At 54.1% G+C, this 140,582-nt stretch overlaps 6 protein-coding genes across 8 annotated transcripts; 1 reads left to right on the top strand and 5 right to left on the bottom strand.

The window, feature by feature from the left end:
* Window positions 1-31,969: 31,969 nt before the first annotated feature.
* LIF (LIF interleukin 6 family cytokine) lies at window positions 31,970-33,083 on the bottom strand (the record flags this gene model as incomplete). The annotated part of the gene is made up of 2 exons (XM_084254144.1): window positions 31,970-32,380; window positions 33,018-33,083. The coding sequence occupies 2 exons, from the start codon at window positions 33,081-33,083 to the stop codon at window positions 31,970-31,972; spliced, it is 477 nt and encodes a 158-aa protein (XP_084110270.1).
* Window positions 33,084-50,138: 17,055 nt separating this feature from the next.
* On the bottom strand, window positions 50,139-52,958 carry OSM (oncostatin M; the record flags this gene model as incomplete). Its single annotated transcript, XM_084253214.1, has 3 exons — window positions 50,139-50,678; window positions 51,281-51,414; window positions 52,925-52,958. 3 exons carry the CDS (start codon window positions 52,956-52,958, stop codon window positions 50,139-50,141), a joined length of 708 nt encoding a protein of 235 aa, XP_084109340.1.
* A 12,553-nt stretch (window positions 52,959-65,511) lies between these two features.
* CASTOR1 (cytosolic arginine sensor for mTORC1 subunit 1) lies at window positions 65,512-69,540 on the bottom strand (the record flags this gene model as incomplete). The annotated part of the gene is given in 10 exon segments (XM_084253397.1): window positions 65,512-65,670; window positions 65,817-65,911; window positions 66,000-66,082; window positions 66,238-66,351; window positions 66,825-66,948; window positions 67,211-67,343; window positions 67,430-67,617; window positions 68,792-68,862; window positions 69,427-69,470; window positions 69,472-69,540. Coding segments are annotated over 10 exon segments (990 nt in total). The 3' UTR covers window positions 65,512-65,601.
* Window positions 69,541-72,360: 2,820 nt separating this feature from the next.
* On the bottom strand, window positions 72,361-101,557 carry TBC1D10A (TBC1 domain family member 10A; the record flags this gene model as incomplete). 2 transcript variants are annotated; one of them, XM_084253871.1, is made up of 9 exons in its annotated part: window positions 72,361-72,735; window positions 73,292-73,446; window positions 73,568-73,757; window positions 74,770-74,835; window positions 74,914-75,028; window positions 75,722-75,828; window positions 79,880-79,987; window positions 83,281-83,380; window positions 101,265-101,557. In XM_084253871.1, 9 exons carry the CDS (start codon window positions 101,471-101,473, stop codon window positions 72,361-72,363), a joined length of 1,425 nt encoding a protein of 474 aa, XP_084109997.1. The 2 variants fall into 2 exon arrangements, with proteins under 2 accessions (XP_084109997.1, XP_084109996.1); XM_084253870.1 differs by having other exon boundaries at window positions 83,281-83,401; window positions 101,265-101,473.
* A 7,168-nt stretch (window positions 101,558-108,725) lies between these two features.
* SF3A1 (splicing factor 3a subunit 1) lies at window positions 108,726-126,594 on the bottom strand (the record flags this gene model as incomplete). The annotated part of the gene is made up of 16 exons (XM_084253869.1): window positions 108,726-108,827; window positions 109,609-109,680; window positions 109,794-109,895; window positions 110,897-111,051; window positions 111,567-111,774; window positions 112,310-112,555; window positions 112,658-112,779; window positions 113,465-113,650; window positions 113,900-114,017; window positions 114,899-115,092; window positions 115,432-115,582; window positions 116,297-116,371; window positions 118,300-118,557; window positions 119,547-119,754; window positions 124,027-124,148; window positions 126,532-126,594. The coding sequence occupies 16 exons, from the start codon at window positions 126,592-126,594 to the stop codon at window positions 108,726-108,728; spliced, it is 2,382 nt and encodes a 793-aa protein (XP_084109995.1).
* Window positions 126,595-131,630: 5,036 nt separating this feature from the next.
* CCDC157 (coiled-coil domain containing 157) lies at window positions 131,631-139,480 on the top strand (the record flags this gene model as incomplete). 2 transcript variants are annotated; one of them, XM_084253101.1, is made up of 10 exons in its annotated part: window positions 131,631-131,889; window positions 133,381-133,552; window positions 134,257-134,902; window positions 135,572-135,649; window positions 136,006-136,196; window positions 137,064-137,240; window positions 137,417-137,585; window positions 138,521-138,660; window positions 139,053-139,141; window positions 139,243-139,480. In XM_084253101.1, the coding sequence occupies exons 1-10, from the start codon at window positions 131,642-131,644 to the stop codon at window positions 139,478-139,480; spliced, it is 2,148 nt and encodes a 715-aa protein (XP_084109227.1). In that variant the 5' UTR covers window positions 131,631-131,641. The 2 variants fall into 2 exon arrangements, with proteins under 2 accessions (XP_084109227.1, XP_084109226.1); XM_084253100.1 differs by having other exon boundaries at window positions 139,231-139,480.
* Between the last annotated feature and the right edge of the window lie 1,102 nt (window positions 139,481-140,582).

Below are 140,582 nucleotides of genomic sequence, written 5' to 3'. Positions count from 1 at the left end.
CACATGCACATAGTCCTTATGCATGTTCATTCACACACACACACACAAACGCACATGGGTGCACACATACACCCACGTGCATGAACTCATCCTGTGCCTCACCCTTGCACACACACCAAGTGTGTCCTATATATGTGCTCATAATGTGCATGTCTACCCTCTCACACATGGACACACTTGTGCACCCTCATATACAAATATGTATGCACACAAATCCTCACACAAAATACACTCATCCTCACAAATATTCTCACACATACATGCATCCTCACACGTAAGCATATATCCTGTGCACGTGCATCTGTACAAGAGCACACACCCTGAATCCTCATGCATGAATGTACATACACATGCACACAAGCACGCACATCCTTACACATGTGCTCACATGCAAATGTGTGTGCACATGTTCACACACCACATGTCCTCACAAGCCTATGTCCATCCTCACACAGAAATGTACATATCCTCACACAAAGATATACCCTCACACCAGTGCTTTGGTCTTTACACACACACACACACACACACACGTTTTGCTGATGCTTCTCCAGGAGTTGATTCTGTTCTCTATGACAAGGCAAGATTTCTTTACTGGATCAGATTTCACTTTGAAACTCATGGCTTGGGACCTAAGTTGGCAGAAGGTCAGAGTGAAGACCTTTATAGAGTGCAGGCCACATATGGGCCACATCAACATGCTCCCAATGTTTCTGTCCTGGAAGGATCCAGGGCCTTGGGGTTGGGCTAACACAGTCCTCTTAGCAGCTTGGTGACTTTGGACAAGTTACATAACCTTTCTGAGTCTTAGTTTCTCAGCTGAAAAAAAGAGACTGATATCACCTACTTCACAGGGTCGGGAAGCTACAGATGCCGCAGGTGAAGTGGCCATGAATAATAGGTCTTCAGGAGACAGCCCATTCCATTTTGCTGCACTAGGTCACCAGAATGCCCCAGGTCACCATTTACCAGCACCTCAGGTACTTACAGGCCAGGACTAATGAGATCATGTGCCACCAGCTAAAGTCATTCATGATGCTGGTAAAAGGAGCATTTTGTAAGGTATCTGACTGGCCAGGCCCTCCCTCTGTGAATGAAAGGCCAAAAACATTTCCAGGGATCTTCTGAGAAAGGGTCAGGTGATTTCAAAAGGTGATGAGAAAGATCTAGTTTTTTGCCTACAAAACTAAGTTGGGAGTGGAGGTGGGGGCGGGAGAGGAAGCAAAGGAAAGAGAAGCTACAGGAAAGGATGTCCAGAAAAAGAGAACCTGAAAGAATCCCACAGGCTGATGCCTGAAACATCCGGAAATGCACTAATGGGCCAGAAGGAAAAGAGCAGGCCGCCAAGCATCTCCTGGCAGGAGCTCTGAGAGCAGCCCGAGGGCGCCGGAGTAGACACTGTGGGACTTTTCCCCAGAGTTCTGCTGCTTCCTTCTGACACTGGCCTGGCGTGGCAGCTAAACATGGAAATGCGGTCTGAACTCTCTTCCCACCAGCTACCACCAGGTCTCTGCTTTTCACTGTCAGGCAAGTTGCTCAGCAAAAACAAACAAGCCCTTGTTTCTGAGGGGGGAAAAAAATATTATTATGAGTGCCAGATACCCCCCCATGATGAATCCTATACGTGCATCACTATCTTACTCCATCATTAAAAGAAGTCTCGTGTGCCCATTCTAAAGACGGTGACTGCTCAGTGGGTCAGGCCTAAAATCACAAAGCCGCAAGGGGATGGGGTGTGGATTTGAACCCAGAATCAGCCATCTCCTAACCCCAGGCTCTCCTGCTGGAGAAGAACAAATGTTGATCAACCCAGATCTCTCCACACCAGGAGCCAGAATGCACTTCGGACCCCTGTGCCAGAAACTGCCTCCTGATGACCTCAGCCAGCCTCCCGGTTTCACAAGAGACGTGAAAAAGGTCAGTGACGAGCCCCAGATTCACATTCCCTACAGCCCCCAGACAGAGCTTGGGAAAAACCTTCAGACATCCTCTGGGAAGACAACTGGAAGGCAGGACCGAGGGGGGGCCTCTGGTGACGCGGTGGTGACGACAGGACTGTATTTCCCCTCTTTGAGAAATATTCTGGCATCAGACACATTTGGGGGGAGCTAAGAGGAGTTTGGCAGGGATCAGGTTATCAGCCATCGAGAGGCCGGCGTGAGGACCAGAAACGCCCATTCAGCGTGGTGTCGTTCTCTGACCACGGCCCGGCCCTCGAATGCCGGAGACCAGGCCATGAAGGGGAGATTGAAGGAGAGGTTAACTCTTCCCAGAACCCCAGAGCAGGGCAGGGACATTCTTGCCATGCCATTCTGCAGCCTTTGTCCTGAGGGATGAACAAGGGCCCATAACACTCGCCAGCCCTCCGGAAACTAGTCTCACGTCATGACATTATAGCACAAGTCACCAATGTGAAGCAACTCTTTTGTGCCAGGGATTGTGCTCGGGATTTTAGCCACATTCTCTTGCTTCATCATCACCACTAGACCGTCATCCGCTCCTATTTCCACTCAAGGACGCTGAGGCCCCAAGAGGCTTGACAGTGATGATGACAGAGCCAGAACTCGAATCCAGGCCTCTGAGGTCCCAGGCACGACACCACCATGCTGCACCTGTCAGTTTCCTGCACCTCGAGAACATCCGAGTGTCACTCGGGCAGAGATGGTCCAAATCTGGCCATCGCCACCCCGGCTCCCCCTCCGAACTGGGGACCTGGACAGAGGCAAAGTTCCAAAAGATTACACCCATCCCCTGTGTTGGCCTTGTTCACCCACAGATGAGTCAGCTGGAATTTCTGGACAGCCCTCACAAGCCTGGTACCAGGAGCTGTCAGGACGCAGGAATGTGGGGAATGCTGCACTCATGCTCCCTCCTGCCTGAACCTCCCCTCCACAACACCCCCCCCAAATCCACAGCAAGGTTTGAAAGGTGAATGACACAATGTTTGTCAAGGGTTTGCAACGACAGGTGTGTGTGAATATGAGGACAAAGACTAATTCTTTTCTGGCGCTGCCGGCTCTTTCCCAACCCGCCCACGCGCGTCCGCGTTCCAGCTCCGGATGCTCCGGGCTCCCGGACAAGGGCAAGAAACCGCTGATTAGAAAGCAAGCAAAAAATAAAATGTCCCAGGCTCTTAAAAGACGGACTGTCCAACCTCTCTGACCAACTCAGCCCCTGCCTTGCAACTCCACCACCCTAAAAGGTGGCGTTGATGCTGCCACTCACGGGCCTTTCCCACAGCGCTCAGGCCTCCAGGGACCGCTGTGCAGAGAGCTCTGTCCAGGCACTGCATGGAAAGCGCTGACGATGGCGGGATGCCCTTCCCTCTCAGACAGGGGCTGGGGTCATGAACCAGCGAACATGTGTTATACAAAATGATCGGGGTGGCGCGAGGCGAAGAAGGCTGGTCTAGATGGAAATGGAGGGGGGTCTTAAAACAAGACCAGCTCAGACCTGTTTGCTGCCGCCATTTGTCACCTGCCTCACGCCTGAGCTCAGGCCACTCCCCATCTGCGTTCCCTTTTCCTCCCACCTTTCCGAGGGGCAGTGGGGGGTGCTTTTCTGCCATCCTGAGCCCTTCCTCGCCCTCTCACCATTTCGCCTGAGGGTGTCGGGTCAGCTTCTCATCTGTGTGCCTGGCCTGTGACCCCTGAGGGGCAGGAAGCACAGTTCCCTCACACGCCAGTGCCCTGCACGGGAATTCCCTCCAACATGTGCCCCAGAACGTTTCATTTGGCCGGAGAGACAATCAATCAATGTTTCTTGGGGAATGGGCATCCCCAGACTCTCACCGACTGTGGAAGAGTCCAGAAGATGTTGGCCTCTGAGCAAAGAAGTCATGTTTGGGAGACACTCAGTGCCGGGAATGGCTGGGAGCCCATGGATTCAGAGTCCACATACATGCCGTTTAGGAAGGAGGAGGGTTGAGGGCAAAAACTGTTTGATCAGCCCCTCTTCCGGAAGTTCGGGCCCACAGATGTTGCCTTGATTACCTATCGAAATGAACAAATGCCAGAATTTACCCAGGGCCTTGCTGACGCAGAGCATTGGCGAGAGAGAAACCGCTGGCTGATTATCTTGGCTTTATCCGCCACATCTGTTTCAGCTCAGCATCTCTGCTTTTCATCTTTAAAGAGATGGCTACAGAGTTACAGACTCTTAGAGCTGGAAAGGGCCTGAAAAGCCCTCCCATCTCACCTCCTCCCTTTGTAGATAAGGGCCCTGTCACCCAGAGAGGCTGTGACTCACCCTCCCCCATGGCTGGTGGGAGGCCCAGACGGGACCACACCGTGGTCTTGCCTCCCAGGCCCCAACTTTTCCTGGTTTCCAAACTGCCTCTCGGATCCCGCCAAGTTGTTTCCACATTCGCCTCAGTTAGGCCTCATTAGTAAGAGAAGCTGGCCATAGCCCTTTCTCCCTTCCCACCGCCTCCCGAAAAAGAGAGGCGCCATTCCAGAACCAAAGAGGGATAGATTTTCCTGTCATCTGATGTCTTGCAGTGTTCAGGCTGGACTCCCCTGCAGGGGTGCAGCCCCCTGTCCTCATGTGGCGTCATAAAGGAAAATCATTCACCCTCCCGCCTACCGTGAGAACAAGATGCCGTCTCTCAGCTGGGAGTCACAGCCTCCACGAGGGCCTCTGAGGAGCTGGAGGCCTCGCAAGACGTCCCTGCAGGCATGCTTGGAAACAGTGACCTCCCCTCACACCCAGCTGGCCGAGGGCCTGAAATGCCCCCGCGGGAGTCATCTGGTGACCCCAGCCTTAGGTGGCCAGGTGCTCCTTTCTAATAGGAAAGTCTGGGGTGGACAGGAGGCAGGTAGACAAGAAGCTCCTCAGTAAATGTTTGATTATGGCAGGACCAACTTGAGGCTTGACAGCGGGTTGGGGCGGGGGGAGGGGCATGAGGAGGGCTGCAAGTTGGCAGGAGAAAAGGAGGAGAGGGAAACTGGCTCTGGAGAGAGACCAGTGGGGCCCAGAGGTCTGGGTCGGTTGGTGCATGAGAGCAGCACAGGGGTGGGGAGAGCCTCCCTCAAAACCCCGCAGGGCAACTCCGGGGCAGGGACTGGTTTTGGGGTGGAAGAGGACCCAGTGTGACTGAGAGGTTTAGTCAGCAGTGGAGGTTTATGAAAGGAGGGATTGTCTGTAGCCTCCTTACTCACCGGGCCCATCGGGTTCTCCCCAGAGCCCAGGCAACACGGCCGGTATCGGAAGGGACCAGGAACGCTGAGCGACTCACTGCCCAGGTTGAATGGCCAAGCCTCAGGGGCCGAGTGTGGGGGCCTGGCCTGGCCTCGCGGCCTGTGAGTCACAGCCCTTGGCAGGCAGCTGAGTGTCTTCATTGTCCTCTGGGTTCTGCGACAGTGGGGCCGGAGCCCTGGCAGGAGGCCTAACTCCCTCCTTTTATGATAGGGAAGCCCAGGGCTGATTCACAGGGTGCCTGCCCCGGGTTTTCACTCTGCTGACCTGCTGCCCCCCACTCCAAAATCCACAGGATGAAGTCACCCCTGAGAGACCCCTGACACCCACCCACTCATTCCTTCTTCATTCATTCACACTGCTGGCTACCCCCACCCCACTCCCATCTCAACTTTTTTTTCCTAGTGGCAGAGGTGATCTGTTGAATGTGATTTAGACTTTAAAAAGAAGTAACATTCTGACCCAAGCTACCAGAAGGCCTTGTGCTGAGTGAAATAAGGCAGACACCAAAGGACAAATCCTGTCTGAGTCCACGACCATGCGGTCACTGGAGCAGTTAAAGTCACAGGGACTGAAAGGAGACCAGAGGCTGCCAGCCACTGGGGGTGGGGCACCGGGGGTTCGTGTTTAATGGTGCAGAGTTTGAGTTAGAGAAGATGAAAACAGCCTGGAAATGGATGGTGGTGATGGTTGTATCGCGACGTGAATGCACTTTTAATGCCACTCAACTGTCCACTTAAAGATGGTCAGAATGGTATATTTTGTGTGATGTATATTTTGTCATAATAAGGGAACACAAACCACAGAAAGTAATCTATTGTTCAAACAATACATAAAAGGAAAACATAATGGGCCAGTGACCTCATGAACCCACTCACTATTCTGAACAGTTTGGAGTACTTCGAGCCTCTTTATGCTCCTATGCAATCACATAGGTGTTCGTGTTCGGCCCTGAAGTGGGACGGGATCGCAGTCCCCAGGTGCCAGCCACACTCCTGGTCCCTCGGTCTCTGAAGAAAGTCACGTCTGCAATTCACTCACAAATACTGCATGCTGCATGCCTGCTCAAGGTCAAGTGGGAAGGTCGTGGCAAGGTCACAGCCTCGATAATAACAGCCACCACCCAGAGCCAGCTTAGCTGAGCCTGGCTCTACCTAATGCCCCCTGACACGAGTTCACTCCATCCTCAACCCGGTGCGGGGGGAGTGTATTTTAGGCCCACCTCAAAGCCTGTTTCATAAATGAAACCTCAGAGGCTTTGGGAGGGCAGGAGGGCACAGACCATACCGCGAGGAGGCAGTAAGGGAGGCTCTTCTCTGAAGCGCTGGGTTTTAGAGTCAGACTTACAGCGAGGCCCTGTCCACCAGAGACAAGCAGCAAGTTGGCCCCTTGCTGCCTTTCCCTTAACTTCTGGCTTCCCAAGGGATAGGCTCCTGTGGCCTCATCACTGTTTGGTCTTCCAAACACAGTAGGTGTTCAACAAATATTTGCACAGAATAGTTCACATTCACGTCCTATTTGATCTTCCCCACACCCCTGTGAGGTAGCAAATTAGGAAACATGATTGCCGCTGGCATTAGTCATCCGGCCAGCAGGCGAGAGGCATCGACTTCCTCTTGGTCACAGGCCGGGCTGGACCAAGGTTCTGAGCTAGAGCCCCAGGTTCTGGCTCCCTTCCCAGGTCTTTTCAACTCTGCGTTCAAGACCTGGGTGCCTGCCGTTGCAGGACAAAGATATTAATTGGAAGGAGAAATCCTTTGAGTCATCCTATTATCAGCAACAATAATAACCACAATCAAGCTCATTGTAATCTCTAACTCATGTAGGCCTCACATCAGTAGCACTGGTGAGCTAGACGCTATTATCTCACCTGTGCAGTGAAACCCAGAGGTGAAGCAACTTCCTCAACATCACACAACTAAGAAGTGACAGGGCTGGGATTTAGAGTCCCTCTGGCTCCAGAGCCCTCATGCCACATGCGCTAGCATTTCAGGACCAATCAGCGTTCTGGGCTGGACCCAGTGAGGCTCACAGCACAGGTGGGCTGAGCCTCCGTGTAGGAATGAAATGTGCATCCATTCCCTCCTTCATTCATTGTGAGCCCCACCTGCGTGCTCTGCAGAGCGCCTGGCCCCAGGACACCGCCTGAACAGGACTGGGCCCTGCTGCCCCACGGAGCCTTCGGCCTGGCAGGAAAGGTAGATGCTAACTATGTAATTATGTGGCTAATCGGTTCATTAGAGCGAAGATGTGTACGCCCGAGGAGGATTCGTTCCACCAGCCTCGCAAGCTCGGACCATGGCTCCAGTCTCTGAGGGGATCTGGGGGGCTGCTCCTCAGGGCAGACCTCTCAGCAGTCAGGTGAGCAGAGAGGGAGAGCGAGCCAGGCAGAGGGCGCAGCCTGGCAGGAGCTTGGTTCTGACCAGATGGAGAGAGAGCCGCGTGGTGGAGCTGGCAGGGAGGAGGAAAGGGGTTGAGGCGAGGGCTGTCTGCATGTAACGGCGGACTCGTGGGCGGTGCCCGCCCAGCACCAGAGTCCTCCCATATGACCCAGGACGACTGTTACTGCCTTGCCTTTATTACCCTGAGAGCCAGCGGGAGAGGGAGTGTTCATAATCTCCATCCTCCCCCAGCTAGCCGGGCGCGCATGGGTCCTCCAGTAAGCATCCTCTCCTCCGCGCTGGGGTCTGTGCAGCTGTTTGCACTTGACAGAGACTTCGCTCTCCTGATTGGCCCTCACAGCCACATGGAGGGAGGGACAGGCGCAGGCATCAGGCTCAGTACAGCAGAGGAAACTGAGGCACAAAGAGCAGCGTGCCCCCAAGGTCCAGGCCCTCCTTTCCCGGTGGCTTTTTCTCTTCTGTAAGATGCACTTAACGGCACCCGAGTCTCTGGGTGGCCAAGGGGTGACGTGACAAAACGCAGGTAAAGAGCTGAGCAGATAAAGGCTCAAGGTCAGCATTCAGGAAACGGCGGCTGCCACCATCATCATCAGTCATAATGATTACTCTTAGGGTTCCTGAACTCAGCTTCTCCCTGAGCACCTGCCCCGTGTGCCGGGCAGTGTGCCAGTGTGGAGGCGGGGAGGGGCAGGATGCACCCCCTGCTTACCCTCTAGTGGGAGAGGCCGTTTACTGGTGACCAAGGCAGCCAGCGAAGTGTCCAGAAGGAGCTGGGCTTGGGCAGGTGTGGCTGGGGAAGCCCAGAGGAGATGGAATTTGAGCTGTACTTTGACAGCAACGACAAAGCAGGCACGAACTCAGGGGACGCACAGACGGTTTGCAGTGGGGGAGCTCTTGGGGCTGAGGCTGGGGAGCCAGTGAGGGTCCCACGGAAAGGCCTGGGGTGGCGGCTGAACGTCCTACGGTGAGCAGGAGCGCGTGGGCATCAGTGTGGGGCTCACCACGGGGACCGTTGCAGTGACAAATGCCCGCTGCATCCTGTGGCGACACGTTGGACCAAGCGGAGCGGGTCCTTCTTGACAGTAGCATTATTTGGAATTCTTTTCTAATTATACCAGTAAATGCCACACAAAGCAGAAAAGGTGCACACGTACACACACCCCAAGGGGAAGTGTCAAAACGCTGGCAGCTCCCTCCCCAGACAGCCTGGTTAAGTGCGTCCCCCTGGTCTTGTTTTGATTCCCCGAAGGGGCCAATTATAAGCACTGTGAGAGGGACACAACATGGGGTGCAGGGACCTGGGGAGGTCTGAGCTTTGGGAACAAGGTGAGATTTGGACTTGGCTAAAAAGGAGAGACAAGGTTTAGAAAGACCATAGAAAAGAAGAGGAATTCCAGGCAAGGGCACAGCGCAGCTGAGACGCAGAGGCTGGGGGTGGACGAAGGACATGGCCCTTTGTGGGGCTGGACTTCCTGGCCAGCACCTGCTCTCATGCATAGCACTTGTCACCTCATTTGATCTTCCCAACACCCCATGGGGCTGAGACTAGAGCACCTTAGGATGAGGAGAGGAGGCGGCTGCGCCCACGGGCCGCTATGTGGACATGGTCTGGACCCAGAGCCAATCCGGTCCCAGTTCAAGGAGCCTGAAGGGGGCTGCCAGGATGGGGATAACCTCAGGGACTGGGCCCCCTGGGCCACTGGGGGTGCCTTCTGTCCTTATGAGGAGGGAGGACCTGAGGGGCTGGGCTGCACAGGCTCGAGGGGAGCCTCTGCTGTGTGGCCCTGTGCTGTAGGGGCCTTGTGAGGGTGCCGGGTCCTCTGCAGTCACCACCGTCCATCTGACCCTGGGCTCTGGCAGCACAAGCCTGCGGCCCTCAAGGCCAGAGATAAGGCTGCCGGCCTGAGGGCCAACTGTCAGTGACCAAGGGGAAGCCGCAGGAGGCCGGCTCGGAGGGAAGCCCCTCCACTTCCGACTCCTTCTCCGGCTGCTCCCTGCGGGGGAGGTGGGAGGAAAGGGGCAGGTCCCGATGAGGAAACAGTAGTAAGAATGATATTTAAAAAGAAGGGAAGAATCTCTTCCTTGGCCTTTTGGCTGAGGTCAATCATAAAAAGAAGGAAAGAAAGAAAACAGGATATTGACAATCCCTTGTATTTGTACCAATCCTTCTGGTCACAAAGCACTTTTTTTTTTTTTTTTTTTTTTTTAATAGAGGCATGCTTTATTTATTTGTTTGCTGGTTTGTTTGTTTTGTTTATACATGCACTGGGTACAGTCAGAAGCGCGGGAGGGTGAGAGAATTCACCAGAGCCAGAGCGGGGAGCAGAGCAGGCAGAAGGACCGAAGTACACTGCCGAGGGGAGCAGCGGGCGGCAGGAGAGGTCTGCACGCCATGTGGGACCCTCCTCCGGTGGCCGGGGAGCAGCCGGGGATCGAACCGGCGCCGCAGAGGCCGTGCGCAGTTTCGCAACCCAGCGCTCAACCGCTGCGCCACCGGGGAGGCCCCACAAAGCACTTTTATTCCCATTCTTAGTGAGAAAAGGATAGGGGCCACCTCAGAGCAGCCTGGGGCCCAGACGCAGGCCATGCTCGCGGGCTCTGTGACCGTGAGCGGGTGACATCACCGCCCTGAGCCTCAGTTTCTTCATCTGTCCAATGAAAGCAGTGACACCATCTCTCTCTTTCTGGGGGTGTCCAGCCAGCCTCTTGCCATTCTCCTCCGGGCCCTTTTCCACCGGGTGGCCTCCCCTTTCTGCAGAGGGCAACACCTTTGCACCACACCAGATACCAGGCCCTGGCCAGGCTGGGAGTTGAGTCAGACCTCGGTCCACCAGCCTGCCAGTGGGGTGGACGAGCCCAGACAGCCAGAGGATTCTTGTCCCGACTCCCATCCGCAGCCAGCGTTTACCAGGTCCAAGGAGGCTGGATGAGAGGGAGGGAGGGGAGAAGGGGAGCCCCCAATAGGAAGCTTCCGATTTTGCCAGCGAAGGCTTTTGTGCTCTAGAATGCCAGGCCAAGGCAGTCAGCTGTGCCAATGAGAAGACTGGTCTCCAACAATAATGTTTTTCCCTGGGTTTTCCAGAAGGCATCAGCTGCTTTCTAATTCAGACCATCAGGAGGAGACTTACATGTGCTGAGTCTCAAAAGGCCGGTAGAAAGAAAACTGCTCCTGTGCCAGGCAAGAGCTGGCCTGGACGGGCTTGGGCCAAGGGCCCCTGGATGGGAGCTGTGCGTGCCTCTCCCACCTCCTTGGTCCAGCCCAGGTTCTCAGCTGGCACTGTCCCCAGGGCACACTCACCGCTGCCGCAGGTCACTCCACCCACACCCACGAGGGCCCACTGTGTGCCAGAAACTGTGAGGCTTCTGGAGTGATCCCCAAAGCTGTTCTTGCATTCAATGTATTGAGCACATGTAAGCCAGCAACACTGCCACCGCCTTTACCGACTCTCCCTCTGTTGCATTGCTCAGAAGAGAATGATGAGGCTCAGTGAAGCGAAGCTCCCCGGTGGAAGGAAGAGTTGGGCTTCAGCCCCAGGTCTGCCTCCAGGCTTCCATTGCCAGGCTTTGCTGTCAGCAAATAAAAGATGTGAGAATCACCACTTCACACCCACTAGGATGTCCAGAACCAAAAATCAGATAATAAGTATCGGTGAGAATGTGGAGAAAGCAGAGTATCATCCAGTGCTGGTGGGAATGTAAAATGGTGCAGCCACTTTGCAAAACAGTTGCCAGGTCCTCAAACAATTAAACAAGTGGTTGCCATGTGAGCCAGCAATTCCATTCCTAGGCGTCTACCCAAGAGAAATGAAAACATACAGGCCCACAGACCTATCCAGGAATTTCACAGCAGCATTATCCATCGTAGACAAAATGTGGGAACAATGCACAGGGACAAACAAAATGTAGCCTATTCATACAGTGGAATATTATTCAGCTATAAAAAGGAATGAAATTTGAAACATGATACAATGTGGATAAACTTGAAAGCATGCTAAGTGAAAGAAGCCAGGCGCAAAAGTCCACACCTCCTGTGGTTCCGTTGGTATGAAGTATCTAGAATAGGGAGACCCTTAGAGATGAGTGGAGATTAGGAATTGCTCAGGGTTGTGGGAGGAGGGGGGAGTTGAAGGGGGTATATGACACCCCAAAAGTATGGTCTTTCTTGTTGAGGGAATAAAAATATTCTAGAATTAATGGTGCTGATGTCTGCACATATCTGTTTATATACTAAAAGCCATTCAAATGAATGAATGGTATCATGAATGAATTGTATCTCATTTATAAACCATTTATAAAACAACAAGCTTAATTAAGTGCAGTTTTTAAGGAGTCACAAATGAGGGAGGGCAGAGAAACAGATGACTCCATCCAGAATACCAGAAAGCCTTGGCTTGGGAGAGGGGACGGAATGGCCTGGTGAGCCACTGATGGAGCTGACAACGACAGGTTTGAGTCCTGGTGGAAAGTCCTGCTTTTCCACCTGAGGCCACAATGGTATGGTGCTATACAAAGAGGGGGCAAAAAAAGAAACCACAGGGCCTCCCCTGTGATGGTGGTGCAGCAGGTTGAGCACAGTGCTGTGAAGCTGTCTGCAGCCTCTGCAGCGCTGGTTCAATCCCTGGCCTCCAGGCAAGGGTGCCACATGGCGCGCAGACCTCTCCTGCTACCCGCTGCTTCCCTCAGCAGTGTATTTCGTCAGTCTGCCTGTTCTGTTCCCCACTCTGTCTCTGGTGAATCCTCTCACCCCCCTGCGCCTCTGGCCTGTACCCTAGCTCTTGTATAAAAATAAATAAATCTTTAAAAAAAAAAAAAAGAAAGAAAGAACTCACAGACACAGGCAGAAGCACACTTGGGGAATGTTCTGAGAGGCTGAGTGGGGGGAGGGGCGCGTTCCCGCCTGGCAGTGTGGCAGGGACAGGGATCTCCCATCCGCCCTTATCCCACTGTGTTCCCTCAAGCAAGATCCTTCTCTGAACCTGGGCAACAACAAAAACCCTCCCATCTCTGAAGCTGTGCGTCTTTGAGGCTGAGACCGGCAGGAAGAGGGCACACTGATGAGAGCTAGGGAAGCAGGAGGAGGGTGGTTGCTGCGAGGAAATGGGGGGACCGAGACTCCCGCCACCCACAGGCCATGGACCCCCAGACTCTCCAGGAAACACGGTGACTGGGGAGAAATCGAAACAGAAACACAGGTGTCTCTCCCTGGGCAGCTTCCAAGAAAGAAAAGAAAGTGCTTTCTAGAAGAAGGAACTCACAGCTTTGAAGAGAGGAAGGAAACCCAAGCCACGAGAGGAAGCCAAAGAGGAGGGCGGTGTGGGAGAGAAGCAGGTGCCCGCGTGGGGGGGTGCAGGCACAGCCACGCCACCAGTCATGTTCGGGGGAACCCACCCCCCCAGCAGCTGCGGAGGGGGGAGGTGTATGCAGAGGAGGATGAGCCGGCCGGCCCGTCAGCCTCCATCTTCTCAGGCCTGGTGGCCCACAGCTGCCCTGACGCTGGCACTTATGGCCTTTATGCCCCAAATCCTGTGCCAGAGGATCTAGGTTCAGCTTTTGGCCCTGCCAGACCTTAGTCAGGGTCCCCTCAGCTTGCTCCTCTGTGAAATGGGGGGCAGCACTGAGGCTCTGCCTTCACTGTCAGTGAATTAGGAGGAAGACAGTCACGTTGGTGAAAAACATGGGGCCCATGAGGCGGTTCTGTGCTGTTCTGTGCAGTCTTTCGCCTTTCCAGAACATCTTCCCATCTGTGACCTCCTGGGAATCTTACGGCCCTGAGCAGGAAGGCCAGACAGATGTCCTCATACCCATTTGACAGGCGACAAGACTGAGGCTCAGCGGAGCCAGGTGCCTGACAGGCAGGAGGACTTAGGGACGCCAGACCCCACCACCGGCCGACCTGGCTCTCGGCCGCCCCTCGCCATTGACTCGCTGCCTCCTCGTACAGCCACGAGACCCCCCGTAGCCCCAGGAGAACTTCCTGGGTCCCGGGAAGATTGTTCAGCCTGGACCCAGGTGATTCTCAAACACGTCCTCGGTATTGGTGGCCTCTCACGAAGACCCTGGATTTGGGTGGCTCCGGGTACTTCCACGAGCTGGAAGTAGGGTGCGGGGGAGAACACAGAGGAGGGATTTCAACTCACGGGAAAAGGATCGTTGTGGGTACGAGGAACTGGTTCCTGAGGAAACAGGCCGCCTGGTGGGTAGGGAGCTCCCTGTCCCTGGGGGGTGCTCAGGGCAGCCTTGGCATAGTTCACAGAGACAGTTCGGGGGACCTGGAAACAGGCTTCTCAACTGCGGGGCAATGGCCTTTCTGGGCCCCGTGGGGACCGTGCCCCGCACCACAGGATTTTCAGCAGCATCTCTGGTCTCCTCCCGCTAAAGCCAGCGCGCCTGCCCTCTTTCCCTTGTGACCTTCAAAAATAGCTCCAGACATTGCCAAGTGTGCCCTGTGGCAAGCTCTGCCCTGCCCGTCGTGATGGAGAAGCCCTGGCTTAGATGACCGTCACGATCCCCTAAGGTCCGCGGCTCTAGACACACAACCACCGTGTCACGCGCATCATCTCACTGGACGCCACTGGCGGTCCCTCCTCTTCCACTCTTCTCCCCATTTCTCTGTCTGGGTTACTCCAACTCCTCTGCCCACCACCCCATGCTGCCCTCGTGAGCCCTGAACAGCCCCTCGGGAAGCCTGATGCCCGCAGCTGGGGCGCCCCCCTGTGCACAGGTCTCTCCCACCGCCAGCAGCCGGCGTCCGCACAGCTGGCTCCGCAGGAAGGACAGGGGCGGACCCGGCGGGCCAGACACCCCCGCCCCGCAGGAGGAAATGACCTGGATAGAGAGAGTGACCACAGACTTGTTCCGCAAACCCCCATCCCCAAGAGGGTCCCTTTCTTCAAAGCTGGAAGGAGGTCATTTCAGGACACGCGAGGGAAGCCCAGTCCAGCCCCAGCTGGGAATGGTCAGGGCTGAGGGCGTCCTGCTAACCCAAGATTCTGATGCGGGGGCGGGGTGGGGTGCAGCACAGGATGGTGGGGAGCCCTTTGTGGGCTCAGGCCAGGCCTCGAGACCCAGTCCTGTGAGCAACAGGCCGGTGAACTCTGCTGAGTCTCTCCAGTGCTCAGAGATTTCTTTGGCAACATGAGGATGATTTGAGCCACACTGGTGGTTTTTGAGATTTTTGTGGGTGTTTTTATTTTGTTTTCAGCAAAAGAAGCCCCCTTTCTGTGTGGGTTTCACATCTTGTTATAACCCAATATGAGAACTTTGAGCTCTGCCTTCTTGGTGTGCCCCGTTCCCCACCGCACCCCAGAGTAGCCTGAGTACCTCCCAGGCCCACAGAGCTCCTCAGTGCCCAGCTTGCAACCCATGGGGTTTGTCTGAGGCCCTTCTAGCTCGAGGGATCTGCCATTCTACAGCGGCCCCCACCTAACGGTGAAATGTCCCCGAACACAACAGGATAGGGGACAGGGGTTCAGGGGACCTTAAGGCCCCCCAGGGTCTTGCAAGACCCAGGGGATAGTTGTGACTTGGGTTATCCTTGAACATGCTGAGATGGAAAATTCTGGTCATCTGAGTATTCTGTTTATTTCTGTGGGTCCTTGGATAAACAGGAATTTTCAGTACCCAGCAAAGATAAACTTATGGAACTCATTACCCCAGAAAGGGTTACAGGCCAAGGCCACGAGCACCCCCGCGCTGGCCCTGCTGTGTTTGGATGACAGAGCCCAGAGAGGAGACAGCCAGGTCTGGTCCCAGGCGGCAGTAGCAGCCACAGTCCCCAGAGAGCAGCTGTCACGAGGCTGTCACTCCGAAAAGCTGCATAAGCACTTTCTCACCCCGCTGAGGTTTGTCTACATTCTTTTCCCTTTCTTACTGATTAAGAAACTGAGGCTCAGAGATAGCGCACTCGTGAGTGGCTGAGCCAGAGCTCTCAGTTCCACGTCCGGGGCCTCCCACACCACCCACAGAGCGACTGTGAGCAAACCCGGCTTGGAAATGAGGGGGTTGACCAGTGCACACCTTTTCATCAACACGCGTGGGTTGAGTGATTGCTCTGGGCTCGGGATTGAATTAGACACTGATATGTCTAATGAATAAAGGCGTGGCCCCTGCTACATCAGAAGGACAAGGGTCCAAGAGTTAGATGCCAGGCAGCTTGCGGGTGTTTGTGTGACCGCACCTGGGGGCTGAGTAGTCAAGTGGCTGTGGAAGCAGCAGGGAATGGCATTTTCCCCAGAGGGAACAGTCTGTGCTAAGGTACAGAAGCATGCGGGAGGATCTTGAAGGATTTCTCCAGTTCTAATCACCTCAGGTACTGGTGGGACATTAAGGATGATAAGGGAGGGAGGGTAGGTGTCCCAGAATCAATATCTCAAGAAAGGAATAAGGGTTCTCCTTTCAGAGTCAAATTTCTAGGCTTCAGGAACCCTGAGGCTGCTGTGAGGAACATGCAATTCTTATTGGAGCTAAGAGAGCCCTTCAGAGACTGTACTAGTGTCCCATGGCTGCCCTAACTAAGTACCACAAAATGGGTGATTTAAAGCCACAGATATTTATTCTCAGACAGTTCTGGAAGCCAGAAATCTGAATTCAAGGTGTCGATAGCTCTCACTCCCTCCGAAGGCATTAAGGACGCTCCTTCCTTGCTTCTTCCAGGTGGCTTCCAGAAGGCGGCTCCAAGTACCTCTTAGCTTGCGCCTCCATCACCACAGTCTGCCTCTGTCTTCACATGGCCTCTCCTCTGTGTGTCTCCAACTTCCCTCCTTTCTCTTATAAGGAGAAACCCACTTGCCACTGGATTTAGGGCCCTCTTGGGAAATCCAGGATGACCTCCTCTAGAGATCCTTAACGCCGCCTGCGGAGCCCATTTTCCAGGGGAGGTCACCTTGACGTGATCTGCAATAGAGATGGATCTTTCAAGGAGGGGCTGCCATTCAACGCACTACAGACGTCCAACATCCACCCGCCTCCTTTTGCTCATCTCCTCAGTTGGGGACACTGCAGCTCGAGGAGAGCCCATCGCTGACAAAGTGGCACGGCCACCCAGGCATCACAGCAGGACACGCATACTCCTTAGCCCAGGCCTGGCGTCTTTCTGTGCTGTGCAAAATCTCAACTCGGAGTGACCCCACTCTGCAGACAAGAAGCACAGAGAGGACCAGGAACTTTCCCAGGGTCAACAGCTAATCCGCGGGCCAGAGACCTCCCTGGGGACCTGTGTCTTCCAGCGTCCGGTTCTGAGTATGGTGAGTACCAGCTGCGGGGAAGTCCTCTGTGCCACTCCGAGGTCTAGGGGGGACCAGACACGTGCCTGTGGTCTAGCTGGGGAATAGACACACACCAGTGTGTGAGCTCACTTCCTAGAATGGGCGGGGACAGCCTGGCGTCCAGGGAGAATTCCTGAAGAGGAGAAGCTCTAAGGGGAATGAAGTCGTATAAAAGAAAAGAAGGGGAAGGAGGTTTTAGGTGCAGGGAACTGGAAGCGCAGAAGGAGCAAGTGTGGCGTGTCCTGGGGACCACAAGCTGCCTGGGGGATAGAGCAGGAAGCGATGGGGAATGAGGCGGGGGAGGAGCAGCGCACAGGCTGAGGTTTGGACACAATCCTGAGGGTGCTGTGGAGCCACTGAAGGTTTCACACAGGAACTGCACTGGTTGGTTTGCGTTTTAGAAAGATTGCTCAGGCCCCAGCCTTGACATGGGCCTTGGGCCAGGCCCAGTGTAGCTCAAGTGGGTGGCCAGCACAATTTGGGGTAGGAGAAGCTGTGCCTGGTCTACTCCTCCCACCTCCCCTTCTATTCAAGCAACCCAGGTGAAGCTGAAGTTCTGGGGGCTTGAAAGAGAAAAGGTCCACGGGCAGAATCGAATTAATCTGGCACCAGCCTTCATCCAGTCTGGGCAGGTGGTGGCCTGTGTGAAGGATGCCTGACAGGACACTAAAGAAGGGGGTCAGATCAGCATTTCTCAGTCTGTGTCCACAGAATGTAGCCCTGGAAGGGCTGTGCACACCCCACATGCTCCACCCCCCACTCGGACAGCCCTAAAGGCTCTGAGAAGTCCTGTACCAAAGACCTCGTTTTAATTTTGTTTAACCCAGTGTTCCCCAAGCTTCTCTGATGCAAAGTCCTTTGATTCACTGAACACCAATGAGTTTCCCTTGAGAAATGAGGGCAGCAGAACCTGTTTTGGGTACAGAGGAAGGAGCAGCGGCCCAGGAGATAGAGGCTGGGGTGGAGGGGGTTTCCTGGTGCAGGCGCCCACCACATCTCTGGACCTCCATTTCCTCCCTGCCACCTCCTCTTCAGCAGTCGACCTGTGTTACAGTGACTGCGTGGCCTCCCTGGAAAAAGCATTTTGTGTTTCCACCCCAGGCTTTTAGAACCCAGCATAGAGCCAGTCACTGAGGAATACACAAATGAAGTAAAAAATGAGACTTGGTCTCCCTGCTGGCCTAGGGGTTAATGCTCAGCACTATCATGGGGCCGGCCCACCGTGCCGGCCTGAGTTCCATCCCCGGCCAGGGAACCACCCACATGGCACAGCAGACCCCTCCTGTCTCGCCCACTGCTCCCCTCAGCAGTGTATTCCAGTGGATCCGCCTATTCTGCTCCCCACTCTGTGTCTGGTGAATCCTCTTAGCTCCTGCACCTCTGGCCTATACCCCAGCTCTTCCATACAAAAAAAAAAAAAAAAGAGAGAGAGAGACTTGCTCTCTGATAGGGTTATTATAAAATTAAATAAATGAATTCCCCTGAGATGAGTTTTGAAGCAGTGCATGGTACAACCCTAGTCAGCTGTAAGGGACTATTTTTTTTATACACTGTTATCCGAGGGATTTTACCCTTCACTGCCTTGCTGTGTACCTAAAATTCCACCATTAGTCACTCGTTTGCCTTAGGGCACAAAAGGCCACAATTAAAATGCAAATGTGTGACCTGGGGTGCCTCCAAGTGGGCCACCAGCACCCTGACGTAGCATCATGGCATCAGCCTTAGCAATTTATTCATTAGATTCCTCCGGCAGAAAATTGGTCCAAATGAGAGAATGCAGAGCCTGGAGGCTCGCGGTGAAGAAGGAATGTGCTAGGGACTTGGGGCAGAGTGGGGGATGCTCAGGAAACATGGTTGGGGCTATCAACCAGGTTCGCTTGGGAAACTGCCACCCTCACACACCAGCTCCCAGCCAGCCAAGCCTGAGCCATGTCCCTTACCTGCCGGGACACCCAGAGCAGGTGGCTTGGGAGAGTTTCTGGCCCATTTTGCCCAAGGCAGTTGGTCAGCAGGAAGCCCATGTCACTCTGCCCTCCTGGTCCTCTGGCCTGGCCACTGGGGTCAGGCTTACCGGGTCAGCTGTGGGCTCTGGACCAGACACTCCTACGGAAATGGGTGGAGGAACATAGGAAGGAAGGTAGGGAGGTAGCTGTGGGCTAAGGTCCAGATTAGGGCCTTCCTCCCCCACCCTCTTCATCCCTTACTCACCATCACCCGTCTTCACCCCTCACCAGGTGGCAGCCCTGTTGGCCAAAAGTCCCTCATCTCTAGGCCAGAGCCGGGAGCTGAAAGGTGCCTCTCTCACACGGCTTTTACTAAGGGAGTTAGAAGAAACATTGCCTCTTGGCCAGAGCTGACCCATTCCAGGCCCACACAGCCCCGAAAGCCCTCAGGAGATAGGTGATGGGGAGAGGAGCCAGCCCGCGTCCATCAGGTCGCCACTAGAATGTCATCCTGCCCACCAGCTCTGCCACAGTGTCCTCGTGATTTCCTCTAAGACATCAGTCACCTGCTGGCCCCAGCTTGTTTAAGTGTAGACTCATTCATCATCTCCCACCCCAACTTGAATTGAAGCCACTCAAGTGTGGGGACACGTGGCCAATGATATCTAACACACAGTAGGCATTTAATAAGCATTTGTTGAACAGTGGGCCTCCCTGGTGGCCAAGGGGGTTAAGTCTCAGCACTATCACCAAGATGGCCTGAGTTGGGTCCCCAGCCAGGGAGCTACCCACATGGCGCAGCAGACCTCTCCTGTCTCACCCGCTGCTCCCCTCAGCAGTGTATTTCGTCAGTCTGCCTGTTCTGTTCCCCACTCTGTCTCTGGTGAATCCTCTCACCACCAGCACCTCTGGCCTGTACCCCAGCTCTTGTATGCACGAATAAATCTTAAACATTTGTTGAACAAATGAAGGAAGTAAGATCCAGAGAGGGGAAAGGATTCATTAAGGTCACTCAGCAGTGAAGCGCTAACTCTGGAACCCAGGCACCTGTCCCCCCGGACCACAACTATTTCTCATTTCCTTCAGGCTGTGTTCCCCCCAGTGACCGAGAGTGTCCACTTTCTTTTGCACATATCTCCTCTGTCCCCCACCCCTGCAAAGGGGCAATGACGCCATGGGCTCCATGGAATAATACCTGAGTAATACCCCAATACCTGAGGCGATCATTTCCTTATATTAGGCCAGGGCTCAAGTCAACATTTTCTGAAAAGGGTCAGATACCATTGTAAGCTTTGCAGGTCATAAGCTTTTCTCTGTCTCAGATACTCAACTCTATTGCAGCATAAAAAGCAGCTGGAAACAGGATGTAAGTGAATGGCTGCTGTGTCCCAATAAAGCTTTATTTACAAAAGCAGACAACCGGCCAGATTTAGCAAATAAAATACAGAAGGTGCATTCAAATTTCAGTGTCCTATATTTTATCTGCACCACTAAGCAGGTGGGTGACATGCTGACCCCTGGCACAGTCCTCGGGTTGGCGTGAACCTCAGAGTGACGGGGGCGGGGGGGAGAATCGTCATGGAATTTACCCCACATGTTATCTCTTTTCATCTTCCCAGCAGCCCCATGAGGTGGCCCATTTTACATAAGAGGATGTGGGGACTCAAAGATGTGGGGACCCATCACTGGTCAGGGACAGAACCAGGATCCAAATGCAGGGCAGTTTGGCCTGAAAACCTGTGCTCTCTTAAACCAGTCTCATTTTATTTTGCCAAAGCCAAGGCTCAAGGAGGTGAAGTGCTGTGTCCAGGGCTCATAGCAACCAGGAGGCCTGCCTGGGACCAGGGCAGAGGCTTCCTGCTCCCCAACCTCTGAGCTTTCAGGCATCTGTGTATGCACTTGAGTTGTTGGCCTCTTTGGTTTCTTCCTCTGTGTGTGTGTGCGTGTGTGCGCGTGTGTGTGTGTGCACGTGTGTACAGACATACAAATAAGATCTGAAGCTACGGATCCTGGCATTTTCTCGGGAGGCTGGACCTTGCCTGGGAACAGATTAGATGCCGAGAGGTAAGGGGTTAATGGAAGGATTGATTCTGGCCAGGGCGTCTCCACCTTGGACTATCTTGGTAGGGGTGGGGGTATGGGGGGGGAGGAGGGAGAAGGCTGTCTTGCACATTGTAAAATGTTCAGTAGCACCCCTGGTCTCTACCCACTAGATGCCAGTAAATAGTGTACCACCAGTTACATGACACCCCAAAATGTCTCCAGACATGGGCAAATGTCCCTGGGTGGGAAGGGAGGGATTGAGAAAAGATCAGAAAAGATATTGATTGAGCGGTTTGCACCCCTTCAAGGCCCCCGGGGGAATCTGCACTCACCTACCTTCCAGAGGGCCCCAACATGCCCGAGTCTTTGGCGAAAACCTCCTAGGCATCCAAAACAAGACTGCTGGAAATCAGATTTCTTCCAGAAATCTGAAGAAAGGGCTTATTTTGCACAAGTCATGATAAAGGTCCTGCAAGTTCAGAGTAAACACCAGTCCCTGTAGTCTGTTCTCCGCGGGCCACAGGTGATGCCTGAGTCAGAGGCTCGAGAACTGTCTGTGCCCCAGGCACAAAAGCTTCTTCCAAGGCCCACTCTGGGCCTCACGACCTGGGCCCACCTGGCCCCTGGAGGATGGTCCCAGAACCTGTCTCTTCCGTGCTTCCACTTGACCCACCCGGCTCCGGCCCCCAGGTGTTTGGGGCCAATTCCTGAGGGCCTCTCAGAGGGAATGTAATGGAGGGAGTTTGGGGCTGCAGTTGGGGGAGAGGATTTGGACAGGGGACTTGGGGGGCACAGGAATCCTGCCATGTGGGTGGCTGACTTCTTTGCATCAGGCTGGTCTGCCGGAGAGAATGACCTCACCTGCTTGGAAGAACCCTTGGCGGTTTCTTGGATCTGGGGTCGGGGAGGGGTCCAGGGGCCAGACAGAGAGGAGCTTGGGGGCTGAGAGGGCCTGGCGGCCACCCAGCATAGCTGCCTGTGGTCTGGCCCGGGAGCAGGGGACAGACCTCCCCTGTGGCTGGCACCCGCTCAGCAGCCTCTTCCCAGCCACGGTGGGGAAAGTGAGAGGGGATGACGTGGGACTGACTTCATGCCAGCAAACCCTCCTCCAGCACCTCCCCTGGGGGTTCACTGCTGCTGGGAAGCAGGACCTCCTGGGGGCACTGAGGGAAGGGGATACAGCAGAATAAACTGAGTGGACGGCACTGGGAGCTGATTCTCCATCCAGGGCCAGGGTGGGCATGGTGGGGACAGAAAGGTCCCCTTGTACCCCAACACCCCTCTGCTGCCTACAGGAGATCTGAGATTTCCCTTAGGAGGGTCACTGTCGTGGAGGTCTTTTGAGAATTCTAGAAACAGATCAAGAATAAACAGCCCTGGGCCTCCCCGGTGGCACAGCGGTTGAGCGCTGGGTTGCGAGGCTGCCCGCGGCCTCTGCGGCGCCGGTTCGATCCCCGGCTGCTCCCCGGCCACCGGAGGAGGGTCCCACATGGCGGGCAGACCTCTCCTGCCGCCCGCTGCTCCCCTCAGCAGTGTACTTCGGTCCTTCTGCCTGCTCTGCTCCCCGCTCTGGCTCTGGTGAATTCTCTCACCCTCCCGCGCTTCTGACTGTACCCAGTGCATGTATAAACAAAACAAACGAACAAATAAATAAATAAATAAATAAAACATGCCTCTATAAAAGAAAAAAAAAAAAAAAGAAGAATAAACAGCCCTAATGGGCAGGATAGAGGGAGGCAGAGGGGACTCGGCTATTCAGATGCTACCTCCCCAGCCCCCTTCCCCCACCTACCCTGAGTCCCAGACATTATCCCACCTACTTTCAACAGCAATAGGAAGGCCATGTGTCAGAGGAGGAAACTGAGGCTCAGAGAATATAAGAAACTTGCTGAAGTTCCTACTGTTGGAAAGGACAGAGGCAGGACTCAATGCCAGGTGTGTCAGTGTCCTCGCCCTATGCTGGGTGCTGGAGTCAGCCTTTCTCAGGTTGGAATGGACAGAATTCTCTGAGAATTACACTGAGGTGCTAGTTCCAGCTTGGTCTCCTGGGGCAGGATTGAGATTCTGCATTTCTCAGCTCCCAGGGGCATGAATGTGGCCAATCTATCCTTTACGTAGGGTATCATGGTCAAGTGCCTTTGATAAAGCTATGATCTCCATTACCTCTGAAATACCCATAACATGCTCTGTGCATAGTAGGTGCTCAGTACACAATAGGTGTCATTGTCCCTGTGAAACATGATCATATGAAGGAAACGCTTGGTGAATTCTAGAGTCTTGTGCAAACATTATTGGCACTAAAATGCACAGACAGGACAGTTCAACTAGGGAGTCAAGGAAGACTTCCTGGATGAGGTGACATTTGAGTTGGGCTTGAAAAGACAGAAAGAATTTTCATGTAGCCAAAACAGAAAGGCATTCTTGACGAAAGGAGGAGCCAGAGAAAAGATGTAGAGAGATGAAAAGGTGCAGCATTTAACAGACTGCCAAGCCACTTCACCCAGAGGGAAGGGGGCACCAGAGATGAGCCGCGGTCAAGTCGGACAGGACTAGCTCCATGATTAGCAAAACAAAAAGCAGGGCCCCTTGAAGGACAGATGGGTGTATTTATAACACACGGCCACAGAATGGGGGGATTAAAACAAAACACAGTTGTCTCACAGTTCTGGGGACCAGATGTCCAAAATGGCAAGTCTGAGCTCTCTCGGGAGGCTCAGGGAAAGTTCCTTCCTTGACTATTCTAGCTTCTGGGGATGCCAGGCATTCCTTGGCTTGTGGCAGCATCACACGCTCTGTCCCTGGTTTCACGTGGCTTTCTCTCTTTCCCTTGTATTTGGGCGCATTCAGATCATCCTGGATGATCTCACCTCGAGAGCCTCTGTTTGATTGCATCTGCAAGGATTCTTTTTCCAAATAAGGACTCATTCACAGATTTCTAGGATCTGGATGTGACGTGTTTTTTCTGGGGCCACTGTTCAACTTGCCACAGTGGGTCAGGGAGACTGTCCCTCTCCAAGACGGGATGAGAAGTGCAGAGGAAGATGGCAAGAGTTCAGACTGTGGGCTGCCTGAGTCTGGCCTTTGCCTGCGACACTCTTCCTCGAAGAACTGTCCTTCTGCGGAGCTGGGAGGGTTCCAGTTGGCCTGCTGGGGCTGGAGGGGTGGGGCCTTGATGAGCAGGGCCAGGAGAAAGCCTGCTGACAGGTAGAACTCTTCCCAGCTTTGATTCATTGACCGTCTGAGCAAGAGCTGGACCCAACCTCTTGGAATTACAAAAATGCCTCACACATATTTTCCTCTCTGCTGGTGGTTTTGTTCTCAGCAGTGGAGAAGCGTCTGCTGTCTGCTCCATTAACCCCGCTCAGCCCCTCAGCCCCTGCCTGTCTGCGGCTCCCTCTGCACCCCTCCCACCTCTCCCCCAGAGACACCCTCACTTCGCTGTTTGTCAGTGAAGTTCAAACAGAGTGGGCAGGGCTTGACCAAGTCCTCATAATTGAAATATCTGGCCCCTGAAGGGATGCCAAGTAGGGCGGTGCTTCCCCCAAGTCAAAGGGACAGATTCAAGCTGGACTCAGCTCACAGGAAGTGCCCTGGACACTGAAGCCAGTGGCCAGCAGAAGGCTCTCTGCTGGGTCGCAGGTGACCCAGATGGCCTTGGAGTGAAGCAGGAACAGAGACCAAGGCCCACAGCCCCAAACATCTGCCTCCAGCACAGTGTCATCCTTGCCACCCCTCTGGCCTCACAGAATCTTTCAGGAGGGAGGGATGATGTCCATTTTATAGGTATATCGTATGTCAAGGAAGGTTTTCAAAGTCCAGGGGGCATGAGAGGGTCATGCCTGAAGCATCTTCAGCCCCTGTCAAAACCCCAGGGCTCAGAATTCCACCCTCATGTTGAGTCAAGGCCCCAATTTATATCATGTTGTCTGTTGTCGGGCTGCAGAATTCCGTAATTGGATGCTGAGCTTTTTCAAAGGCCTCTGTAGAAGTTGCCTCCAGGAATCTGTGCACGGCAAGTGAGACCCCTCCCATCTCCCTGCACCCCCTCCTCTCAGGGAGAAATCCCTTTCAGAACCACTCCCAGGATGGACGGTTTTCCCTGAGGCCAGAGGAAGCCTTCTCCTCTCTGACTGTAAGAATTGCATAACAGATTACATTTCCCTTTTCCCCTCAGCTGCCAGGAACCTCAGAGCCAAGTTAGAAGCTCAGTCATGGTAATTATGTAGCCCCTTGTGATATGAAATATTTATTTTCTTACCGTGGTCTAAGTTTTCTTGCTCTGTTTATATTTTCTCTGATCCTGATTCTCCTTATCTATTTTATCTGTGTTTTTATCATGTGACTCCTGTTGTAAGTTATTTTGCATACTGCTTTGAACAAAGAGGTCTACAAATAAGGAAATAAATACATCCGAGCTTCTGTTATGATGCTAATTTTATTACTGAAAATGTGGTTGTTTATGATAAGCGAATTCCCCTTCTAATTTAGGGCAGAGGTGACCTGGGAAATTCTTTTTCCACGACCATGAACTCTTGAGTTCCTTGGGTATATAGTCTGGCTCATGGAGGCCCACGTGTTAGGTTTTTTATACCCAACCTGGCTGCTTAACTCCACCCTCAGGTCCCAGCCACCCTCCCTTTGGTGGGTCTTGAACCAGTGAGGGGGCAAATGATAAACATAAAGATGAACAAACATAAAGCGCATCTCTGCAAGCTGAGCAGTGTAAGGATAATCTCAGTTTCCTCATCTGTAAAGTGGAGCAAGTAACCTGCCCACCCTCAGCGCTGTGGGAGGGATCTAGGATGAGAGAGGAAGCTCTTTGGAAGCTGCAGTGCAGAGCTACAATCCTGGGGCAGAGGTTGGCAACTACCCTCTTGGAATTGTTGTAGAGCAGCCCCAATACAAAACGGGGTGCCTGACTGTGGGTCCTCACCCGCGCGCTTAAAAGGACTTATCAATGCTCCACTGCAGGCACACGCGAAAGGTTAATAAAAGGTTTATTTACAAGGGAAGGGAAATGAGGAAATGTACAGCTCAGGGAGAAAAGTGGGAGACAAAGTTTTAAATGAGTCCACCCAATCCACCGATCAGGAATCCCAAATGGTGCTCTGAGAGCTGCCGCAAGCCAGGAGCCCTGAAGCCAGGAGGCGAGGGACAGCGAGCCCCCCAAGGCCCACGTGTTAGGTTTTTTATACCCAACCTGGCTGCTTAACTCCACCCTCAGGTCCCAGCCACCCTCCCTTTGGTGGTGACGGGATTTGTCTTTCCCAATGTCCTGATGGCTTTAGTCTGGAGTGGGGGTGGGGTCCACAAAGCCTGTATGGGATTAGCTCAGGACATCCTTTCCCCCTAACAGAATGGGGACCCCCTACCCTGGTGACCTCCAGAGAGCCAGGCTGGGAGAAGGCTCAGCTGGGTATTGGGGTCCCCCTGGCCTCACCACATCCCTGAGGTCAAGAGGCCTCTCTGTGCAGCTTCGTTCAGGTGTGGGGCTCAGGGTGCCACCCAAGGAGCCACCAGCTGGAAGTGTGTCCACCCTGCTAGCCCTCGTCCCCATCCACCTGCCCCTGGCCTTGGACTCAGAGCCGTAGGCGCTGCCTTCAATGTTCACTGGGTGACATGACCCTTTTCCCCACAGAGAAGGCACCGCAGTCAGATGCTGCTCTTTCCATCCGCACCGGCGGCTGGGTAGGCCAGTCCCTGCTGCAAAAGCATTTCCCTCTCCCTGTTCAAGCATTTCCTTCGGTAGCCTCCTGCAGGAGATAGAGCACCGATGACTCTTGCAATTTCACAGATAAGAGAGATGAGCTCACCCGGCAGGGTCACAGGACTCGCCACCCCCCGGCAGGGTCACAGGACCCGCCACACGTGGCAGAGCAGACAGGACCCAGGCCTGGGGGGTAGGGGGCAGGGAGGGGGGGGCAGAGGCGGGGCCTGCCCAGCAGAGCAGGCTGCCTCCCTTCTTCGCACCAGTGCTGCCTCTTACACCAAGGATGACCCAGTAATCAATTAAAGGTCTTTTGTTCGCTCTCTGGCCAGGGCTGGCCAGAGACCAGTACACCTGCCCCGCTCTCAGAGAAGTCGCAGGACAGAGGAAGGGACACACAGGAGGGCAGGCACAGCCAGCCCCGCAGCTGCCCCCCCCTCCCCCCGTGGTCCCGCATTCCGCGCGGGGCCCTTGTCTCTAGGCTCTGGTGTTTGTTTCGCTTTCCTCTAGTTTCCTAGTAAAGGTTTCTTTTGTAAAGCCTCGACCTCGCCTCCCTGGAAGCAACGGGAAGCGAGGACGCCGCAGGGTGTGGCCTGGCCTTGGGATGCGGCCGCCTGCAGGGCCTGGAGCTGCCTGCGTGCCTGCGCGCTGGAGGGCAAGTCCGAAACAGCTGTGGGTCGGCTCCCAGCACAGCCTCTTCCTTCCAAGCAGCTGCAGCAGCGTTGCCCTTGGCAGTTTGCACTTGAATCTTTGGAGAAGGAGAGACGGCAGGAGGGCGGCGTGGCCCCTCTCAGCTTTGAATGGGTGCTCGCCCTGCCTGGAAACTTGTTAAAGGGGAGATTCTGATTCCACAGGTCCGGGTGGGAGTGGGGGTGGGGGGACATTCTGCATTCCTGACCACCTATGTTGTGGGTCCAGTCCCTCCTCGGAGCTGGTGCCGAGAGAACCAGGGCAGTGAGGGCTCTCTCCTCCCTGACTGGCACCTGCTCTATGTCTTTTCATCCTCCCCAAAGCACTCATTCATCGTCCCCACTGATCCGTGAGCTTCTGGAAGGCACAGCCTGAATCCTGTGCCTCTTTGGAAACCGGCCCGGGACCTGACACTTTCACGGACTAGCTGGTGGATGACTCTCAGCAAAACTGCCCAGGTCCCTAAAATGAGTCTCCACAGGGGGAGCCCCAGACCCAAACCACACTGCAGAGGACAGGGGAGACACCTGGGCCTGCTCTGGAGTCCCTCTGTCTGGGGCTGTCAGGTCCTGACCCCTCTTGTTTCCTCAAGGAAAGCGTCCCAGGAGGCTGGGAAGAAAGTTGCAGTGGAAAGAGGTGCTTAGGTGAGAGGCAAGAGGAGGGACAGTAGCGTCCACTTTGGGAGGGCTTCTCAGGCCCAGAAGCCATTGCGGGTCAACCCTTATTCTGGCCCCAGCACCCTGCTCTATTCCAGACAGGACCCCAAAACTTCTGTCCCGAGTCACCCATGCCTGCTGGCTCCCAGGGTGAGCGGACCCTTCCTGGGGGACAGAGGCCTTGACAGCTGGCGTCCTCTGGGTTCCTGAAGTGCCACATAAAGAAAGCACATGAGGTGTGGAGCCAGAAGCCTGGCCTTAAACATCTGCCAATGTTAGGGGGAAAAGGATGTCCCAAAGCTATTTCCATACAGGCTTTGTGGACTCCACCCCCACCCCAGGTCAAAGTCAAAGACACTGGGAACTCCAAATCCCATCACCACCCAAGGGAAGGTGGCTGGGACCTGAGGGTGGGGTTAAGCAGCCAGGTGGATATAAAAGGCAGACACGTGGGCTTTGGGGGATCCCCATTTTGGCTCTCCACCAGCTCGCAGCGTCCGGCCAGCTCTGAGAGTGACTTTGGGTTTCCAGGTCGGCAGATCGGGTAGGACGCATTAAAGACTTTATTTCCCTATTTTCTCCCTGAGTTGTACATTTTCCTTATTTCCTTTTCCCTTGTACATAAACCTTTTATTAACCTTTTGTGTGTGCCTGTAGTGGAGTATTCATAAGTCCCTTTAAAGCGCGCGGGTGAGGACCCACAGCCAGGAACCCGTTTAATATCGGGGCTGCTCTATAACACCAATAGGACCTGGCCAAGTGTCTTCATCTCTCTGAGCCTCGGTTTCCCCTTCTGTTAAATGGGGTCGAGGACTCTCAGTGACTCATGGGCTTACAGTGAGAGCTGAGGAACGGGGAGGGAAGGAGCTAAGACATACTAATAGCCCCCCCCACTTTGGGGTAACCCCCCTTTCCTGCCCATATCCCATGATCTAGAACCCTACCACTTTGTTCTGCCTGCACTGAAGTTCCACCTTCCAGCCCATACCCATGTCCGCACCCTCCCCTGGTGGAAGTACCCCTTGCTACCCCTCGCTGACCCCGGCCCTTCGCTAGGCAGGGCCCCGCCGAGCTGGCATTCTAGGGCTGAGCCGTCTGGCCCCCCCACCCCCGTCTCCCCACATGAAAGCACTGGAGACCTTCCCAAGAGCAGATTCTTTATTAATTTCTCTTTTTTCTTAAAAAATGTATTCTTCTGTATAAAAAATAAATATTTTAAATATGACATTGAATAAATAATCTGTCGTATGAAACATTCCCACAGGGTACATTCATCAAAGAAGAATTTCGCTACCCCCAAGTCCTTTTCCTCTCCAGGGAAAAGAAAAGGGGGAGACATAGAAAAAGGCATGGAGCTAACGGTGTGGGTGGGAGAGACCCCCAGGCGCGGGAGGAACGCCAGGGGCTTCCGAAGGCGAGGACATCTGCGCTGCCGAAGGGAAATAAACTTCTCATGAGATTCCAGCCTCCGGGCCAAGCCTACTCTGGTAGTGACTGAGGCAGAGCTGGACGGCTGCTGTCAGGGTGGAGGCCCCCAGGAGGGGACATGGAGGGAGAGGAGTAGGGGAGACGAACCAGGAGTGCTTTGTTTAGAATTGTTTTAAATAAATAAGGTCCCCCCAATTCCTCTCCCAGTAACTGCAAAATGACTGCCCTGCGCCTCTTCTGCTGAAGGCCTCTCCCTCGGCGGGCCCAGACCCGGGACACAGGCGCCAACACCCGCAGACGCAAGATGAAGGCCAGCTCCCTGCCCTGCGGAGTTTTAGCTACACAAAGAAAGGCACCACAATTCAGAGACGCTGTGTGATGGGCCAGAGTGCTTCTAGAAAAGCACTGAGATGGGTACCGAGGGGCAGAGCCAGGGCTGGGGAGGAGAGGGCAGGGGTAGCAGCAGAGAGGGGCAGAGCCAGGGCCTGCCCAGGTGGGCCCAGCACAGGGAGTGGGTGCCCATGGGGTGATGAGATGATGGGACTCCCAGCTGGCCCCAACCCTTCTGAGCCACGTTCCCCAAAGGAACTGAGCGATGGGAGGCAACAGGCTGAGATCCTGGATGGCAGCTGCTGCCAGTGGGTGGGTTAACTCCAGCCCCTCCGGCCCAGGTCCCGGCTGGCCTGCCGCCTGCCCACCTACCATCCAGTGGGTCTGGGTAAAGTGCATAGAAAACAGGGAAAGGTGCAAAGTGAGTGCAAAGTACCATAATCACGTTGGCTGAACTGCTAGGATCGCTGCCCAAGAAAGGTTTGAGAACAAGCCAGAACACTGCTCTTCGCAGCTGCCCCAGCTCCTTTTCCTCCTCCCCGGCTCCCAGCCTGGAGGGCGTTTCTCCACTTGCCTGGCCCCAGCACAAAGGAAAGGATTGGGTTCCCTGCCTGGGAACCCAGACATGGGTGGGGACTGGGGGAGGTGGGGCAGGAGGGACCACAGCTTCCTGGTCCACGTCCCAGGGCCTCCCTGTCCTCTCTAGAACAGGGGGCTCCTCCCTGTACTGCCCCAGCTTTCTGAGGCCCTCTAGGGGTGTTTAGGACATGGGAGAAGCTTGGCCCCAGTGTGCAAGCATGCTAGGTTCCAGGTCAGGCCTGGTCCGCGGCCCCTGGACGGCCAGTCAGGAGGCAGCAGGGCAGCCACCAGGGCTGCCATGCCCAAGTCTCCGAGGTGGCATGTCAATCTGAAGGGGGCCCCCTCTAGCTCAATTCCAGGGGTCACCAGAACAGTGCTGAAGGAGCCCCTTGGAGTCTAGTAATATGGCGCCCTGGCAAAAGGCACCCGGCCAGTCCACAGAGTGGCCCAGTCTGCCCAGCAGCCAAGATCCGAACACCCTAAAGGGAGTCATGGTTGAGGTGGGGAATGGAGCTGGGTTTCCCACCCCCAGCCAGGCTGACCAGTTCTCTAAGACCCTGACCCTTCTCTGAGCTTCACCTGTAGGCTGATTCCACCTGTAACATCTTCAGCTCCCAGACCAGGGCAGGCCTGGCCCTGGCTCCTTAATGGAGACCGTCATATTATCTCTGCTAGGAGGGAAGCAGGAAAGGGGAAATAACTTTGCCATTTAAAGCACCAATAAGTTAATATAAATAAGGCATCATAATAAATAAGACAATCATGGTGGGTCAAGCGTACAGCACTCTCGGGGCTCAGGCTTGCTTCCGACCCTTAGGTCCTTAGGTTCTCCTGTTTCCTTGCTCTAGGGATCAGAGATGGCTGCCGGTGGCCCCTGACGTGCCTGTGTGTGGCCTCCCGGGGCCTCCATGGCCTCTGTGTGATCCTGTCCTCTCCTTTATCCACTCTGGACTAGAAAGAAGACTCTGGGTTCCCTCAGAATCTCCTCACCTGACTTTGCCACCTTCCTGCCTCCTCACCCCCAGATCCAGCCACAGCACCCCAGTCTCCCAGGCTGCAGAAGAGACAGCGAGGAGAGGAAGGAGAACGTGCCTAGGACTGGGGGCCTCTCTTCTTCCAGCACCTTCCTTCCCAGGTCTGAAAGTGGCCTCTCTGCCTCTCCCAAGAAGCTTACTGACAGTGACTTCCTTCTGGAACCCTCCACAGGATGGTGCCTAGGCCTGGACTCGCCAATGTTTCCCAAGCAAAGGCATCTCAGCCCGGCGCTCCCTTCTCTCACTTCCATTCACCAAACTTGTTGGGGACGAGTCCTTTGGGACCCCAGTCCCTCTGACCTACCTGAGTCTCAACTAAACCTTCCAAAGTCCACCTAAGCAACATCAAAGGCACTGGTGGTGGCCATTCTGTGGTGGCCTGGCATTCCCCAGAGGCCTGCAGTCAGGGTGATTGTGGGGAAGGCACACTGTTCACTCACACAGTCCTGGTGGAGGGAACAAGGTGGGGGCAGAAGTCCAGCCTGACACCCCGGTGCCTGGCTTCAGTCACCCAGAAGAAGGGGTGCCTTCTAGTTGGCATCGTATAGGCCCTGCCTATAGAAGTACCGACTCTGTTCAACTTCATCATGCCCACCCTGGAGGGGGCAGACAGGCTGGGAAGCCCTCAGCAGCCCCTGCGTGGGGTTTGAGAGGCACCCACGTGATCCCTCGGGTCACTGCACGCTTTGACCTCCTGTCTAGAAGGCCTGGGCCACCACGGCGATGACCTGCTTGTATTTCCCCAGGAGCTGACAGCCCAGCTTCTTCTTCTGAAAGACGTCCTTGCTTGAGGTGTCCGGGCCGTAGGCCACGTCCACGTGGGCCACATGGTACTTGCTGCACAGGCGGCAGAGCACGTTGCTAAGCAGGCCCCGCATGATGTCTGCCGTGGCGTTGAGCTTGCTATGGAGGCCGAGGGCGTTGGGGTTGAGGACCTTCTGGTCCCGTGTGATGTTGCCCAGGGAGGCGCCAAGGTAGGCGATGACGCGGTACAGTTCCACCAGCCGGTCCTTCTCTGTGCCGTTGGCGTGAAAGGGCGGGAAGTCTGTCACGTTGGGGCCACACAGCTTGTCCAGGTTGTTGGGGAATGGCTCCCCCTGGGCCGTGTACTGAGGAGCAGAGAGACAGAGGCAGGTGACGTGGAAGCCAGCCTCCAGGCAGGCTCTGAGCTGGTTTCCCACCCCTGGCCTCTGCCGTATAGGCTCCCCAGGACTGCCCCGAGAGCCCAAGTAGCCACGACCATGGACACACGCTGTGAAGCACCAAGGCCCGGCCTGTGCAAGGGGCCAGCAGCACCAACGCCGGCGCCATGGGGTCAGATAGGGAAACGCAGCATCTCACCTCCAGCAGGCCCCCCACACTTACTTTCACCCATCATACTCCCCCTCTTCCTGGACAACTCTGCACCCTAGATACCCACAGCCTGTACCCCAAAGGCGCCTCCCTTCCACCTCCCTGCTTTCATCTCTCAGCCTCTTGCTCTGCCTGGTGGAGGAACCCCTAGAAGTGCAAGGCCCCCCTTTTTCTCCCAGCTCAGCCCCACCTGACTGGACACCCTAGGAAAGTGGCTCCAGTCTACCAGCCGGGTTGGGGGTACGCTGCGGGAGTTTGGTTGTGGCTGAGCCAAGCCCCCATGTAGCCTCTCCTTCCAGCTCCCCAAAGGTCTCCTCCCTGACCGGCCCTCACAGCCCAGGTCAGAGCAGCAAACAGGCCCCCACCCCCTCCCCCCGGGCCGGGGTGACTTACATAGAGAATGTAGAGGGCGTTGGCACTGCCATTGAGCTGTGCCAGCTGGTTCCTGATCTGGTTCATGAGGTTGCTGTGACATGGGTGGCGTGTGGCACAGGTGGCGTTGTCGGGGGCGATGGGGAGGGGGCTCCCCGCCCCGTGTTTCCAGTGCAGAACCAGCAGCAGGGGCACAACTCCTGGGGACAGGCAGGCCGGGCCATGAGCGGGGAGGTGGGGCCAGAGGTGCCCTCTCCCTCCAACACCTCCCCATTTCCAGTTTGCAGGATGTCACTGGCCTCCTCTCAGTCTCCCGCCACACCTCTGCTTCCCTCCGCTTTCTTGAGGCCTCCCGCCTGTTTATCCGCTTCCTCCCCAGAGAAGGAGCCACATGAGCTGTTCCCACCCGCCAGTCATCCAAGATGACACCCAAACTTCCAGCCCTTTCTCTCAGGGAAGCAGACTCCCAAGGCCTAGAGGCCTGGGGGCCTCCTGACTAGAAAACACCCAGTGTCCACCCAGGGGTTCCCAGGAAGAGAGGCCCCTGGCCGCGCACCTCCCCGGTGGGGCAGGACCCCAGAAGCCTTGCTTCCAAGTGACTGGCCGTGGCAGCCTCATCTCCCCGACGGGGCGCCCGCGGGGGCCGAGGGGAGGCGTCCTCTCTGCCCCTCTCCCTCCTCCCAGGCCGGTCTCCCCTCCCGCCTCTCCCCGCGCTCCCTGCGCCGCGCCCTCCACGTGCGCCCTCCCCTCCCTAGGACCCTCGACGCCACCGCATCCTGCCGCCCTCACCCCATCCCAAACCGCTCAGACCTTCCCCTCCCCCAGCCCTGTGCCTCCAGCCCCCCTCCTGCCCACCCGGGCCGGGTGAGGACCGGCCGGGCCCCGCGCCCCGCGCCCCCGGCGCCCCGGGCGGGGGAGGAAGCGGAGAACTGGGAAGAGAAAAGGGAAAAGGTCGCGGCCCGGTGGGCGGGGAGGAAGGAAAGTGAAAGGTGACAGCAGAGCAGGGAGCTGTCCGGGCCTGTCGGGGTCACCCCTCCCCCCGGGCGCCTGCTGCCCCCCCGCGCCCCTCCCGCGCCCCGGTCCCCTCAGCGGGTCCTTGGGGCGGCCCCGCGCGGGGCCGGGGGCGCAGCCGGGCCGGGGCGCCCGGGGCGCGGGCGCGGGGCGCCGGCTCCCCCTGCCGGCACAGCCTCCGGTCCCCTCCCCCGGGCCCCCAGGCTCTCCGCGCGCGGCCGGGCAGAGCCGGGGCCCCCGGGTCCCCCCTCTTACCTCGCGCAGCCCGCGCGTCCCGCGCGCCCGCGGCGGAGGCGGCACCTGCTCCCGTCCCGCGCCGGAGTGTGCGGGCTGCGCGGCCGCGGCGCCCCTCCCCGGCGCAGCCCGGGCCGCGGGGAAAGAGAAAGCGGAAAGACAGGGGGAGAGAGGGGGGGTGACTCCCAGAAAGCGGCGCGGAGCGCGGCCGGAGCGCGCGGGCGCGGGAGGCGCGCGGCGGCCCCGGCTCGCCAACCTGCCGGCCGGCCGGGCGGGCGCGCGGGGCCGGGGCCATGTGCCCGCGCCGCCCCGCCGCCCGCCGCCCGCCGCCGGCCCCGCGCTCGCCGCGCCCCGCGCCCCGCGGCCGCCGCGGGGGGCGTCCTGCCCGCTGCGCCCCGCTGCGCCCCGGGAGGCGCGGACGCCGGGCGGCGGGCGGGCGCGTTTACCTGCCGCCAAGACCTTCATCCTGGGCTGGGCTCGGCCGGGCCGCGGAGGATTCCTCGGATGCCGGCAGTTTTCAGAGGTTCATGCTCAAATGGGGAATTTGCCTGATTTATATACTGGAGCCTGCACGACAAAAAAACAGCTATATTTAGAAGGAATCCCCGTCCAGGAAGTTGCTTGAGGTGCATCATAGGAAATTATGAATGGGAGAAAGTGAGAGTGGAGGGGGGGCCGCGGGGGGGAGGGCGGGGGGAGCCGACTTTTCACTCTTCTAAGAATTTGATTGATAAAATTATAACGAGCTCCTCGACGGAACGGCCTGCGGTTTTCCTGCGTGGCTGCCCCGGGAGCTGTTTCACGAAGACGACGAGGAGGGTCCCCAGCCCCGTCATCAGGGTCCCCCGGACGGCGGGCGCCCCAGACAGCCCTGACTCACCTGGGTCTGGGGAGGTGGGTTGAGACTGGGCAAGCTGATGGAGGCTGGCACCTGGGGTCCCCTGGTGGGGGGCGGTGTGGGGGGCAGTGGGGAGGAGGCGGGCTGGGGCTTGACTGGGAAGGAGGCTCCAGGAAGAGGGGCTGGGACCTGCCTTGGACTTTAGACGGTAATAAAGCAGCTCTGAACGTGGATTCTGGAAGCAGCCTCAGAGGGAGCCTCCTCCGGCCTGCCCCCTGCAGAGGGATTGCCCAGGGTCCCTGGGGTCAGGCCGGCAGCAAGTCTGCTGAGGCACCTGTGGTACCTGTGGTACCTGTGCCCCTGGGGAGGAGCCCGAGGAGAGGGGGCACCCAGGAGGGGGTGTTTGTGGTAACTTGGTTTCTTGGGGGCAACCCGGGAGGAGCTTCTGAAAGGTGTGTATGTGGGGTTTACCGCAACCCTCCCCAACCCCTGCCGAGCCGGTGGTCCAGAGTTTTCATTCTGAAAGTGACGTCAAAGCAGAGACCTAGGGAGCCACAACACCCTGGACCAGCCGCTCGGGGCGCTGAGGGATAGGTGGGGAGGACAGAAGTGGTTTGCCTCCCAGTCCTGCCTCGGAAGCCCCTTTGAGGGGTTCACCTCAAGAGAGGTGATGGCATTCCCCAAAAGGTACTTCTAGAGTCCCTAAGGCAGGGCCTCCAACTCCAGCGACTGGCGCGGCCAGGTGGATGAGTAAACGATGGGCGGCGGCAGGAGGGAATGGTGGGGGACAGGCGACATGCACAGAAGTATTTTTTTTTTTTTAATGAGGTAGGAGGACCTGACCCCAAGACACATATCTGGGGCCGCCCTGTGCAACAGGAGGGCCGTGTGTCCCAGGAGACGTCTTACTCCCCCGTGAGCCCACTGCAGCCCTCCGGCCTGACCCCGGGTCAGAAAAGAAGGCAAGAGAGTTAGCTTTCCAGGGTAGGGGCTCACAAAGCCCGTCCCTCGCCCTTAACCCTCTTCCACATCTGCCCACATCCCAGACCCGCGCAGCCACATGCCATCCTCCCTCACCATGCCAGGACCAGCCCACCCGCCTGCTGCTGTCCCTCCCCCACCCCCTACTCTCTCCAGGCTCTCCTAGCAGGGCCTTGGATGTGGGGTGATAAAACTGCCCATCCCACCTGGCATTTCCCAGCAGGGAGGAGGCTGGTAGAGTCCAGACAGGCGCTCCTTCCTCTTCCCTGCCCCCTATACCTTGTCTCTCCCTTGGTGGCAGCCATGGGAGGCCCACCTGGCGCTTGCCCCTCCCATACACCTGGGGTTGGCCTACACCCTCAGGAGGCCCACCCGCCCCAGCCTGGCTAAACCAGCCCAGGCCCCAGGACACCCCAGATCTCCTGTTCTTCTCACAGTCCCCCCTACCCCCGCCATGCCTCATGCTCCAGCACCCGTGTCTGACCCTCAGAGCACATGAACTTTGCACCAGTTTCACCCCCCACATCTCAGGACCCCTGTCCTGACTCAGCCTAGCTCTCCTCACATGGACCCCTAATCTATTTGGCCAGGACTCCACTGTGACCCCATCTAGCCATCCCTTGTTCCCCCACCCCAGTCTCTCACTAGGTGCCCCGAGGAGGCCACCTTGTCCCACCGCGTTCCTCCCTTCATCCTTCCCAGTGGATCTGCAGAGCCTGGCACTGCCCTCTGGCTCCCCAGACCCCACATGGGCCCTATATAGTCCACCCCCAACCACCATGTAATCTCAGCCCCACCCCACAGGAAGGAAGTAGGTGCCGAGTCTAGAAGACGCTTAACCCTCCTGTGCCTCAGTGTCCCGTTTCATGGTACCTGACTTGGTCCGTGCTCCCCAACTGCTCTGGGCCCCTTGGCACCCTGGGCCCAGCCTCCCTCTCCTGTCCATGTCCAGCACCAACTGCGCTGGGCCTCTGGGGGAAAGGCTGGGCAGGGTCTCGTCGATGCCGGTGCGAGCCGCCTGCAACGTGGCCTTGGGCCCCCGGGAATCCGCCGCCCAGGCCAAACTCCAAGCAGGCTTTGGTCTCCTGGAGTTTATTTTCTTCCCTCCCTCTCTACGCTGCGCTGTGTGTGTTTTCCCCGGCTTCCTCACGGAAGGCATCCTCCCTTCTTGGCTGCCTGCTCCCGGGGTCGTGGCCCCAGGCCCCACCCTGGAGTGGCAGCCCCAGCCCGGCCCCTTCCAGCTGTGACTTCATCTACAGCTTGTCCTGCTCTTGCACACTGGGCCTGCTGGGGATTTGATGGGCCTTAGGGCGAAGGGGACAGTTGGAGCCCACAGGGGGCACCCCTCCGCTTGAGGGGGCAGCTGCCGGGCCCAAGGCAAGGGCCAGAGGGTGCTCTCTCTAGGTGGCTGTGCACCCAGCTGCTCATCTCCATGGGCTGGCATGGGGCTTCCCCAGGGCCCTCTCGGCGCTCTTTCAGCCCTGCATGCTTTGTGCAGCCACCAGCCCCTCCTTTGCTGCTGCTTCTCATGTGCCGTGCACAAGCCTCTGCTGGAAAGTAATCAAGGTTTTCTTTTTCAGATGGGGAAACTGAGGCTGGGAGCATGCCCAGTGCTGAAGGCACATGCCCAGTGCTGCACAGCATTAACAATCAACCCAGGTCTCTGACTTGTACCAATGCCAGCACCATCTCACAATGCCCAGGGAGTGAGGGGCACGACCAGTCTCGGTCAGGTCTGCCCAGTCCTTCCCGCTCCTTTCAAAGGGAGGCAAGTCTCACAGCCCTCTCCGAGGGCTCGGATGGGGTGGGATACTCTTGACAGCACCTGCTCAGGGTGACGCCAGCGCAGGTGTGAAGTATCTTTGGAAGCATCCTAAAAGGTGCCTTTGCCAAATCTCTCGTGGAGAGGAGGTGCAGGGTCCGGAGGTGTGAAGTTGGGACACAGTCCGAGCCGGACTGGTGCTTCGGCTCTACCGGCTACAAACTGGGTGACTGTGGGGAAGTGGCCGCCGCCCGGCCTCGGTTTTGTCATCTGTGAAATGGGAATCATGGCCCCTACACAGTGAGTTCAGTGTGTGAGGACTCAGGGTTCAGCGCAGTTTGGAGCACCCCGCAAGCCCTCTCCGCCTGTCTTGGTCCGCACCACCTTCCTGTGAACTTGGGTTCTTGTCTCCATTTTACAGAAGAGGCGTCTGCCAGGGCTGAGGGGACGGGCTGCGGGACAGACACCGCCACTCTCCGCTGCTGGATAGCGGAGACAGGACCGCCTGACAGCTGCCATCTTCAGGGGCACCTCAGTAAGATCAGATGGGTTGCGTGGGGGAAGTTGGCATGGTGGTGCACTCCTACCCCGTCCTGGCCCCTGATCACCCCCAAGCCAGGTCTGAGCTGAGGACAGTGGCTGACCCAGCCTCACCGCCCCCAGGAGCTGATTCACCCCCAGGGCCTATCCGAGAAGGAAGGAGACAGAGCCCAACTCAGAGGGGCTTGAATCACCAGCCGCCCCCTGCAGAGCCTGGGTTGGGGGTGCGGGGGTGGGGGCCAGCCCCCTGCCTGCCTGTCTGTCTCTTTCCTGGACCTCGGGGCACTCAGGGGAGAGGGCAGTATGGCAGTGGCCACTGGCAGGGTGGGGGGTGGTGGCAGGGAGTTACCCTCACAGCCAGGTACCCTGTGTGGGCAGCCAGGGCTGTTACTCACCAGGTAAGCAGCTGGGCATCGGGGAATTCCCCAAGACCAGTGACCCAGAAACTGAGTGCTCCGGGCACCCCCCACTGCCCAGGCTGCCCCTCCTTCCTTCACCATCCCCCTACCATGCACCCAGCTAAGATCTAGTTCTCTGAAAACCTAACCAGCTGCTGCTCCCAGTCATCAGTTTACACCCAGCCCTGACCTTGAGCCTCCCATCTGAGCCCAGGGGAGTCAGATGGGCTGAGGGGCCCAGAGGGGTGACCAGGACAGGCTCCTGGAAAGGGGCATCTAGGGGAGACAGGAGAAACTCAGGGGTTCCTGACTCCTGCCACGAGCCCTAGCAGCTGGGTGTCCTGTCCAAAAAGACTACAGCACTTCATTATTCAGCGCTTGAGGAGTGAGGGTGCAGCTCTATCTGCGGCCCCCACCTCCACCCTGCAGCGCTGCGAAAACACCCGCCACCCTCGTGACTTCCCCGCCGCCCGTGCCTCGGCCGTGTGTGCCTGGGCCCACGCTGGGGTGGTGCCCGTGGGAAGGAGGTGACTTAAAGTCGGACAAACCCGGGTTCGAACCCTGCCATGCCACTCACAGCTGTGTGACCTGGGCGACTGGCTTCCTCTCTCTGAGCCTCAGTTTGCCCTCTGAAAGTGGGGGTGCCCTGGGGCCAGAATGAGAATGTGAAGTGGGAAACATAAAGTGCCCAAAAACGAGGCATAGCTCTAATCTGACCTTGGTGTGCGGCCCCAGGAGGGCCTCAAGAGCCTCTGAACCAGGGGCTTGGGTCTGACCTGGAGCTGGGGGTCATGTTCCCGAGGTCCTCTCAGTACAAAGGAGGTGAGGGGGGTGGTCTGGGGAGCAGGCAGCCTCTGAGAAGCCCGGCAGGGGCATCAGCCATACTTCCTACCACCTTCCTGCCGGCCCAGCTGTCTTTGAGGTTCCTGAGGTCCAGGCTGGGGGACTCCAGTCTGCCCCTTGTCACCCTCACCCATCAAATCTCTAACAAAGACCAGCTACACCCCCTTGGGGCCAAGGAAAGGCCAGAAGCCACCCTGGCCTCCCCCCGGTTGCCCCCAGCATCATCCCGACATTTCCCAACTGGTTCTACGTCAGGAATCACCCCCCTGGAGGTGAATCAGAGTGACTGCACGATTTCTTCAAATCCGAGAGAAACTGCAAAGCGGGGAAGCAGCCCACAGTCTCCCTTACTGGCAGGGGCAGCTCTGGCCCCAGGAAGCATGCCGTTGCCTGGGGCGCTGCCCTCAGACCTCCCCGTGCAGAATGGGGGGCTGTCCTCCCTGATCATTCAGCACTTACTAGGTGTGGCTTTTTAGTCTCTGCAAACACCGTGACCCCCCCCACCCCACCCCTCGGCAATCCCTGCATCTTGAACTAGCTGGAGGCCGTGGGAGACTGCGGTAGGCAGCATTTTAACACTTTGGTCTCTGCCTCCTAGGGGCCATGAACTCAGTTTGCAGGGTGCCCCCCCCCCCCTCTTTCAGAAAGGAAATGAAATAGCAGAATCATTCAGCCTGCCAGGAGCAAGGGCAAGCATCATTGCGTGATTTTTTTCCGCTGTCTACAGGTATCGGTCCACGCACCCCGCACCGCGGGGAGGTGCAAATGTGTCTCTAAGTGTGGGTTGTGGTCAGAAACGTTAGACGCTGGTATCGATGACGAATGCCAGGCCCCGAGGTGCTAAGGGGTGACTTGCCCAGGGTCACTCAGCAGCTGGCAGCGTGGGGCTCCCGACTTCCACCTCCACGGCCAGGCCCTGGCCCCCAGCTCCGGAACGGGTGGAGGTGCTCCGGGCGGAGGTGCTCCAGGCGGGGGCAGGTGGAGCAGGGCGGTGCTCGCGGCGGGAGGCCGAGCCCTGGCATCGGCTGTGTGAGGACAAAGGCCCTCCCAGGGCCCAGTCTCTCACTGCCCACCCCCTGCTGCAAGCTCAGACCTTTGGGGGCCCCAGCAGAGGGGCCCAGGGTCATCACAGACCTTGCCCCTCAGCGCCAGGAGCCCTTCTTCTGCCCCAAAGGCAGTGGGCGGAGGAAGTGGCTGCAGCCTTTGTCTGGGGGCTCCTGCTAGACTCCCCGGGGGTCTGTCCGTCTGGGCCTGAGCCGGTATTTACACATGGGTGAGTGGCCAGGGCCTTGGCGTGTCCACGGCTGTGTCAGCTGGGGCTGGCCTGGTGCGAGTGCACACGCGCTGTGTGGCAGGCAGGCTGGAGCCTCACGTCTCTGGCTGCCCTGGCGAGCCCTCGGCGGGAGGGTGTGAACGAGCGTGACCGAGGGTCCTGGAGAGTGCGTGTCTGCATGTGGCAGGGTCTCTGGCAGGAGTGGGAAGGCTGCCCCCAAGTGCGCACGCTCATATGTGCCACGAGTGTGTCTCCAACACTCCCTGCTCCTCACCCTCCAGCCCCCGCCCCTGGGAACTGTGTGGCAGCCTCACATCACGGGGCCACCAGCAGCTGGTTTCCTCCACACCCCGCCCCCAGCCCCCCCCCACCCCCCCCACCCCGCCCGCCCTGGCCACCCTGACTCTTGGCACCAGGACAGAGCTGATGTCAGAGCTGAGCTGACAGCTTCCTTCTCCCACTGGATTTTCCAAAAGAGAGAGACCACAGCGCGGCTCCTATTAAATAATCGTGGGGCACGGGGGTGGGGGAGGATGTTTCACTCAATGGTTTCCTGAACTCAGAGGCAATAAACAGAACAGGAAGCAGCCCCACGGACCCACTCAGCCTGAAACCAGCCTGAACAGAGGCAGCCCGACCCTCCCCCCGCCCCCCCCACCCCGTGGAGCTCAGTCGGGCCACCCCAACCCAGCGATGATGTCAGGGAGGCAGCCAGGCCTCTCCCCAGACGGCCCCTCAGCGCCCACAGGGACTGAGAAAATGTTGTGAGGCTGGTGGGTGCGGGGCAGTGAACCCCGGGCCTAGTGATAAGATGGGAAGAAGAGGGTGGTCTGTCCCAGTGGGTGGGGACCACGGAGGGAATGAGGTCTGGAGGGGGCTGGGCTGGACTCTTCCCTGGGAAGAGAAAGCATGAGCTCACTGAAGTCAGGGAGGGATGGGCCAGGTGGGGGAGAAGCTCTTGGGGAGCCAGGAGGACCAGGCCAGGCCTCCCTCGGGCAACCTGGGTTATGATGTGGTCTCCCTCCAACCCTGCTACCCTGGGCCCCTGCAGCCTGCGCTGGAGTCCCCAGCAGCCTGGGGATTGCCCCAGCCTCTCTCCCGCCCCAAAGCAAATATTATCAAGTACTCACTAGAGCCCCCTAGTGTCGCTGGTCCTCACGCCCCATTCAGCAAAGGGAGGCCTTTTAATCCTGGATTTACAAACATGGAAACTGAGGCCCAGACAGATAAATGATTTGCCGAGGTCACACAATGGGTGACAGTGGCCCCTCCCACCCCGTGACTCCCACATTCCCACAGCTCCCCCCCCAGGAGGCCAGGTGTGATATGACAGGTTGGCAGGGCTCACCCGCAGCAGGGGTCCGCGGGGGTCCCCAGATGAGTGGCCCCTAGGACACCGCTCCCGCTGTCTGGGCCAGTTGCTCAGCTGCTTATCAGCCACCGCACTCCATGACACAATCCCGCTCTGATCTCCTGCCCAGCTGGGCCTCCTCCACCCCTGCCCCACCCCTGGACCCTGTTTCCGCTTCCGTCTCCTCCCTTTCTGGGTGGGACCCCACTTGGACACAGAATGACAGTGGGCTCTTTAGACAGCCGGTACCCCTGAAAACTGCCGTGTGTACCTTGTGGCCGTGATCTCCCTCCTGGTGGCAGGGGGTCCTCACAGAAGGAGGGTGCTGCCCACCCTCCAGCTCACCTCCAGGAGCCACCTACCTCCCCAAGCACTGGCAGCCTGGGAGGAACTTAGAGACATGTGTGGCCTCAGTGACCCCACTTTGCAAAGCAAAAAGGTTAGAAAAATGAGACTGTGGGGTCTGGGGCCGGTGTGGAGAGGCTAAGTGGGCTCTGCAATCAGTCAGACCTCAGGTCCACTCACCAGCTGTGCACCCCAGACAGGTGACCTCATTGCTCAGGAGGGGTTCCAGCTTCTACAAAATGGAGCACAATGTTGCCAACCTGTGAGCATAGCAGCCCTCTGGCAAGCCCAGGCAGGTACATCGTCAGTGCCTGAGTTACTGATATTATTATCTTAGCTGTTAAAACTTCACAAGTGGGGCCCAGAGAGTGGACATTGCTTTTCCAAGATCACACAGTACCCCCGTGGCACGTCCCCAATAGCATGTGGTCTCCCCAATCAGGGACTCAAGAGTCCTGGGTTTCCATCCGATATGCTGTGAGAATTCCAGAAAGGAGCCTAGACTCTCAGTTTCCCAATCTGTAAAAGAGGCCCGGGGAAGGCCATCAGTCTTGAGGGATCTAGAAAAGGGTCTTTGAGGTATAGACTGTGGGGTGGGTAGGAGGAGACATGGGAAGGCCTCCCGGGCGCCCTAGAAAGCCTGGCCCAGAGGGAGTTGAGACCCAGGTCCCGGGTTTGCTGCCCTTCATTCTCCAGCACCCAGGTGCTTAGCTCTGCTCCAAGTCACGGGCTGCAGCGCCCCCCACTGCTCAACGGCGGCTGGCGCCATGACCGAGGCAAGTCACCACCAAACCCAGACCTGTCTGACTCAGCCAGGGCCTCCCCTACAGCCCCGAAGGGCGGGATTTGGGAATTGAGGAAGTAGGAGGGAATGCCTGAGGCTTGGAATGAACAGGCGCAGTGGCCAAGAAGGGCACAGCTGAGGGTTCCTGGAGGGACCTTTTTCTATCCTGCACCCTCCTTGGAGTGAGGCTGAAGGATTGGAAAGAGCCCTGAGGATCGGCCACAAGGGGGCGCCAGGACCACACGCGGTTCCTTGGGGTCAGCGCTTCACGATTCCCACCAGCTGGTACTTTGGGAAGAAGAGCAGGAAGGAGACTGCAGCCCCTTCCTACCCACCTCAAGGCCCAGGGCCACCTCCTCAGAGCACCGTTTATAGGCCCTCACATTAAGGCAAGGTGGGCTTATCATCCCCATTTCACAAAACTGCCCTCAGAGACCCAGGGAGATGAAATCAACCTCCCACAGCAGTCCCGCCACAAGAAGCCGGTGCAGCAGAGACCCCAGGAAACCCGGGGCCTCAAGCTGCAGTGCCTGGACCTGTCAGCCCCTTGCTGACCCACCAACAAGGACTGCCTTGTGCCAGGTGACCCAGAGCCCCCACCCAAGAGATGCCCCCGCCCCAAAGCCTATTCCTGGTCCTCGGGAACTGCTGATGGCAAGAGAGGGGCTGAGCCCCTTCTCGGGTTGTTTGTGCCCAGGGGCCTGCCCATCCTCCCGGGTGCCAGGCTCTGTGCAGACATTGCTTATGTTCTTCCTCTCTGCCCACCACAGCCCCGTGAGCTGGCAGTTCCACAGGCAGACCCGTCTTGCAGAGTGAAGCACAGGGTGGTTGAGAACTCCCCTGCCCCAAGGTCAAGCGTGTGGGGGCCATGACCTTGACCAGCCCTCCACACCAGAGCCCCTCATGAGGGGCTTCCCTTTGTCAAGGGCCCTCTCCCTGCTCCCCCAAGCAGAGGCAGGCAGGGGTCATGCCACGACCCTCCTGTCTGCAGGGACAGGGTCCCTCTACCTCCCGAATCTCCACGGAAAGCCAGGTCGCCCGGGGCTCAGACCCCTCCACTACACTGGGCAAAGTGGAACCTCGGAGTGCCTTGGAAATCTGGCAGTCAAGACCCCCCCCCCCCCAGAAAGGTGACCTCTCTTGGGTCAGAGGAATCCAGGGTTCAAGTCCAGGTCTTTCTCCACCCCATGCAGCGTCTAGCCTCTGCCCTTTAGCCCTGGAGTGACCGTGAAATGCTCATGTGTCCACATGGCACTTTCACATCTGTCCTGTCTGCTCTGCCTTCACAGCCTCAGGGAGGTGTGCCACCCATGCCGCGCCGCAGCTGAGGAGGCTGAGGGCCGGAGAGCTGTGGGGGTCACTGGGTACCCCTGGAAACCAGAGGGAGGCTGCTGAGGGTAAGTTGGGGGCTGGACTCTCCCGCCCTGCCCTGCCCCATCAGGGAAGCCTACCGTGGGCTGCACCTGCGCGGGACCCGCTGGCGTGTCGAAGGGTGCGTGCCAGGCCGTCAGCGCGACACCGTCATCTTCGGGGCAAGGCCCCCTCTGAGTCCGTCTCCTGCTGAATCTTCTCTGGAGATAGCTCCTCACCCCGCCCCCCAGTTGACTTCCCGTCAAGGGCCGGGTGGCACCGAGGCTCCCCCCACTTCCACCCCACCCCCCAGCTGAAGGGCTGGGGGCAACGAGGGCCGAGCACCCCAGGTTCCTGGCCAGACTATACCTGACACGGACCGGGGCCGGGTCTCCGGGGGGACCCAGGGGGGAAAGCAGGGCCAGGGTGAGGGGCACAGGGATGCCCCTCACCCCTGCCCAGCGCTGCATGGAGAGGCCTCTGGGACCTGAGTCACAGCTGACTGGACCGCGCCCAGCCCGCCTGGGTGACCCAGGCCGGCATAAGGCGATGACTGGGCAGCCCTCCGCATGACCGTCCGGGGTCGGCCTTAGGTGTTTTGACTCAGACCTGCCGCAGGCCGTGTGCACCCGGCCCATGTCCCCGGGCCCGGCCCCGCAAGATTCCCGGGGCCGCAGGCACCCCTGGGGTCAGTGCTCCCCCAAGACACCATCCCGGCCCTGGCACCCACCTCGGAGCCCTGGGCTCCACGGAGTCACCTGGGCCGTCCTTCCGCCTCTATTGGCTCCAGGGCCCCACCTGCCCAACCCCCGGCCGCGGAGACCTTCGCCCCTCCCCAGCCGGGAGCCCGGCCCAGGGGACGCCCCAGGAAGCAGGGAGTGGGGCCGGCCCAGCCCAGGGCCTCCCCGCTCTGACGGTGGACTGTGACCCTTCCCGCGGCCTGGGAAAGGGGTTCGTCGGGTCTCGGGCTTGGGGTGGAGGGTGGGAACGTGGGGGGGGACGGGACGAAAAAACAGAGCTGCGAGGAAAGAAAACCAATAAGGAGAAGAAACACGAGAGAAAACAGCACGCGCTGCTCGCCGCCTGCTCCCGGCAGCGCCCACACGGCTGGGAGCTGGCAAACGGCCCCCCCACAGAGGGGGACCCGAGACTCAGCCGGGGAGCTGACACCCCTGCTGAGGGCGGGGGCCTGGGGGCCTAAACCTGTTTGCTTAACATCAAGGACCTCTCGGCACCCCCACCCCAGAAAGAGGAGAGGCCACCTTAAACTGGGGGACACCGGCAGGGCTGCAGCACAATGGCTCTGCCGTTTGCTGCTGTGAACTGGGTCTTAGACAAGAGTGCACGCGGCGCTGGCAGAGGCACAGGGACTGTCACCCTGAAAAACTTCAAAGAGGAAAAGGGAACCCCAACTTCAGGAGTGTGCAAGCAGCAGAGCCAGGCCCTTCACCTGAACCCAGCCGTGGTTGTGGGCACCTTGCCCTTCACCAGCCTGTGGTGAGGGGGACTTGCAGGCCCGCAGAGCCCCGCCGGCCCCAGAAAGGGTGGCGCGGGGCATCCGCTCAGGCTGCGGCCCAAGAGCAGGGGTCATGAGCGTGCCCTCCCCACGGCCATCACCGCACATGGCCCTGGGGACCCCCATTTCACAGCAGTTGTTGGAGAGGGGAACGGGTGATCAGAGAGGACTTCTTCTGACCACAGCTGCAGACCCCAGAATGGCCCCTGGCAGGCGAGCGGCCCGAAGCTCCAAGGAAGCCCCGGGAGCCCATCTGGAGGAGGCGCTCAGCGCTTGAGCCTGACCTCAGGGTGGAGGGTGGCTGGAGTCGGGAGGGGTCGTGCAGGCTTGGGGAGGTCGGGATGCCTGGGTGTGGTGGGGGTCAGCTGAGCAGGGAGGGAACGCGAGAGGGCCTGGCTGAGCCGGCAGGGTGAGAACAGGGGCCGTGGGTTTGGGGCGGGCTGAGCCCCCAGGTGTGTGGCAGGAGAAGTTGTGCTGACAGACCTGGCACCTGCGAGCAGTGGGGGGAGGAAGCAGGTATCAGATAGGGTGTGGGAGGAACCCTGGGGCTGGGGGCTGGGTGAACCATGAGGTCAGAGGTCAGGGGGGCTGAGGGAGGAGAAGGAGACGGGCTGGGGATCTGGAAGGCCAGCGGGGTCAAGGGGAAGCCGAAGGCAGGTATGGAGTTAGGGGGTGGTTTTGACCTTGAGGTATCCACAGGGCTCCCAGCAGCTGTGCCCCTGGGCTGGGGAGAGGACCAGGCTGGCGACACGGTGATCTGGGGCCCCCTGCGGCTGTGGTGTCATCAGAAGACATGGTGGTGACAAACCTTCATAGGGAGCACTCCTAAAACTCTAGCCCCCGCCGCTGGAGCGCCCTGATCCGCTTCCTACGGGATGGGTGCTTTTCCAGCCCAAAGTCAGCCTCAGATACCTCTCCTGGGGCCTGGCCGTGGAGTGGGGGGCTGGCAAGAGACCCAGGCAAGGGTGGGGGCAGCCACCTCATGCTTCCCAGCTCTTCCTCCACAGGCCAACCTCTGCCTCTCCGTGGGCAACCACGAGGCAGCCGCACACCAGCTCCCCTTCCGCTCCAGGAACCTAGCACGTCTGTCGCCTCCCACCCACAGCTTCCCAGCAACCCAGCCCAAGGAAAGCCCCCAACCCCCATGCTGGGCGAGGCAAAACAGGGGGAGGCCAGCCTCCCATGCTGGGGTCACCCTGGGGGACCTCTTGGGGGCCAGGCTCCCTGGCACTTCATTTCCATCAACGCATTTGCCTCTGTCTTCCCCTTCAGGTTGGGAGAACTGGACCCCATTCTCCCTGCGCCTCACTGAGCTCCTACTGGGTGCCAGGCACTGTGCAGGGCGCTGGGATGCAGCAGAGCAAACAGAAGCTGTCTCCACCCTGGGCAGCTAGAGTGGGGAGTGGGAGGTAGTGGCAAGGGCCGCTCAGGTGATTCCCCCAACTCTTCCCGGAGAGTTTCTGGAAAACAGCCGAGCACCTGGACGCAGGCCATGGGCAGGGGGCCTGAATTTCTGCGGCTGCGCTGATCAGAAGGAAAGGAGCAGACAGAGGGAACAGCACAAGAAGGGGCCTCGTGGTAGGGGGGGAGCAGGGGCATTTCAGGAGCCAAAAAAACGGCCAGAGTGCCAGGAGCCCCAAGAGCAAGGGCGAACGCTTAGGAGGAGTGTGATGGGTGCTGCCTCAGGAGACTGCTGGGTGGAAGTCAGGGCCCCAGAGTCCTAGCCAGTCCTTGCTCTGTGACTTGCTCTGTGACCTTGGGCAAGCTGCTCCCCCTCTCTGGGTCTTTATCAGTGAGGCCCTTACTCACTACACTCTGATCCTCCAATGCTGAGAGCCTTTGCCTTCTTTGTCCCTGCCACCTGGAAGGCCCCACCCCTCCCCTGCGTGTCACCCAGTCAGTGTCGCGCATGTCACCTTTTCCAGACGCCACCCTGACCACCCACGTGGCCTGACTCTCACTATTACATCACCCTGCTTGACTTTTGCCTCGCTCCATTGCTACCTCAGGTGCTCCTTTTGGGTTTTTGCTACTGTGTCTGCTCCTCACCTGGGGCCCTGTCCTCTCAGGGATGCGCAAAATTGTCAGCCAAGTTCCAGAGGCTGATGGGTAACAGGAAGATGGTCCTGCCCTCGAGCCTCACAGACTTGGATTCCAAATGCGCACCCCCGGTCTGTTGGTTCTGACCAGGTGGACAGGTCACTCCAACCCCAAGCCCCAGTCTCCTCTGCAAAGCTGCTCGTTTCAATTGCAGACGGGTCTTCGTGGGGTCTCCCCTCCCATGATGTGAAGTCCTGTTCCCACCTTGATCTTCCCCATCCCCCGAAAGTGGGGGTAGCCAGGGACTGATCCAGGTCAATCTATCTGCTCTTATTCGTCCTTCCTTTGTAACTGCTGCCTCAGCCTCTCATAGACCTATGGGTGCTCCACCTGAGGCAGGGTTCCTGAGCATTGGGGGGGAGCTCAGTTTTCTGGGGAGCTGGATGGTATCCCTGATGCCTTGGGGAAGCCTCAGAATGTATTTTCAAGCATATACTAGTTCCCAGGCCAAATCTGAGGCAGGATCTATTATTATGTTGTCCATTTCACACAACACACATCAGCACACACACCCTCGCCACACACCCACCCACACTCTAGCCTTCCGCCCGCTGTTCCCCCACCATGTGTCTCAAGACACCATGTGTCTCCCCCCCTGGTGTCTCAAGGGAGACCCGTCCAGACACAACAAGTGCCTTGTCTGTGTCTGAGACACCCCCTCAGTCAGAGGCCCCAGCTGGCTGGACATGTGACTTCCCTCCCTAGACACATCAAAGCCCTCCAGCCCAGCCCACAGGCATGGACCCGTGTGGCCTTGCCACTTCGAGACCCCTTTTCTAAGAGGCCCAGCTCCCTAAATTCTCTCCCACAGGCAAGAGAAAACACAGGGGTTTTAGAAACCAGAAAACTTTTAAATATATGTTGATACAATATTAACCTTAAATACACATTATAAATAAGCCTTATAAATAGGAAACTGATAAAAATTGATAAATTAGTTGTGTTCCTTCAAGGAAAAGGCCCAGCAGCTTCTGGAACCCCTTCTAGAAGGGTTGTTCAGCATGAGTCGATTCCAAAATTCACCACCAGGGGGAGCCGCCTGCAGCCACTTCCTGGCACTCCTGGTCTCCTTCCGCAGGAGTCTGCACCCGGGGCCATTTGAAGAGAATATTCTGATTTACAGAGGGAATTTGATACGCGCCCTGTTGCAGAACTCCAGCCACGCCAGACAGAGAGGACTTTACGCAGTCGCCAACCCCCTCCATTCACAAAGAGAAAACTGAGGTCAGAGAGGTAAAGTGGCCTGCCCGAGGCCACATGTGAGTTAGGGGCCCAGCTGGGACCCAAGCCCCATTCCTTGGGTGCAACCCCTGCCCCAAGTCAGTGTCCTACTCGGACAGTCTGCCCCTGTCATAGCGGCCTAGAGTGAGGTCACCCAGACGTCCAGGTGTCTGGCCCCAGGCTGGCAGTGAGGCATAGAAGGCCAGCTCAGGCCTGACCTCCCCCTCAGAACCACGGCACCACGAAAGGAGGAAGTCTGGGGGCCACAGCCTGCAAGTCATGAGAGGGAAGGGCCGGCAGGCCTCCGGGGAGCGGAGGGGAGCAGTCTGGCCGTGAGTCAGCCTGTGTCATCAGACCCCTGAATCAATGGAAAGTTGGCCACACGTGGCCCAACCCTGACACCCCATTGGGACTGGCGAACTCAGGCCTAGGGACTACAACAGACTGGCCCTAGCCCCTAACTCTGAGGAGATGAAAGGGCCTGCGTGGCCCCCACCTGTTAAAGTGCTCTTCAAGGGTTGCAAATGGAGAGGAGCAGTTTGGAGACCCTGAGGAGGCGCCATCCTGTAGGACACCCTACAGGGGGGCGCTAAGGCTACCGGGGCAGCTGCATCCTAGGGACTGGTCTCTGTCCCTTCCTGGAGGGTCGCATCATCTGGGCCCCCTTCCGCAGGACTAGATGGGGGCTGTGTCTCCGGTTTCGGCTGAGGCTCGGCCGCCACCCCCTGAAGACCTGCCCCACTGAGTGCATGAAGCGGTGGTAGCCACTCAGGAACCTGCAGCCCTCCAACTTGCGCTGAAAGGCGTCTGAGGTAGGGGTTGCCGATGGCAAGTCCAGCGGGCCTGCCTGAGTGGGCTTAGTGGCCTCTGAGGTGTCCGGGAACAGCTGGGCCATGCAGTGAATGTTGTTCCTGAATCCTCGGATGTTCAGCATGGCCATCCTCAAGAACTCGGCTTTGGGGAGACCCTGCTGTAAGGCCTTCAGTCTGTGTAGGATGTGGCCCAGCCTGGTGTCCAGGGTTTGCAGGAAGCTTTGCCTGCTGAGCCCCCACAGGGCATCCTCACTCAGGAAGGCCCCAGGGTGCTCCTTACAGTACTCTTGCAGTCCAGACACGTCCAGACCTTGGATGTGGATCTGGAGGGAAGGAAGGAGGGGATTTAGTGCTGGAGCGCACGCGCACACGCACACACGTGCACGCACACACATACACACAGGCAAGTCTGCTCTGGTTGGTTTTGAAATGTTAGACCTCCTGCACCCTCCATCCAACCTTCCCATTGCACAGATGCAGAAACTGAGGCTGGAAAGGGGAGAGAACTTCCAGGTCACTCCAGACCGGGCCCGGGGCCCTGGGGAGGGGGTGGCCCCACAGCAGTGATTGCATTATGGGGAGAGTCAATGTGGGGGACTGCTTTGTTCACTGCCTCGTGCCAGGCACCTGAGCGAGGCGCGCAGGCGGCAGGTGTGCAGCAAGCATGCTGGACAAGAGGACGGAGGAGGCTACGAAGTGAGCATCACACTCCAGGCCCACTGAGCTGGAAACGCTGGATTGGCTCCTTGGCATCTCAGGGCTAGGCCTGAAATGTTCCCCATGACTACAGAATAACCCAGGGGCTTGGTTCTCCCACCCACCCCTTTCTGACTGGGGTTGGGGGCTGAGAGCTGGGCCCAATCCTCCTAGGGCTCACTCTGCCCTGACCCTGCAGCTCAGACGCCCCCAGGGGCCAGGCACTCACGTAGGGCTCCAGGAGCATGTTGCGGTTCTTCATGAAGTCGGCCTGGTGCTGGAGCTGCCTGAGGAGCTCGTGGTACTTGCCTGAGCAGCCACCCATGGCTGCCGCGCTCAGGAGCAGGAGTCCGAGGACCAGACCTGGGCCAGAGAAAGGGAGGGCGCGGTCATGTGACTTGCGGAGGAAGCCAGAGGAGGGGGCTTTCAGAGGGGAGGAGCTCGGGAGAACCTTAGAGGATGCAGCCCTGAGCCCCGGCTTTTTCCCTTAGGGTGGGCCTGGGCTGTGGTGTGCACAGGAGCGCCTGCTGGGCCGCTGTCCCCTCCCCAGTGGTCACTGCCCAGCACCTGAATCAGTGGCGTTGATGCCCCAAGTAGGCATTTGAGAGGCTGTGGGGCGCCTGTGCCGGCCGTGCTTCCAACCCAGGAGCTGCCCCAGAGGCTGGAGAAGCAGGAACGCTTGGCAAGACCTCTGGGTTCGGGGGTGGCTGCTGCCCCAGGCCCCTGGACCCCTTGTCGCAGACCCCAGCCCTCCATGCAGGCAGGCTCAAGAGGACTTCGGGGCGAACAGCCCAGGAGCAACCTGGCACCCCAGTTATGTCTGCGGAACAGGTGGGGGCTGCCTGGCTGTCCAGAGGTTCCCTCTGGGAAGACTAAGGGAGATCATCCAATCCAGGCCTCTTTCCACTGATAGGAAACCAAGGCAAGGCCCCACCGGTCAGAACTCGGCCCTGAGCGCCCACGCCTCCCTCTGCAGGTGCACCAGGGATGCCTGAACCCATTGGAAGGCCCTGGGGGGGGCGGGCGCAGCTGCCAGTTGCCGCCTACCCCCCCCTCCCGCATCAGGCACCCGCAGTCACGTGGTCGGAAGGGGTCTGTGGCGCAATGGCCCGGAAGGCAGAGACACCATGTTCCCCCTTCGGTCCCTTGGGGAAGACGCTGCTGGGGAGGGTGGAGGGGCTGGGCGCCCAGGCAGTGACCACACAGCACCCCTCGCCGCCTCTCCAGGTATCTGCCGCCGGGCTTCAGAGGGGAACCCTTACGAGCCTGAGGGTGTCTGGTGGGGGTGCGTCCCGGTCTGGGTTTCTGTCAGGCTCGGGGGAGCAGCCGGCAGCGCACAGGTGCTGTGCCCCGTCCACCCTAGCTTGGTGAGATTGAGGGCTCTGGCTGAGGTCACGTGGCTCCGTGTGCCTGCCACCCTGTGGGTGTGGCTAAGTGTGCTGTGTGATTGTGTGGGTGCTGGGGTCCCCGCGCCTATCCATCCCAGGCCCTGCGAGTCGGGGCGAGGAGGGCCCGCAGCTCCTCCAGACATTGCACCATTTTCCTGCTCAGCTTCCTCCTCGGGCCCGCGCATCTACCTTCCTCCTCCTGCCCCAGCCTCTCGCCCAACCCCTCACTCCCTGACTCCCAGAGCTGCCTCTCTATCACCTCCCCCTGGAAGCCCTCCTGGGATACCCCGTCTTCAGCCTGTGAAGATGCCAGGTTCTCCGTGGAGCACTCTCTTGGCCTGTCCTCCTGGTTCTTTCCCCTTTTCAGCATCCTTCTGCCCAGTGCCTGCCCTCCACAGCTCCGGCGGACAGAAGGTAGTCCTGCTCCCCGCCGGCGCCCAAGGGCACAGCAAGCAAGTGCTGGTGGAGAGGAAGGAAGTACTTACTGAGCAGCGTCCTCCAAGTAAGTTGTGCCCACATGCTGGGTGCCCGAGCTCCGGCCCGCGCCTACTCGGGGTGACACCTCCCGGCTGGGAGCCCTGCGGGCTGGCAGCCACTTTATGCCCAGGGCGATTGGCCAACACCTCGTGAGGTGGGTGGGGAGGGGGAGGGGGAGGGGGAGGGCAGGCCTTCTGGGAACATGACCCCAAAAACCAAAGTCTCTGAGGCGGCCAATGGGTGCCTGGCTCTGGCATGCCTGCTCCTCCTCCTGTTTTCTTCGAATTCATTCTTCGAGGTCAGCCCCACGCCCAAAGATGATGCAAACCGCAGCCTCAGCTCTCCTGAGTGAACAGGGTGTAAGGGGGTCTGTGCGCTCTGCAGGGGGCTGTGCCCAGGGTCGAGATGAGAGTCTGCAGAGGGGCCCCTGGGGGACCCCCAGGCCAGTCTGGGACCCCACACAAGCCACTGCGGTTTGGGACTGATAGGAGCAAGACATCTTCCTTTTTGAGTGCCCTTCCCGCCCTTCCACTGGGGCTGTTGGCACATCTGTGAGCAAAACCACTGGGCTCTGGGCACAGAGCCAGACCTAGGCCGGCAGCCCTGAGATTGTGATCTGGCCTCAGGACCTGCATCCCCTAGCTGGCTCCCTTTCCCCACCACGCACCCCCCACCCACAACCTGCTTTCTCCATCCCAGCCCATGGCTCACAGCGCTTCTCGGCAGACAGGGCTCTCTGGGGAGAATAGGTACTTGGGGTAAAAGAAGCAGATTAGGGTTCAAGCCTGTTGTTATGCTGTGTGACCTGAGGCAAGTTCCTTGACTTCTCTGGGCCTCAGCGGCCTACCTGTAAGGATGAGGAGGAGGAGAGCATTTTCTGGCCCACCTCCCTGGTCTGCTACTGTCATGGACATAAAAGGCAAAAGTCCTCTGAAGGAAAAAGGAAAGATGAAAGTCTAATTCCAAGTACTGGCTGCTAGGGGGCGGGTTCAGGGGCAGACGTGATAGGGAAGCAATGAGCTCAGAGGGGAAGCCTGGGGGGGGAGTCGCCTCAGTGACGGTTGAGTACCAGGTTTCACTTTCTCTGAAAGATAGTGATCGCAGAATCAGAGGCGCTCTCCTCACAGACCTGGCTGCCAGCATGAAAAGGCCCTAGAGATAGTGCCTCTCAACTCAACCTGCGGCTTCACGGGGGGGGGGGGGGGGGGGGGTAAACTGAGGCCTGGGTGAGAACAGACAAGGGTGGGGAGAAGCTGTCCCTGGTCTGCAGGAAGTGTCCTCAGCCTGCACCCTCAGAAGTCCAGTGGGGAGAAGGGTCTCAGAGGCTCGAGAGCCCGGATAAGGCCCCTACAGTAGAGCCCTGGGCCCCTAGAGAGGAGCCTGGACAAGGAAATATGAGATGACTAGAAGGTGGGCCTGATGCCCTCCTGTCCATCCTGCCCGTGGTGGCCATCATGATCACCAAGGTTGTTCACATAGAGAGCTCTCCTCTCTGCAGACATGCCTCCATCGCTCATTTATTCATTCAACACCCTTGCTCTGTGCCAGCCACTCCAATGTGCTGAGGATCTAGCAGTAGGCCAAACCAAACCCACCTCTATGTCCTGGAAACTCCTCTCACCCTCCCCCACCTGCTCCCTGGCACCCAGCCTGGTGTTCACCACACTAAGCCCTATCACTCCCCCATCGCCACCCCCATGGACAGTTCTGGGTGCTCATCCTGAGAATCTCGCTTCTGCTAAATTTTTCATCCACAAGGCTGTTGCCTGGGGCCTGTGCCAAGGTGGAATCCTTCTTCATTTCACATCACTGATCTCATTTGGCAACAGCCTGGGAGGGAGAGCAGCTGGGCAGGGATACCTTGGTTTCCTTTAGTGAGAAACCTGAAGTTTAGAGAAGCTCAGGCCCAGGTCTGGGCAGGGAAACCAGTTCTGACCCGAGAGCTTCTAGCCTCTCTGACCGACGTCCACACTAGAGGGACAGCCACATCTCCTTCCCTTATTACCTCCCCACGGTCCACAGAGGCCTCTGAGGCCCAGGTTGGCAAGGTCGCCATGTCTGGGAACAGCTAAAGAGAGTGGGGCTTTCAGCAAGGACACCCTGATCTGAAAGGCCTTGCTCTGCTCATGTGGCCCATTGCGCCAGCACCAGGGATGAGGGCCCCCAAGGCAAGGCGGGCTAGATATTAGTCTGCTCGGGCTGCCATAATAAAATATCACAGACCAGGTGACTTAAACAACAGAAATTTATTTCCTCACAGTTATGGAGCTTGAAGACTGAGATCGAGGGGTGGGCAGGGTTGACTTCCTCCTGAACCTTCTCTCTTGGCCTGTGGATGGTCCTCCCGTGTCCGCGTCTCCTCTTCTGTTAAGGATACCAGTCACGTTGACATCATTTTGACTCTCATTACCTTTCAAGACCTTATCTCCAAATGCAGCCACATTCTGAGGTACCGAGTTAGGTTTTCAACATACGAATTTGAGGAACACAATATGGCCCGTAACAACTTGCAAAAGGAGGGTGTGGCCAGAGGGTTACAGAAGAGGGGGGGAGGACCCTGGAGTGTCCAGAGCTAGGTGCAAGGGGGTCGTGATACGCAGGACTGGGAGGGGCCCTAAGGTGAGGCGGCCGGCAGCCCATCCAAACGAAATGTGAGGGGAAGGTGCGTCAGCGTTTCTGGTGAGGTCAGTGCACAGTGACGTTCCTCTCCTCAGCAGGAAAAGCTTGCAACATGACCCAGCCAGTATAAATAGGCGCCCCGACCACAGGGCCCGGGCTGCCTCTCTTCCCGGGTCACGTCAGCCAGGTCCGCGTGATTCGGAGGGGAAGAGAGGACCAGCTTGGTTCCGCAGAACTGCTGCTTCCTCGCCTTTCCGGCCCACCCTCCGGCTGCGGGGCCCTACCCTTTAAATGCAAGGCCAAGACATGGGGTGGCCTAAGAGACAAGTCAGAATTGGAGGCAGGAGGCCACTGACTGAGTGGCGAGGCGGTGGCTGGATGGGAGGCACCGACCAATCGGCTCGCGAGTCCAGAGTTCCTGGCCCAGTCACATACCCATCCTGGGCCTCAGCTCCCCCTCTGTAGACTCCCGACCACAGACAACTTACCCATCAAGAAACAGTCAATTTAAATAATGGGAAAAGGCTGTGAAGAAAACCGACGACAAGTGCTGGAGAGGATGCAGAACAACGGGCCCTTGTGCTCGGAGAGTGGGCGCAGCCCATGTGCGCCCACTCAGTGGGGTGAGTCCCCAAGGGGTGCAGCAGCGATGTCACACAATGAACTTTCACACCTTCATGTACACCCAAGAGCACTGCAAACAGGTTCACACCAAAAGCTTCACTGGACTGTTCATAGGGTTTATTTACAGTGGCCAAAAATGAGAAGCCGCCCAAACGCCCACCCGCAGAAAGTGGCCCGTCCACACAGTGGACAACTACTCAGACAATGAATAGTGCTGAACACACAGTGCGAATGAAGCTCGAAAACTTGACACCAAGTGCACACAGCTGGTCACAAAGGCCACGCAGTGCATTTGTCCATTGATACAAAATGTCCACAGAGACAGAGCCAGGCACTGACGGGGGAGAGGTGGTAATGGGCATGGGATTCCTTTTGGGGTGATGGCTGCATGCCCTCGCGGCTGTCCTGGGTGCCACTACATCATGCACTTCTCCATATTGAATGATGGTACAAGAATGGCAGCTCGCTTTTTAAAAATACAGCAGCAAGCGCTGCCCCGGAGGATGGAAATGTAACTCAGTGGGCAACCCTCAGCGGCTGGCCCACAGCTGAAGTGCCACGAGCACCCACCAGACCTTGGGCAGACGTGCACATTTACTTATGTCATAGGGTGACTTTGAGGACAGTTGGGAAAGATAGTGTTACATAAACCCTGGGTGAGCAGGGATCCACCAGGGCACTCCCCATGAGGTCAGGGAGGTCACCGGGCTGGGGGATCCTATGGCTGGAGCCCCGCCATGGAGTTCTTCTGGGGTCCGGTGCATCTTCAGGTGGGGGAAGCCATGTCTGCCCGAGCCTAGTGGCTCCTTCAAATTGGGTAACTGACCCCCCTTCCAAGGGCTTGACTACTATTCAGGGAAGTGCAGCAGAGGGAGGGAGTGGAAGAGGAGGAAGTTCTGTTTAAGAAGCTCCTATTGTCCACCTCACACTGACCATAGGTCCTCAGGCCAGGCCTGCTCTGAGGTGGGATGACCAGGAGGCCACGGTGTTGCCCTGCTGTCCACCTCTGGCTGGTCTGGACTAGCCCCACTGGCCACTGACCTTCCTCTCTGAGCCCAGGACTCTCTCTGTGAGATGAGGGAGCAGGAGAGGTGACCACAGAGGGCCCACAACCCTGTAGAGCCCCACGGGGCTCCTTAGTTGCTCTAAGCTCTGAAATGTTACACCACTAAAGTAAAATTTCCTGATCCAATTAAATAAGGATCAGGAAGTCCAGTGGAGCCCCGACTTTTCTCATGGTGACAACAGACAATTCCTATTTTGAAACAGCACATTCTTGCCAAAAATATTTTGGTGTCCCGGGCACAGGCAGTCCACCCAGAGGTAATGCTAGGCCACATTTTTGCCAAGCCCAGTTCCAAGTATTTCACGTGGGCCGGCTCATTGAGTCCTCAACTCATGGGGTTGCTATCATAGTTTCTGTCCTGTGTGTGTGGCGGGGGCGGGGGGGTTGGGTACTGAGGCCTGAGAGGAAGGGGACTTGGCAGAGGTCATGCAGCTGGGCGGGAGTGAAGCAAGTTTGAGCCTGGGCATCCCCCCTAGAGCCACGTGACTGACCAGCTCAGGGCTCAGCAGAATGGAGCGCCAAGATCCGCTCCCACAGGGGGTCTGCCTGGGGCAAGGCACTGGCCAGGGAGGGCCTGGCAGCAGAGATTGGTATTTCTGCAGGTCTGGAAAGATGCCAGTTTCATTGGCAGAAATGGAAAAAAGAGATGCTGCGAATTCCACCCCGGTAGGCTCTGGGGCAGAGCAAGTTTTGGTGGCCCTTCCTTCCCGTGGAGCTGCAGGACAAATTTCTGTTTATCATATCAAGGTAAACCGTTTTCTTGGTGTCTCCCCAAGAACAAGAAGGGAAAAGGCAAGAGAACCGCCTGAGGCATGGTGTGAGCTGGTCTCTGAGGACCTGCTCAGAGGGTGGCGGGTGTGGCTGGAAGTCAGCAGAGAAGGCAGGAGAGGAAGACAGGCAAGGAGGGGGCGGGAAACGGAATTATCTCAAAATGGCTCTGCTGCCATTGCAGCCCCTCTGAAGGAGCTTCTACCACACAGCCTGACCCCATCCCCTTCCTTAAAACACACCCCCGGCTTCCCCTTGCCATTGCAGTGTCATCCCACGGCCACCAGGCCCTGCCCTCAGGACTGATGGAATGTTGTCTGAACATTCTAGCTACTGAACTGCCAAGCCGGCATGAAGGTGTGGTCCAAGTCTCACCTCTGCAGGGAAGCCCTCCCTGATCTTCCTCAACGGCCTCCTGTTCTTCCCACCCTGCCCCATGAGCCTCCTAGAGCACCACATATCCCTCTTCAGAGCACTCTTCAGAGCTGGAAACTTGAAGCAACTGTCTGCCCAGTTGGACTATAAATTCTGGGGGGTTGCACATGGCGGGGGTGGCTCCCACTTCCTCTCCAGAGTGCAGCACAGGCCTCGGGTGTGGTAGGTGCTCAAGAGCTCCCCAGTGGGAAGACAGCTGCGTGGCAGACAGACGTGGCCTCTGGGAAAGGCTAGCTGCAGCCCCCGCACGTTCCCAGGCCGCGGCCAACGCGTCTGCAGCCGGGCCTCCAGAAGGGCGGGCCCACTCTGCTGCCAGGCGGCCTTTCCGACTCCCTGCCCTGCTCGCTTTCCCCAAGGAAACCAGAATCCTAGCACTGACAATACACGGAAGCACATGATCTCTTTTTGGGGAAGCCTGGATTTTAAAGACGCTGACTTTTTCCTTTATGATATTTTTTCTAAAGCAAATTCAAATTTTATTCTTTCAGCCACTGCAGATTTCAACACTTTCCAGGAAAATGAGATGAAAAAAGAAAAAGCCAAGGCATTTCTCATGCTTCCTTTAAAGAATCCACTTCAGAAAAAATTCCACAGAAGCAGCACCTGACAGCCTGCCTCGGGAGGGGGCCATCTTCACAGAGGGGGCCACGGGTACCTTCTGCAAGAACGGACAAATCAGCATCTCTTCAGCCCCTGTTCAGCCATATTTGAGGAACTTACACATATGCAGGGATCAGGCCAGATATGGGGCTATGTTGGCAGGAACGACAAGGCCAGCAGGCGAGTGAATTAGCTTTGAATGCCTTTTGACAACCAAGGTTTTGAAGGCGAATTACACCAACAAGTCAACATTCAGCTTGACTTAGAGGGATCTGGAAGGCCTATTTGTCAGGCTGCCATTTCCTACCCCAGGCCACAGGAGAGGGGCCTGACCCTGGTGGTATCCCAGTTCCTAGCAGCGTACCCACATCCTGTGCAGGACCAATCAGAACCCTCACTCAAGACTGGGTCAGATCTAAGAGACAGGCCTCCCTCAGGTGGCAGGGGTTTCTGAGCAGTAGTGCCTATTCAGCACTTCAAAAGGCCACCTTCCTCAGGCCTCCCTGGTGGCCTGGGGGTTAAGTCTCAGCGCTATCACTGCTATAGCCTGAGTTCGATCCCCGGCCAGGGAGCTACCCACATGGCACAGCAGACCTCTCCTGTCTCACCCGCTGCTCCCCTCAGCAGTATATTTCAGTGGATCTGCCTGTTCCCCTCCCCACTCTGTCTCTGGTGAATCCTCACCCCCGGCACCTCTGGCCTATACCCTAGTTCTTCTACGCAAAGAAAAAAAAAAAAAGAAAGAAAGAAAAAAAGCCACACCTTCCTCAAGCCCATGAAGCAGGGGTGGGGGCCTGCCAAATGTGAAGAACATGACCAGCGCAGCCAGGGAAGCACAGTAATTTCCCCGAGCACCCCAGTCCTTGCGGGGTGCCAGGGCCAACCACAAGGCGTGTCTCAGCTACACAGGACATGATGCGAGTCTCTTGTCTGCTGGATGAGTTGGTTTCCCGGCACTCGCAGCGGGGAATCTTTCATCCTGCACAAGCATGAGGATGGGGGTAGGAGGGGTGGCAAGCATGGAGGAAGTGGGATGGGCTCAGTGCCTTCTCTTGGTGCCCGCGGCCCAGGCACAGCAAGTGCAGCAAGAGCTCAACAGAAAAGGCAACTGGAGAAAGATGCAGAAGCCTGAGACACAGAGGCAGGACTCACTGGCAGGGGTGCCAATCACAGGCCTGCAGGAAATGAGTAGGGACTGGCACTGTGCGTGACTTGCCTCTTCCCTCTCTTGTTTTTGGGGAGACACCAAAGAAACTGAGTGTTCACCTTGATATGGAAAAAAAAAAATCCTGCAAACAGAACTGGCAGATTGACCAAAGTACACTGCTGAGGGGAGCAGCAGGCGGGACAGGAGGGGTCTGCTGCGCCATGTGGGAGAAAAGCCACCAACACTTGCTCGGTCCGAGAGCCTGCTGTTAGCCATTCAACGGGTACAGTGCACGACAGGCAGGGGCCAGATCACCACATCCACAAAACAAGCATGTCAGGAAGAGAAGCAGCACAACATGGCATTAAACACAAATCCTGAGCACCCCCACAGTTACTAAGGCAGAGCTTAATAGCCAGCAGGTTGGAACAACCCAAATATCCATCAACAGATAATGGAGAAAGGAATGCTATTCAGCCCTAAAAAGGAATGTAGTTGACACCCGCTACCTCAAGACAGTTTGCGTGATGCCAGAAGTCATAAGGATTCCATGGATATGAAATGTCCAGAATAGGCTGACCCATGGAAGGCAGGTTGGTGGTCACCAGGGGCTGGAAGGAGGGGGGTGGGGAGGGGCATTCCATTATTGAAATTCTACCTTAAAAATGTTTTTTTTTAAAGATTTATTTTTTTAATTTATGCATATAAGAGCGGGGGTACAGGCCAGAGATGTGGGGGGTGAGAGGACTCACCAGGGACAGAGTGGGGAACAGAACAGGCAGATTGACCAAAGTACACTGCTGAGGGGAGCAGCGGGCGAGACAGGAGAGGTCTGCTGCGCCATGTGGGTTGCTCCCTGGCAGGCTGGGTATAAACTCATGCTGTGGAGGCTGCGGACAGCCTCGCAGGCCGGGTCTTAACCTCCTGCGCCACTAGGGAGGCCCCTAAAAAATGTTTTTAAAGGCAGAGCTTAAAGACACAGCAACCCCAGGAAAACCAAGAGGTGGGACAGCAGTGAATCAGCTGCAAAGAGGCAGGAAGCACGGCAGACCCCCCCTCGACCCTCTGGTGTTACTGCCTGGACAGCTTGTGTCCCGGGCTCTTCTGTAGACTAGAACAGACTCACTTCATCTTAAAGGGCCAGCTCAGGGCAGGGCCCAGAGACACTCCTGGCTTTGGGAGAGAGCAAGCACAGGGCCTAGGGTGGCCAGGAGAGCTGGAGCAGGTGGGTCTCCAAGGCCGATCTCTGAGCAAGGGGCGCTGCTAAAGCTTAGTGACTGAGGGACATGCTAGGGTTGTGCTGGGAACACGTGCCAGCACAGCCACATAAGAGGGAGGCCAGTGGGAAGTCTGGGGCAGCAATAGAAGAGGACAAGCCTGGACTGATTCAGGACTTTGGGAAGTGTGCAGAGGACTTGGGGGGCAGGGGTGGATCTGTCATGGCAGGGAGCCCAAGTTGAGGGGCTCATGCCGGTGGGACAGAAAGCAGGAATGAGCTTGCTTCGGGCTGCAGACAGAAGAGGAGGCACAGAGGAGAAGGTGAAGAGGGAGGCGACCAGAGAGGCTGAGGCTAGAACAGCTGGGTGGAGGGTTGGGGTTGGGTGGGGGCCCAGCACAGCCCCACTCCTCTGGCGACTGCAGGGGAGCAGCCTTCTGAGGTCAGGGAGAGGCAGGGAGGCATGAGGAGATGTGGTCTGGGGAAGCAAAGTAGACAGCAAGATACGCAGCAGTACACGAGTGAGCACAAAAACGCACAAGATGAAGCTGCACACACACACACACGCAAAACCACTGAGTCACAGACCTGCAGAAATGCACATTTCAGATGCTTCCGGGGGCACGGGGCACAGATGCACATTCCAGGCAGACACACGGCGGCCGGAGATCAGGCACAGCTGACATTCATGCATAAGCGCGTGTACTTACAGTCAGAAATATCCAGACCCAGAGGCACAGGTACGCACTCAGGCACAATGACACAGCGGAGACAGACACACATTCTCTCCAACCAAAATACACCTGTCTGCAGAGAGCCCGCATTGAGAGCTGCCGCCCTGCGCACAGACCCTTGGGGCACACGGACATGCATGCCACCCAAACGCGTGGACCTCCCAGGAAAGGAAGCTCTGGGCGCTCATCTGGGCAGCCTTGTGACTCTGGAACCCTAGCACCAGGGCCCGCCTGGGAAAGTGAGACACAAACCACGGCCATTGCTCAATGCTCCATCCGGCCCAGCCCAGGGTCAGGGAGGAGCCAGGCCCAGGCCTCGCGTGCCTGCCCACGCACTCGTTGCCACCGGCAGCAGACACCCAGCCACCGACGCAGACAGCTGGGATTGCAAGGGCCCTTGCAAAATCATCTCCATCCCTCAGGGTTCAGCTGAAGTGTCCTTGCCCCCAGGGGAAGTTCCCCAGACTCCTGTGGGTACCGTTAACCTTCTTGAATTCTGCCTCGGCCATGTCTAGCTGTGTGGCCTTGGGCAAGGCACTTCACTTCTCTGTGCCCCCTTCCCTTGCGTAAACAGGGGGCTGAAAGCCTGTGCTGAACACACAAATGAATGGCGCCCCCCACCCCCACCCATGCACAGAAGCGGCAGCAGCTTCCCTGTGCCCCACCCGCTGCAGACTGCCCTCTGCCCCTCGTGCCCCCTGCCCGGCCCCCTCCCCCAGGAAAGAACCGGGGGCCAGGTGGGACACGGACAGCACACCGATTACTGCCCCCGAGACCAGCTTTGGAGCTCGGAGCAAGATGGGACCACATGGCCTTGCCCAGCAGGGGTGGGAATGAAGTTTTGCTCAGAAATCTTCAAGGAGGACTTAAAAGAGATCACCTCCTCTGCACGGGCATGGAGATCAGAGGGCAGAGGAAATGAGCTGGCTCGCTCACCTCCAGCCTCATGCTACCCAAGGGCCCCCGAACCCGTCTATATCCTGCCAGTGCTTGCCAGACGGCGTGCTGGTGGCCAGGGCCGAGAGCACCTTCACATTCCCCTGAGGGCCGGGGGCAGGGCCCCCCCCCCCGAGACACAGGCCTCCATCTTGATGAGGACGAGCACCCGGGCTGAGGTCCAGGACTCAAGCCTGCGACTCGGAAGTTGCTGCGTTGATGCGTGCGTGGGTCTCCCTGGGTTGAGGGCAAGGGCTGGGCCGAGCAGACTGACTGGTGTTTGCCCTGGGACCCTCCGGGTCCTGGGAGGGACAAAGGGCGGCTCTGTGAGCCTTCACTTCTGTGTGGGACCGCTGAGGGCACCCAGAACACCAGCCCCGCTTGAGCTGCAGAGCCACCTCCCCTCGGCTGTGACCCCCAGGCACCTCCCCAGCCCTGGGTCCCTGACCTTGGTGGGGTCTCCGTCCCCCTGGCTCTCCCTGTGTAACCCACCGAAGACCAAGAGCTGGCCCAGCGACTCCCAGGGACCCTAAAGTCTAAGGAGCTAAAACCCTCCACACAGACAGGCCAACATGTGGCCGAGACTCAGGCTGTCATGCTGACCTCGAGGCCTGGGTCTGAGGCAGGCTAGCTCACGGGGGTGAGCCTGCAGCCCCCCAACCAGGCCAATCCTAGGACAGCCCCAAGAAAGACCCAATGCCAGGTCAGGACCTGGTTTGAAGGAACAGGTAGGGCACTTGGAGTCAGGGTGACAGAAACACCCAAATCAGGCAGTGAGTCACACGCAGGTGGACAGAAACCTCCCCCCACACCAACCCCAGAAGCTCTCTGGCTGCAGGTCAGACACCCCAATAATTTGGGTTCTAGAGTCCCCACCTCAAGCCTAGGACATGTCTCAAGTCAGGGCTGAGAGGAGGTCCTCCAGGCACAGGAGCCAGGACTCCCCCTTGTAAGACAAACTACTAAAGAAATGGCCCCTGCCCAGGGCCAAGGCACAGGGTCCTGAAGGAGCTGGCGTCTAGGTCTCCATGCACACGGGGAGACTGAGGCCAAGGGGAAGGGACTGGCCCAGGGTCCCCAACTGCTCACTCACCAAGCCGGGCATCGCTCTCTGTTCCTCTGATCTGCCGCCCTCAGGTTCCCAGGGGCAGGGTGGGCGCACTGCCAGATGCCTGGCCCTTGTTCTGACTTTTCTGGGGAGGCACCTCGACCGCTGAGTACGCCGAAGTCACACCCTTCTTCTCTTCCTGAGTGAGGGCGTGTCTGGGCTGAGGGCACCTGATAACTTTCTTGGCGCATCTGTGGGGCACCATCGGGCCTCAGCGGAATCCCAGGCTCATGGAGTGGGGAGGCAGCCCCTCCATAACAGGAAAAACCGGGCCCCGATGTGCTGAGCCTCTAGTCCAGGCGAGCAGCCATGAAGGGCACAGAGGGCCCCATGAGGCTTCCAGATGCGTCCTATTCTCCTGGCCAGGAGAAGCCCAGTGAACAGACTCCCGGGTCTCCACTCTGCTGCTTCTCCTACCTCTACTCAGGAGCGTCCTGGTGGCAAGACCTGGGCTGATCGAGCAGAGCAGCAGGGACTCCCCTGAGGGACAGCCAGAATGAAGGTGTGGTCCAACGGAAAGCAGGGATAGCCTAGAGGAGAGCGACTTTGGGGCCCTCCTAGAGGGGATTTTGAAACAAGTTAGCCAGACCTCAGGTGGCCGGGAAGGCCCGGGGACCCCCAGGCAGGAGGGTCTGGAAGTCTCCATATTGAGAATCTTCTGGGCCATTCTGGAAACAGTAAGGAATGAAGATGATCATGGGCTTCAGAGCCAGGAAGACCGAGATGAGAATCACATGACCTTGGCTAAGTCACTTCAATTCTCAAAGTTTTAATTCCTCGCATGGTCAACAGTGGCAGTTTCCCTGAAGTAAGAACTGAGTGAGGTAAGACCCCAGCCTCAAGCCAGCTAGACAGGGAGAACCCAGAACATCAGACAGAGGGGTCCTGAGGAGCAGCAGAGCAGTCGTAGCCAAGGCACAGACCATCCCCAGGTACCACAGTCCAGCCCCATCACTACAAGCTCTTTAATAAGTCAATAAAAAAGGGAGAGATGTAGAAACATTCTTCTTGGAGGCCCCGGGGGGAAGGCACTGTCAGAACCCACCTGGCCAGGAAAGGCACCCCAGCCAGAGGCAGAACGGAGATCTGGGCCTGTCCAGAAGGCAGCTGGCCCAGGATGCTGGGGGGTGGGAGGGAGGGGTTGCTCCGACCTTGGGCAGGGAATGTGCAAACGCCCAGGCCGTGCAGGGAGTGATGGGTTGGGGGCTTCCTGGTGGAAAGCCCGAGCACCATGTTCCCCTGCATGGGCAGACATGCATGTCCACATGACAGCCGGTGCCTGCACACAGCTTATACACAGAGCAGAACAAGAGGTCCCCTGGCAGGAACAGGAGACGGGGTAGAGGGCTTCATCCCAGAGCTTGAGGAAATAGCTTAGAGAAGTCTCTGGAAGCCTCGGGGCAAAGGGGAGAGCTGACATTCTCCGTGGGCTTCAGGGGCCCAGGCCTTCCTGCCGTCGCTGGAGCACCTCAATGACGCTGCTGATACCATCCTCGGGCACCTGCGGCAGGCGGGCAGAGGAGGGGTCAGGGTTGAAGCTGGTCAGGGGTCCCCAATGTCTAACCTAACTGGGACTATTTCCTGTCCCCCCCAACTTCCTGGGCCTCAGTTCCCTGCAGAAGCCCCCACCCAGTCCATGGTGCTCACCAAGGCGTGGTCAAAGTTGAAGGTGCTGATGTAGTAAGCAGAAATGTCCGCCGCAGCCAGAGGGCCAGCAATCTGGGCCACAATCCCACATTCATCTGAGGGTTGAGGAAGGGTCCATGTGGCTCACCCTGGTCCCCCAGGAGGCCCTCCCCAAGCCCCCAGCACACAAGTAGCAGCCCTCACCAAAGCCCAGGGGCTGTCCACCGATGCGCACCATCCTCCATAGCTCCCCGGAGGAGCTGGTCAGTAGGAGGTCACTGGGGAACCTGGGGAAGCAGCGGGCAGTGGGCAGGGCACTCACATCCCCTCTCTGCCCCATGGTGAACCCGTGGGGCAGGTGAACCAGGTGGCCTCAGAGTCTGACGCTCCCTCCCCGGGGCTGGCTTGGGTCTACGGCTCACCCAGTGTCAGGGGCACATACTTTTTTTGTGTCTCAGCGTCCATGACGATGGAGATGTAGCCCTCAATGAGGGAAAAGGCAAAGAATGTGATGGAGCTGGATCCGGGACTGCCAGGGGCTGCCTCCTTGGGTGCACTGGGAAGGAACAGAAGGCTCAGGGGCGCTGCCACACACCCTGCCAATTCCATCTCTTCCCAGCAAGCCTCTAGGAGCCTGGGAAGCGGTTGGCATGGGGAGCCCTGGGCAGGTCCCCCTATCTCTGGGCTGGGGCCTTCCTTCCCTGTCCAAGGACCTTGATCTCCTAACGATATTGGTGGGGTGGGGAAGGACGATGAGCTCTGGCTGTGAAGACACAGAACCCGAGGGCTGGAGGGCCTGACCAGAGCACGGCTCTGCCCAACGCCACAGGAGGGGACTTCAGTCGCTGCCTCCGGAGGGCTGAGGGAGTGTCCACGTGGATCACCCTGGTCCCCCAACGTCAGTGAAGGGCACATGGGCCACAGAACAGGGCACAGCTGCAGAACCAAGAGATGGACAGGAGATGGCAGGACAGGAGCACAGGGAGCAATGACAGGAGGACAAAGAGACGAAGCACAAACAAGGCCCACCTGTGCGAATAGAAGAGGACATCGATGAGGGTAGTGGCAATGGCTGGCAGGGTCTCAGGGTCCAGTGTGAGAACACAGAATCGGTTCTGTGGGCTCTGGATGGGATGCACAGTGGGGCTGGGCCCTACTGAGGAAGAACCAGGCGAAGACAGTCAAGTGTGCTCATGGGCTGGAGCGACCCCTGGTGGCTGGTGAGGGCAAGGCCTGGGCTGGGTAGAGTCAAGCTTCCCGGAAACCCACCTCCCGCCTCGCTTCCCACACCATCCTGTATGAGCGAGCAGCCAGTCTCCTCACACCCACAGGCCCGCCAGTGCAAGGGAAGGCCCCTGTGGGAAGAGGAGCCTCTACCCAGGTTTGGATGCCAGAGGGATGTGAGAGGCCCTCACCATGCTGGGTCCGGGGAAAGCCATTGCTGGAATCATCCCTGGCAACAGGCACAGGCTCCCCGCCCACCTCTCGGTAAATGTGGAACTCCTGGGCCAGAGTGTGGATCACCACAGACAGGTCCTGCTCCCGCACCTGCACCACAGGGAGATGACACATCATATGAGTCTCCAGGGCCCCGGGCCCACCCTACCCTGCACCGGTGCCTGTGGGACACTCACCAGGATGAAGTCTGTCTGGTAAGTGGACAGCATCAGCACAGACACATGGTGCTCGGCCAGTGGTGTGATGACTGAGCGAGCGATCTTGGTGACCCCAGCAGCCTGCACCACTGCCCCACTGTGGGACGACACGTTCAGCACCAGCCACGTGGCTTCGGCCACTTGCAGGAATTCTGATGGGGGCAGCTCTGTGGGCGGGGAGCACATGCCCAGTCAGGGACTGGAGGCCTGGTCCCTGCCCCTCAGTTTCCCTGTCTGTGCCTTGGAGGGCTCTTCCAAGGTAAAGGCAGGTCTGAGGCTGTCTCCTTCCCCCAAGTTCTGCTCCCAAGACCTGTGTGTATGCAAGGACTAGAAAGTGCTTTAGGCATTAGTCTTTGAAGGATTGAAACCTACCAGTTAAGATCGAAGTTCAAGATTCAAACAGAATCTTTGCCAAACCCAGCTTTGCCATTATTTGCTGTTGACCTGGGGCAAGGGATTTAACTACTTGGAATCTGATTCCTCAGCTGTTAAAAGGAATGACAGCAAGTGCCTCTTGACAGTGTTCAGTTACCAGCGGCTTTACACAAGGAAGTAACAGCAGGGGGCGCTAACAGATCAGGTTGGCTGGGGGATGCCCTTCCCCCTTAACCAACCCAGACCTTCCTGCAGTACAAACAGGGAAACTAAGGCCTGACTGGAGCAGCAAGTTGGGGGTGGGCCAAGCTCCAGTTGGCTGCCCTGAGATTGTAGGCCTGTGTGGATGGGTCAGGCTGACAGGAATAGGAGCCAGATGTCATTTCCAGGGACCAGACTGGCATCTAGTCCGGAGCACAGGCCAGGGCTGGGGTAGCTGCTGATTGCTCAAGCATAGCCAAGAGGCCCCCAAGAACCCTGCCCTGGGCTGGCTGCCTGCTTCTGCATTCTTTCTCCAACCCTCAGACTCCTGGAGTTCCCAGGCCAGCTGCAGAGGGGGTTGCCCTCAGCAGCAAGAGTAGTGGGGGGGGGGGGTAGAGTGGCCAGGGGGTTCTAACAGCCATAGCAATCCCTGATTCATGCCCTTGACTGAGGCCCTGCGGGTGGCCTAAGGCTGCTAAGCGCTGTTCGCACGTAGCCCTGTAGACGAAGGGCTCATGGGATCCTATTAGCTCAGAACCATCAGCTGTACCCATTTCACATAAGGGGAAACAAACTGCTCAGAGGGGGGAAGTGACTGGCTCGAGGGCTCACAGCCAGCAGCCGAGCGCCGAGTTCCAGCCCCGCTCCATCTGCCTGCAAGGCCGGAGCTCCCGGGGCCGTGGTCTCCGCGGCCCCTAGCAAGAACCCCCAAGAGGAGAGCGTGGCAAACCTCCCCCTACACCCCCTCCTCAGCCCAGCCCCCACCTTTGAAGCCCTCCTCGTCCACCATGAGCGTGTAATCCTCGGGGGTCTCCGTCAGGCTGAAGAACTTGCACCTGGGTGGGGTGGGGGCATCTTCAGCCTGGGCAGGGCGGAGGGGGCGGGTGGACTTCGCTCCTTTCGCCCGGAAAGACCCCCTGCCGGGCGCCTTCCAGCCCCCCCACCCCAAGCCTCAGTTTTCCCCGCAGGGCAGTGGCGTGCGGGCCCATCTCCGAGCCGCGGACCGTGCTCCGCCTGCTCACCTCCGCCGGAGCCCCCGCCCCTCCATTCCGGGAGGGAGGAGAGGCTCACCTGGGCAACAGGCCCAGGGGCGTTAACCCTGAGCCCCCGGCGCCAGCCTCCGGCGGGGGCGCGTGAAGGCAGCGCCCTCCACCCGGGCCGCCATGGCCGCGCCCGAGCCCACCCGGGGCCGAGGACTGCCGGCCCGGCGGGCGCGGTGCCCGAGTGGCCCTGGGAGGGGGCGCGGGGCCGGACCGGCGGCGGCCCCGGGGAGGGCAGGCCCGGGCCGGGGGGCGGAGAGGGAGGGCCCGCCCGCCCCGCGCGGATCCCCGTCTCCCGACCCTGACCCGGAGCCTCGGCGGCGCCCACCCCCGCCTGCGCCCCCGAACCCGAGCGCGCACCGGCTGCGGCGGGGCAGGAAGAGCAGCTTGATGAGCGGGTGGGTTGTAGAGCCAGAGACCGGGGCGGGCGAGACTCAGCACCCGCACCCGGTGCTCGAGGATGTGCAGCTCCATCGCGGCGAGCCCGCCCGACCCTCGCCTGCCAGACCCAGGCCGCCGGGGGCGGGGCGGCGGGGCGGGGCCGGGGCTTAAAGGGGACGCGGCGCCGCCGGGCCCACGCCGCCCGCTGCGCCGCGGACCCGCCCCGTCCCGCGCCGAGTCCCGCTCCCCGGCGGCCCCGCCCGGCGGGGCCTCTCCAGGGCGGCCGCGCCTCCTCCCGGCACCGAAGCGGTGCACGCTCCTTCCCAGCCGCCGCGCTCCGCCCCCCTGGCTGGGGCTCCCGCTTCGCCCATTCACGGCACCGCCGGAGTCCTCCAGGTCCCGCCCCTGCCGCGCCCCCTCCCCGGGCTCCGCCCTTTCCGTAGGGCGTCGGCCGCGTGCGGGAGGCCAGAGCTGGTGTTTGTCCTTCCACCTCCCGCGTGGGGTGTTTGCTTGCGGGCATTGAAGGTTGGAAGGGCCGCTGGGCAATCGGGGCACCTGGTGCCCGAAGGGCTAAGGGTCCACTGTGCAGACTGGGGGACCCCGTTAGTGCTTCCAACACATTGCCCCAGGCCCTTCTCCCTCCTTCCTCTCCATGCTCTGCGAGGGGCAGGACCACCAGAGCTGACTGGGGTGGTGGGGACAAAAGTGCTTGTCCCCCCAGCAGGGGCTGCCCAGGATCGGTACAAACCCCCTTGCTTTATGAACCCAGCAAATTGCTTGACAGGGTGAAGCCTGGCCTGGGTGGGGTGGCCCCCAGCCACCACCCCTGTAAGTGCTTGAACCAGGAATGACCAAGGCTCAGACTTTGGGGCATACAGGCCCAAGCATCTGGGGCTCACTGGGTACTGAGAATTTGGCCCTGCCCAAACCTGCAGCAGGTCGCAGTTGCTCAGAGCACGTTTAAACGGTTAAGAGAGGCCCCCTGAACTGGCAGACGGCCCAGATCTGAGGCTTGTTAGGGCCAGTTTACACTCATTTTGAGGTTAGAACTGGGTTCTGTTCAGGCCTCCTCGGGTCCAAGACCCCCCCCAAGGTTAAGCAGGCATTCTACATCTAGGGTCAAGCATGCTTAGGGGAGGGGGTTGGGGGGTGGCGCTTCTCTGACCAGAGCATCCTCAGGCTTCAGGTCTGAGACCCTGAACCATGCAAGTTAGAGCAGGCCTCAGGCCTGATGGGGATCCAGTAGGCCTACATAGGCCTGCAGCCTGCTCAGAATTCTCCACTGTGGACAGATGAAAGCAGGACAGTTTTCCTTCCCTGGACCCTCTGGCCTAGTGGTCTCTAGTGGAGCACTGTGAAGTCACCACATCCTGGCCTATCATACCCTGCAGGGTGGGTGGGGGAGCCCATGTCTTCAAAGGCTAGCCCCTCACTTCATTGCTATCAGGTACAGATGAGGTGGGAAGCCACAGGGGTGAGGGAACGGGAGGCAGAAAGTGGATGACCTGCCCTATAAGCTTGTATGACCCTTGATCTCCCCAGGCCTCAGTATCCCCAGCTGTACCAGGCCAAGAGGTTCTAGGCCGAGGCCCTGGGATGCCTGAAAGCTCCCTGGGAGGCTCTATTCCTCCCTTTCCTACCCCTTCCCCCACAGCCCAGTGAAGTTTGATAGCCTGCCAGGAACAGTGCTATTGTTTGACTGGAAAAGCTGCTTCCTCAGCAGAGGTGGGGGGGGCCTTTCCCAGGGACACCCTGTTCTCACCCTCGCCAATCATCAGGTTATGACCATAAGCGTCTGCCCAGGCCCTCAATGGCAGAAACAGGTCATCTGGCACCCTGGAGAAGTAGCTGAGGGGCTCCGGGTGCAAATCTGGATCAACTTCATCTTTCCCACTCAGATCCTCTGTTTCCTCATCTGTAAAATGGGGATAACAGTAAAGCCTACCTGATCAGGTACATGAGACCACCAGTCCAGCCTAGTACATGCTAAGTGCTCAGTTAATGGCAGGAGCCTTTTACCAGATACCCAGCCATCTCCCCTAACCCCTCTGCCTCTGATGGAGGCCCAGGTTGAGCATGTAAGGATGTTCATGGTCCTCCCACCTGGCCCCAGCACCCATCCTGGTATGAGCACTTAGAAGCTTAGCGGGATCCAAAGTGGCATCCAGGTCAGGCCTTGGAAAAGGGAGACTCTGCAAGCATCTCCTTAACAAGCCCTTTCCTTCAGGGATGGGTAGGGATCAAGGCCTGGAGAGCAGGCCCAGCTCAGCCCCCAAACTGGACTCCCATCCCGGTATTGCTTATCTGTGGCAGATGGTGGACATGGGGCTGAGGGGGTGAGGTGAGGAAAATTGGGGGCCAGGAGTAGGGGCTGGCCCTGGACGTGGCTTCTCCTCTGGCAAAGACACTCCTCAGAGAACCTCTTATACTAGGCTGAAGCCAGGATGGTGAGCTCTGTAGGGCATGGAGAAGAGACACTGAGCACCCGGCATGGCACCCCTTCCCAGCTCCTTCTAGTTTCTAGAAGCAGATCAGTTCTCTATACAAGCCTGTTTATTTCTGTACAAAACAATGTTTCTATTTTACACAAAGAGCACCCCACCCTTCACCCCACCCTCTCTCCTCATGTTAGTGCCCTGGCCCTGGGGAGCAACTCCCCAGAAGGAGGCGACTAAGTGAGGTCCAGCCCATTGGCCTTCACTTCTGCCTGCCTTATTCGGACCAGCCTGAGCTCCACTATGGAGAGAAAATAAATAAGGAGGCTCAGACAGAATCTGTGCTGGGCCAGCCAGAGTCTCTGCCACCCAGCGGCCAGGAGGCTGGGCTCTCAGAGGGTGGGAAGGTCCTGGAGTGTCAGTCCGTGAACGGTGCAGGTGTGTGGAGACCCCACCCCAGAGTCCTGAACTGCCAGGGTTACAAGTAGGTGTCTTCACTCTCCTGCGACGTCAGGCTCTCATGGGAGCGATGGTGGGCTGGGTCTTGGGGAGCTGGGGATGTGGGCTTTTCCAGCTGCCCACCTGCCTTCTGTTTCTGCTGCTCCTTCTGCACCTGCTTGGGCAGCTTGGGGTTGCCTTTGGAGCCAGGGAGGGAGGCTTCTGGGGGCAGGCGGATGGATGCTGATGGTTGCAGGGCGGGTCGGGGGCCTGGTTCTGCCTCCAGGATGGCCTTGGCACCATGCAGCCTGGGTGGGGAGTGGCACTGCAGCTCACCACGGGTCTCCTTCCAGCGACGCAGCTGGATGAGGTGTTCACGCTCAATCTGTCGCTCTGTCACTGGCAACTCAACCACCTGTGGGGGTTGTGACAGGCAGGTGGGCACCAGGAAGAAGTTTCCCTTCTGCCTGGGCCCCTGCTCTCCCTTGGTATCCCACAGACCTGGCCATTAAAGTCTGACCCTAGGAAGGATGGGGGTCTGGTCCCTGCAGTGGTCTCAAGTCTCAGAGCTGAGTGCCTGGTGGCTGGGCTCACCAGGCACTGCCTCAGAGGAGAAAGCTGTCCACAACTCATGAGTCCCCTTGCCTAACTCACCCCCTGACAGTCCCTGAGAGACAAAAATCCACAAAGAAAGAGAAAAGGGAAAATAAAGCCGAGGTCATGGATGTGATGCCAGAGAGGAAAAGGGGACCGCATGTTACAGGTCCTCTCATTACCAAGATGTTCACGCACACCTAGTCCTTTCTGTGGCCCTGCTTCCCCCTTGGACAGGAGGATGAATCTCCCCGCAGTTGTGTGTTGCTGAGCCGCAGGCCTGGCACAGCAGGAGCAGCGGATTACTGTGCTGCTTTCTAAAGGGCTCCCAGGAAGCACCCCCACTCCTGGGGGTCAGGGGAAGGTGTGGGCCGCACCTCCTGGACCAGGAAGGCCTCCTGCATGATCTTGGGGCTGAGGCTCCGCAGCCGCTCAATGGTCTCGTACTGGCCCTGGCAGGCTTTGAGCTTCTCAGGGGAGCCCAGTGCGTGTTTCAGCAGCACCAGCCCCACCCGGAAGATGATCTTGACTCCTGCGGGGGGGGGGGGGGGGGGAGTGAGTGCAAGGGGGCCTTAAGGAGGTTTCTCTGGAAATAGAGGCCCCCTGTGGGCTGGGCTGGGTGCAGGGGTGCTCCCCTGCCGCCAGCCCACTACCTTCACAGAAGAACATGTCCCAGACACGCAGCACAGAGCTCCAGGGCAGGGTGCGGGCGAAGGCACACATGAACCATTCTGTCATGTAGAGCAACGGGTCGATCTTCTGCCGGCTCAGGTGCTTGTGGGCCACGGGCGACACCTTCTGTAGCAGTGAGAAGAGGATCTCCCCATCCAGCTGGATTGCCTCCTGGGGGCACAGTGAAGCCATGGGTCCATGACCACAGGGCTACAGCAACCAGGACAGGGATGATGCCCTGACCCCCAGTGCTGAGCAGGCATTTAATCATTCGGCAGCCTCCTTGTGCTGGGAGGTAACGATGAGCAAACCAGACAGAGCTGGTCCCCCGTGTGGAGTATATAGTGAACAGGGGCTCTTAGACATGACCAGAGAGTCCAGGGGAGGAGGTATGGGACTAAGTGCCAGGTTCAAGGCAGGAACTGTGGGCAGGTAAAAGCCAGAGGTCCAGCCTATCAGGGTAACAGAAAGACCCTTGAGGGCTGAAAGCTAAGGTAAAGGAGGAGTTATCAGGAGGAAGAGGGCAGAGGTCTAAGCCTACGCCAAGTTGGAGGCTGGAAAGAAATTGGTTACTGTGGGCCTCCCAGGTGGTGCAGTGGGTTGAGCGCCACGCTGTGAAGCTGTCTGCAGTCTCTGCAGCACGAGTTCAATTCCCAGCTAGCCAGGGAGAGTCCCACATGGCCCAGCAGACCTCTCCTGTCACACTCCCCTCAGCAGTGTATTTCAGTCAGTCTGCCTGTTCTGCTCCCCGCTCTGTCTCTGGTGAATCCTCTCACCCTCCCGCGCCTCTGGCTTGTACCCTGGTTCTTGTATATAAATAAATAAATCCAAAATATGTATTACTTTAAAAAAAAAAAAAAGATCTACCGAGTCCTCTTTGAACTGCTCTGACTGCCTTTCTCAGCTTTCTTTAAAAAATTAAAAAAAAAAAAAAAAAGAAAGAAAGAAAGAAAGGAATTGGTTACTGGAGGAACTATGATCCCACAGAGAGGGACAGACAGCTGGGGGCTAAGATGGAAGTGAGAGAAGAACCCACATCACTGGAGCCCAGGAAACCTGACCCGGGCAAGCAACAAAAGGCTGGGGAAATTTTAACAAAGAGGGGCGGGGTGCACCAAGAGTAGCATGGAAAAAAAGTAATGGAGGGGCCACAGAGGGCATCCAACCTGAAGCAAGCACTCACCAATTTCTCACTGTAGTAGCCAGGCAGGTACTTCTCACAGATCTGCACCAGGCACCAGAAGGCTTGCTGTGGGCAAAAAAAGATTTGAAGCCTTCTGCTGAGTGTTCCCTACCCTCAGCGTACCTACCCAGGGCTTGGTGGTACCTCAGCAGGCATGTGCATGAGCAGGACGGCGGCAATGGGTGCCTGGGCCTGGCAGTAGCCCTCCTCAGGTCGGTACAGCGTGTAGGCCTTCAGTACACGGAATAGGTCCTGCTGGCTGTAGAGAGGCCAAGTGGGGCAGAGATGACAAGTGACTGCCACCTACTACCCTCCTCACCTGCGCCCCACTAGACCAGACCTGTCTCAGGCTCTGCACTTCCTTGGAGAGGGGGTGTGGCCTGACTGTGGTCACGAAGGGCTCAGTCTCCCACTGGAGGATAGCCTTTCATATAATCAAAGGAGAGAGGCTGGGAGGGGCTCCCTGACTTGATAGGTGAAGCCAGTGGCTCAAAGACAAAGTAGGGGGCAGAGCCAGAGCAGGATTCCAGACACAGGTAAGGATGCGTCAGGGACTAGAGTGTGGGGCCATAAATCCCCAGCTAGGGCCCCTCAGTCAGACTGTCCTTGGCACCTGCCTTGGTCTCCTGGGCCACTGCGTCCCTCCCTTCCTACACAGCCTCTGCCCACACAACTCTCTCTAACCCTCTTTCTCCACACCAAAACATGCTTCAGGCAGACTCTAACACTCTGGGGAGTAAATATGAAAGGTGCCCCCCTGCCCCGGTAGGAGGAGACACTAAGAGGACCCATTACATTAGACTCAAATCAAAGAAGGGAAACTCTAACATTCAAGCTTGGGACCTCTCAGCTTCTAGGCCCCCGAGATACTCACAAACTCATTTTATCTCCTCTGCCCCCTAAGGGACAGGGCCTAGAGCCACCTTCAGCCCATAAGGCCCAGCCTGCTCACCCATGGCCCCCCCGGGACACAAACATCTCATGGAAAGGGAATTGCCGATGCAGGTCGCGCTCAATCACGTCCAGCCACTTGGGGTCCCCAGGGGACACGTCCAGTTCCTGGAAGTAAGGTCAAGGGTACCTATTAGGAGTTAGGGACTGCTGGGAAGATACAACTGTTCTAGGTACTGGAGGAACCCCCGCACACGCACCTGGGGCAATGCCCACCCACTCCCATCATGGACTGGGCCCATCTGAGAATAGAACAGGAATCCCAGACAGGGGCAAAGAAGCAAGAGGGGAAAGGGCCCTGCGAACCCCGAGGGGTGATACTGTTTAGAGGAAGACCTGTGTGGTCAAGAATCTTCGTCTTAGCTGTGTCTGGAATTAACTCTAGGCACTTCATTCAGGACTAAGTCCATGCTCTGTCCCATCCTTAAGAGGAAGGCTACTACTATCAAAGCGATGGCTACAACCTATGAGCTCCACGCTGCGCCAGGTAGGTGCTAAGCTGACCCAGGGTCTCACTGACTCTTCTCCTTAATTCTAAAAGACAGGTCCGATCATTACACTGTCATTAAAGAGGAAGCTGAAGGTCAAAGAAAAATCATTTTCCCAGGCCCAGTGATTAGAAAAATGGTCGAGCTAGGCCTGGAAGCCAGGTTGATTCAGAGCCATCAATCCCAATTCCTCTGCCACTTGTGTCCCTATGCAAGTGGTGTCACCTGTTCAGAAGAGGGATGTGTGTGTGTGATCTGTAGAGAGTACTGTCTGGAAGGATGTGTTATCTGTCAAACTATTAATCTCAGGACAATCTCTGTGAGTTGGAGTTTCAAGGGAAGTTTTACTCTTTTTTTGAACTTCCATGAACTAAAATGAGTGCTGTTTAAAAAAACTATGAACCAGGGATATTCCATGGAGGGTGGGGAGCGGGGAGGGGAGGGATTGGGGTCAAAATAAGGGGACTGCAATTGTATGGGGAATATAAAAATAAAATTTATTTAAAATAAATAAATAAATAAAATGATTATTTTATTTAGTTACTTATTTTCTTAATCATTATTTTAAGTATAAAATTAGTATAATTTTATCATTGTAACTCTTATTAATAATTGGTAGTTTGTTATTTTGAATATATTTCATTGATCTATCTTACACTAAACCATGATGGTTTAGTTTACCTTTATGTTATTATTCTATGGATAGCAATGCAAGTTTTTATTATTCATAATTATCATTTTTGCGGGGGATATGTGCCCTAAGTCATTCTAATCTGTTTATTTTTGAAATTTTAAGAAACTGAATTAAAAAATAAACCATAATTTATATTTAAAAAAAAATGAGTGCTGTTTGTAAAAATCAAGCTATCATAAAAAGAAAAATCATCTCCATCATTTAAATGTCCTATATCTTGATTTCCATATTGGTTAGTGGGTATGTCTATTTGTCAAAATTCAGTGAGCTGCACAGTTTAAATATGTGCATTTTACCTATGTAAATTCATACCTCAACTTTAAAATGAAAGAATCACTAAAAAGGAAACTCAGAGGCTTGAACAGGGAAGTAGACTAAGTGCACATCACCTTTAGGGCCAGAGCAGCGTCAGGAGTCCCCCAGGAGGAAGGTGGGTCCTTAGCAAACACTCCAATGGGTGCAGGTCCAGGCCCTATCCCTGATTAGCAGGTGACTTGATATAAGCCCCTTTCCCTCTTGTGCTCCCTCAGCGGGGATGTCCCAGCATTAAACTGAAGACCCTAGGATGCCAGGTAACTTGACATGGGAAAGTATGTACTAAGAGGAAAAGTTGACAGAAGATTCAAGATGGAGGATGGAAGGAGGGGTTGGGCAGGTGCACGGCCAAGGAGATCAGCATATAACCTCTAGAGCCCCATAATACAGATCTCAAGATGGGAGTCTGTGTGCATCCTATGTGCCATGTCAGGCCCCAGGCTGGATACTAAGTACCTGCAGATTTGATTTTGTTGGAAAGTGAAGGAGGTTCCCACAAATTCTCCTGAGGGTTCCCAAGAAGTGGGGGCCTGAGAACCCAAAGTAAGTTCCTAGGATATGCTTGCCTGGTACTTCAGCAGCCCAAGGCACCTGACCACACATGGGCTGGTGAGAGAGGAAGAGAGGTAGTTGCAGGGTCTTTGTGGAGAAGGGACACTGGGAATGAAAGGCAGGTGAGGACTGGTGGCAGATGAAGCAGTTATTACAACCTCCATAAAAGACTGAAAATGTTGATTCCATTATAAGGTGAAGCTAGAAAAGAAAATCAGGTTACAAAAGGACAGAAAGTCCTGCATTGCCCAAGGAAGGAGGAAGAAATAGCAAGTACAAGAGAAGACAGAGCTACCAGGGCTGCAGAACCTGCCCCAGCAGCTGAAGCTAGGATCAGCCACCTGGGTCTCTGGGGGAGCACAGGAACAGGTAGGTACATGCTGCTACCAACAGCCCTATCACTGTACCCTTCCCTCAGGGTTCATATACCCACAGTAGAGGGAACCTCTTAGCCCTGTTCACTTCTGCCATGTCACCTATAGGCAAAGTCCTTGCAGGAGCACCTACAAACCACTGATTGGCACCCAGGACTACCTTGGGGACCCATCATTCAGCTTTAGAACATTCAGAAGGCCTTTCTCAGCAACTCTACCTCCTCCCACAAGCAACCTTCAAGGCCCCTCAGGGATGGCAAAACTTCTCCAGATGGAAGCACTCAACACACATAATGCATACACGCAATAACTGTGGGGTTGGTTGGGAGGCTGCAGAGGTGCCCAAGCTCTTGGCTCTCATGTCTGCTGGGCAGCTGGAGGTAAAGAAAAGACTTAGGGTGGGGTTCCCACCCCTGAACCTCTCATCTTCAACCTGGGATGTCCCCTGAAATAAACGATATAGCCACTGGAGAGAAAACTCGAGTGGAAAAGATACTCGAGTAGGGCCTGATATTGGTGTTCTGTAGAATAGTCCAGTTGCTCTAATTAGAACTGCCCCCAGCCAGATACTCCTCCAGCATCCTGTCCCCAGTCCTTCAGGGCCCAGTGCTGCCAGCAGACAGCTCTCATCCCCTCCAGGTCAAACTCTAGGTTACCCTGCTCTGCCCCCACTCCTCAGGGAATGGATTTGGCAGGACTAGAGTATTCGCTGAAGCATAAAGTATGTCAGCAAAAAGCTAGTGTTTGGCAGCTCTACTCCACTATCAGTCCCCAAGAGCCTGGGAGAAAGCTTTGATGCCTGGGGCCAGGTAAGGTCTGGCAGGTAAGCCAGGGCAACCCCAGGGAAGACAACTACCTCCCATAGTTCCCTAAGGCAGCAGTCTGGAGGAGCTGCCCTGCCAAGGGGAGGCCCAGAAAGCCCCATGAGTGGGGGGCTTTCATAGCTATAGGGTAGGGAACTAGGGATGGAGATGTGTAGGAGAAGGTATGGCTGCAGCGAGCACACTCTGACAACTGACTTGCTTCTGACTTCTGGATATTAGCTTGGCTCTGCCATACCTGGGGCTGACAACCCCACAACCAACACAGGTGAATTGTGTCTGTCCAGGTTTGGATGAGGCAGGTGAAAGAGTAGAGGATGGGAGGCCAGGAAGTGTTGAGGGCCCTCCGGCCCTGCTAGCAGATCCCCAAAGATCAGAGTACAGGATCCAAAGCAGTTAGGGAAAAGGTCTGAGTGTCCCCTCCTGATGACCAAGGACTGAGAGGTAGCCTGCTGAGCCCAAGAGCAAACTTGAGTGGTTGTCAAGAGAAAGAGCTGGGGGCATCCCTGGTAGCCTAGGGGTTAAGTCTCAGCACTATAATCTTGAAGGCACCTGAGTTTGATCCCCAGACAGAGAGCTAACCCATAAAGGGTATGGCAGACCTCTCCTGTCTCGCCCACTGCTCCCCTCAGCAGTGTATTTCAGTAAATCCACCTGTTCTGCTCCCCACTCTGTCTCTAGTGAATCCTCTCTCTCTCTCTCTCTCTCTCTCTCTCAAACACACACACATACTCACACACCACACACACACACACAGAGAACCTCTGGTCTATACCCAGTTCTATACAAAAATAAAATCTTTAAAAAAAAAGAAAGAGAAAGAGTTGGATGGGCAGCTGGACACTTAATGGTGAGCACACAGAGGATACCAAGAGACAGGGCAGAGGGGAAGATGTGGAAAGAAAGGCAACTCACATCAAACTTTCCAAGGTTCTGGAGTAGCTTCACCTTGCTTCCTGATAGATACTGCCAAGCCCGGCCCCGAAGAGAAGGTGGAATGCCCTTCTGGCACCGCAGTCGGATCTGAAAGTCAAAAGGAGTTTTGTGCCCATATATTTGCCATGCTGTGTGCCAGCTGTGCCCCTCTGACGGTACTTAGAGCGCCTTCAGTGAACATGTCAGTAAGGAAAGAGGACTCTCCTAATAACGCCACAATGCAGATCTACAACTGGGGCAGAGGAATGCAGGTGGGAGGCGGGAGCAGCGTAACTGCAGTTAGATGCGCTGCTACCGGTTGATGGCAGGGTCCCCACATTCCCTGATCCAGTGACAGCACAGGCATTCCTGAGGTCTACCACAGGATTCTGAATCCCCATCAGAATTTTCTAAATCAAAATGGGGCCAATCAAGTTAGAGGAGCCCCGCAGAATGTGACCTGGGCAAGTGCATGGGGGTTTTGTTTAACAATCTATCTAGAGAGACGAAATCTCAGCACAACTCAGAAGAGCTGATCAGAATGGCTCTGTTTTCATCAGAATCCCCTCTCTTCTGCTCTTCCTGACCCTGAGCTCCCATAGCTACCAACCCTTGCTAAAATGGCATACGTCTTCCCACCCAGAAGAGGTGAAGGGGACGTGTTTGGAGGTAGTTTATGACCCCGAGCTAGTAGTATCTAAATCATATGCTAGCTATTTTTACCAGAAAAAGGCTCCCATTGACAAATGCCAGTTTGTAAAACCATCACAGCTTTTACAAATGGGGAAACTAAGGCACAGAGTGGGAAAATTATAAAGATCACACCACAAGGGACCCTACTACCTAGCACCTATACCACATAGGCTAGAGGGATCCAAGCTCGTGGGATTTTCCACTTAGGTTGCCTCTCAGACTCAGAGAGGTGAGTTCCCCCTGGGCTTGGGGTAGAGTGAGGGTCTGAGGCAGCACCTACTGTCCTCCTTGACCTCAAGGCCAAGGGTGAAGGAAAGTAAGGGCAAAGGCAGAGTCACCATTCCTGTAGAATGATGACTTCCTCTCATCTGAAAAAGCCTGACATCCCAAGGTCTTGGGCTCACACCTAACTTCCCCTGACCTGGAAACCCCCTCGGATAGTACTGTCGGAAGCTCTCAGAGAAGGGAGCACAGGAGGCACAGCCTTCCTGATGACCACTGTAAATAAAACTTTCCAAGGGTCAGAGAGAGTCAAGAACCAGGAAAAAGACAGGCAGACAGGCTGAGGGCAGTAGGTGAAGGGCAGAATGACTGGTCCAAGTTTCTGGGATTGCCTACAAAGCAGGGAGAGGAAGGGAGTGGAAGGGAGCTGCCCCAGATTCTGGGAACAGTTTCCTGCTGCTGTAGGACAAGGGTGTCCTTAAGGAGGCTTGGTCTGGATAGGGTTTAGCAGAGAGATGCAATATGGCCCAGAGCCATAGGTCCTTTAGTATTCCCTCAGGGCTGAGATCAGCCTGAGCTAGCCACACAACATACTTGGCCCCAGGGGAGCCTAGGAACACCTTTAGCCCACCACTCAGGGTGGGGAGGTGGGGATGGAGAGGTAGGAGTACAGCCAGCTTTTCCCACTCTTGCCTCCGGAGTTCTCAGCACATAGGTATGAGAGAGCAATTTCTACATACCTATCTTAGTGGGGGGACAATGGTGGGCGTCAGTATGGATAAAGCCAGAGAAAGTGCTTCAGCGAGTGGAAAGCTGGAGGGGTTAGCATTCTCTGTTGCAACATCTTGTCTGAGGGCACACCCTGCCTACTGAACTCCAGAAGGGCAGGGTCACAGTTTGAACAGAGCCCTTCAGGGGAACACAGCATTCCAGCCACAACCCCGCCTCCCTGCAGTGCCTGGCTCCCTCCTGAGGACTTAGGTTGAGTCCTGGAGAAATACTGGTCTGAACCCACTTCCTGAAGCAGGTATTGTTTTTCCTGTGCCACAGAGAAAGCTCAAGCCTGCAGGGCCAGGCCAGAAGAAATCCCAAGGCCAGTGTGGCCACAGCTGAGGAATGCATCAGAGGGTTAAGGCCTCTGGGGTGGGTTGGGTAAAGCACTCCTGTGGTGGCTCCTGCTGGGCAGGGGTTGCCCTTGGCCTCTAATCACAGTGCAGGGAAGCAAAGGGGAAGAGGAAGTTGTGCTGATTGTCCTCCTAACAGGACCTCCCCTAGGTTCCCTCTGGAGTCTGTGTTTGCCAGGGAGGCTGGGGCAAAAAAAAACCAAGCCACTATCTGCCAACCACTAGTCCCTACAGGGAGCTGAAACTCAGATAAGAGCCTGAGGGATGAAGAAGCAGGAATACAGGAGTCAGGCAGGAAGCAGTTTAGCTGCCTTAAAAAAAAAGTTTTTTTAAAGAGAAAGATATTCTAGTAAGCAAAAACATTAGTGCCCCAAAGCCCAGACAGAACAGTAAGAAAGAGCCCAGGCCTTGGTGGCTTAGGGCTTTATAGTCACCACCTTGTGGGAGCCTCCTGATTGTCATTCCCACAGGGCTGGGGAAACTGGTCCAGTGACACAGCTAGCCACAGGCATGGGTCTGGGCCCAAGCCCATACCTAACCTGTCTTGAGCTTGCTAGGCCCCACTGCTAGCTGTACCAATCTGGACCAGACCAGTGGGTCAGCTGACAACATAGGCCAGCAGGTTCATTCTGTGTACTGGGAACTTGTGCAGAGAGCCCCCAGATATGATGAGGCTCTGGATAGGCCTCCTTCAGGCCAGGGTGTAACTAGACCTAGCCAAGGTAGCTGAGGGCAATAATACACACAGATAAGCATGGTGGGATAGGACATTTCCATGGGGTAATAGGATTAGTGCCTAAAGACAGCCTGATTAGAAAAGGAAGCCTGGGTGATTTCATTTTTATAATACCATACATTGTGAGGTTACTTTTCTTTTGCTTTGACCAGGAGGTGAGAGGGAACTCATCAAATTAATCTAGATGGTAAAGAAGGCCCTTTCTGAGGTGGAATACAGACACTAAAGTGAGACCATCTGGGTTCAAATCTTAAGTCTATAGGTACTACTACCACCAACCTTTTCAGAGTATGTAAGGATTATTCAAGTCAAGTAATCAACACACATTAGCTATTACTAGTATTATAATATCCTCCCTGGTAGTTGGTAAGCAACAATACGGACTTCTGCCAGCAGGGCTGGAGGGAAGCTGCCTATAAAGGCTTTGGCTAAGAGAGGCTTTAAAGTTGGACTCTAGGACAAAGTTTACATGAGTCTGGGAGGACCAAGTAATGGCTAGGTTCTGCTCCCCAGCCAGCTGGCAGTTGGTAAAGCCCCTACTCTTGCAAACTAATGCAGTTCCTTCCTCTTTCTCTTCCTCCCCAGGTCCCCAACTTTCAGCCCAAGGCCCAAAGTCAGCCTCTCACCTTTTTGTGCTTCTTGGCCATCCATTTGTCCCAGTTGTTGAGCATGTCCAGCCACTTGGACTCCCTCTGTCTCAGCACCTCCAAGGGGACTTCCTCCAGCCTGTGAAGCAGAGGGGAGAGCCCATCAGAGGCACCAAAAGAAGACAAAGCCTCCATTCTTCCTGCCCTCTGTCCTGTAGCCTCTTTGGGGGTTGTTATTTCATGACTGTCCAATCACGGTTGAGAGGGAATGTTGCCCCTTCCCTAGATGGTAGGTCAAAGAGATACGAGGTTCAAGTGCTCACCCCTCAATGTGTTGAGGAGCCATGAGTTATTGTGCCTGAATGCCTGCACCTGTACATCAAAGCAAAGCATTCTGATCCTGGCTTGGCCCCAATAATAAGCCTCTTTAGAAGGTCTGTGTGAGGTGCAGGGTTGGATGAAAAAACTCATCAAACAAGTATGGAAATGTTCACATCTCCATTCTGGCAAAACTGGTTACTCAGTTTCTTATGCCCTGGCCCTTCCCCACCTCTCAACCTTTACTCATGATAGGCCCTTTGCTGGAATGCTCTCCAAATTGTCTCTACCTCTCGAAATCCTACACACACTTTAAAGCCCCATCAAACACCATCATTTGTAGTTGTACATACACAAACTGAGCAACTATCATAGCTCTGTGCAGGCATATTCTAGGGCAGACTATGGGGAAATACTCCTATGACTAGAACAAAGTCCTGGCCCACTCAGTATTGACATTCTTTGGGCACTGAATGCCATCTAGAGCCAAAGGGGAGAACCACCCCAGGCAGGCAAACCAGCACCAAAGCAGCTCAGATGCTTCAAAGAGGTTGGTTTGCTCTGAGTGAGTCTCTGCGGAATTAATGAGTCCACAAAACACTGGGGGTCAAAGAGGAGGAGACTTTAACATTTGCAAGCTGGGTATTCTACATATGCTTTCTTATTTAGCCAAAAGAGCAAGATTAGTTTTGAACAAAGGGAAGAAAAATGTATGTGAGCACCTCTCTCTACACAATTCTTTTTATTTATTTATTTATCTATTTATTTATTTGTTTGTTTGTTTATTTACACAAGCACTGGGTACAGTCAGAGGAGCGTGGGAGGGTGAGAGAATCACCAGAGCCAGAGCGGGGAGCAGAGCAGGCAGAAGGACCAAAGTACACTGCTGAGGGGAGCAGCGGGCGGCAGGAGAGGTCTGCGCGCCATGTGGGACCCTCCTCCAGTGGCCGGGGAGCAGCCCGGGATCCAACCGGTGCTGCAGAGGCTGCGGGCATCTTCGCAACCCAGCGCTCAACCCCGCGCCACCGGGGAGGCCCCACACATTCTTAAAATTATTTTTAAAGTGGTGGATTTTACGGACCTTTTAAATTTCTTTTTGGTGCCTTCACATTTTTTTTTCTCTAAGTGAAAAATTACTTGACCGTTCTGAAAGGTAATGTTCAGGGAAGTATTCTTCCCCAGTCAGTCAAATGAGTGGAAAAACCCAAACTCAAACCCAAAGCAGAGCCTAGCCAAGAACCTGCACTCAGTTCTGCCTGACCTCCCAGAAAGGAGCACAGGGTTAAAGACACTCAAGAGACTGACAGGAGGTTCTCAGGACATGGTGGGGCCTGGGCTTGGCGCAGGCCTCTCAGATTTTCTCTCTGCAGGAAGGAAATGTGCTGTTGTGACTTTTACTGGTTAGACGATCAGAGGGAGGGGCCCTGGCAGAGCGGAGACCAGCAGACACAAAAGGGCAGGTCCTCTTCTTCAGTGCTTTTTATCTAGGGAACTCCACAGGCCCCAGAGCAGCCTTGGAACTGAACAAGTAAGGAGGAACATCAAATTTGGTCCCTCAACCCACTGACACATGTTATCACCCTCCTGAACTGCTGATCCTCTCATCACCTAGAGGCAGAAGAACCTGGGCATGAGGACACTCCCCTCCTCTCCCTCCTGTGGGAGAAAAGCAGAGACCACACCTTTAAGTCAGGTAATTTACAAACAGACTTGTGTCTCCAAGCAACCCCCGAACGCCCAGGGAGCGGAAACCAAAGGCCCATGCATCACAGGCCATGATGCCTCCAACCACCTAAAAAGCACTTGCTTATGTAACAAGTTCAGGGGATGAGCCTTCTAGTTCGCTAAAGGAAGGAGGCTGCCCACACTGAGTCAACAGGAAGTTCTAGCAGTTATGGATGTGAATGATATCTGATCTAATTCTCCCACTAAGCAGATGAGAAAACTGAGGTTCATAGAGGGCAAGGTTTTCACCTCCAAATGATTTTTTTAAAAAAAGAAAAAACACACAGCCTCTGCAGTGCCAGTTACATCCCCGGCCGCCGGGTGAAGGTCCCACATGGCACGCAGACCTCTCCTGCCACCTGCTGCTCCCCTCAGCAGTATATTTCATCAGTCTGTCTGTTCTGCTCCCTGCTCTGGCTCTGGTGAATTCTCTCACCCTCCTGCGCTTCTGACTATACCCAGTGCTTGTATAAATAAATAAATCTTTAAAAAAAATAAAAATAAAAATAAACAAACCCCAGAATTTCTATGGACTAAATACATGCCTCCCCGCCCCTCAAAAAATACATGTCCATCTGAAACCTCAACCTGGTCTGTCTCTGTTATAAGATCTGACTGCAGGGTCTCAGAGATATTCATTCTTCCAACTGCAGATACAAATGTTCAAATTCTTTTAAATGATGCCAGATGACAGCTTTCGCAGCTTCAAAGCCCCAACATCAAACCTCAAACCAGAATTTCAACTGAATGCAAAACAGACACCCATATTTCCTGGAGTCAAAGATACTACTGATTTTAAGAAACACCATTAATTTGACAAGATCTTCTTAGAAACAAGGAAAATACTACTACTTTAATTGTACATGTCAACTGAAAGATCCATTTTTATTTTGAAAATCTTAATCTGGGAAAATTTCAAGGAAATGTGGTCACTTGTGTGGCTTTTCCAGCAGCAGAGGTATTTAACTAACCTGGAGATGGTGAGAAGGAACACAAGGCAACTCTGCACTCAGCAAATCACGGGCACTCTAACTGGGCAGACTAGTTTTTATGCACAGGGTGTGTGATCCTGAAAAGTTGCAGGCTATCCACTTTTAAAAAATCAAAATGTTAACTTATCCCCTAGTCTAGTTAGTCAGGATCTTGGAAGGCAGCTGATCAGACTGCTGTTTTATAGGGAATTCTTTCTAAAACAGGAGAGTCTCCTTCTCTTCCTGAACTTCCCTATGTGATTGGATGGCCTGCAGTGTGAATGCCTCTCAAAGGATTCCCAGAAAGGAGCCTTGAGATGAACTTGGGGTCAGAGGCATCCCTGCAAACAGCGTGATGGTGAAGAGGCCCTGAGATAGCTGCTTCCTGACAGTGAGGAAGTGCATGAGCCAGTTTCCAGTAATAGGGAAGCTAACCAAATGGACAGAACCAAATGGCCCATGTATGTTTTGGACTGAGGGCTTCACTCACCCTCTGGAAAACCCCTTTCCATAAGGTAGCCTAATGTTGAAGAGTCTCTAGCAGGCCAACCTCTGCTGGAACTCCTCCAAGAAGGGGGCCTCATTATCTTCAGGTGAAGTGATCCTATTGTTGAAGTTTCTGTATTGTTAAACTTTTGTCTCCATTAATGCCAAAATTTTCCTGGTACCTTTTACCTGTAATCTTCAACACCCCCTTTTAAGACTGCTCAGCCAGGGGCTTTCCTGGTGGCGCAAGGGGTGAAGCACAGAACTGTGAAGATATCCACAGCCTCCGCAGCACGAGTTTGATCCCCAGCCGACCAGGGAGCTACCTACATGGCACAGCAGACCTCTCCTGTCTTGCCCATTGCTCCCCTCAGCAGTGGATTTCAGTAGATCTGCCTGTCCTGTTCCCTCCTTTCTGTCTCTGGTGAATCCTCTCACCCCCCGCACCTCTGGCCTGCACCCCAGTTCTTGTATGCATAAATAAATATTTAAGAAAGGAAAAAAAAAGACTGCTCAGCCAGACCAGGCCCATATAAGGCACACATGCTTATCCCTTGACATCCACTCATCTCTATCTGGATGCTTTTTCTTCTCTCCAGGTCACAGCAATCCTCAAAGGGCCCAATGTAACAATAAAGGCCACAACATCAGTGATAGCAGCAGTAAATGGTAGTTACCATTTGTACATCATTTACTACTTACCAATTTCTTCCTAAATGATTTATATTAATCTCATTTATATGTCATAATTGCCTAAGATAATATCATTCTCTGTTTTCCAGAAGTAGAATCCAAAACTTAGTAAGACTACTACATGGTTCCAAAGCACGTGGCTGTAAGTAATAGAACTGGGACTCCAATCCAAATTTGCCTGACCGTACAGTCTGCTCCTGTCTCTTGTGCTACATATACTCCCCTGCCCCTATAGGTTAAGCGCTCAGCCACCAGACAGCTCCCACACCTGCACAGGCCTCATTAAATGTCCTCTGACCTGAAGACCTGCATCTTGACTTAAAACACCATTTCTCATATTTTGCTGACAGCAAGAAATACATTTTATACTGAGATTGTAAATACAGATATCAACACATATAATTTAAATATATTTAATATGTAACAAATACATAAAACATATAATTCAATATATTGGGATGCATTTTATGAAATTACCTACTCTTACACTGTACTGGTGAGTATACTTTTAATTGTACCCTGATGTTTTGGATTCGATTTTATGTTATTCTACCCAAAATTGATTTCAGGCTCAATTAATGAGTCAAGACATGAAGTCTTGAAACGAGTATTTCATTTCTTGACTCATTCTTGGCTCATATTCTTAGCAATGTCCCTCCCTAACTGGACTGGATCTGTAAGTCCTGCAATGTACCTCGCAGGTGTTCGACAAATCCCTGCCTGGTTCTTTCCATGATATGATTAATTTCTTCTGCTTGCATTCAGGGCTATACTGCTGTCTACAGCAATTTTGTGTGTGTCCCTAACAGCCTAGTGAGGTAGAGGATCCCTCATAGATTAATTACTATTTCCATCTGTCCCATGAAAAACTTGACTCAGAGAGGTTGTATGACTTGGGCAAAATCACAAAGTGAGTAAGTAAGTTGCAGAACCAGGGCGCTATCCTTTTGCCACAGTGACTGATGTGCTGCTTCTAAGTCCCCTGGGATGGCTGTGAGGAAATCAGGTCATTCTCCAGATGTCACTGTGGGGCTCTATCTCTGGTCCTCAAGCCCCTGGAGGCAGTCTAAACCCTCCTGCAAGTGGCCTGCCTATACCTACCAATGCTCAGGTCAGTATGCTGGATGGGCACAGCTCACAGCACAACCTCAGCTGGCTGTGGCTAATAGTGCCATTTGCCATCCTCCCCCTTCTGAGGGAAAAACACAGAGGAGACAAGGGTGGGCAACTAGGTAACATGTGACCCCAGATTCTGCTGGGCTCTTGAGCTGAGCTAGCAGGGTTTAGCTGCACCATGCTATGACCCAAGGCGGCAGTGGCATTCCACTGACCCCACACTCTGTAGGTTCCCAGTTCCCCGGCCTTCCCCACAAACCCAGAGGTTGAAGCTTCCAAGAGCTGAGAGCACAGATGCAGGTTCTCTCGCCCCTTGTCTTTCCAGTCATCTACTTTCTGCCTTAGCACACCTTAGCCTCTCTGGCTGGCAGACAAAATCAGGTGTGGGGCCCATGCCCATGACACCTTTATCTAATAGCGGAAGATAAACCTTGGTTCTCAGGAACCAGTCTATGTGTCCTCCAAGCCTCATTTTCCAAACCATCCCAAATGAAGAGAAATACAGCCCCCATAGAAGCCCAGGGTCACAGACCATAAGATTGTTCCTACTAATCTCAACCACTGGGGAGCCCAAGTGGAGTGCAGGGAAGAATAAACAGAGGGACTCTAGGTTTCCATTCCAGTTCCTCCGCTTGGGAGACCATAGGCAATACTTTCCCTACCTAAGTTTCAACCTCTTCATGTTTAAGTGGGACCATAGCATATTCCTCAGATTTTATTGGACTGCAACAAAGGAAAAATGTATATGTAGGCTCAGCCTGGTAGGTGGCCAGCAAATGGCTACTAGATGGAAAGTATTTGCAGCTTACCTAGTACTTTCACATCCCTTTTCTCATCTGACTGGCCCATGGACACAGACACATATACACGTAGCAGGGCAGGATGATCCCCATGTTATCCATGAAGCAACTGATTCCCTAAGAGCCTAAGTAACTTATTCAGTGGCACACAGACTGTATGTAACTCCTGGCTTCTGATCCCAGTTCCACTTTATGGCAATGTGAAAGGGGCAGGCCGCGCCACTCTTGGCGCTTCTAGCTTCCCACCCGTAATATGGACGCAATGCCTCCTCAAAGGGCAGCAGTAAGGGTCACAGAAGCTTTAAGAGCTGACACATCTCAGGCACTGGCCATGTCTTAACTCTGCCAGGCACTATACAGACACACAATTCCCCAAGGGAGTAGCTTTTATTATCTCTATTTAATAGACAAGAAAACCAAAACTCAGCAAGGTTGAGTAATCTGCTCAAAGTTACACAGACTGGAAGTAGCAGCTGCCACCTGGAACACTGAACTAGTCAATAAATATAGCAGGACCTCGATACCTTTCTCACACCTTCCCTGTTCTTCATCACTCAGGAGAGAATCGCTACCCTCTATACCGAGGAGGGCAGGAGTGAGCAATACAAACGTGAAAAATTGGGAAATGGATATGCAGAGAGAGCAGAGTCACAGATCCGGGGACAAGGGCTGGGGAGCTCCCTTCTCCAACCCAGATCTGAAAAAAGAAGTGAAGATAAATAAAAGGCTGACCTACTTTCCAGTCTGGCTAACAACCTCTGGAGCTAATTAACCTAAGAGGTGTAATGACTGAAAGTATAAATAGCGTTTATGCCTGCTCCATAATAACCAACGAAAAGAAATTGGAAAACAGGAGAGGGTGGGTTGTTGGTATGCCAATCACCGAAGGTTGGAGGTCAGGTGGGAGGCCAGTAAAATCACCCAGTGAATCCGCCCCTCTCCCCAGACAGCCCAGGAGGCCTATAGCCCAGAAGCAAGCCATCTGCTCCCGGCCATGCTGTGAGTCAGTGTGGAAAAGGAAGATGGTCTGCAGCAGCCTGGAACTCTTTCTGCAGCCAGGCAGCCCCAGGCTTGGAGGCAGGGCAGTATCCACGTTCCCTGTCAGGGAGAGAGTGAGTCTGGCTTGCTTCACTCTCCCCCACTCCCAATGCAAACTAGTTCTGGACCCACCTCCCTTTCCCATAAGGAATTCCCTGGCTCTGCTCTCTCCAGCCTTGGGTCAGTACACAATGCTAAACAGGTTCTCTCCACCCTTCACTGGTGCCCTGGGCCTCTGCCCAGCTCTCCACTCCACTGGGTTCCTCTTCCTCACTCCTCATGTCCGAAGGAAGAAATAGTCTCTTTAGGCATCAGCCTTGTTGGCTCTGAAAAGCAAGGAATCCCCCTCCCTCCTCAGTTAGGCAAGTGCAAGGAACACAGGACACCACCCCCCTCCCCCTGGGCAGCAATCCCAGATAACTACAGAAAATCAGGGGGAGTAGTCTCAACAGATTTGCCTTCCCTAAGCACCACCCCCACCAGGTCTGAGTAGTGACTGAAATTCCCCAGGATGGGTCCTCTTATCATAATGTCACTTTGGCTACCCTGAGGCCACCCACTCAGGTATGGCCCCTCACTCATCCTTACCAATCACTAGATCTTATCTAATGAGTCCTGGTTTACAGCTTACCTAAGGTCTCTCCTCTGCCCAGAACCCTTCAATAACCCCTACCGTGACCACCCCCTCAACCCCCAACAAAAATCTGTTGTGGGACCCACTGATTCCCTCCGAACATACCTCCTCCTCCCCCAGTCCTATCACTAGTTGGCCTGCTCTTTGCTTTCGCCCTCCCTCACCCTTTACCCCAACTCTAATTCGTTACCACTCATCTTCCAAGGTCTCATTTAGAACTCCCTCTCATCTCTACAGTCTTTCTTCTCTAGGGCCAGAACACAATCAGTACCTCATTATATTCCACACACAGCTCTCTAGAGCCTGTGTTCCAGGCCCTAAATCTACAAAGATGAATAAAAAGCAGCCCTTGCCCTTGAAGAGGTCACTCCTGCAGAGGAGGCAGATGGGTGAGTAAATAACAGTGCATACATGCTATCACAGGAAGCATGTAGAAGGTGCTAGGAGATTGCTGGAAGCCCCCAGGGTGAGGGCAGTTTTAGAGAAAAAAAAATTTTTTTTAAATAATATTTATTTATGCACACAAGAGCTGGGGCACAGGCCAGAGATGCAGGGGGTGAGAAGATTCACCAGAGACAGAGCAGGGAACAGAACAGGCAGACTGACTGAAATGCACTGCTGAGGGGAGCAGCGGGCGAGACAGGAGAGGTCTGCTGAGCCTTGTGAGTTGCTCCCTGGCAGGCTGGGGATGGAACTTGTGCTGCAGAGGCTGCGGATTGCTTCATAGCGTGGTGCTTAACCCCTTGCGCCACCAGGGAGGCCTTTTGAGATGGTCCTTAAAGAATGACAAGCAGTGGCCGAGGCAAGAAGGGGTCAAGGGCGCGCCAGGCCGAAGACCCATGATGAGCAAGCGCAGTTAAATGAGGAACAGGCCGGCCTGCCCGGGAACGGTGCAGTGGAGTGGGAGAGGCTTCTTCACCTGCCCATCCACTCTGCTAAGGCAGCATTCCGGCAGAAGGCTCATCTTAGAGGGATTCTGCCGGTCTCATTTTCTGCATGGTGTCCTGGGCCTAGAACAGAGCCTAGTATCCAACTGGTAATCAATTAACATGTATTAACAGATTCATTGACTTGTGACCTCAGTCTCAGTACCCTTCACAGTGAGATGGGAACATGATCCCCTACCTTGCGATCAGGTGGATAAACAGAGAAAAGGCTTGATAAAGGGCACTTTCTCTGATCTGATAACTAGCTCTGGATCTTCCCCAATACAGGGCTGAGCACAAATGTGCTTGATGATGACCTTTTGTAACCTCCTGATTCTAATATTGGATTATCATAATTGAATGTCTGTTATAACACTTAAAGGCACTTCTTATGTGCCAGACATGGTGCTCAGCGCCTATTTCATTTAATCCTGACAAGAAGTCAGGTCCTCTAATTATCACCCTCTTCTGCAAACGAAGAGACTCAGGTTTTCAGCAAACCATTAAGTATCGAAGGTCCAGAACAAGCAGAAGACAGCTCTAGGAGGGGACTCCAAGCTCTGATTTCTTCCTGCTATGTCACTCAACTCCAGCACTGAGTGCTGTCTACCAGGCGGGATGCATATAAGCCTTGTTTGAGGGGAGCTTGGAGGTTCGGGAACTCAGAGTGACAGAATGTGATGCGTGGCAAGTCACTTAACCTCACAGGGATTTGGCGTCTGCCTCTGTAAAATGGAGATTATGATAACTACATGTGTCACCTACTTAAATAAGGTGATTTTAAGGAAAGCCTGGTCCACCATGCAGGCGGCTTTATGAAATGGCATTACCCTGTGACTGTGCTGGACAACAGAGGGGGCCACTCAGAGGAAGTCAAGGAAGTCCAGGATGAAAGTCTACAAGGAACATGGTAGGAGGGTGGTGGCAATTTGAAGCAAACTCTAATTCTTTCCCCCATATGAGTGCCACAACCCAGAAAGGCAGCAGTCCCAGGCAGCCCTCTGCTTGTATGCTTTGAGTTGACTCGTTCAGAAGATGCACCTCTTCTCAATTCTGCTTCATCTTTAGAGTCCAAGAAAAAGTGCTACAGATACACCTCCATTAAAGAGGGAGGAACATAGAATGGGTGCCATTTTCCCCACCCACACTTAGAAGCAGCGGCCTTGGACTACAAGCCCCAATGTGCCATGAACTGAACCTCCTGAATGGAAGGAGCTGGGAAGGAGTGTGGTGAATATGTAAATGGTGGGGGGAACACATGTAAACAGGAACCTGAAGGAGATAGGTGGAGAGAAACAAGTAGAGGCACTTGGAAGAGACAAAGCGGAGGCTGCTCCTGGTCCTTGGCAGAGACCAAATGGCTGTCATCCTGACTTCATGGTGGATTATTATGTGGTACATTTTGAATTTTGAGTCTTTCCTTCTGTCCCAGCTCTCTGGGAACTGTGTAGCCCCTTTCTTGTGGTTACCTGACAAAAAGTGCCTTAGATTTGTGGCAAGTTTTCGGGCCTCAGCAGCCCTGCTTTGGGCTGACCCTGTTTGGCTGGGCATTTGCCTATATGGGGATGGGTAATTTTGGAAGTCTTACTGGAAAACTATTATATTATTTGAAATCTTCTCTCTCTCTCTCTCTCTCTCTCTCTCTCTCCACACCAATTCTATTAACAATCTTTCACACTAAGAGTAGATGTTTCTGGTTACCACGTGGTCACGCGCTAACAAAAGTAGATCAGGCCCTTAGATCTGGGTCCAGAGCATCAGGATCTCCTGAAGGCTCTGCTCCAAATGACTCAATAAGGAACTAATAGGGGGATTCCCAACCTGCTCTGGCAGGCCAGAAAGCTCCAAACCACAAGATGAGTGGGACTAGCTCCTGTCTTATCCCCAAGACCAAAGGGTGAGTGGACAGAGAGAATCTCAGTTTTCACACTCTTATAAACTTGTTCTCTCATCATTATGCCAAAAGCCTGAAGTAAGCCTCAGAAGATAATTCACACTTGAATTATAAGAACGCTTTGTGGCAGACACTGTGCTGGCTGGGTACTTTACCAACATCACCTCCCTTAATCGTCAAAACAAGAACTTCCCAATGCCATCACCTGGCCGGCCCCCTCACAGACTTAGGACTTGAAGCCCGGTCTGCTGGTGTTATGAACCTGGGCTCTCCCAGGCCTGAGTTTAGGTTCTCCTTTTTCATGAAACCAAGACAAAAAGGAAAGGGAAAGAAGCAGTAACCTTCAAAAGTGGCTGGCTGGGAAGAATTGCTCTGGACACACAGAATCAGGGCCCAGAATGTACTGGGGAGTAGTGACTTCATACTATGTTCTTGGGCCTCATTACCCAGCTGTTCCTGTCTTATCTTGAGGGTACATGTGAGAGGCTGTATGGAGGTGTATGGATACCTGGGACAGGAAGTGCACAATCCATCATTAGGCTGTATGGAGAGGTTGTATGGAGGTGTATGGAGAACTGGGGCCGGAAGTACACAATCCATCATTAACAACTCAACAACAAAAACAACTAAAGAAGCCTACTAGGATAATTTCAGACATTTGGGCTTGGGCTGAAGTCCTGAGATTGGGATGGGGCGGGCAGGGCAGGCCACTAGCTTTGATAAGGTAGAAAATCAGAAAGGAGGGGTCCTAGGTTCCAGACCCAGTTCTGTCACTTGCTCAGATTCAGTTTCCTTGTCTGTAAACAGGGTAAAATAAAACTCTATTGATTTTCCTTTGTTGCTGTAAGGATTACTATACGGCAAAGGGAATAAAAGCACTTTGCAGACTAAAGAGCCAGACAAATCAAAGTGCCCTTTGATTTGATAACATTCCCAAAGCCACATGGGCACCAGTCCTACACAAAAAGAAAGGTCCTCTCACAACAGGAACAGAGCATGCCGGAAATAGTGGCCTCTGTGGGCTATGCTACGACAAGTCTTTGCACTTGTGTGTATGCCTCATAAAAAATTTCTCAAATCACTTCTCATATACTCCAAAGTCAGTCTCGGAATGTCAGAAGCAGAAGAGCTCTTCAGCATTATCCCACGAAAGCTACTTCAGTATATATATAGGAAAAACTAAGGTTTCAAAAGATTAGGCAACTTTCTCAAGGTCACACAGCTAGTCAGTAGCTAAGTGAGGCCCAGAAGTCAGGTCTGACCCCTGTTCAGCAGTCTTTGTTTACACAACGATCCTAATGCACTTATCTCATTTGATTCTCACAATCCTTTCATACACAGGCCAAGCCTTTCACTACTTCTGTAATGTCTGACTTCCCTGGTAGGTTCTAAGTCCTGGGAGGGCAGGATCAGGTGTGTATTCCCTCAGTCTAGCACACCTAATAAGCACTGTATGAAAAACAGGGAGTCCCACAGTCAGGTGAGGGGATATGCCTAAGTCTTGTACCACAAGGGTCAATAGTAGTTAACACCAGCTCCTTGACTGTAATGCCTGGTTCAGAGCCCTTTCCTATACACTGGTCTAAATTCACATTCTCACCCAGAATCTCTCCTTTCTGAGTAAAGTTTGATGGTGCCCCTTTGCCTTCTCAGCACTGGACTGGTTTCCACCTGTCCCAGCTAAGGCACCAGCTCCAGGGACAGAAAAAACACTCAAGATTAGGTCAAGCCAGCTCTCAATTGCCAGCTGCCTCCCCTGCATTAGCTTAAGCTGTGTCCAAAGATTCAAACTTACCCTCCCCAGCTGCACACTACCCTGAAATAGAGTTTTCCATGTCCTTAGGCCTTATTCCTTTCTCCTTGGAGAAGAACCTGCCGCTCCTTGGAGCCCTCCTTGCCATCCAATTTGTTCACTGAACAGAGACCACAAAAAGCTCAGTATCTCTTGCTCCCTCTCAACCAGGCCAGCTAACCCACTCTCCTACTGGAGAGAGAAAAAGAATCCCTAGATATGTCCTGTTTGTGCCAACCATGCCAACACCTCGAAGAGCTCAAGCCTATGACAAAGCAGAGTCAGCAGCAGCCATCATCCACAGTTAGAGGAAGGCCACAGCTAGCCTCTCTCTTCTAGGGCCAGAAGGCCCCAGGATGTATTCTATGAAAGGCCAGGGCCACTTCAGCTGGCTCCAAACCTTCCTACCTCCCCACCAGGCCACAGAACCAGCCAAAGAACCAAATCCTATTGACTTGCTGGCCTCCTCATCCACACTTCCAAAAGACTGGATGTCAAAGTCAGGTGACCACTATGAAGCTCAATGAGTCATGAGCCATGCAGTGTGGACTCTGGCCTATGGGAGGGCTAACCAGCCCTGATCTAGCCAACCTTCCAGCGCCTCTCTAAGGATCTTCCTCATTGGCCTCTCTGATTTGGCTGGCCCTAGACTTTTACTGTACTGAGACCTGCCTTGTCCTCCACACTAAGATGGGGGGGGGGAGCCAGGTTTCTGCTCATTCTTCCACTGGGTGTGGGGGCCTCAGGGACCGGTGAGCACCTGGCACTCTGCCTGCTGCCATCTTAGCAAGACTGAGTCACTAGATTAAGTGTTGAGAAACAGGTTGCAGTGCCAGTTCTGCCGTTTACCAGCTGGCAAACCTTGAACACTTTCTTCTCAAATCTTAAGTGTGCTTGTCTATAGAATGGGATAACCAGTCCTCTCAAAGGAAAGTGAGGATTCACTCTTTGTTAGGGTTCACTACTGCCAATAGGGAATGCCCCTTACTGACGCTCATCGTCACAGCCACGTAGAGAGTAGAAAATGAAAACACAGAACCACTAGCTACTCCAGTCTAAGAGGAGAACATTCATTGCGTCCCTACCTATGTGTAGGCTCTTCTCAAACATCAGCTCATTTATAGTTCACAACAACCATGCAAAGTCAGTATTACTATAACCATTTCACAATGAGAAACTGAGGCTCAGAAAAGTAAAGCAACATGTCGAAGGTCACACAGCCAAACTCCAGAGCTCGTGTAAGGAGGGAATACACCTTTCCTCCACTTCAGTTTAAATAGATTGGACGGCTGGACAGTGGCCAGGCCTCACTGGCCTTCTGGAGGTCCTGTTTCAGACCCAGATGCTAGGAGGACAAAAAACATCAAGCAGGCCCCAGCGGCTTATCTCTTTCCCACAGCTTAGGGTTTCCTAGCAGGCGGACACACAGGCACCTTCCCAGGGCAGCAGCTGGTACGCCGGCTCCCTCCTTCACCAAGTTGAGTCTTGTCTGAGGCCCAAGAACACCCACAGGGTCACCAAACCGGATTTTCCTTTGAAGTCAGGAGAAGGAGAGAAAATGAAGAGTCTGTGGTCTAGTCATAGACCCAGGCCCTGCATGTGTAAATGCCTCCTTCCAGATGGGCCACCCAGGGACCACTCCACTGCCAGTTCCATGCTCTCTGGGGAACTTTAACAGTTCAAGAAAAGAGGATGCTCTTAGCTCACAAACTGCAGGAGGCAGTGGGAAAGCAGAAAGGTAGGTTCTGGCACAGACTAAATTCATAGAGATGCCAACTAAGGCAGTTTTATGACTTCCAAAGTCACAGGGGTGCAATAGTTAGCTAGGAGTGGTGAAGGACCCAGGGGACAAGGGAACCAAATCAGCAGAGATAATGCTGCTATTCCAGATGTTTCTCCCTGGGTTCAGCTCAGATCCCTCACTCCCCTAACAGGAAGACAATACCCAGGGGATCCCAGAGAACATAGTTCCTCACCTCATCTGGCCTGTGGTACTGAACAGACTAAAGTTGAATGGGAAGCACCAATCTCAGAAAGCTAGCTCTGGCAATCACATGAGAAAAGTAGAGGCAGGTGGGGGGGCTAACCTCTCTCAGTTCATCTCCCATGGGCCAAGAGACCTGCATCCAACTGGTACCCTCCTTTCTCTTTCTGACCATCTCCTCTTTGCTACAGAAAGGGCCCAAAACAGATTTGTTAGGAACACTAACATGTCTCCTCCCACCCTTGCCTGCTGAGAACACTCTTTCTTTTCCTCTGGTCCTTTCTAGCCTTCAACAACCATTTCAATCCCCGGTCAAGCCAAAAGAACTAACACTGCCAGCACCACTGTGCCCATGCCACCCACAGGGTCCTTTGCTGGCTGGCTACTTTCTTGCCTTTCCCCACTTACGGAGTGCTGATCAAGAGCACACCACGTCTATCTCAGGACCTGCAGAGTAGGCTCCAAAGGCAGACAAGGTGAAGAAGTAGAAAAGGCTAAGACTGGGAATCAGAAATTCTAGGTCCAATTCCTGGCTTTGGTCTCAACAGTCTGAAGACATGTGGCTAATCACTCCTTTCTGGCCTCAGCTACCTATCCATATGACGACTGATGGCCATCTCTAAGGTCACTTTCAGCTTTCTGACTTGCAATGTCCGTCAATAAAAGTCACTCAGTAAATAAATATTAACTGAACATTTGCTTCTCTGCAGACATGAGGAGAAAATGGTGAATAAGCCTGGCCCCAACCCTGAAGGTGACACTTTCAAGAACTGGTAATGAGAACACTCTTATCCACGTCGAGCTATCCTTGTTAGCTTCTTACACAGCTGAGGGAGTCAAAAGTGCTGAGCCAGGGAAGGTGAGGGCAGGTTCCTGCTAGGAACTTTCTGTTCTACCTGTTTGGCACCTGATTCCTGCTGGGGCCATAAGCCATCTGATGGGTGGTGAAGGCAATGATCTGGGAGTCAGAAACCCTGGGTTTAAGTACTGGTTCTGCCACCAATAAGCTGTGTGATCTTAGCAAGGTATTCTCCTCTCTGAGCTTCAGATTCTTCATCTGGATAGCAAAAAGGAATAAACTGGAAAATCTCTTAAGATACCTTCAGCTCAAACAGTCTTCTCATGTGAGGTACCTCAACGCCACCCGAGAAGGGTACCTCTGATTTGATTTCTTTCCCATGCTCCCCAACCCCCAACTGCCAAAACTGGACCTCTTGAGACAACCTTTGGCCCAGAATGGCTGAAACAGACCTTTAATCTGAAGTCAGAGTCCCCATCATCAACACTGCAGCCATCAGTGCTAATGTTTCACTTCTGTGGGATAGCACATGGACTCCTAGCCCTCAACCACGAGACTGGGTTCAGGGCGGTCACCCTGAAACTTCCCATAACTTCCCCTCTTATGGCCTTGGGCAGGGACTTACTTCTGGCTTTATTCAGACCACAATATAAACTAAGCAGAGAAGAACCAAGCTCTCAGATACCAGAAACTATAGGCTGAATGACAGGGTCAAGAAAGTGTGGAGGGGACCTGGGGTCCCACCTTAGCCCCAACATTACAGACACCAGTGATGCAGGGGTGTCTGCAGAGTCTGGATTTGTGGTTGGAGGGTGGGGAAGACAGATGTCTGGCTGTGTGGTTAGGGACTACAGCCAAAGGGAGGTGCTCCCACTGGGGCCTCTCTCTGTCCACAAATACCAGAGGTACGCCCTCATTTTTCTCAACTCTCAGACCCTTAGAAGGAAAAGAAAGGATAGTAACATTTTTTTGGCCACTACTTGTGCCAGGCACTGTGCTAGGCACTTTCACATATCTGATTTCATTTAATCCCCACTGTAATCTTGGGAGTAGGTGTTACTTTTGCCCTGTACAGTAAGTAAACAGGCTCAGAAATTCAGGATCGTGCCCAAGGTCACACTGTCACCAAGCATGCTTTCTTTCTAAGTCTGGACTTTTTCCAGTATATCACACTGCTCCATACCCTGAGAACTGGTTAACTGCCTGACAGATATGTAGTAGGATCATACGCCCCCTCGAATTCACCAGCATATCTGAGCTCTTTCTTCCAAAACCCCACAAATGGAACTGGGAATTTTTTTCCCACTTCTCAAGACCCCACCCCTCTCCCAGGTCCCTGATTCCTGGTGCCTGCTTCTTAATTAAAAAATACACCCTAAGTCCCCTTTGAATGTTCACGAGTCAATCCCTGGGTTACTGTGACAGTGTCAAGTCAAAGTGAGGGAGCAGAGAGAGGGGAGCTCTCTGAGACCTGGAGGAAAAAGACCCAGTGGAGAGGAAACAACTCTCCTTAGGGAAGGAGCCTATATTTCTCAAAGAAGAAGAAAGTCTGGTGAACATGAAGCTTTGGGGCTAAAGAAAACCCAAGTAACTTATGGAGTTGCTTGTGTGGGGTGGGGTTCTTATAGTAAAGGCACTTCCATAAGTCATAGGAGAGGCTGGGGGAGACTTGGCAATCACAACTGGTCACAAGGGAAGGTAGGGTACCCCCTGGAGCTGGGTCGGTATCCTCTCAGGGCTGTCTCTGTTGAGACAGGGAGGCACATCACAAGGTTTGTCAGTTCTGTGCAGAGCACTGGTCTCACACGACAGGACAGCCGGGATGGGAGTGGGTCTGGAGTTCATCTTTCTAAGAGTACTGCCAACCCATAAGTATGATCTCTGCAAGGACCGTGGGGCAATGTGCCTTGCCCGGTTTGCTCAGCTTGGAGGGAAGTGCTACTCCACTGTCTCACATTTCTCTGCCTGCCAGCTGGGTGCCTGGGTGCTCTGGGGGTGGGGGATCTGGGTATGCTGTGAGCAGGGACCCTGCTGTCTTTGCCTGTCCACACCCCTCCACCCCCCACCCCATCTGTGTTTTGGAAGGAGCTTACACAGAGATCCTCAGCTTACACCAAGACAGCTGACAAGTCTGTTCTGGAGGTGAGGTGCAATCACCCTTTGGGTACTCGAAAGGGGGAGTGTCTGCCCACCTGTTGCCAGTGACAGGGAGAAATTTGCTTCCAAACAGGGAGGGGCGCACTCTGACTCTTCCACTAGCGGGACTGAGTCCAAAGGTGGGGCTGTCAGCAAGGAAACTGACAAGTGTCACCCCATCCAGAGGCCTGAGTCTTGGGGGGAAGGGTCCGTGTGTTGTGGAGTGGAGTGGAGGGCGGTCAAGCCTTTTGAAATCTGCCTAAGATGTCCCGGTGTGGGGGCAGTGGGGCGGTGTGTGGAGAATGTGTTGGGGGAGGGGCAGCCATCTGTGTGACCAAGGGGGTCACTCAACCCTCGGGAAGGGGTGGCAGTGCTGGGGTCGGCGCAGGCGTCCGTCGTTCTGTCCCGCAGCTGGGAGGGCACTCCTCCCCGGGGGGCGGGTCAGTCAGTCTGGACGGTGGGGGCGGGGAGAAGGGGGCGGCCGGTCCGCTCCCAGGTCGGAAGTGCAGGGCGGGTGAGGGACGGGTCTGTCCGCCGAGGGGCAGGGGAGACGGCCCAGGGGTGAGAGGGGTCGGCCGCCCCGGGTGGGGGCCGACATGCCCGGAGGCGGCTCCGTCCGCGTCTAGCCTCCCCGCCCCCCGCGGGCCCGGCCGTCCGCCGCGGCCCCCGGCCCCCCGCCCGACCCCTGCGCCGAGCCCCGGCGCTACTCACGAGCCCTCGGCGCCCTGCGAGCCCACGATAAAGCCGAATTTGTCGATGCGGCGCTCGGCGAAGCCGTTGGCCTCCGAGTCGGAGCCCAGAGAGCTGAGCTCGTCCGCCGCTGCGGCGTCGGGACCCGGGGCCAGGCCCTCCCGGGCCCCCGAGAGGCTCCCCCCGGCCGCGGGCACGCGTGGCCCGTTCTCTTCGCGGCTCTTCGCCATCTCGGCCGCGCCCGCCGCCTCAGCTTCAGCGGCCACCTCAGCCGCCTCAGCCGCCGGGCCCCGCCGACGCCCCGCCCCCGCGCCGCGCCCATTGGCGGCCCTGGAGCCGGAGGCGGGGCCCTAGGCCCACCATGGAGCTCCCCCCACGCCCAATGGGCGCTGGGGACCCCGGGGCCCGCCCACCTCCCCCAGGATGGCGCCAACGGGCTCGACGTGAGGGGGCGGGGCAGCCGTCACCAGGAGCCCGCCCCCGGGCTGCCAATCACGCGCTCACCTGGAGTTCCTGGGCCCTTCCGGGTTGGCGCGAGCCGCCCGTTCACGCACGGTACTGCGCAGGCGGAGGCCAAAGGCGCGCGGGGAATTCCTCATCTGCCTCCAGAGCCCCCTTTCAGAGATAACCCAGGAACCGCGGCTGGGTGTTGTCACCTATTAATTTATGAACTCCGAGGAGACCCAGTAGGTTCACTCAGGGACACTCAGTTGAAGGCTCAGACTGAGTGAGAAGTTCAGCAGCCCTTCCCCCTGCTCACTGCTCTGGGCTTTAAATTTTAGACCTAATAACGGGAATAATGACCCAGTCACCCAGTGTCCCAAGTTCTACCTACTTTTCTCTTGTATTTTTTATTTTCAATAGCTTATTGATGTAATTAACATGCCATAAAAACCACCCTTTAGGGGCCAACTTGGTGTCGCAAGGGGTTAAAACACAGCACTATGAAGCTATCCCCAGCCTCTCTTGTCTCCCCCTCTGCTCCCCTCAGCAGTTGATTTCAGTGGATCTGCCTGTCCTGCTCCCCACTCCGTCTCTGGTGAATCCTCTCACTCCCTGCATCTCTGGCTTGCACCCAATTCTTGTATGTATAAATCAATAAATCTTTAAAAAAAAAAAAACCCCAATTCACTTTTTGCATATTTATACAGTTGTGCAACTATCATTATACTCCAATTTTAGAATTTCATCACCCCAAAAGGAACACCTTCACATATACCATCATTCTTCATCCTCCCTCTCCCAGCTTCAACTTTCTGTCTTCAAATATTTGACTTTCCTGGACATTTCGTATCATTGGAATCATACAATGTGTGACCTTTTGCCTCTGGCTTCTTTCAGTTAACATGCTGTCAGGTTTATCCATACAGTAGATATGTCAGTACTTCATTCCTTTTTATGACAATATTCCATCATATGGATATACCATGTTTGTTTATCGTTATCAGATAGTCATTTGGGTTGCTTCCACTCTTGGGCTAATTATTAACAAATATTTGAGCCCAAGTTTTGTGTTGACATGTATCTTTCTCTTGGGTACCTAGATACCTATGAGTGGGAATTGCTAGGTCATATGCCGTTTAACCTTTTGAGGAATTGGCAAAGTTTCCCTAATTGGTAACACCATTTCTTTGTAATCTTCAGGCAAGGATGTAGATACTACTAGCCCTATTTTATAATTAAGGAAACTGAGGTGTAGGGAAGTGAAGTCAGCTTGCCTAAGATCCCTGAACTATCATGTAGCAGAGCCAGGGTCTGAACCTAGTTCTTACCAATAGCTTATATTGGTAGGTATGGACCGATTGTATCTATACAGGCTAAGTTCCTTATGACCCCTGGAATTGTCCACTCTTGAATCCACAATAGCTCCTTAGGTCCAGAATTTTATTGTAACTCACATGCATCTTGTTATAGGACACTCCCTTACAGACCTGTGCAGAAGACAGGTCCAGAGTAGGGCACAGACTGGAAGAGCCAGGTCTGAGCTGCAGTGGGGCCTGAGGTAAGCCCCAAGAGGAGTGTTGAATGATTTCACCAGCCATTTTCCTTGATGCCATGTGGCACACACATTCTTGAAAATGTCTCTGTGCTGTCTCCATATTCCATACGTTTCTAGTTTTCCATGGCAGACATGGGAGTGAACACAGGCTATTTTGGTCTTAAACCCTCAGCCTGGAAGGATGCTCCCCTCTCCAGTGGTTCCAGAGGGGAGGACTCAGTCCTAGCTCCCAGGAGAGGCACAATGTGCCACTCATTGGTGTGTGGGCCTATCCTAGGGAAGAGAGTCAGCATAACTGGAGCAGACATGAGGCTCCAAGCCTGGTAGTTTTCATAACCCTTTTGAATCCATTTCTGGCCCTCATGTCATATCTCAGATCCATTCTCAGGTCTGTAAGGGCAAGTGTATAATGATGTGCACTCCAGGGATATCTGGGGTAGGGAGGTTAAAGACAACCAGGCATCCATCCTTGAGAAACTGAATAGCTGTTTCTCAATTAAGGTCTGATGCCCCAGCTTCTAATTTATTTACATGAGACCACCAGGATTCAAACACTTGCTCTGGTTTCCACTGTATGATTTTGACTAAATCACTCCTCCCAGTCCATTTCCTCATCTGCAAAATGGAAATACTGAAAAAACACCTTTGAAGTCACCTTGTGACTTTAGTGTGATAATATGCACTAAGCATGTGGCACACTGAGATACCCAGTGAATGGTAGCTAGGAGTGGTGACATTGCAGCTTGAGTATTTCCCATTACAGCTGCACCCAGGGGGGTTTACCTAATTTAAACAATGGTACAGAGCTTGGGAGACTGCTTCATGGCCATGCCCTTACGTGGATATTCTTGTGCATACTTGCTTAATCTCTTAAAACATTAGTTCCCACTTCAGAAAAACGTAATTATTTGAAGAGTCAGTAAGCTCTATGGTAGACAATTACTATCTATAGTAGACAACTTGTTTCTGGGGTTTCTCAAATTCCACAACTTTTTAACTAATTTGATAAACCTCTAAGGGTCCAGACATCATTCTGGTGAATGAGAGATGAATTCCTAGCTTAGTAAATTTCTATCCTAGTGGAGGAGGGAGACCATGAACAAGCACAGAACATTTACCAGGCAGTTAAGAATAAACTAGGGTAAGATAAAGAGAAAGGTAGCACAGGTAAGTGGGCTGAGGAGGTGGATGGTAATGAGGCAGCATCTCTGTGGAAACCTGGATTAGTGCGCAGGAAAAGCAGGCTCAGAAGATGTGTTAGACTAGAAGGCGAAGGGGAGGCGTGAATGAATGACACAAAGGAACGCCATGCAGAATCATGTGGTTCACGGGAGTACAAAACAGAAGGCCTTTGGCAATGCTGTGAAACATCCTGGGAGACCAGATGCTGCAAATTTCTTTAGATACCTGGCCAGAGTAAAGGAATGCAAGGATTGTGACAAGTGTTTTGCACACATTCTCTTTACATCTGTGTGACTAGGGACATGCAACTCATCTGCTCTATGCGTCCATTATTTAAGTATAAAAGACCAACACTCATCTATTCTGCGAATTAAAATCAGGAATGTTTTAACCTGGAGTCTGATCTGACTGGGGTCATTCCCACAAGTTTGGTCAAGGTGTTCACACAAGCCCCACTGTTATTTCCTCTCTCGAATCCTGGAATGTGCAGCTTGCATGTGCTCGAGAAAGCTGTCAGCGCTGCTCATGAGCAGAGGTCCGATGCGATAATCTTTATTTGTAATGAAAGCAGAGCTGAGGTTCAGGAGGTAGACAGCTGGTGTCCAGCAGCCTATGAGAGCCGGCAAACTCTAAAGTTTCTTTATCTCAACACTGAGGATAACAGTTATGAATCTTCTGGTCCAAACAGCAGAGAACACAACTCAAATGGGTTCAACCCCAAACTGCATGCAGTGGGTCCCATAGATTAAAAAAATTCATAGGCTAAAATTTCAGGAACAGTTTGACCCAGAGCTTTCAATCCGAGCTATTACTGGGGCTACAGGCCTCATTTTCCTTTTCTCTCTGTTCTCCTTCCTGTGGTTGCTTCATCCTCAAGCTAGAGTCCCTCATGGCAGCAGCTCCAGTCTCTCATCCTTCCTCCACACATCCATACAATGGATGACTCTTCAGGTAGCTTCTGCTCAATGGTGAGGTGGCTGATTCCCCTGTGTATTATCTCTATACCAGGACATATGTCTATGCTGATCTAATCACCACAACCCTGACAGGGAACACTGACTGACTGGCTTGATTGTACTTCAGTCAACTTCATGCAACAACAGTAACGTTTCTCTAATTATAAGGAATAGGAGAACCTGCTTCATGGAGTCTATGGCACCTAGAATTTCCTTACATTTAATGTTTGTTTACATTAATTAAAAAAAAAGGATTGTTAAGAGCAAACCCCCAAATCAGGTAGTTAATATTTAACTTCAAGATCTTATATTGACTTTTCTTAGGGGAAAAAAAAATCTAAGAAGTACACTTCTAAAACTCTTACATACTGTCTGCAGCTATTATAAGCTATATTGTAGTTTGCCTTTTTAATTTTTGAATTATAAGGATAAATTAAGGATTACATAAAGGATTGCTATATAACAATTACCACATATTTCCATTTAAGTACACTCTAACAGAGTCCAATACAACTTTCGTATATATTCTCTAATACATCATTTTAAGAAGCAAAACAAGTCTACTTATTAGTTATCTCCTCACCAACTATGTGACCTTGGGTATTCTATGTCATCTTAAAATAATGGGGTAGATGATCTTCAGAGGACTGAAGTGAGGATCAGAAAAGCTGTGCAAGCAGCTTTGTAAGTGCCAAGGTGCTGCCTGTACGCTGCGGGCCCTAAACAAGAAGGGTAGAGTGCTGGGTCACACGTGGGGCCTGTGGTCACTGATGGTTACAGGCTGCTGAGCCAATGGGCCTTCTGCAACATCGCAAGTCAAGACAGATGCTCATTCAGGAGCTCCAGGAAACTGGGCCCATGCCCTAGAGGACGGCTCAAAGGACCCATTCACTCACATTCTGCCCAGCAGTGTTCCTGGCCTCAAGTCACAGAGGCCCTGCAGGATATGCCAGTCTGTGGAGGGGAGTGCCCTGATGCCACACCCCGGCCCCTACCCCCAGAGCCAGTCCCAGCAAGAAAGGGAAGCTTAGAGTATGGGACTCCCTCACATCTCCTGACCCCTTTCCCTTTGGGCATGATGCCCAAGTGCTGTTCAGAGGGATTTTCAGTGTTCACTATGGAGAGGCAACTAGCAGTACGCTCACTTTTGGTCCCTGCACCACGGAGGCCACACTTCAGGAAGCCAAATTTCAGTTGTGGTGCCTGGGGGAAACTTTTTGCAACCAGGTGGAAGGCAAATGTCACATGAGGTGAAGAATAACATCCCACAGACCAAACTTAAGATATGAGAGCTCCAGCAGTTTGTAATGGAGACATACAACTGGCATCACAGGGGGCTATGTGTGCTACCTCGGCCTGGAGTTAACAGCTGAGGGAAAAATGGGTTAGGATGAGTAGCATACTGGTTCTGTCACTGTGAGAACAACCTCATCCCTCTGAGCCTAGAGATGACCTCATGGGATAGCTAGAAGAGCAAATGGAGGAACTACAAAGAAAAGGCACTGGAAACTCTGAGGGGCTAAAAACATTTGAGATCTTCAAAATCAATTTTAGGTTAGTATCAGGCTCTCACCTTCCCCCTCGAAACACTCACAACAGCATCTGTCTACCCGTGAAGACACAACTCTAAAAATAACCACCTAGGCCTGGCCCTTACTAGGGGAACAAGTATGGTGACAAATGTGCAAACATTACTTTTCATCACCTTACTGTATGACTGTGGGCACACAACTCATCCTCACTGTGCCTCAGTTTACTTTAGTGTGTAAAATAGGAATTTTACACAAAGATTACATGAGTTAAGATTGATAATAAGGAGTAAATTAAATTTTATAGCCCTTTGAATAGCTCAAGTTGTTGGTAGAATTACATATTTTTAAAGAAAGAACACTTTTTTTAAAAAACCTCATCAGGGGCCTCCCTGGAGGCACAAGGGGTTAAGTCTCAGCATTATGAAGCTATCCGCAGCCACTGCAGCACAAGTTTGATCCCTGGCCAGGGAGATACCCACATGGTGCAGCAGACCTCTCCTGTCTCGCCCACTGCTCCCCTCAGCAGTGTATTTCAGTCGATCCTTCTGTTCTGCTCCCCACTCTGGTGAATCCTCTCACCCCACCCCACCCTTGCACCTCTGGCCTGTACCCCAGCTCTGGTATGCATAAATAAATCAATCTTTAGAAAAACAAACAAAAAACCTCATCATTACTGTACTCACACAGGGTAAGCAACCTGCCCAAGATCACAGAACCAATCAGATGATGGGTGATCCCAGGCCTGCAGGAAATCTCTACCCTGAGTCTCATCTGCTTCTGTCTCCTGGCTGCCCTGATCCTGGAACTACATCTCACCTGTCCTTGTATTTTAGTCAATCTGTTGAAGACATCTTGTTAGATGTAGTAGCTATAACTGTGGAGGGTCCGAATGACTTAAAAGAGCAATAAAAAACAAATCTAAAAAAAAAAAAATTCTTTCATAGAGAAAGGTTCTAAGAGAGATTCTGCAAAAATGTGATGGTGCGGGCCTCCCCAGTGGCGCAGCGGTTCAGCGCTGGGTTGCGAAGTTGCCCGCAGCCTCTGCAGCGCCGGTTCAATCCCCGGCTGCTCCCCGGCCACCAGAGGAGGGTCCTGCATGGCGCGCAGACCTCTCCTGCCACCCGCTGCTCCCCTCAGCAGTGTACTTCGGTCCTTCTGCCTGCTCTGCTCCCCGCTCTGGTGAATTCTCTCACCCTCCCGTGCTTCTGACTGTACCCAGTGCTTGTATGTATAAATAAATAAATAAATAAATAAATCTTTAAAAAAAAAAAAAAAAAGTGATGGTGCCAAGAATTTAATTAAAAGCCCCACAATTCCTCAGAGCAGAAGAGGAGTCACAAGGCAGTGTACCATGTCTTCGGGACCTATGGATAAACCAATGGATAAACCTTATGACATCAATTTCACAAAAAGAGTCCAAGAGGTTTATTAGCCCATGGCAAGATACAAAATGACTAATGACAATCATTACCACATTCTATCAGCCAAGTGCCACTGGCACTATGGCACTATCCAGCAAGACCTCCCCGGGCTCACTTTTCCTTGTGGGCTGCTGAAGAAATGAATCCTCTCAAATCAAGACCCTTACACAAAGGGATTCCAGAGACAACTGGGAGGGAGAGGCTTAGAAAGCCCTGCTACTTTTATCAATGCAGGAAGGGGTCAGGGGAAGGGGACTCTGAAGGACAATGTGAATTTCCAAACTTAGTAAGTGGGAAACAAATATGCAGGCAAGGTCTCCTGGGTCTGGGAAAGGAAACAGGGATAGGAGAGGCAAAACGGCAGTGGCTAGGACCTGACAGTGGGTTTTTCTCTACTTCTTCCTCCCGCCTCTCTCCTTAAGGGCCAGGTGGATGATGGCGCCATTGGCCATATTGTAGTAAGCCAGTGAGTTGGAATCCTTGATGAAGATGCCCTGGAAAACAGACAATGTGTCTTAGCAAGGGGGCAGCCTGGTTATAAGCACACTGTGCAGCCTCATCACTCCCAATGTCTGTTGACCCCTAAACTGAGCAAACGTAAGAACTTGTGGAAAGGTGGGAGGTAGAGCCTAGGGGGACTGGAAATCCCGGATTGGAAATCTCTGGCTCCTCCTACAGTGTTTCATTTTTCCTTTTCTCCAACCATTTTTCTTCCCCTTTTTAATCATTTGGCTCAAAGCTTATCTCCCCAAGAAGCTAGGCCAACCAACCCCATGGAATTTTGACACCAAATTCACAGACCTTTAGAGACTTAGCGATAACAGAGTCCAACAGTTTCATTTTATAGAACAGGAAATAGAGGGCTAGAGCGGGGATTTGTGAGAGTTCCAAGAGGAAGAACACAGCAGTCCTGCATGATTTGGTGGGAATTAGGCTGAGCTGGACTCTCACCTCCATTTCCATGTATAGCGTCAGACTATATGAGACCATACAGGGGGGGATGGCTCCACCACTGGGCCAGAAACCCACTAGACCACTAATTCTTGGCCCCAGGTGTTCAGGCAGAGTTTTCTGAACTCCACCATGACCCCACCAGAGCTGACCCTGTCAGACTAACCTGCCCTGGAACTCTCAGCAGAATTCATCACTTCTAGGACAAATTCAGAAGGCAACACCCAGGTGCTCCCCACTCCTTTACTTCCATAGTGAATTTAGCTTCTGAGATGACAGAAGCTTTGGGACCCAAGGGTCAAGACCATGGACACCCTGGCTCACCTCATACTGCAGCTTCTGTTTCCCTGCAGGCATGCCTGTAGCCTCGTGAATCTTCACCTTGATGACAGAGACCTGTGAGACCAAGGAGAGGTCACTCATCCCCTTGCTAAGACCAACTGGAGGAAGCTGTCCCCGACTCCATGGTTTCCCTGCACCTGAGGCCAGCTGGCAACAGCAACTCATACCTGGTCTGTGAGCGGAAGGGTGAAGACCAGCACCTGCCCATTCAGTTTCCATTCTGTCTTATCCTGCATGTTGGGCACCTGGACTTTGATGGACACTGGACCCTGGAAAAGAGGAGGTGGTCATTATGCCTGGGGAGCTCCAAATCAATCAGGAACCAAGCTCTACTATCCCTGAGCCAGTCTACGCGATGTCACCTGTCTATCTGAACTCCTGAATTCTGGCCCCAGATTCATTACTGACACCACTTGTGGTTCCCTTTTCAAGATTTGGCTTCCTTTCTTTAAAATGATTCCTGCCCTGTCCCTGGTGACTCTAGAGCCGAAAAAGTGGCATGAAATTGCTTTGCAAACCCCCAGACACATTACAGGGGAAAAGCATGTGAACGGTGAGGTCAGAAGACCTGGGTTATCAACTCTAATCTAAGTCTTCCTGAGCCTTAACACACGTCTGAAATGTGGTCCTTCACAACTGCCACACAGAACTGTTGCAAGCGTTAAGTGGATGGATGAGTGCCTATATTTGTGTGGCTCTATTCTGGCACTTAGTAGGTAGGTATTATAGAAATGGGATCAATGAAAAGGAAAAAAAGGCAAAAAAAAAGACAAGATTTGGTCAAATGCACTGGAGTAGTAGGGCCAGGTCTATTTCTGTCTCCTCACTGATGCCCTACAAGCTCCCCTGGGGACCAGCAGTGCCAAGGTTCTCTCCTCAATTCTAGCACCCTCACAGGATCCCCACAGGCATAAATCTTATCTCCACAGATAAGGCCACAAAGAAATTAAGAACTGCACCCAGGATTTCTTGCAGGTGTCCAGGGCTCCTTTCATATCCAAGCCCTGCTGCCCATGCAGCTGAGTCTCCCTACTGGACTCGACAACAACAGTTCACACCAGGACCACCTCCAATACTTGCTGCCCCTCTAACTTGTGACCCCACATCTAGTGGGTGCACAAAAGCTCTCAGCTCTCACCGGCCTCTAGTGACTGAGGCCCACAAATCAAAACCATGGAAATAGGGTGGCCCAGCAAATGTGGCTGGGGCAGGACCAGAACCCCCCCAACTAGACACTCCAGGCCACAGCCAGCACTCTGGGATGAGATACCTTGTTTCTGCGTAGAAACTCCTCCTCAGGCATAAGACTGTCCTCTGTCTTCAGTTTCTTGGAGGTAGGTTCATCCTCCATGGGAGGCGGGGGGTGAACAGGAGGCATTGGGGCTGGAGCTGGGACAGGTGCCACAGGTGGAGCAGGCACAAAGGCTGCAAGGACAGCAAGTAGCAGTTTGTTTGAATGAAGGGAAGGGACTCAGGACCTGGGGCTGGGGAGCAGTGAGATGAGAGACTGTAAAGGATTCCTGTGTCTCTAGTCAGAGGTGTAAAGTGCCATTCCTAATTTTGAGTCTGGCACACAGTAGGTTCCCTGGCAAGGGGACCTGGTAGGCTGCCCATATTGGGCAGCAGGGGACTGGAAGGGCCGGACTGATGGATGGATCAGGAACCAGCAGACCTCTGCTAGGTCTCTGCACCTGCCCAGGGCCTGACCCCTCTGGGTGTCCAGGGCTAACCTGTCTAGGGCCACATCAGTCTCTCATCTCCCCCAGGACCTCTGGCTCCCTGGTTCCCCATTCAGGAATTTCACACATGGAAGCTAAGGCTCTCCTCTGGGATGAATCCCAGCTGAAAGAGCAGGCACCACCATCAGTCACTGCTCTGCCCAATGCTTGGCCTGCAGCCCCCGACCCAATGACCTGGAAAGCAACATGAGAGACACTGACCTGTTGGCACAATCATGGGGGGTGGGCGGGGTGCCATGATAGGAGGAGCTGAAGGAGGCATGGGCACCACGTTGATCCTGGGGGCATGGATGATGGGTGGCATGGGGGCAATCACTGAGCCGGGGGGTAGTCGGACCACAGATGCCATCGGAGGCCGAGGCATCACAGGTACTGCAGACACAACCGTGGTGCGAACGGGAGGTGGCATCTGCAGGTGGGGGAAGAGGGACCCATAGGTCATAGGACGCCAAGGCTGAACTTCAAGGGTACACACAGCTGGCAGCTAGCCACCTCAAGATAAGGGCTGGACAACTCCGACTTAACCCTGGGGCTGAGAGACTACGGCCTTACAGTGGGCTCTGACAGGAACTACACTGAAAGATACCCAGGACAACACTCTTTCTGCTTGCGACTCAAGCGTTGCTGGTGACTGAGGCCACGGGAAGAGGATGACCTCAACATAGCCTCCTGGAAGCAGGCCAGCAGGCCTCGAAGACCCATTGAGTCCAGCAGGCCTCCTCTGGCCCTTGCTTCTCACATTTGCCACTTGCCTCCCTCCCTGTTTCAATCCTCCCACACAACTGGAAGATCAGGCTAGAGAGCGCCACTTCCATTAAAGGGTTCTTTCTCTCAGCTTGACCCAGTCAACACTCAAGCCCCACCATAAAGTTGTTGCCAAGGGAGTCCCACTCCAAGAACCTAGATCTAAAAAAAATCAGTCACGAAGACAGTTGCCGGCTTACCGCGGGTGGCCGGGGCACAGAGGTGATAGGTGGGGCTGAGCTGGGGATGTTGGTAGCTGAAGATGGAGGTGGTGGTTGCTGGGGGATTTCATTGGGTTTGCTGGGGCCAATCTTCTCTTTGGTGTCATCTTCTGGCACTAGACCCTTGGCCTTGTGGATGGCCTCGATTTGCTCCTGTAGGGTGATATTGGCCTGTGCAGCCTGCTGGGTCCGGGCCATACTGCCAGAATGGCCATCCCAGGTCACCTGCAAGAGAAAGCAAAGTCATTGCTTGTCAGAGCTCCTGGAACTGAGCCCAATGTGGGAGTATGAGGGCAGGAAAGGCAACAGGATCCACTTGAACTTCACCTTTTCCTCTGGCTTTTGAATCTCTTCCTCACCGATCTTCTTACCAATGGCTGTTTCTTCTACACCGAAGATATCGGTACGCCGCTCAGCCAACTGTTTCAAGCTGCTCTCAATATCCAGACCTGGATACAGTCACAGAATGGAGGCAGGGGACAAAAAGGGAAACTAAATGAGGTGTCCCTCCAACAAAGCAGTTTTCCTGGCGTGCACAGTAGAGGCTGGTTTCACAGGACAAGGCTGACTATGGGTCTCAACACAGCACTCCAGTCCTCTAAGCCTAGGGAAGGTGCCCAACCAGCAGCACTAAGCCTACAAACCAGAGCTGGTTCAACCCCGAGTTATAAAGCACAGTGACCAGAAAGGCAACTGGGAGGACAGGGTCACACAAGTGGCAAGTAGCAGAGTCAGGACTAAAAGCCTGGTCTCCTGCCTCAGGGGCAGTCTCCTTCTATTGTGCTGCTTTTCACACAGCAGTCACAGAACCACCTTATTTCATTTTAAAGTGATAAGGGCAGTCCAGTTATCAGAGCCCCCATTCTAAGACAGCCCCCAGAATGAGCATCCTTCCTAGCTATAGCCAGATCTTGCTGTGAGATGTCAATGGGCACATGTCAGCCATGTGCTTGCCTAGAAAATGGAGAGCTCTTTTGCAGCAAATTAGGCTGCACCTATCCTTAAAAGCCTCAACATTGCTGTCTATGTCTGTTTAAAGCAATTTAACTCTAATTTGGAGATTCCCATGGGCCAAAGTCAGTCAGGGACAAGTCACAGAAAGGGTATGAGCTGGACGGGGGAGGCCCACCTCACCTGGTGCATACACCTCATCATCGCTCTGCTTCTCTCGAATGGAGCGATCTCGCTGCTCCAACCACCGGGGGTCCAGAAGCCCAATGCGCATGTGTTCCTGCATTTTGCTGGCAGGGATCTTCTCCCCCGTGATGGGGGACACAAGATATTCATCTGGAGCTGGGGCTGGAGGCAGGGGCTTGGAAGCTAAAAGAAAACACGTTTAAGTGAGAACACTGGATGGCGATCTGGGTTAAGAGACAGCTGGACATATTCATTCAGTGTCATGCTATACCTGACAATGTAACAAGGTACCAAGATACCAGAGATAGCAGTCAGCCTCCCCTGCCCAAAAGCATGACAGAAGGGTCACCAAGGCTTTTACAAAAGGTCACCTCAAGCTGTTCTAGATGGACAGGTGTGAGGAACACCCAAGGGCAGGAAAGCAGGCCCTACCTTTAGGGTCATAGTCTTTCCGAACAATGACCTGGTCTGGAGTTGGGGGCAGAGGTGGAGGCATAGGTGTCTCTGGGGGTGGGGGCACTTTCTGCCCTTCTTCTTCATCATCGGAACCCTGAAAAGTAGAGCAGAGCCAAATCCAGAGGGGTGTCAATAAGCTACCTCCCTGAAGCTGAAAGCTGGCAGCCTGCAGGGTGGCAAGGAGCCTTAGGTCCCTGCCAGAGTGCATGTGCTTGGCCCTCCAGGGCAGCCGAGGCCAACCGGCAGCCAGCCAAGCTGCTTCCTCACAACATGAATGGGAGCACTGGGGCCATGGTGCTAATACTCCGCCCAGGCATTTCCAACAGCTGGCACCAGGCGGTCCCAGGAGACTAAGGGCACTTAACATGCTGGGGAGGGGTGCGATGGGCAAGTCAGCACTCAATGGTCATTGCTCACCAAGCAATGCTGGGAGGGAGAGAAAAAGTCAATTCCCACAGACACTGGGGCCCTTTCTTCTCAGGCTGCACACAAATTCTTTCCAAGGGGAGGAGAGCAGCTTGGCTCTGGAGACTCAGCCTGCTTTGAGGGCATGGCTCAACGTGGGTAGAGGTGGCCCAGAAGCACCAGCTACATTTAGAAAAGCTCTGGGAACTGATCATTTGAGCCTAAGCTCAAATGCACCAAACCATGAGATGTAGGGAGTTTCCCAACTGAGAGCCGGTGTGGGGGCGGTAGGGGGGTAGGGCCTCTAGGCAAAGGGGAAGGCCACAGAATAGGACCTGCACAGCTTTCAGATCCTTGTTTATGAATGATTCTTTGTTGTCTGAGCTGGAAAGAGGCTCTGTGCTGCCTGGGCCTGAGCAGCTGCTCAGCCAGGAGGGCCTGGTCCACAGCCCACGCTTCCTTTCCAGGCTCACCAGGGAGTGGATCCCTGGAGTCTGATGGAACACACCCCCATCTCCCGGGGATCCAAAGGAAATGGTCATCACAAAGGCCCTCCTCCCATGGATATACCTCATCCATGTCTTGAACTTGGGTGTCCTGGTCCAGCTGCGAAGGAGGTTCCTCGGTCTTTTCCTGTTTTTCATCCTCCTCATCAGATTCAACCTCCATCTCAACCTCCTCACTCTCCCCAAACTTCTCATAGCGTTCCTGAATGAGGATCCGGGCCCCCAGTTCCTCAGGGGTGGTGGGAGGTGGGAAGTTCCCTGGCAGAGGGTGAAAAAATCTCCAAAGTCAGAAGAAAATCTCCAAAGATAGTATTTATGCACCCTCACTCTCCAACTGTGAGCTTTCCAATGGTTGGGGTTGCCTGATTTCGCTCCTTTATCAAGAGGTCCACCCAGGTCTGGCACAGTAAGTATTTGATGAATTGGGTTTAACTGGGGCAATATGGTAGAGCTGAAAATTACTGGGGGCAGAGATGAACCAGACACTGATAAAGTCCTCTGAGGGACTCTGTTGCTTCCTAGGAACATCTGTATGAAGTCTCCAGGATGACTCAAGCTCCTGGCTCCCCACCTGGAGTCACTTCTTTGCAGACCTACCTTGCTCATTGGGTTGGAAGTCCACTGTTTCCACCACCACAAAATCATGCCAGTCAATCTGTGCATAAGCCACCCGCTCCTTCTCCTTCTCCTCCTCCTCTTTCTTCCTCTCACGCTCCTGGAACTTGGCCCACTCCACACGGTAACACACCTGAAGGGAGAGGAAACAGCACAGTGCGGAGCTGAATCGGGATCTGCTCACAGCAAGGCTGTCACCTCCAGGCGTTAACCAAAGCCAGCATCCCCTTCAAAACAGGAGGTTGCTCTGCCCACAAGAACTTCCTAGAGCAAACTATGATATCAGCATTTGGTTTCACACAGACTCAGAGTTTAGACAAGATGAAATTTGAAATGCCACTGCAATCTTCAGTCTGGGCCCCAAGGTCAGCCATTTGTTATAACTTCAGTTTTCTACTTGAGTTGGCAAAGAGCTTTGAACTCACAGAGTAGCAAAGTCTCCTCCCAGGAAGTCTACGTGACAACTGAGTGCCCATGTGAGAAGCAGTAGGCTGAAAGGCCAAGGAAAAAAAAAAAAACCTTCACGGAGATGCCCAAAGAGCACCAATAAGCCTTCTTTTCTTCCTCTGAAAACCTGTAACTTCAAAAGGCACCTGCCACCAGAAAAACAGAGTTGGCTTCCAGCTAAGAAAAGGTAACCTAACGACGCCAAAAAGCAGAAACTGGTGTTATGCTGGGGAGCAGAGAGTCCAAGTTTCTCCAGCTTGTAGCCACAAGGCCTTTGTCCCACTGTCCCTGTGTCTAGGACATGGCGAGGCACTGCCTCAGGAATATTTCCAAACACAAAATAGATCCCATAGAGTGTGACTTGCAATATCAGTAAATGTTTACAAGAAAATCAGTTTACCTGGTCCAAAACTTCTCGGGGGTTCTCAGCCTCTTTCTTGAGCTTTGTAAATAGACCTTTGGGTGGAATCAAGATCTGAAACAAAGATGAGTCAAAGCAATGATCAGTGCAGGACAACATAGGATGCAGAGACAGTCTTCCTGGGTCGGTGGAAAGGTATAGAAGGGAGAGTATGGGAATTGGTCCCAATTCCAGTTCCACTGGGCTGCATGACTTTGGGCGAGTTATTTAACCTCTGTAACTTAGTTTTCCTTCTATAAAATGGTGATACCACTACTTAAAGTTGGTACCAACAACTGAAAAGGCTTCTGTAAGGATAAGCAGGAAAGTATGGAAAACCAATGAGAACATGGTATCAGTGTGCTTTCAGGAGGCCGATCTGCTTTTATCCTGTGATGCTACTAGGCCTCCCCTGACCACCCACTTAAGACTGCAGTCAGCCCATTTCCCTAGATTTCCATATGCCACCCACTTCTTTTTCTCCAAAGTAGTTTTCATCATCTGGTACAGACTGACATTGTGCTTATCTGCCAGAGCCCTAACTAGATTAGAAACTCCCAGAAGATGGGGATTTCTGTTTGCTGTCCAGTATCATGTCTGTAACACTGGAATAGTACCTGACACTCAACGTACATTTGCTGAATGAACACTGGCTTTGTTCAAAACAGTCAGTCATTCCAATTGCCCCAGAGTGCTGACTGCCCCACCCCATACCCCTGTAATTCTATCCCAGGAATCTATCTGCTCCTAAGTTCCACATGGCTAGAGGCAGATACCAGCCCCTCAGGAGAGTACTAAATGTCAATACCCAAGTTTAGAGGAAGAGATAACAGGAAAGTAACATAATAAAAAGGTATCTGGGCACCTTTAACCCTGGAAGCAGTCCACTGGGAGGAATTAAACTGAAATCCACTTTAAATTGATCCTATGTAATTACAGTAAACCTTGAGACTTTAATGATTGCTATTTTAACTATCCTACCAGTTTCTGGATTTGGTGGTTTGATAAAAACACATTTTTACAATTCTTTCCAGTTATATACTAATAGCGAATGCAGTTAGAAGAAACTGAGTGCTTTCAAATCAGATCTTCAACAGATGTGCAGACCATGCCACTAAAAAGGGAAGACCACCACCACTACACATGTAGTAAAAAAGTGCCCCAGACAAATCTACACCAGTGTACTTTGCAATAAGTTAATACCATTATTTTAAATACCAGCATTGACTTGTCCAGTTTCTTGACTGTAGTAATTTAGCAGGATAATTAAGATCTTAAGGCCGTGAATAAAACTGCCCAGTTCCAGCTCTGTGACCTCCTAGCTGTGTAACCCTGGCCTAATTAACTTCTCTGTGCCTCAGCTGCCTCTTCTAAAAAGTGTAACAGTGGCTACCTTATAGAGTATTAAAGATTAAATAAGATGCTACATATGTAAGAACTCAACAAACATTGGCAATACTGAAGTTAAACTGTTTCCCAATGCCTATTAAATTATTTCAAGCTCGAGGTTCTTTGTAGAGTGGAAAACATAAGTTTTAGAGTCAAATGTTGGTTTAAATCTTAGCACAGCTATTCACAAGCTGAGACCATGAGTAGGTGACCTCACCTCTCTAAACCTGTTTCTGCTGTTATATGATGGGGGAAAACACTTCTCTCACAAGGTCTTATGAGAAATGAATTACATAATGAGAGGCAATAATTAAGGCTTTGCTTCTTCTCAGGCCCCATGCAAGGAAACAGAAAAATTAACTATACTTAAAGGCAGCAAGTATCACTTGGTCTTTTCACATAACAGGCACTCATCTGATGGCAGGGATCATAGATTTCTCTTTAGGAACAGCACTTTATGTTGCATTTAAAAGGGAACTGAATAGAAATCAAGGTTTTACATGGAACTGGAATTTTTAACATCTGCTGTATCCTTAGAGATAGTGCAGAGAGTGTCTATGGTGAGATGCCTTCCTTCATTGGGTCCCGCACCCCAGCCCTCCGGACCCAGGCACCTTCGTATACTGTTCCACCAGCTTTGTGAAGTAGTTGAAAAGGCTGTGCTGTGGGCGGAGGAAGTCGAACTGATAGTTGCGCTGCTCTTTCTGCATCAGCTGGGTCAGAAACTGGCGCCCGTTCCTGGCTACAAACTGAGCTGTCAGCTTCACCACGTCCAGGTCGAAGGCCGAGATGGATGGGGGGTCTGCGATGAATTCAAACTCTGGAGGGGGTTCCTTGGGCACAATGGTCTCTTGGATCACCTGGGCTTGGACCTAAGACACAGTGGGGATGTGAGGCCAAAAGGGGCAGTGTCAACTGGCTAAAGAGAGGGAGGGAACACACCCCCATGGGATGGCATCCATGCTTCTATAATTCTGGTAAGCCACTGGCATGTGGTGTGAGAGAACCCTAACTTTAAGAATACAAATTTCTGAGCCAAATGTGGCCTCAACTCCCTGAATGGCTTGGAGTAAGACTCATGCCCTCTAGTCCTCTGTACCTGTCTTGAAACAGAGCCAACGCCAGGAAGGGACCATAAGAACCTATGGGAATAGTTTCCTAAGTCCCACCCAAAGGAGTTGGAAGACACAATGGTCTCTACGTGAACTAAAGTTCCCACTGTATAGAATACCTCCAGGCTTACCACATAAACTATGAGATGGACTGAAGAGGTTTAGAATCTACTTCAACCTTTACCTCCCACTATAAAACAAAGGTGGCCTTTACCACCATGGTTCAGGAGTAAAGCAAAGTGAAGGGGCCAGTCCAGGCCTACAGTATAACAACCCCTTATAGGTCTTAGGTGTTAATGTACCAGCACAGCATTGGGGGGGCCTTAGGAAGGCAAAACAGGGGGAGGAATGGCACAAAACAGCCCACTGGTCACATCATAACAATGTACCCACATCATGGTCAAGGCAAAGAGTAGGGGGCTAACTCTATGCCCTTCAGTAAATCATACTTCCCCAAGTCTCAGATTTCTCATGCATATAATAGTCACTCTACCAGCTTCCTTCTGCAGCTTCTTTGAGGTGTCAATGAGACATGGTTCCTTAAAGCACTGAGCACAGGCTTGACAAGCAGTGCTCAGGAAATGCCAACTGTCAGCAGTATTTTGCTGTCAAACCTCAATGTTGGCCTCTGGAAAGTGGGGATGACAACCCCATGTCTCTCCCTGGGTGGTAGAGACTTAGATAGCAGAAGTGCATCCTCTTCCCCTCCCCCCGGCTCTGGGCAAGTAAAGGAAGAGATTGGCTCCAACCTTTTGGGGTAGCTGCTGCTGGGTAGCTTGCTGCTGCTGCTGCATGACCTTGGGGATGGCAGCTGAGGGCTCCTGAGCCTTCCCCTCCTTGAACTCGCTGACCTTGTGGCGGTAGTAGGCATGATAAGGGTCATTGGGGTTCAAGAAGTTGAACTTGGGGTTGTTGATCTCATTCTGTCGAATTCTAGCTTCAAATTCAGGTCCATTTCTGAGAGTTAAAATAAGTAACATCTGCTTAGACTCAGGCCACCACCCAATCAAACCCCTTATTGTCACCACCCATCACTCAAGTAAGTCTGTCCCTCAGCACAGCGGAGATTCTCCTAGTGTCAGTGGCCATTGCGACCGGTCTTGCTTGGTGTTTTCAGGCCTCTACCACAGGGCCTCCCAGAATGCCATACTTCCTGAAGCTCCTCTGCCAGTTTTGCTATTCCAAAGCTACATGTGCTAATATTTCCTTTCAATAAAAATTGTAAAAATGTACTTGAAAGAGAAAAAATACATTATTGCTGCAAATAAAAACCTATGTATGGATTTACTAACAACAAGTCGTCATAAAATTAAATACAATGTAAACAAAGTAAAACTGTTCAGAGTTTACTGAGACTGAGGCCAGTTCTCAGTTAAAAAGAGTGCCAGAGAGGTCAAGTGCCAGAGAGGTGTTAAAGCTACACTAGTACCAAACTGATGCTTTGTCCTGGGCATAACTAGACTTGAGGGGAAAAAAAATGTAAACAATATGATTAACATTTTTGTCCAAACAGTGTCTAATGTCGCCTCATTTACCACTGGGTGAGGCCCACATAGGCAAGATGACTCTCCAAAAACTCAGATCCATGCTGCTGTGCACGAGACATTTAGATGACAGGGGAGTGCTGTGATGCACAGAGGGGCCCTCCCACCACTCTCTACACCTGGCAGTTTCCCAGATCTCCGGTTTTTAAAAACTCGGGGTAATGAAAAAATGCACCTCATGCTGTTTAGGGAAATCTAATGTTTAAAGAGTCAAATGATAATATTTCAAGGTGTCACACATATATAACCTGTATCAGAGCATAGGGACATATTCAAGTTTTAAATTCATATTACCTTGCCAAATTACCAAACCTCTTTTTGCCTCCATTTACCTGTTGATAACACTGTTTTCCCTCTTAAAACTGAAGTATTGAGATTAAAGGAGATGCCAAATTTTTTCTAAATCATGTTTGTTGAGGTTTTTTTTTTTTTAATGAGGACTGCAAATGCAAAGGGCTCTTACTCTTACAAAGGCTAGAAGGGTTGGTCCACAAATATTCAAAAGGATCTGTATGTTACATGTCTATGACTATGGGGACTGCAAATCTCCTGACCAGAGCTCTGTATTCAGCGATGTCCCAAATCCACCAAGGGTCAGTCCCAGGAGATGGGCAGCCAGGTTGCTCCTTTCTCTTCGACTTGTACACCCTGGCTTTGTCAACAGAAGAGAGAGCAAGGGACAGGAGGTAGGCAATGGTGTGGGCAAGATTAGAGACTACAACAATCTGTGCCATTTTGCTGGTCATCAACATCCAGGCTAGCTCCTCAGCAAGTTCTGGTCACACTCCATAGCGTGACTAACACCATGAGGTCTCAATATGAACAGTCCAACTAGAACCGCATGTTTGGGGGAGAAGCATTCCTCCCTCTCCATAAATAATGCAAACCACACACAAGGAGGAGGAACGCAGTTAAACACCGCTAAACTAGGCCACCAGACCCAGCAAACGCCCAGGGCAGACATAGAGCTGCAAGAAAAAGGGGCTATGGTTGTCTTTTCTATCACTGCCTCTTAAGCCATAACCTCACCACATCTGGGAATAATCTGAAAGACAAAAGAAGGCGGGCAGTTCATTCCAAGTTATCCTGTTGCATTAGCTAAGTTAATTTTAGAATTATATTCTCCAACACAAGGAATAAATTTCAGCAGGAAAGGACATGATTCTGACTCAACCCAGTTGGTGGAACTTTTTAAGGATAATTTCCACTTCAGTTTCTTGATTGAAAAATCCAGGGAAGGGAAGAGCTAACCTAGATTTAAAAAAACTCCTTTTGGAAATCCACACTTGGTTGCAAGTTTTTATTGTATGTTCCACCAGTCAATATGTGTGAACCCAGAAGTGAAGCAGAATGCCCTGAGAGCTCACTTTATCCCGGACTGAGATGCTGGTCTGTCCCTTCACTGAAATGTAAACAAAAGCAAGTTCACAGATTTTAGACGTGCCTACAAAGAAAAATTTTCATAGCCAAAAGCAGATCCAGAGATGTGGAGATATATATATATATATATAATTTTTTTTTTAAGGGAACTTACTAATTTCAGTGGCAACAGAGATTGGCACAAAATTAATGGAAAAATCACTTGGTAAAATGGCTTTAAAATCTTAAAAGTGCTCTTCAGCCATAACTGTGCCACAAAATTTTCTAAGGAAGTAATTTAAAAAGCACAGTAAATGCTCAGAGACTTCCCCCACAGCTTCCTCTGCTGTTGGAAACAACTTCAAAGGAAAATACAGAGGATACAACTAAGTGAAAAAGGCCCATCACCTCAACATAGTGCATCCTCTTATGGTGCACCAGGGGACAAGGAGCAGCAAAGGAGAATGCTGACGACACAGTAAGGAGGGAAAAGTAGGATGTGAAAGTATAACTGCTAGTATAACAAGGATGTTAAAAAAAAAAAGGATGCCAAGGGCCAGAAGGAAACAGGAAAAAATGGAAACAGCTAGTAAAAACTACTGTGGTAGCAAGATTGTGGTGATTTTCTCCCCCAACACCCTGCTGTAGAAAAGGGGGGGGGGGACCTTGGGCCTCCCTAGTGGCGCAAGGGTTTAAGACACAAACTATGAAGCTACCTGCAGCCACTGCAGCCCGAGTTCTATCTGGAGCAACCCACATGGTGCAGACCTCTCCTGACTCGCCCGCTGCTCCCCTCAGCAATGTATTTTGTCAGTTTGCCTGTTCTGTTCCCCACTCTGTCTCTGGTGGGTCCTCCCCCCCCCACCTCTGGCCTGTACCCCCGTTCTTATATGCATAATTAAATCTTAAAAAAGGGGAGGCCTTGCTATTAGACATTAAAGAATTGTCATAAACACAACACCCTTTGCCCTAATCTACATGGCCTGATCATGTTCAATCACAAAGAGCAGTTTTAATCAATACTGAGGCCAGCTCTTGAAATGTTATGTGATGAATATGCATGGAGCTTGACACAGTGAAAGACACCACCAGAGTAAGCTTTGTAGGTTTATTTTTATTAAGAGGTTGGGAAGGAACCATCTATTTAATGATGTCTTGTGATGGGACTACTCCTCAGGGGCAGTGAAGGCATGGGTCCCCGGAGAACTCATACTCTGACCGAGGGCAGCAGTCTTCTCAAGGTAGCTCTGGCTCCCACACAAGTTTGTCCAGTTTGTCAAGACAAGCCAAAAATCGAGATTTATTGTGTAAGCTCCTTTTTAAACTGCAAATAACTTAAGCTTAAAAAAAACACGAAGACAAAAAGATGTACAGGCGGGAAGTGACCTGTGGCTATCAAAAGAATACTTTATTTAGTTTAAAAGAGGTCTAGTTTATTTACTTTTCAAGATTTATTTATTTTCGCACAGAAGATCTGGGGTGTGGCCCAGAGATGTGGGGAGTGAGAGGATTCACCAGAAACAGTGAGAAGCAGAACAGGCAGATCTACTGAAATACACTGTTAAAGGGAGCAGAAGGCAAGACAGGAGAGGTCTGCTGCATCATATGTGGGTTAACTCCCTGGTCAGGAATCAAATTCAGACAGTAGAGGTGACAGTGCTGAGACTTAACCTGTAGGCCACTAGGGAGGCCCTAAAAGAGTAATTTAAACACCCTAAACTCTGGGCCATGTTGACCTTTGGTACCAACTGTCTATCAAGAAGATTCCAACTGAGGAAATGTGAGCATGCATGTATTGATGGGGAGAGAGGAACTTGGACTAAACGAAGCTAGATTTCCATGCCACCTGAGAAGTCAGCTGATACCTGTTATGATGTACCTAACAATGGGACTGCATTCAGTCCTATTATCTCACAACCACCCTGGAGTAGCAAGTTATTCCATATTTGCAGGTGGGTCATTTGAGGCTGAGGAATGTGGTCCTTGAACAGTGAGAATGATCAACTCCCTGTTCCGTCTCCCTCAGGCCAGCAGCTCAGACACAGACATCCAGATTATCCATGACAAAGCAACTTTCTAGGCATTTCCTCAGGCCTGTTTTGGAAGTAAAGGTTCCTGATGACTCTTTGGCAGGGTGTGACTCCCACTGCCATGGCGTCCTGGGGATGCTAGTGCTGCCCGTTACTTACCTCAGAGGCATGTTGTGGTTTTAGATGAGCTAACAGGCCTAAGCTGACAACTCCTCTCTTGAAAAACCCAGATGTTACCCCTGTGTGCGTTTAGGAGATCTTGGTGCTAAAAACATGAGACGAAGTAGCTATGTTACCTGGCCACAAAGCTGGCAGTCTTGTCAACGATATTCCTGACCTCTGGAGGAGGGTAAATAATCCCCACCACTGGTTTGGAAGGCGTAGAATCCTCCTTTGAAGATGCTTCTTCTTCTGTGGGCTGTAAAAACAGGAAAAGGAAATAAGGTCTTCAAGTTGCTAGTTTGGGTCTGGATTCCCACCTTTAAAACTCTAGAAGTACAGACTCTTTCACAGACTCCCTGTATTCCAAGCACTCTGCTCCAGAAAAGCTGTTCTCTGAACTACACTGTGTTTGCATGAGACACCCCAGGGAACCAGTTAAGGAGAGTAGCTTCTCTGGTTCCTTCACCTAAAATGTCTCAGTGACACAGGAAACCTGCACTTTCACCATGTGTCCAGGGGTTCAGATGCAGGAAGGGCTCTGACCACATTCTGAGAAACCATGTTCCAGTCCAGAAGCCATGCTGTATTCCCACACCCAGGGATGTGCCTGGCACGAGATGTTTAATGATTGCTGAATAAAGAAACAGGAAACTCTTTGCTGGCAGCTCCTTTAGCCTTGAATGCCCTTTTCCTCTGCATTCATGCCAGTCTTAACCACTGTCAATGCACAAACGCTTTGTGAAACTCCACTGGAATGCTCACTAATTTGTCCCATAAGTAGCAATATTCTTTCTTCACCACCTGCTTCCCCTTAGTAAACAAAGGTCAAGTCTCTCATCTTGGGAAAAAAAGGTTCCCCCCTGTTCTCATGTTCCTTTCTGCTGCTGCCTTCTCTCCTCCTTCCTCTAAAAGCTCCTAAATTCTGTCTTTGGTTTTCTTCACAGTATTCACCATCTTTATCAGGTGCTCACAACCAGGGCCTCCATCTCCCGTTACCTCTGGGCTCAAAAATCCTGCCCCAACTGATATCTAGGATCACTCTTATGCACCACAAAGCTTTCGACCCCACTGATTCCTGGGCATGTTCATTTCTAAGTAGTTTCCTCATGAATGCAACTGTCAACCATATCAGAAACTTGGCTTCCTCTCCCTTCCACAGTCTGCACATTCAATGTTAACTTATTAAGCACAGAGTAGGTTTCATATACCTTTCTGAACAATTTACACATATTAATTAGCACTTACACCCTATGTGCTAAATAGTTTTATCACCTACATTTTACAAATGACAAACCTGAGGAGTGGCCCAAATGGCAGAACCCAGCGCTGGCTCAAAGTCTGCACCTTCAGTCACTTTGTCACAAGCTTTCCCCGTCCCTCTGCTGCAATCTAGGCCAAGTCCTCAGCATCTTTTGAATAAAATGACTCATCTCAGGTCCTAACATTTCTCCACATAATTGCTTGCATGCCTGAACTTCTGAAACACTAATATTACTATCTAGCTTAAAATTCATCCTTTTCTCATTTATGTCTACCAGGGAAAATTTGAATCTTCAGAATTGCTTTTCCTATTACCAATCTCCCAACCCTATACTTCACTAACACCTGCTTATTCTTAACTGATTCCTACCCTGATGTCTGCATTATTACCTTGCATTTCCATTTATTTTCTCCCAGTGACTGGGAAAATGCTGAGCCAGATCAGCACACATGGAAAAGGCACGAACCACCTGTCATGATCCCAGCTGTACACTGACCCAAAGCAGTGTTCAGCACATATTAAATGATATATATTTTATATATATGTACTATGTTATATATGGAAAATATTTGCTGAATGAAGACTGCTATTTCCCTTCCCTGGTGGACTATTATTTGTCTTACCAAAAGCAATCTACATTGTGTTCCTATGGGCTTCCCCTACCTTAATCTCCCCCCACCCCATATCATAAGTGATGTTGATTACCCGATCCTTTGTACCTGGTACTCTTAACATAGGGCATAGGACACCTCCAATTTTTTATGCACATTCACTCTTCCCCCACCCCCTCCAGCTGGCTGGAATCATATCACTTACTGTAACGGGGCAATAAACATTCGTTGAATGTTTATGTCTCCCCACTAGTCAATAGGCAACCCAAGGCAGAGATTGGGTGCATGCATTTCATTAAAAACGGCGCGTGGCACTATGTCTGACTTAAAAGAAGCACCAAATAGATGCTGCGAGTTAACATTCAAGAACGCATCACCGAGTTAGGGAAATTCGGGATTACTGGGCAAAGCCTGAGAAGGCCAATGGGCTGACGGGCCCAACTGCGCCAAAAGCCCGGGGGAAGGGCAGGCCAAGTACTTTACAAACTTTAATGAGTCAACCTGGGGTCCTGCTATTCACATTCCTATTTAGAAGGCCTGGGGTGGAGCTTTTCATTTCTAATAAGTGATGCCGATGCTGCTGGTCGAGAACCACTGTAGCAGACAGCTGCGTGGCTACAAGAAGCGCGCTGCCTTCTGGGACTTGCGATCCCTCCAAGCCCTCCAGAGCAGCCACTTCTTCCTGTGCAAGTGAGCAGCGCCCGCGCCAGAGGGGAGGGCCCAGGCCTAGGCTCCGGCCACCGGTCGAAGTGCAGGGAACGCAGTACCTGTTTGGGCTCGGTGGCCGCGGGCGGCGGCGGAGGCACCGCCTGCACGGGTCCGGCCGGCATGACTGCGACGCTGAGGGCTGCCAGTCCGCCTCGTGTAGGTGAGCGACAAAGAGTTCAAGGACGGTGCCCTGCACCGACGGCACGACAAGCTCGCAAGATGGCGGCAGCCGAGCAAGGAGTCGCCGAGGCGAGGCTGACGCACTTCCGGGACCGCCCCCTCTCCGTGACGTACTTCCCGCCCCTAGCCCGCGGGTGCTGCTTGCGCGATGCCGTTGTCATGGCAGCGACCGGGGAGCCCGGCTAGGATTTGCTGGGGATCCCAGGAGTTGCAGACGCGCCGGGTGTGGTTCCATGAGCCGACCAGACAAGGGGGCTGAGGCTGCGACCCCGGAAACTGGTGAGACGTTCACCCTTCGGACTGCCCCGCATCCTCTCTGTGCCCCCACCCCACCCCTGCTCTCCGCAGGCGGGTTCCTCACTCTCTAGTGACCCGCCTTCCGGGTGCCCCACTCCCAGCTATTGGCCTCTCTTCGGAGACCACCCTCCTCTCGGGTCCGCCTCCTCAAGGCCCCACCTCCTACTCCCTCTGCCAGCACTTTCGTTTCAGGCCCACGTCCTCCGAGACCCGCGCCTGAGTTCCTGCTGGTCCATTTTCCTGTGGGCATGCCTTTTCTGGGTTCCACCCTCTTGCCTTCCATTTCCCGCCCTCAAGCCCCACTGGACCATCTCAAATCAGGGCTGCTTCTTTATTTAGGCTCCCCTCTTCTCTACCACAGGTGCTTTCCTAAGGCACACCTCATCCCTCTCTCTTCCTCTCCTGAGCTACCTCTCCTAGCTCTGGAATGTGGCCGACTCCAAGCCCTTGCCTAGTCGTCACTTTCTTCATCTGTGAAATGGGGGAGAAATAGGAAGAGAGGCTCTCCCAAGTTTCCTTCACATCATATCTCACCCTGTGCCAAAAAATAAGTACTTTACATTTGTTCTCATATCAACTTACTTACAAATGAGGACAATGAAGTTCAGAGTTGAAATGGCAATCCACACCCAGGCCATTCCTACTCCTCTGCAATTATTGATAGTTATTATTTTGTCTTCAATGGTCCCTTCTATGTCCCAGTATTCCAGACCATTAACAATCCTGAGTTAGACATTGACAACTGCCCATATAAACAGCTTTAGAGTTCCTAAAGTGTTTTCACGGTGCTGACCTTGAATCTCAGTGGGTACACTGACCAGGAGATAGACGTAATCTATAGCAGGGGCATAGGACCCACAGGCTCATAGAGGGAAGGGGCTTGAATATTCAACAAGAGTGAAGAAAAGGCTCCTGTCTGAGTCAAAAGTCAACTTTAAGCTCAAGGAAATTGGCTGCTCCTAATTCAGAGCAGTGTCTGTTCAATGAGTGCCAAAGTGTGATCTCAGGAGCAGTGCAGGTTCAGGTTGAGGGTTCCACTCAGATCCAGGAATTACAGGGGAAGCCCATGTCAAATTCTTCTTCATTTGACACACGTTAAGTGATTCTCAGCCCATGCTTAAATCTACAAAACCCTAACTTCAAAAGAAATGACATGAGGTAGGCTTAAATATTTTTCAATATTTTGTTTTTCTTTTTTATATTCTTGATATTTTGGCAGATGTTGTTGCTTATCAGAAGCAGAGTCTAGCAGGGGTTGGTATCTCACATGGCCCCTATGGCAGCTATACTTATTTGAGGGTGAACAGATCAGTGTTTCTGGGTATCTTCACAAGCAAGCTCCTGAGTTCCAGGTGTTTTGCCACCTGAATTTGGCTCCTACCTGGGTGGGGTTTCTTGCTTGATTTATGTATTTTCTTCCTCCTATCCAGGAAGGAAACCCAGAATGCTTCATTCTGGTTTTTGTTTTTTGTTTGTTTTTCTGCTTCATTCCTTGGGGATATAAAATCTCATGGGTGGCAATATCTCACGAGACAATTGCCTAGTCAACAAATTTGAAATAGACACTGGATTTTGAGACTTAAAGCAGGAAAAAACCCTAAATTTATATATTAATTTCAATTGAAGTGATGATTTTGGGGTATTTTGAGCTAAATCAGATATATTATTAACTTGCTTGAGTTTACTTTCTTTAATGTGTCTAGTAGAAAATTTGAAGTCCCATGAATGACTTGCATTGTATTTCTCTTGAACATTGCTGCTCTAGAAGCAGCATGACCTGAGGATAGAGCAGAAGGGCTAGAATCAAGAATCCTAGCTCTCTGAGTGACCTGGGGCAAGTCCCCTAACTTTTCAGAACCTCAGTTTCCGTATCTGTATAAAGGAGGCAGATTTGAGGAAGTGAGTCCTGCAATCAGAGCACTGAAGCATGCCCTCTGTGCTCAGGCTCCAAGCAGGCAAGCCTCCTGCCCTTTCTCTCACCCCCTTCCTCAAACCTGGGACACCCACCCCTCCCTTTTGAACAGCCTCCTCCCTGCCCTCCCTTACTGCCCACTCACTCTTGCTTTCATCCGTCCCAGTGACTGAAGAACTGCTCGGGGCCAGCCCTGCACTGGAGACTGGAAGCAAGGCACCTGGATGATGAGCCTCTGATCCTGAGCCCAACACCGCAGGCTAGCCTGAGAGCTGGACATACTCAGACATCCAGCTCCACAGACAGGCAACTGCACAGAGGTGAGGACAGGGCCTCCCTATGGGGGAGACCAGTTCAGCCCAGTCTACCTCTGAGCTTCCCAGCACCTCTGGGCACAGGCTGGCCCTCAGGCCCCTTGCCCCAGGTGGCCAGGTCATACTACAGTGAGCTCAAAAGACAGTCCATGTGCTCTCGGGAAGCAGACTGCCATCCACAAATAATTACTCAAATAGTGGTTCAGTGCCAGTGCAGGGAAAAAAAGAACAGGATACTCTAAGACAGTGTGTAACAGGGGGTCCTACCTGGTCTGGTGACTCAAGGGAGGTGCCTTATCTAGAGGAAATATGGGGAGGGGCATATTCTGGGTGGTGATGAGATGGAGATAGACCACAAAGAGTCAGAGCCCAGGAAAGTGGTCCAGTCTTTATCCTGAAAAAAAACATAAAGGGTTTAAGCAGCAGGGAGAGCTACCTTTTACCCTCTGGCTACCATATACAGGTAGACAAGGTCGCACTGGGCAGAGGGAAGAGCATGACTCCACAGGGGGGCAGCTGGGGGCAGTGGTCTCGGGAGATGGTGGTGTATAGAACAGTGTTGATGGACAGAAGGGGTGTGTTCTCAGCGTGATCTGGACGTAGAGTTGACAGTACCAAGTGTTTGGATATGGGAGTAAAGGAAAGGGGATTCAACAAAGCACCCAGACTTAGGTGGAACAGTTACACTCGGCGGGAGGGTGTATGTGTGCAATTTTCTGAGATGAGGGATGCTGGGGTCAGATATAGGTTTGGGGGAAGAGAAGTTTTCAGCCAGGCCTCACCTTACTGGGGGTAGGGGATTGTTGGGGGAGGTGGGTTAAACAGGCCATGGCCTAAATGCTGCCCAAGCAGTCTCAGCATTTCAAGGAGGGGCTGTGATACAAGGACGAGCTTTCTGATGCTGAGAAATCCACCACCAACAAGGAGCCCTGCCTCAGGGTGGGGAGGAGCCAGAACTTAGCATTTACTGTGCTGCCCAGTTCTGAGAAGAGGGCTGGCTTGGACACCAGTCACTGGAGGGTAAAGCCCCCACGACTCGTACTGAGCCACAGTAGGGGCCACAACTGTATCACCTTTCTCCACTTCTGAGTCAAGGCCATGAACAGCTTGTCCAAACCAGCCCTAGTTGTCCACAGGCTCCAGATGATAAACAAGAAGCCTGCTGTGCGGGCCACAAGGGAAGAGAGTTTGGCCAGAGGTGCAGGGGGTGAAAGAATTCACCAGAAACAGTGGGAAGAAGAACAGGCTGATTTACTGAAATACACTGCTAAGGGGAGCAGCGAGTGAGACAAGGAGAGGTCTGCTGTGCCATATTTGGGTTAGCTCTCTGGATGAAGATGGAATGCAGGCTGTAGGGATGGGTTAGCTCTCTGGATGAAGATGGAATGCAGGCTGTAGGGATGGGTTAGCTCTCTGGATGAAGATGGAATGCAGGCCACCAGGGAGGCCCTCTTTGTGGATTCTTTTTATTTCCTCTACTCAATTGCTAGTGAGCATATATAATCAGCCAGGCCCCAGGCTGACCCCAGGCTGACCACCCTGGGGATGCCACAATGACTTAGACTGTGGACCTTGCTTGGAGAGGGAAGGCCATTCCAGCAGAGAGTAATCAGGGCTGAGATGGGGGAACCTCAGAAGGATTATCTGACCCAGCTCAGGATGCTCAAGAAAGGCTTTCTGAAAGAGGTGATAGCCAAGAGTGCTGAAGGATGACAGGAGCTAGCCAGGTGATGGGGACTGCACAGAGGAAGCATGATTCAGAGGAGACAGATAGGCAGATTCAGAATTAGCAGCTCATAGCTGATGATGGTTGGCATGGAGAGTATGACAGAGAGGGGGTAGACTAGAGAGGGAGGCGTGAAGAGTGTATCCAGAAGTGACTTTTCTCTCAAGACCCGCAGGGAGTCCCAAGGGTTTGTTGGCCAATGTGACATGGTCATGTCAGGTTTGGCCCAGATTTCTGGAGATACAGTGGATCAGAGCTGAATCAGCAGACCTGTGGCCCTGCCGGAAGCTGCTACAGTAGCCCAGGTGGGAGACAGTGGCCTGGTGTGGCCCAGCATGCCCCAGCATGTAGGAACACCTTCTTTTCAGTTGATAGTTGCCTCTTCAGTGGTTCGCTCTGGGAGGGAAGGACAGGAAGTATGTTCTCATTCATAAATGTACCCACCCAGCATCTAGCAGGGATCTGGCACATACAGACTTTTGGAGGTACTTGTGGGACAAAGGAATTAGCAGTGTGGGCTCAGGGTAGGGTAGGTGAGAGGGAGGCTGGTGAGGTCACCCACAACCAGGTCCTCAAGGGCATGGTGACCTGGGGCCAGGGAACAGACTTCTCCCCAGGATCTAGGGTAGACTTTTGGCCTAGAATTAACAGGGCAGGTGGGGGTTTAGGAAACTCTACCAGCAGTGGCTGTGAGGCTCTGGCTAACGGGCACCTCTCTACCTGTCCCAGGAGCTGTGAGGATGGCGCACCTATTAGGCAGCCAGGCCTGCATGGACAGCCTGCGCAAGGACCTCACCGACCTGCAGGGTGCCATCGTGGACGTGTTCTCCCGTGCTGGGCCCGTGCGCTTCCCCTCCTGGAAGTTCCCTGATCGTGTGGCCTGTGACCTGGACATGGTAGCTCTGCTAGAGCACTATGACCATGTGCCTGGTGACCCCGAGTTCACACAGCTGTCCCATGCTGTGCTGCTGGAGCTGGTCATTGACAGGTGAGAGCCTTGAGTCTCGGGATACTGGCCCCCGCCCCTTACACCAGTAGCAGCTGCAGCGTCCCCTCCATTGGTGGTGTGACTTGGTGACAATAGTCCCCTTGGGTGACAACAGACACCAAGTATTTGTTAGTGGCCAGGTCAGCTCACAGTGATCTCACCTGGTGTTGTGTGTGGTGCTCTGCTGTCCTATCCTTGCCACCCTCAGGAGTTGCTGGCCACCCTGTTGGTCTCTGTGGCACTGTAGTTCTGATTGCTGCCTCTCTGGCCACTGCCAGCTGCCTCCTCAGGCTTTCTGTGTTGTGGGGACCACAGTTGCTGCTCAGAGTTTCCATCCTCGGCTCCTTTTCCTGGCGGCTTGTGGGCTGTGCTGTTCCCTGTGTGTGTCACGGGGCCAGACACGGGATGTGTTTTCCAACTCCAGGCCCTGCTGGGAAGAGGCCAGCGGATTCCCCCCCAGCCCTACCACTTTCTCACCATCATTCAAGTTACCATGGCCGTCAGTCTTCCTCTTCCTGGGGACCGTAACCCAGGCTCCATGTGATCAAAACCTTACAAGCTAATAAAGTCATGGAGGCCCAACAGGCAGGGACCCTAGCAGTTTGTGGATGACTTACTCAGGAACAAAGCAGCCTAGGTACCCACACACAGGTCTGGAGGCACCCTCGGACCACCATTTGTAACGTGTGAGGGACTGAATGTGTGTAAGTACAGAAATATCTTTCCTCCTCAAGGGCCTTGCATATGCTGTGCCCTCTGCTAAGAGTGCCCTTCCCACACAATAAGCCCCAATTCACCCATCCCCCACCTCTGGAAGCTGTTACTGACATATCTTCCCACCCCCACACCTGACCCCTCTGCTCACCTCTGGCTGAATTAGTTAGAACACCCTCCTGGCAAGGGCTGCTGTGTCTGAGACCTAAACCAGCATGGTAGCCCTGAAGACAGGGCTATAGCCATCAGCTCAGGGTATGGCATTTGGAGGTGCTCGGTTCATGTCCAGGATGAGATCAAGGCTAGGGATGAAGATAATGCAGACAGCAAAGCAGTCTCCCAGCATGAAGCCTCATTTGTGTGCGCAGACAGAGGGCTCTATCAAGTCTACACTCTGCCCTTTTTCCAGATGCTTTCCTACTCCAAGTGCTGAGCAGGCCTCTTCCCTCTCAGGGTCTCAGCTCTGTCCTCTGGGATGAGGGTGCTCACATGATGTAGGCAGCCACCCACCCTACACTCTCTGGCACACAGGATACAACTGAGGCAAGGCCTGGCCTCCCAGAGAATCACGGTCCAGTGGGGGTAGCCAGGTGGAAGTGTGCCACCCAGGAAGCTTAGAAGATGCCCTGAGTTGGGTTTGAAGCTGGACCAGCAGAGCATATTCTGAGATGCTCCCAAGTTCCCTGAGGCCTGGCCAGTTCCCCAGAACCACAGGCTGCTTGTTGTGTGGCAGAAGGGCACAGTGCACCCGGTCTACCCTGGCATCTCTACCCACAGGCTCCTGTTACTGCTTCAGAGCTGTGCAAGTTACTTGGAGAACCTCAGCACAGAGCAGATAATGCCCCCTGTTCGGGCTGCAGGACCCTGCATGTCTGTGGGGCTTACAGTGCGGCGCTTCTGGAACAGCCTGCTGAGGCTAGGCATGCTCTACCAGCCGGTGGCTCCCCAGGTGGGTCAGTCTCACCCCCATTCCCTAACTGTGGTCACCCTTATGCCATCTGCCCTGCCTCAACTCCCTAGCACACCATGTGTGCGCTGCATCCTCAGCTAGCTCCACTCTGCCCAAGGACAGTGTCAATTCTGGAGCCTTCCAACCAGGGCCCAGGCAACATAACAGCAACATAGACTTTGGGGGTCAAGTCTAGGCTACCTGGCTCTGCCATTTACAATGTGGGACTGTGGAAAACACCTACCTGCTCTGAATCTCACTTTGTTCATCTATACAGTGGGAACAATAGCATTCCTTACCTCTTAAGACACTATTGGGTAATGCTGTTAATAGAGCTCCTCTTCTTATGGGTTAACACATAATCTTCACAACCACCCAGTTAACAACTCATAGTGGGGAGGAAAGAGAAACTGACAGTAGCGATGGTAACATGAGAACGAGAATGAAGTAAGAACTTAGTAACCAACAGCTGTGGCTGTCATAGTCACCCTCCCAGCACCCTGCTTTAACTGCACAGAGCCTGGGCCGGGGCAGTAGAGGAGACCTGGCTGGGGTAAGCTGAGGGAGTGGGAGAAGATTCCCATTTACATAAGTGTCAGATGACATCCGAGGGGCTGAGCATCAGGAGAGGCTGTCACAGAAAGCCTGGTTATCTCCTAGGCCTGTCTCCTTCACCTTCTTCCCCTTTCTTTACCTGATCACAGAAAAGGGCAAACCAAGGAGAGAACCCCACGTCCAAGCCCACAGCCAAGGGCGAGCCAGTCAGGAGCCCTGAATTTGTGATTGCCAAGTTCATCAAGTCCCCCTCCCCAATGCCAGACTCACCCCAAACCAACCAAGAGCCTGGCAGCCTTCCAGTCAGCGCTGCCCTACAATGTCCGGCCCGAACCGTGGAGAACACCAGGAGCGTCCACTCCCAGACTGTGGAGACAGCCCTGGTTCCCTGTGATGCGTGCACCAGCGTCCAGGGTAGCCTGCAGGAGGTCGGCAAGGTGGTCATCAGCCTGTGTCAAAGCCAGAACTTGCCCTCGTCCTTAGGCCAGTTTCAGCAGCTGGTGCAGGACAGCATGGGGCTCAGGCCACTGCCAGCCGCCACTGTGGGCCATTGGGCGACAGAACAGAGCAAAGACCTGACCCGCCTCAGTAAGCACGTGGGGGCCCTCACTCAGCTTGTTGGGCCTCTCAGGGCCCAGCTGGAGGAGGCTGAGGGCCAGAAGGCTGGCCTGAGGAAGCAGGTGGGGGAGCTGGAGCAGGCACTGCAGCAGGAGCAGGGGGAGCGGCAGCACCAGGCAGACGAGGCCAAGCAGCATCTGACCAAGTGGGAGTGCGACAAGCAGCAACTTCTCACAGGTCTGTACCACAGAGGCACAGAGAGGCCCGGGCTTTGCTCCAGCCTTCGCATGGGCTCTCCCAGAAGCTGACTCTGAGATAGGGCTGCAGGTACAAGTAGTTGTGTGGAAGAAACTCTGGCTGGGGAGCTGGCAAGACACACAGGGTAGCTAAAAGGAAGGTAGGCCTCAAAGCAGCTACCATGTGGGAACTTAGTCCCACTGGGGAACACTGGAACCTACATGTAGAGCATGTGCCTTGGAGTTGTACCATCAGAGGCACAAGGGAATGGGGTCCTGTTGGTCATGGACAGTGACTCTGGGGGTATTCGTTCCCCTCATACCACCAGCCAAGCAGCATGCCTTCTTTCACTTTGGGGAAAGCCCTTCAGCAAAGCAATGCAGCTCGGGCGCCTGGAAGGGGGTTGGTGTGAGGGCTGAGTGATGTGGACAAGCCACAGCCCTTTCTCAGCCTCCCTGTTGCCTCCATGGAGGATACTGAGGCCCAGAGAGATGTAGGGCAACCAGCCAATAGGAAGCTGAGCGGAAAGACCCCTCAGCGCTCACCCACAAGCCCAGACCGCCCCCCTCAGTGATGGTTGCCGGTGCTCTGTAGGGTGTGCTGGGTACGAAGGCCACTGGCCATGGCCCAGGGAGCCTCTGAAGAGCTTCTCTCTCTTTGCTGCCATAGAAACAAGTGACCTCAAGATGAAGGTGGCAGCTCTGGAGGGGGAGCTGAAGCAGCAGCAGGAGTCCATGCAGGCCATGGGTGAGAAGCCCCACTGTGTGGTCCTGGATCACTGCCCTGCACTTGGGCGTGCACCTGGGTGGGCACCCTCCATCGCTGTCCCTGGGCTTCTGGGCTAAAAATAAAGGGAACCACTAAAGAGGGTGGGTCTGACCGGCTCTATTGGGGGAGGGCCTGAGCTGGGTGCCACCTTCTATTTTCAGAACCCACCTCAGGTGAGGTTCAGAGCTCCATTTTGTAACTGAGAATACTGCAGTTCGGAGATGAGCTGGACCTGCCCCCACCCCCACCCCCTGCCCCTCAGGTCTGAGGCAGTGCAGGGACTGGACCCAGGGCTCTTCTGCACTACCTCTTCCCAAACCTACTCGATCCTGCAGAGACAAAGGCCCAGCAGCTGCAGGAGGAAGCTGAGCGCAGGGTGGAGGCTGAGAGGCAGGTACAGCAGCTGGAGGAGCAGGTGCAGCTGCTGGCAGGGCGGCTGGACGGGGCCAGCCAGCAGATCCTCTGGGCCAGCACAGAGCTGGACAAGGAGAAGGCCCGCGTCGATAGCATGGTCCGTCATCAGGAGGTGAGGTCTGGGGCCTTGGCCTGTAGTATGACTGCAGGAAGAGGGCTCCACTGGTGGATGGGGGGCTCCTCTGTCTCGAGCACTGCTCCCCAGCACATGCCAGTTTGACTCACCTTCATGGAAGGTCTAAGCCAAATGCTTTGCTCTGGAGGTGCTCCCCACCCAGCGAGGAAGAGCAGTTGTGTCTCCACAGCTCTCCTGCCAGATGAGTAAGGGTGGGGAAAATGTTACAGGGGCCCACCCGCGGGGGGGGGGGGGGAGTCGCATCTGCTTGTGGGGACCCAGAATAGCTTCTGGGAGGGGAGGCTGTTGAACTGCATGCCAATGACTGGTGATTAGTTAATCAGCCAGAGGAAGGATAGGGAGGGCAGAGGGTGAGCAGGGATCCGGGCCCAAGATACTGCTGTGCCCTGGGCAATGCGGCCTTGCAGAAGTCCCCAGGGGGATAGCTGAGGGAGCAAGTGGGCTGTCATCTAGAGAAGGGGACAGTTGTGAGACTCTTCTGTCCGAGCTTATCCTCAAAGGGCTTGATGAGGAGCCATGACCCCAGGTAGAACTCTGAGACTAAGATTGGAAGAAATGGGAGTGGAGACTGATGGAGTCACCCAACTGCCTTCCCAAGGGTGTGGGATCTGCAAGCTGGGGCTCTGGCCTTGACCAGTTGGGGTATGCATTAGCCTGCTGCTGCTGTACTCCCTGCCTTTTCCTCTCCACACACGTGCACCAGCCCCCGCTCCTGTACACAGACACATGCCACTGCACAAGGGGGAAGGCTTGGGCCGCAGATACTACAGCTTCCTTAGTCCCATGGGGCTGCGTCTAGTCCCACCGGCCTCATGGCCTCCCTGCCTGCCCATCCCGACTCAGTCCCTGCAGGCCAAACAGCGAGCCCTGCTACAGCAGCTGGACAGCCTGGACCGGGAGCGGGAAGAGCTACAGGGCAGTCTGGATGAGGCTGAGGCCCAGCGGGCCCATGTGGAAGAGCAGCTGCAGAGCCTGCAGAGTGAGAGGGAGCAGGGGCAATGCCAGCTCCGGGCCCAGCAGGTGAGAGTGGGCAGGGTGAGGGCTTTGGGCAGCTCTTCCCTTTCACCCAAGGAGCCCCCTGCCAGCAGAGGGCCTGTGGGCCTGTCCCATGTTTGTGGGGAGGAGGGATTGGAGGTGCCCCCCAGGGGAGCTAGGACCTGTTCCTCAGACCAGGTCTGAGCCTTCCTCCACCCCAGGAGTTACTGCAGAGCCTGCAGCGGGAGAAGCAAGGCCTGGAGCAGGCGACAACGGATCTGCGGCTGACCATCTCGGAGCTGGAGCGGGAGCTGGTGGAGCTGAGGGAGCGGGAGCGGCTGCTGGTGGCCTTCCCAGACCTGCACAGGCCTACTGAGGCCCAAATCCAGAGTAGGGGCTTAGGAGTGGTATGGAGGGTGTCGGAGGGCCAGGGGGGTGCTTAGGGTATGTGTTACCTACTCCTCTGTGGAGAAGCCCAGAGGTGACCTGACTACCCGGGGTCACGCAGCTGGATCCAGATGCATCTGGCAGTCTCTGTGACCTGTGCTTTTCACCATGTCACAGGCCAGACATCACTTCTCTGTGTGCCCCATCCCGGTGTCGCCCCAAACCACACATGGGGCCAGCGGTAGGGGCACAGCCCCATCTGTTGAGTGTCCTGGATCCCACTGCACAGGACAGTGGAGTAGCCATGTCCGTGGACTGGGTGCCAGCAACAGGGATCTCGTCCCCGCTCTTCCAGTTCTCTAAGTTCTGGGGGGTGAATCCATCTGCAGAGCTGTTAAGACCGACAATAATTCAGCTGTTAGGATAAGTGAGCACTTCTCGGTGGTCTTCGGGCGCTTCTGTTGCCGTCTCCTCTACCTGGCAAGGCAGGCAGCAGCCCCTTTGAACAAACCAGGAAACCAAGAATCAGAGTGGGCAACAATTTGCGGGGGTTCGTAGAGCCAGAAGGAAGCTGGTGGGAAAGAACACCCTTGCTGAAATCTGGTACCAAAAGAGCCACCTGTGTGACTCTGGACAACTCACTTTGCCTCTCAGGCCCTCTGAAAATGGGCAACCTTGGAAGAGAATCACTTTCCTACCTATTTGTCAGGTCTTCAGCGAGTGCTAGGTCCCATCCAGCTCTCAAATTCTATAATGCCGTGGTCACCTCCCAGGAGGGAGGGGATGGGGAGGTGGGAGGCCTGATATACTGACCCTGCCCACTAGGTGGGGTCACTGGCCCAAGGCACGCCCAAGCTGGCATGCCTGCCATCCAGGGGCCTGCCTCATTGGGCGCAGGAGAACCTGGCAGAGTGAGCTCCAGACGCTTGTCTCCACAGGCTCTGGCAACATCACTGATGACATGGAGAGGCAGGTGCAGGCCAATGACATCCGCATCCGGGTCCTACAGGAGGAGAATGGGCGACTCCAGTCCATGCTGTCCAAAATCCGGGAGGTGGCCCAGCAGGGAAGCCTCAAGGTGGGCACCTGGATTCCCCCACCTGAAAGGGCAGGTCCTTGGGGATTTGGAGGAGGCCCCAGCCCAGTAGAGACTTGTTGAGAGCCCACCTGATCACACTAGGGGGTTGTTGGGGATTCTCATCATACATGTCTTTCAGCCTCACTGTTTTCAGAAAGCTCGTGGAAAGGGAACAGATCCAGTGCCTTCTAGCTCCAAATCCCTCTAGCTCTTTATACCTTTATTTCCAATGCAACCAGGAGCCTTCCCACACTGACCTGCAGCTGGGGTGGCCCCGGAAGACTTCTCAAACCCTCAGAAGAATGGGCTGTGACTAGGGGTTCAGAACCTCCCTTCCCCAGCTATGACACTCTATGTACAGTGGGCCCTTCTGAATTTCCCTTTCTTTGCAGCTGATCCCGCAGGACCAGCTCTGGGCCCCTTCAAGCAAGGGGACCCGGGGAACATCACCTCCAGCCCCGTTCCCAAGGACATCCCCAGGGTGAGTGAAGCTTTGCCAGAGGCGGGGAAGACTGGGTTGAGCTGGTTCCCCTCACTCATGGGAAATCTTGCCATCTCATCCTCCCTTAGACCGCTGGGCAGAAGGCACCTGCCTGGCAGCAGGACAGCCAGTGCGGGCAGGACCCTGCCAGGCCAATCCCGGGCATCCCCAGCTCAGCAGCCCTGCAGCCGGCCTACCAAGTCCCCCCTGGAGGACGTGACCCAATCGACCATCTGCACCCAGAACCCCATCAGGGCCTTGGCCAGGCTGAGAAGGAGACTCTCTCCAGGCCGGGGCCAGGTCAGCTCTGCACACCTGCCCCAGGAGCGGCCCCTGTAGCCTGCAGTGGAGTGGGGCTGGTGGGCAGGTGGCTGGCAACCCACCTAATGTAATAAAGCCCCGCCATCTGCCCACAGAAACCTTGGCCTTGCAGCACTGGCTGAGCCCAGGGAAGAGTTCTTCCTTCCCCTTCCTGGGCAGGGACTACTGAGTCCCCAGCCACAGGGGTCACTGGCCAGCAGAGTCCTGGCACACTGTGGGCCCTCACTACTGGGAGCTTCATTCCACAGTCCTCACTGACAGGGCAGTTAGAGAAAAGGGCACACCGAGGGCAGAAAGATGCTTCTGGCATTTGGGTCAGGTGAAGGGAGTCTTTCAATCCCCTTGCAAAGACCGGAGGGTAGCATGGACTCAGTGAAGCGCACCAGTGACGAGCAGGGTCTGGGCAGAGGTGTGCAGAAGGACAGCAGCTGCCAAGGTGGGCCCAGTATGAGGCAAGGAAGGAATCGGGCTGGGGTCCCAGCTCTGAGGCAGGCACAAAGAGGGCAGCGACACCTTCCTTAGTCCCGGGTCCTTCACTGAGGAAGCCCTCAGCTTCAGGAAATGTGAGCTGCTAAGTGTTTCTCTGAATCCATGAGTTGCATCTCCAGGGGTCACTGAAGGCAGAACAAGGACTACCCAACTAGTGTCACACCCCAGGCAGCTCTGGCTTTTCCAGGCCGGTCCCATGGGATCCACCCCGCACAAGATGCTGCCTGCCAGCCACACCAGAGCCTTAGCAATCATTTTCCTCATGAAGCATCCGGCCTGCCTTGTCACCTCACTGAAGCCAGGCTCTGCGACCTTGCTGAGCACCTCTCAGGGTTGGCGCTCCAGCTTCCCATGCCATTTCCTCCTGGTGAGGCCAACAGTGCCTCAGTCTAGAGAAGGGTCAAGAGTGGAATTGAATGTAGCTGAGCTGGCATCACCGGGGTCTGCCCCACTCTTGTTTCTGTGGAGCCCAGGGGTTTCTGAGGGAGCCTCACAAGTGACAGGCAGCCTTCAGAGGGGGGGGTTCCCTCAGGCAGGAGGCCTAGGCCCAAGTGCAGGGGGCTCAGCTCCTCTCTGCATTCATTAGCTCATAGTTGTGCAGGTCAGACGTCCATGCCTATGACTAGATTCT

The sequence above is a fragment of the Talpa europaea genome (genome assembly GCF_964194135.1).
Source record: "Talpa europaea genome assembly, chromosome: 14".
NCBI classification, from domain to species: domain Eukaryota; kingdom Metazoa; phylum Chordata; class Mammalia; order Eulipotyphla; family Talpidae; genus Talpa; species Talpa europaea.
Note: the sequence above shows the minus strand (reverse complement) of the source record. Positions and strands in the feature narration are given on the sequence as shown.